At 33.1% G+C, this 110,434-nt stretch overlaps 1 protein-coding gene across 6 annotated transcripts; it reads left to right on the forward strand.

Moving 5' to 3' along the window:
• Positions 1-4,516: 4,516 nt before the first annotated feature.
• On the forward strand, positions 4,517-97,703 carry LOC142234867 (G-protein coupled receptor Mth2-like). 6 transcript variants are annotated; one of them, XM_075306074.1, is made up of 9 exons: positions 4,517-4,779; positions 5,483-5,674; positions 76,281-76,827; positions 86,032-86,383; positions 86,482-86,733; positions 86,809-86,980; positions 87,064-87,258; positions 96,425-96,585; positions 97,068-97,204. In XM_075306074.1, the coding sequence occupies exons 3-8, from the start codon at positions 76,297-76,299 to the stop codon at positions 96,552-96,554; spliced, it is 1,632 nt and encodes a 543-aa protein (XP_075162189.1). In that variant the 5' UTR covers positions 4,517-4,779; positions 5,483-5,674; positions 76,281-76,296; the 3' UTR covers positions 96,555-96,585; positions 97,068-97,204. The 6 variants fall into 6 exon arrangements, with proteins under 6 accessions (XP_075162189.1, XP_075162185.1, XP_075162186.1 ...); XM_075306070.1 differs by lacking the exon at positions 96,425-96,585 and having other exon boundaries at positions 97,068-97,703; XM_075306071.1 differs by lacking the exon at positions 96,425-96,585 and having other exon boundaries at positions 4,517-4,706; positions 97,068-97,703.
• The last annotated feature ends 12,731 nt before the right edge of the window (positions 97,704-110,434 follow it).

Genomic DNA, 110,434 nt, shown 5'->3' on the forward strand with positions numbered 1-110,434 from the left:
TTTGACAAAATTTTCTATAGCACTACAATTTTGAAAAAATTTTCTATAGAAATAAAGTTTTGACAAGGTTTCCTATAGACATAAAATTTTGAGAAAATTTTCTATAGACATAAAATTTTGAGAAAATTTTCTATAGACATAAAATTTTAAGAAAATGTTCTGTAGACATAAAATTTTGAGAAAATTTTCTGTAGACATAAAATTTTGAAAAAATTTCCTATATAAATTAGAGGTGTGCACGTGAGTAATATTTTACTCACGCACACTCACGACGGAAAAATCTTACTCACGCACACTCACGCACGATATTGTTTGGTAGGACTCACGCACACTCACGAAAAGAAAATTTGTATTCACGCACACTCACGCACGAAAATGTCGTGACTCACGAAAAATACCGTGACTCACGAAAAATATCGTGACTCACGAAAAATGTCGTGACTCACGAACAATTTTTTGAGTAATTTACATTAGCGACGCGTCTGAAAACATGAGCATTATTAAAATCGAGAGCGTTATTACACTCTTAACATCCCAGGTGTCACTAAAATTGTAAATTAATTTAACTCTTAAGCGTTTTATTTTGGTGAGCAGGATTATTTTCGTGAGCGTAAATCTTTACTCACGCACACTCACGAAGATAGTATTTTCGTAACTCACGCTCACGCACGACATTTTGGTTTGTTAATCACGCTCACGCACACTCACGCCGTTGCCATGAGCGTGACTCACGACTCACGCGTGAGTCACGACAATTTCGTGTCACGTGAACACCTCTAATATAAATAAGATTTTGAGAACATTTTCTATAGAAAATAAAATTTTCAGAAAATTTTCTATAGACATAAAGTTTTGAGAAAATTTTCTGTAGACATAAATTTTTGAGAAAATTTTCTATATAAATAAGATTTTAACAAAATTTTATATAGAAAATAAAATGTTGACAAAATTTTCTGTAGACGTAAAATTTTGAGAAAATTTTCTATAGAAAATAAGATTTTGATAAAATTTTCTATAGGCATAAAATTTTGAGAAAATTTTCTATAGGCATAAAATTTTGAGAAAATTTTCTATAGACATAAAATTTTGAGAAATTTTTCTATAGACATAAAATTTTCAGAAAATTTTCTGTAGATATAAAATTTTCTATATAAATAAGATTTTGACAAAATTTTCTATAGAAAATAAAATTTGGCAAAATTTTCTATAGACATAAAATTTTGAGAAAATTTTCTATATAAATAAGATTTTGACATAAATTTTTGAGGAAATTTTCTATATAAACAAAATTTTGACAAAATTTTCTATAGACATAAAACTTTGAGAAAATTTTCTATATAAATAAGATTTTGACAAAATTTTCTATAGAAATACAATTTTGACAAAATTTTCTATAGAACTACAATTTTGAAAAAATTTTCTATAGAAATAAAGTTTTGACAAAATTTTCTATAGAAATAAAATATTGACAAAATTTTCTATAGACATGAAATTTTGAGAAAATTTTCTATAGACATAAAATTTTAAGAAAATTTTCTGTAGACATAAAATTTTCAGAAAATTTTCTATAGAAAGAAATAAAATATTGACAAAATTTTCTATAGAAATACAATTTTGAGAAAATTTTCTATAGACATAAAATTTTGAGAAAATTTTCTATAGACATAAAATTTTAAGAAAATTTTCTGTAGACATAAAATTTTCAGAAAATTTTCTATAGACATAAAATTTTGAGAAAATTTTCGATAGACTTAAAATTTTGTCAAAATTTTCTATAGACATAAAATTTTGAGAAAATTTTCTGTAGACATAAAATTTTGAGAAAATTTCCTATAGAAATAAAATTTTGACAAAATTTTCTATAGACATTAAATTTGGGAAAATTTTCTATAGAAAATAAAATTTTTACAAAATTTTCTATAGCCATAAAATTTTGAGAACATTTTCTATATAAATAAGATTTTGACAAAATTTTCTATAGAAAATAAAATTTTTGAGAAAATTTTCTATGTAAATAAGATTTTGACAAAATTTTCTATAGAAAATAAAATTTTTATAAAATTTTCTATAGACATAAAATTTTCAGAAAATTTTCTATATAAATAAGATTTTGACCACATTTTCTATAGAAAATAAAATTTTGACAAAATTTTCTATAGAAAATAAAATTTTGATAAAATTTTCTATAGACATAACATTTTGATAAAATTTTCTGTAGACATAAAATTTTGAGAAAATTTTCTATAGACACAAAACTTTGAAAAATTGTTCTATATAAATAAGATTTTGACAAAATTTTCTATAGAAAATAAAATTTTGATAAAATTTTCTATAGACATAAAATTTTGAGAAAATTTTCTATAGACATAAAATTTTGAGACAATTTTCTGTAGACATAAAATTTTGAGACAATTTTCTGTAGACATAAAATTTTCAGAAAATTTTCTGTAGAAAATAAAATTTTGAGAAAATTTTCTATGACATAAAATTTTCTGTAGAAAATAAAATTTTGACAAAACTTTCTATAGACATAAAATTTTGAGAAAATTTTCTATAGACATAAAACTTTCAGAAAATTTTCTATATAAATAAGATTTTGAAAAAAATTTCTATAGACATAAAATTTTGACAAAATTTTCTATAGACATAAAATTTTGAGAAAATTTTCTATATAAATAAGATTTTGACAAAATTTTCTATAGAAAATAAAATTTTGCTAAAATTTTCTATAGACATAAAATTTTGATAAAATTTTCTATAGACGTAAAATTTTGAGAAAATTTTCTATAGACATACAATTTTGAGAAAATTTTCTATATAAATAAGATTTTGACAAAATTTTCTATAGAAAATAAAATTTTGACAAAATTTTCAATAGAAAATAAATTTTGACATAATTTTCCATAAGAAAAAAATTTGTAAAAATTTTCTATAGAAATAAAATTTTGGCAAAATAAAAGAAAATTTTGACCATTCGGTCTTTTACACGATCCACATAATTAACCCCATTTTCGAACAAAAAAACTTACTTTTTTAATTAATTAATTCTTGAACTTAAAATTTATTTTTGTGTTCGAAGCTCGATATCTTAGACTATTAAAAACAGAAATTAGTATAAAAAGCGGAGCATATATTTGTTTTGCCGCTTTCGAGCAAAGACAATAGAGGAACAAAGACAATAGATGTCAAATCTGGGGATTGGTTTATATGGGGGCTATATGTAAACGTGGTTCGATATGGACAGATGGACGTACGGACATGCTCAGATCGACCCAGCATATATATACTTTATGGGGTCTTAGAGCAATATTTCGATGTGTTACAAACGGAATGACAAAGTTAATATACCCCCATCCTATGGTGGAGGGTATAATAAAAAGTAAATTTCAACAAATAATGTTAATTTCTAAAGTTTGAAGAATTTTATTTTTGTGGATGATATATTTGTAGAAAATAAACTAAAATCGGAAACTCAAACCTAATAAAATGAACATAAAATGCAATAAATGACAAAAACTCGTATATCCAAAATCCCTTTGTTGTTATAAATAAATAGTTTTGTAACAAAACTATACTCCCAAAGCAAACATTATTTAAAATATTTCTAATCAAAAATATCAGAATTTTATTTGTTGATTCAATAATACACTCAACAATCAACCCAAAAAATAGTGGGAGAACAAAACTGAGAGATATACACTTTTCTTCTTTTTGTTTTGTTAATGTTGGTTTTGTTCTTTAAGCATTGTTGTTGTTTTTTATTGCAGCTTAAAACCATACATTGACTAAACTACAAGTGTAGCTTAACCAACAGAGGAAAAGAATGTTATTTGGGCAAAGCCCTATAGACTGCAAGATGGTTGGATGGACGCACGTTTCGGAATTACCACATTCCTCATCAGCATCCTCTACTTGCAGCAAAAGCAGGCTCAAAATAAACCCAGCCAACTGACACTTGTAGTTTAGTCAATGTATGGTTTTAAGCTGTAATTTTTTATTCTTTTTGAATAAAAAGAATTGTAAAAATTTTAATTTGCTCAACATTATATATATTTTTTCTTGTTTTAGTTCAAACCCCACCACCAATACCTACACAAAATATTTAACTTGGCCATTCATTCTTTTACACCATCCATGTAATTTAAGCCCATTTTCTACCAAAAAAAAAAAAAAAAAAATTCAAATATTTTTTAAAAATAGTTCTAGTCAATTATAGCAACATTTGATTTTTGTATTCGAAGCTCGATATCATAGACTATTAAAAACAGAAACTAATAGAGCACATATTTTTTTGCCGCTTTCGAAGCACTGTGCGTTGGTTCGTTTATGCCGTCATTCTAAAATCCATGAAACACCCATATTGGGTCAATACCAAACAAACACTTTGGATAACTCTATACGAGCCAACATCGAACCTCATCAACCATTCGGTTTGATGTTGAGATTGTATGGAGCTGGCTCCACAACAAACTGTTGCTCGCCATTGACCAAACACCTTTTGTTTGATTTAGTCAATACGGAACTTTGGACAAATTCGAGTGCGGTCAACGGATAGCCTAAGCTTTAGTAATGAAATTGTTAATTTATGTGTGCCTTAATTTGTTTACAAAAATTTGAATATTTCCGAACGGAATTTGTTAAAAGTACAAAGTAAAAAAAAAAGAAATATTAATTGGTTATAAACAAACGAGGGAAAAACAAAACCAGTGAGTGAAAAGAAAAATTATGAGAAAATGATTTTAACGCAAAGATTTAAGAAATATAAATAAAATTTCAAATGTGCGTAAATAATTAATTCTTAAAAAATTAATAAAATATATTAGAAAAAATACCCAAGAAAATTCTAAGAATTCAAAAAGGTGTTTATCATAAATAAAAATCAAAGCCAATTTTCTTTAAGAAAAATTTAATAACCTGTCTGCAATAGAAGGCTAAAAATTGTATACTTCCAATTTCATAAATTAAAACTTTTTTAAATTATTTATTTAATATATACAAAAATAATCTTTCCTCATGGTGCTTAATTATCTTCATGGTGTTGTCAATTTATCTTCAATTCCTTTGCCATAACTATTGTTGTTGTTGTTGCTGCTGCTGGTGTTATTGTTAAAGAACCTCAACTCACCGGGAGTGGTGACAATTGTGCATGTTGTTCTTGTTCTTGTTGTTGCTGTTATTGTGATTTGATTTTGTTGTTTCCATTATCGGTACTCCAAATAAAGATTAAATGAAGAAGAACCGAGAGAGAGAGAGTCCAGTGAGTGTATGAATGAGTGAGTGACACATTGATTAATTTCTTTCTCTTCGGCTATGTTGTTGTTGTTTTCGATTGATTGTTTACCTTATTGTTGTTGGTAATTTCCCACCCAAATTAAAAGCCCACTGCAGACCAAACAACTCTTGGTCAATGGAGTTTTTGTAATATTTTGTCTTTGTGTTGCAATTTTATTTTTTTGATAAATTTTGGTGTTAATTTTTCAAGTGATCACTAATGTGAGGCGTCAATATCACAACAACAGCCTGAAGGCAACAAACTTCTACTAAAGAGTTCTTTTGCTACAAGAAAAAAAAACGGAACTACATAATAATAATTAAATCGTAAAAAACAAAACAACACACAAAACCCAATAAAGAACTAATCAAAATCGTCTATTGTCTATTTTGACAAATAAAGGTAAGTTATTGATAGATTCGTTTAAGAGTCAACAACATTACTTCTTATTATATTTTTGTGAAACGGAAAAGAATTAAAAAAAAATTGAATAAAAATTAACCAGAAGATAAGTGCGAAAAAATCCCAGCGGCGGAAAATGCTATTTGTGAGACCTGGAGTGCTGACATTGCAGTCGAGGGCCTATTTCTTGCATATTAACTGCATATTTTTTTTCAAGGGATGTCAAATGTATTTAAAAAAAATCGTATTTACTATAGGCCTAATAACAAAGTCCTAGAGATGACACAATAGCGAATATAAAGCAAGTATATACGGCCGTAAATTCGGCCAGGCCGAATCTTATGTACCCTCCACCATGGATTGCGTAGAAACTTCTACTAAAGACGGTCATCCACAATTAAATTACTTGGATTCACGCAGAGAATATATAATTGTCCTCATCTAAAATGTTATTATATTGATAAAAAGAATTTTGTTTGAATGAAAATACAATGGTCACGATTTAAAATGTTATGGTATTCATTCAAAATGTTTTTCTTCTAGTTAAAAGAACATGATCACAACCTAAAATGTTTTGATCTTTATGAAAAAACTTTTTTCATCGTCGAAAAAAGGACACCACTTGAGAAAAGAAAACACAAAATTAACTTTATTTATTTGTTTTTATTTATTTATAAACTAATTCATTGTTTGTTTGTATTTATAATGTCGTGCAAGCAAACATCACATATTTTTACACACACTATTTTATTTCAATTTCAACAATAAGTAATAATTCCATATTTACATCGTGTGCCCATCAAATGTACAAACGCAGACATCATGTAACTGCAAATAAAAATAAATGATCCATATCAGGGATGGAAAATGCAGTACTAAAGTACTTTTTTCAATACTTTTTCACCCCGGTCAGTACCGTAGTACCCCCGCGAATGATTTAGTACCTTTTGTGTAGACATTTTTGAGTCGATATCGATATATTTATGGTACAATAGCTTTGACAAAATATTTTAATATTTTGAGAAAGTCTTTATCAACCTTATTTGCTAATAGTCTTTTACAAATATGGCAAAACAGACATGTTCATGTGGGAAGAAAATCTCGATTTTGTAAAAGATATAGTCAAAACCAGGATTTTATTGAACTTCAAGAATGTTTTAGTCGAAGAAAGAATGCGATTCTATCCCTGTCAGCATTTCAAAGTTCCATTTCATCCTCATCGCTACCACAGACTCGTAAATGTCACCACAACCATCGCGAGCTGTGATGGGGGAAGCATATCAAAAAGTACAAAATCTACATGAAAGTATTTTGTCATCACTACTGTTAGAAGAGCCATTTTATTTTTTGTGAAACGCCAAGCGCAACCAGCTTGTTATATTTTATTTAAATAAAAACGAAAATAAAGTTCTGAAAACATAGATATTACGCTTAAAATTGTGAAAGGTATATGATGAACAATTTTCGACTTTCCAAATAGAATAAAGTGATCGTTTTTCAAATATTTTTCCAGGCGCGCTGTCTCCATCGAAAATAAACAAACTGGCTGATAGACTCTGCAATATGTAACTTGCTACTTAAAACTCAACATCATTCTTTTATTAATGCACAAAAATATGTTAAATGTGATGAGATAAACCGAAAAATGTTATATTTATAAGAAATTATAAAAGTTTAATCAAATCAATAAACATCTACACAATCGTGTTTTACTTGACCACAATGATTCTTCTACAATTACCTTAAAATGCACTTTTTCTGATAGTTTGCAGGGGTTCTTATTGGCGTCCTTCGAAATTGATCTAAATAGGCACCTAATAATTGCACTGTTGAGAAACTTGTTCGTAGTAACTTGGCGTGGTACAACTTCTCAATAGTGACGGCGCTTTTCCGACGAGTTTTTGATGTCGTATATGATTGTTTTCGACGTAGTGGGGATTCCCAGAAGCGCCCCCAAATTCAAAAAATGTTGGCAGGGATATTATCAATTTTTTATTTCGGTAGAAAATGTTGTCTAAATTTTATTTCTATATAGAATTTTTGCAAAATTTTATTTTTATAGATAATTTTGTCAAAATTTTATTTCAATTGAAAATTTTGTAAAAATGTTATTTCTATAGTAAATTTTTGCAAAACTTTATTTCTATAGAAAAAATTTTGCAAAATTTTTTTTCTATAGAATTTTTTTGCAAAATTTTATTTCCCTTCGTTTTGTTTTGTTATTGTTGGTTTTGTTCTTTAAGCATTGTTGTTGTTTTTTTGTTGCAGCTTAAAACCATACATTGACTAAACTACAAGTGTAGCTTAACCAACAGAGGAAAAGAATGTTTGTCAAATTTATTTGGGCAAAGCCCTATAGACTGCAAGATGGTTGGATGGACGCACGTTTCGGAATTACCACATTCCTCATCAGCATCCCCTACTTGCAGCAAAACTATCAACCAATTATAAGAATAAATTCAGGCAGTTCATTAAACCCAACAATAAACCACACTTGAACCTTCCGAAAAAAAGGTTTTTGTATGATAGCCGGCTATAGAAAATTTTCGCAAAATTTTATTTATATAGAAAATTTTTTCAAAATTTTATTTTCTTTAAAATTCAGTCTCTTGACAATAATCTTCCAGTGAAATTTTTGTTGAAATTTAGTAAAAAGTACCTTTCCGCTCAAAAAATACCTTTTTTGTACTTTCTTAAAAATTGTATTTTCCATCCCTGATCCATATAGCAAAATTCAGAACAAAAAACAGGTATATTTTTCAATTACACTTTCATTTTTTGTGTTCACATAAAACCACGTGCCACTTATGAATAAATAAATTAACACAAAACACAGTAAATCCGTATTCTCCGTCCATTCCAAGAAACAATCAACACATGACTGACGCGCAAAATGAAAATCGTGTGTACCTGCTCAATGTTTTTATAAAATTCTTTTCGCTACAAAAAAGTTAAAAACTTAAATGGTCACGAAAAAAATGTAAATGGTCTTTATGGCCATGTAATGGTTCTAGACATATCTATACTTAACCTATAAAAATACTTTTTTCCCTGTAAAAAAGTAAAAAAAAATTGAATGGTCAGGTACATGATTTTCCCGACCATTTAATGGTCTCAAATTCTATCATTTAAATGATAGAACATGTTTGCGGTATTTGAGAACCATTCAAATGCTTATTGCCACCATACATTTTTCTCCGCTCGAAAACTATTTTTACAAAGACAAAATACATGGTTTTCGCGGCAATTACATGCTCTAGATAAGCATTAAATGGATGCGGCAACCATGTCCAAACATGGTTTTTCTGTGCGTGTTGCGACCGATGGCAAGCCATCTTAAACTTCTTAACATCATCTTCTATATTGTAAGTTAGTCCATGCGGGATATATAGTAGATAATAGAAAGGTCGATTAAATACGTATATATTTATGAACCGAACCATAAGATAAGGGGTTTGTCATTCCGTTTATAACACATCGAAATATTGCTCTAAAACACCATAAGGTATATATATTCTGGGTCGTGGTGAAATTCTGAATCGATCTAAGCATATCCGTCCGACCGTTCGTCCATCCGTCTGTTGAAACCACGCTAACTTCCGAACGAAACAAGCTATCGTCTTGAAACTTGGCACAAGTAGTTGTTATTAATGTAGGCCGGATGGTATTGCAAATGGGCCATATCGGTACACTTTTACGTATAGCCACCATGTAAACCGATCCCCCGATTTGGCTTGCGGAGCCTCTACGAGAAGTATATTTCATCCGATGCAATTGAAATTTGGTACATGGTGTTAATATATGGTCTCTAACAACCATGCAAAAATTGGTCCATATCGGTTTATAATTATATATAGCCCCCATATAAACCGATCACCAGATTTGGCTTGCAGAGCCTCTAAGAGAAGGAAATTTCATCCGATCCGGTTGAAATTTGGTGCATGGTGTTAGTATATGGTCTCTAACAACCATGCAAAAATCGGTCCACATCGGCCCATAATTATATATAGCCCCCATATAAACCGATCCCCAAATTTGACCTCCGGAGCCTCTTGGAAGACCAAAATTCATCTGATTCAGTTGAAATTTGGTACGTGGTGTTAATATATGACCTCAAACACCCATGCAAAAATTGGTCGAAATCGGTTCATAATTATATATAGCCCCCAAATAAACCGATCCCCAGATTTGACCTCCGGAGCCCCTTGGAAGAGCAAAATTCATCCGATTCGGTTGAAATTTGGTACGTGATGTCAGTATATGGTCTCTAACAACCATGCAGGAATTGGTCCATATCGGCTCATATTTATATATAGCCCCCATATAAACCGATCCCGAGAATTGGTTTTGGAGCCTGATGGAGGAGCAAATTTCATCCGAGTCAGTTGAAATTTGGTACATTGTGCTAGTAGGTGCATTTACCGTGCAAAAGTCCATATCGATTCGTAATTATTTGTAGACTTACCTATACATGGTTAAGTTTAGGTTAGGTGGCCACCCGATGTATCAGGCTCACTTAGACTATTCCGTCCATTGTGATACCACATTGGTGAACTTTTCTCTTATCACTGAGTGCTGCCCGATTCCATGTTAAGCTCAATGACAAGGGACCTCCTTTTTATAGCCGAGTCCGAACGGCGTTCTGCATTGCAGTGAACGCACTTAGAGAAGCTTTGAAACCCTCAGAAATGTCAAAATATTGAAGGCAATCATTTGTCATAAATTCGGATTTATTTGCCTTTAAATATAATACTTTTCCACAAAGGGGAACTTTGTTTGTCCAAAATTTTTGGAATATACATACATTTATAAAATTACATTATTTCGGTTTCAAAAACTTGTATTTTTCAGTAAGCGGCCAACTAAAGGTATATTTCTGTTAAATAAAGTTTCTTTACATCGGCTCGTGGACGCCCAAAACTATGCTCTATAAATAGAACTGCTTGATTGTTTGCGTTGCTTGTGCGTTGATAGCTATAGCGATAATTATCTGTTGATGAAAATAGCATCTACGTAGGTTAGGTTAGGCAGCCACACTCAGAAATGTCACCTGAGAGTCCATAACCCACCTCGGAAGAAAGTTTTTGGTGTTCGGTCGAAACTGGGGTTGAACCCACTGGGATGCCAACTATTGCGCAACGGTGGCAATGGTTAGCATCTCCGCTAACCATCATTGGGATACCAATATTAGAGATTTTATTTCTATAGAAAATGTTGTCAAAATTTTATTTCTATAGAAAATTTTGTTAAAATTTTATTTCTATAAAAATTTTGTTAAAATTTTATTGATATAGAAAATTTTGTTAAAATTTTATTGATATAGAAAATTTAGTAAAAATTTTATTTCTATAGAGAATTTAGTCAAAATTTTATTTTTATAGAGAATTTTGTCAAAATTTTATTTCTATAGAGAATTTTGTCAAAATTTTATTTCTATAGAGAATTTTGTCAAAGTTTTATTTCTATGGAAAACTTTGTAAAATTTTTATTTCTGAAAAGATTTTTAAAAATTTTATTTCTCTAGAATATTTTTCTAAAGTTTTATTTCTATGGAAAATTTTGTAAAATTTTTATTTCTGAAAAGATTTTGTAAAAATTTTATTTCTCTAGAATATTTTTCTAAAGTTTTATTTCTATGGAAACTTTTGTAAAATTTTTATTTCTATAAAAAATTTTTTACAAATTTTATTTCTATGAAAAATTTTGTACAAATTTTATTTCTATAGTAAATTCTTGAAAAATTTTATTTCTATAGAAAATTTTATCCCAATTTTATTTCTATGGAAAATTTTGTAAAATGTTTATTTCTGTAGAAATTTTTGTCAAAATTTTATTTCTATAGAAAATTTTGTCAAAATTTTATTTCTATAGAGAATTTTGCCAAAATTTTATGTCTATAGAAAAATTTTTAGAGAATTTAAAAATTTTTTTTTTCTATAGAAAATTTTGCCAATATTTCATTCCTATTGAGAATTTTATCAAAATTTTGCCAAAATTTCATTACTATAGAAAATTTTGCCAAAATGTCATTACTATAGGATATTTTGTCAAAATTTCTATAGAAAATTTAGTCAAAATTTTATTTCTATAGAGAATTTAGTCAAAATTTTATTTCTATCGAAAATTTCATCAAAGTTTTATTTCTATGGAAAATTTTGTAAAATTTTTATTTCTGAAAAGATTTTGTAAAAATTTTATTTCTCTAGAAAATTTTGCCAAAGTTTTATTTCTATGGAAAATTTTTATTTCTATAAAATTTTTTTTACAAATTTTATTTCTATGAAAAATGTTGTACAAATTGTATTGCTTTAGTAAATTCTTGCAAAATTATATTTCTATAGAAAATTTTATCAAAGTTTTATTTCTATGGAAAATTTTGTAAAATTTTTATTTCTGTAGAAATTTTTGTCAAAATTTTTTTTCTATAGAAAATTTGGTCAAAATTTTATTTCTATATAGAATTTTGTCAAAATTTTATGTCTATAGAAAAATTTTTAAAAATTTTATTTCTATAGAAAATTTTTGAAAAATTTTGTATCTATAGAAAATTTTGCCAAAATTTTATTTCTATAGAAAATTTTTCCAAAATTTTATTTCTATAGAAAATTTTGTCAAAATTTTATTTCTATATAAAATTTTGCCAAAATTTTATTTCTATAGAAAATTTTGTCAAAATGTTATTTCTATAGAAAATTTTGTCAAAATTTTATTTCTATAGAAAATCTTGTCAAAATTTTATTTCTATAGAAAATTTTGTCAAAATTTTATTTCTGTAGAGAATGTTGTCAAAGTTTTATTTGTATTGAAAATTTTGTAAAATTTTTATTTCTGTAGAAAATTTTGTAAAAATTTTATTTCTATATAAAATTTTGTCAAAATTTTATTTCTATATAAAATTTTGCCAAAATTTTATTGCTATAGAAAATTTTGTCAAAATGTTATTTCTATAGAAAATTTTGTCAAAATTTTATTTCTATAGAAAATTTTGTCAAAATTTTATTTCTGTAGAGAATGTTGTCACAGTTTTATTTCTATGGAAAATTTTGTCAAAATTTTATTGCTATAGAAAATTTTGTCAAAATTTCATTCCTTTAGAGAATTTTGTCAACATTTTATTTCTATAGGAAATTTTGTCAACCTTTCATTTCTATAGAAAATTTTGCCAAAAGATTATTTCTCCTCTTGGCAAAATCTACCAAAACATAAAGAATTCTACCAATCTACCAAACAGTAAAAAATCTACAATTTGTGGTAGAATTCTAACAACTGTGGCAACCGAAGTAGCAAGTCCGAGCTATCGAGTTTAAACCTTTACGTTCGTTGCAAGGGTATATGCGCTTCTTAATTTAGTTATAAATTCGGCAAGGGCTTCACTATCTTCCTCCGGAACGAAAGTTTCTTTTAGTTGCTGGTAACGAACATTTCTTACGAACAAACGAAAACTTTGTCTGTCTGAAATGTCGTTTCTGAGAAAGCAAATCTCTTCCTTGATTGTATACACACAAGACAAAAATTCATTCCTCCGAAACGAAATATTAGACCAACTTTTGCTGGGTTATAAAACCTTAAGGTTTTCACGCATGTACCGCCTTTGGCAGTACAATCAACACCATCTGTCCATTGGTATTTTGCTGTCAATTGGAATTGTTAAAGCCCCCCAGGCTGACCAGTAGCGCACTTTTGTAGACACCACTTCGAGGCTTGTGTTTTTTTTTCTGTTTTTGTCTAGTTCAAAAATATTTTGTACCTAACTTTTAATGGAGCTTTATTGTTTACATAAAAATCTCTGCTAGCCTAGCAATGCCAATGTATTTAACAATGGCAAAAATAATAATAATAATAATTATCAAATTCATATTGATTTCGATGGAGGTGGAGAGAAATACAAATTTTGGGGGGTCGCAGTGAGATGGGCATTAAGCATTTTGCTTTAAAATAAACAATTCATTTGTATTGATGGTCCGCCAACAAACTAGAGGAGGGTGTATTGCAGCCCCTCACCAAAGTTTTTGCTCTTTCCATTTGAGTTAAATTAATTTGTTTATTGCCAACCAAACAAATAGCTAAGCACCCAGCCATCCAGCTAAGTATTCTGGTTTTTTTATGTTTTATGGCTGTTTTTGGCCACAACATTTGCTTTTGCTCATCATCTCTATTTGGATTAGTCACAAAGGTGTCTAATGTTTTCCTATATAGAGAGGAATAATCAGCTGTTCGTAAGGAAGACGCATGGATATTAAACAAAGCATAATTCATTTTTATGAAATCGATTATATATATTTTTATACTGGGAGGTTGAAAAAGACTTTTGCTTATTTCTAATCCATAGAATGGGGGGAATACTAAATTGGTCATTCCGTTTGTTACGCGTTGAAATATTGGTCTAAAGTGGGATTCAACTCAGTACCCTTTGTGTATAAGGCACGTCCTCAAGTCGCTTGACGGCGGACTTGAGGACATTAGAGAAATTTGTATTGGTGTTCGGTCGAAGGTGGTATTGAACCCTTAACCCTTTGTATACAAGGTGCACAGGTTAGCTATTGCACCACTATGGCTGACTTGAAGACCTTGATTCTACTTCGGTGCTTATCAAAAATTGCAGTGGCTTGGGCAGACGACTTAAAAAGGCTGTTGAATGTGACATCGAGTATCTTAGGGTAGGTTGTCTGTCGTCGGAATGGTTTCGCCATCGACTCTAACATTCAACTGCCTGCGTACTTCTGCTGTCCGCTTAGTGAATATCGTAGTTGAGAATGTGATAACGGATATCTTCAAAATCTCGCACTAAAACAGATGTTTAAGCGATTGCAGATGCAATCAACATGCGGCACGGATGTCATGATTGTCCAATACTCCGCATATGATCCAATCGTAATATCAGTCCACATTGGGAAGCTCCCTGTTTTATTCTGCGAATTTCTGACTTGTCTCTAAATTTCAAGTACGACTGGCACCCCCACAGATAATTCTAGCATGGCTGACCTATCGAATGCCTTCGCTAGTTGAATACTCTATTCCTGTATGATGTAATGGTATGCATGGTTGGCTGCTGTAAAATTCTCCACAAGGGCTTAAAGTGTCTTGGCTACTGCCCAGAGAAGGGATATCGATAGACAAATTGAGGAGTCTTGTCCAAAACTCAACTCCCAGTATTCCCGGATGCTTCTGCACTAGCATAGAAATTCCGTCGGGTCCCAACGCCTTAAATGGATTTGCGATGTTAATGAAATTAGGAGCCACCGTGGTGCAATGGTTAGTATGCCCTCCTTGCATACGCAGGGTCGTGGTTCAAACCCAAATTCGACCAAAAAGTTTTTCTGTGGTGGATTTTCCTCTCTCAGTAATGCCGGTGACATTTCTGAGGGTTTCAAAGCTTCCACATTGATACCACATTGGTGAACTTCTCTTTTATCACTGAGTGCTGCCCGATTCCATGTTAAGCTCAATGACAAGGGACCTCCTTTTTATAGCCGAGTCCGAACGGCGTTCCACATTGCAGTGACACCGCTTAGAGAAGCTTTGAAACCCTCAGAAATGTCACCAGCATTACCGATGTGGGATAATCCACCGCTGAAAAACTTTTTGGTGTTCGGTCGGAGCAGGAATCGAACCCACGACTTTGTGTATGCAATCGAACCCACGACCTTGTGCAATGGTTAGCATGCACCACGGTGGACCATATATCAATTTTAGTTATAATACCCCAACATAAGAAATGAAATAAATCGGGATATCTGTCCTAAAAATAGAGCCGAATTTTTGCGAATGGTAAAGGGTGATACGGTCAAAATTTGATCAAGCGTGTAAATCGGTGAAATCGTTTATTTAAAAAATCAAATTAAATTTCTTTTTCAAGTTCAATTAGTATAAAATTCAGGAAAAATATTCAGTTAGGCTTTCGCTTTTCCAAATCCGAATTACCGGGCCTCACGCTTGACACCTGCCATCAGATTTTGTACAGCCACCTTGTCCACCTTCTTCGCCGCAGAAAGCCAGTTTGCCTTAAACTGCTGCTCGTCCTTAACAGTTTTGTTGGTCTTCTTTAGGTTCCGCTTGACAATAGCCCAGTATTTCTCAATTGGGCGGAGCTGTGGCGTGTTGGGAGGGTTCTTGTCCTTGGGAACCACCTGCACGTTGTTGGCGGCGTACCACTCCAAGGCCTTTTTACCGTAATGGCAAGATGCCAAATCCGGCCAAAACAGTGCGGAACAACCGTGTTTTTCAGTAAAGGCAGCAGACGTTTATTCAAACACTCTTTCACGTAAATTTCTTGGTTGACAGTCCCGGAAGCTATGAAAATGCTACTTTTCAAGCCACAGGTACAAATGGCTTGCCAAACCAGATATTTTTTGCGAACTTTGACAGTTTTATGTGCTTGAAAATATCTGCTACCTTTCCCCTTCCTTTTGCCGTATAAAACTCCTGTCCCGGAAGCTGCTTGTAGTCGGCTTTGACGTAGGTTTCGTCGTCCATTACCACGCAGTCAAACTTCGTCAGCATCGTCGTGTACAGCCTCCGGGATCGCGTTTTGGCCGTCGTATTTTGTTTATCGTCGCGATTTGGAGTCACTACCTTCTTGTAAGTCGATAGTCTGGCCCGTTTTTTGGCTGGATGCACGGTTGTAGACTTTACACCCAGCTTATTTGCGGCATCTCGGAGAGAAAGGTTAGGGTTTCGCTTGAAACTACCGGCAACTCTCTTTGTCGTCTCAGCGGCTTCCGGTTTTCGATTTCCCCCCGATCCAGACTTCCTGGCTGTCGACAAACTTTCCCCAAACACTTTAATTACATTTGTAACGGTTGATTTGGCAACTTTTAGCGATTTTGCCAGCTTTGCGTGCGAGTAGCTCGGATTTTCGCGATGCGCGAGCAAAATTTTGATACGCTGCTCTTCTTGATTGGACGGCATTTTGACAACTGAAGAGTGAATTCCAAAATCAAAATAGGAGCAACATTCTACACACACACACCTTCAAAATGAGGGGTGTTCAGGTTTTTTAAATGCAAAATTGAAAGAAATACGTCAAGTTTATATTGACCAAATTTTGACCGTATCACCCTTTAAGGCAGGATATCAGCTTGGCCAAAAAACAAATTAAACAGAGCTTAATTTACATCGCTTGAGTAGCGCTGGAGTTAATCTATTGCATTCAAAAATATGAAAATTTGTTGCTGGGATGTTTCCCTCATCATATCCCCAGGGTATTCTTCGGCACACAGTCGTGTAATTTCATAGTAGCATCCCCAATATATTCCGGGTTCCCATTATAAAACTGAATGTGGGATTTTCCAATTGATTTTATTCTTCTTGACTTGTCCTTGAAAATTTCCATTGACCCACAATCCTTGATATGGACTATGGTATGAATACAAATAAAAATTAATCTTCTCTCATATCTTCACGTTCAAGAGTTGCCTTTAAACTAAAGAAGCTCCTCTAAAGCAGCACTACGTATGAATTTAAAATTCCACTCGCAGTGAATGAGCAGAAATGAATAAAAACCTGCATTATAGATACTGGCTAGCATTGGAATTTCCCATAAACCAAGGAACCGGTTATGAATTTATTTACTTTTTTTTCGCATTTCTTTATGTCTATCTTCATTCTTTCAGTTTTCTTTTGGACCAGTTAACATTGAGGTAAATATTCGATTAAAATCTGTCGCAAAAAAAAACAGAAGATAAACGTATGAAGAGATTGTCATCCCAAAAATGATGATAATAATGATTCTTCTTCTTCAATACTTTTTCTATAGCATACAGAAAAAGTATTGAAGAACGAAGTTGACCTGGGTTTAATGTCTGAAATTGACATATTCTCCCAATTTTGTCGCCCTAATAAAAATTAAATACTTTTTTCATTTTAATATAATATTAGGATTTTATAAAATAAATTAAGTTATTTCATGTCAATTCATTTCAGTTCAATGAATGAAGTAAACGATATGCCACACTTATTATACCACCCATCTCATGAAGGACGCCATAAAAACTGGCTATAAAAAATCACTTTTTGCGTAACCATAAAATCCAGAATTAATTTTCTGCAATTGCCATACAATTTACAAAACGATATCTTTTAGTCACTTGGATTCACCTCCGCACAGTTGGCAATTAATGTGGGTAGCATCGTGATGCTCATATACACCACTCTAAAATCATGTTAGCCGGCAACGCAAAAATACAATGCGACAGACGTATACAATGTTGCCAATATTGAAGATTTGTTCCCCCAACTGGGGATTGTTTTCCACGAATGATCCATGAATCCCCCAACTGGGGATTGTTTTCCATGATTTGAGGGAGAACTTTTAGAAATATTGGGTTTTTTTTTGATAATTTTCGAAAATCTGCTCATAACGATTACAGTCCGTTTCTTTAAGTCCCACGAACACTTTCTTTGGACTTAGATTCTAAAACCATAACCAAAAATTAATAGACTTCCCAGTTCCTGGGAATGTACGAAACATATAAGAAATATACAAAAGACAAACCAAAATATAAGGATTAGTCTTTGAATCTTCTACATCCAGTTGGAGGAAGCGAGCTACCTGTACTGGAAGTACTGACACCTACTTCTGTTGGTTTTGCAGAACACGTGACATCTTGAATTATCACGTTCAGAAGGGAGAGGTAACTGTTCAAATACCTGGAGATGCCAGATTGTGGCTGAGATAACACCGATCTGGTCTCTCTAGAAAGCTGTCTCATCGCTGACAGCGTGGAAGACCATCCAGCCACCCAGAATTAGGTGCCAGATTTGTTGGTTTTGCAGAACTCGTGAAGAGATCACTCGTGATGTGATGCGAATGTCCACAATTTGCACAGACATATTGAATTGCCGGGTTCAGAAGAGAGAGGTAACTGTTTAGTGGCTGAGATAGCTGTTTCAACGCTGACAACGTGGAAGACCACCCAGCTGAACCCTGCATTATAAATAATAGACATTTAAGCTTCTATATCCAGTTCGAGGAAACGGGCTGCCACTACTGAATGATTCCAACGTGATGTAGGCATCAGATCCGAAGAGATCCCTCGTGATGTGAGGGGGATGTCCACAATATGGGCAGACAACTGTTCAAATACCTGGAGATGCCAGTTATTAACTGAGATAACAACTACCTAGTATCTCTAGGCAGCCGTCTCTCGTCATCGCGGACAGAGTGGAAGACCATCCAGCCAACGCTGCACTGGCAGAAAGATATGGCTTTCTGAACAGCTGCCATGTGCGCAGCCCTAAATGTCGTCCTTATTCCCTCATCATTGTCATCGCCAATCAAGTGGTCAATTGAATGTAGGACTTTCGAACCGGATGGGTTTAACTCGTTCAGTTAGTGTCCTTCTGGATGGTGGTATGGTATAGGTGGTTTACCCATCTTTACTTTATTAGCTGCTGGTAGGTGAAAAGATCACAGAGTTGCTTCACCGAGAGCATTTTAGACTCATTGATTGCAGATGCTGTTCTAATATTTTGGAATGACATCCAGTGGCAATCCGCAGCGAAGTAGTTTGCACCGTTTGAAGATTTCTCCTTTGGGTATCACTAATACCGGGAGTTAGGTTAAAGTGGCAGCCCGGTTAAGATTCAGGCTCACTTAGACTATTCAGTCCATTGTGATAAAAAAATACCGGGAGTTCAAGGGGAGGCCACATAATCGATAATCGGGAGTGACCAATAGACTCATTGGTTTTTTGAATCCTCTCTTAATCTTTCCCCAAGTGCTACCAGACAATGCCTTCAGGATCTAGTTTCTACTCCCAATGTTTTTAGCAACCATTTCCGCATACCAAAAAAGTATGGTAACAAATTTTCGAACGTCACATCAGAAACCTGGGGATTCCTGCATGTGAGAATGCTTTGGCAGCGTATGCGGTATCAAGTTCCATGTTCACTTCTTTGGTCTTCGATTTAGGAGCAGAAAATTTCAGATTCCTGCTGACAAAAAATCCCTAAGTGCTGGAAGGTAGTCATTAATCTTCACCTCAAGCCCCTTGATGCTTCATCTTTCCCCCAAGTGCTGCCCTTCAATGCTTTCAGAATCTTGTTTCTACACCCAATGTTTTTAGCAACAATTTTCGCATGCCAAAAATGGATGGGAACAAATTTTCGAACGTCACACCAGACACCACGAATGTGGGGATGCTTTGGCAGCGTATGAGGATATGAAGTTCCTTTGGTGCGCTATGTGAAAACGGTTGCCGTCGATTTAGGAGCTGAAATTTTAATATTCCTGCTGACAAAAAATCCCTAAGTGCTGGAAGGTAGTCATTAATCTTCACCTCAAGCCCCTCGATGGCTTAACCTTGAAGTTCTTGCATGTGGGAATGCTCTGGCCATGAATGTGGATATCAAGCTCCAACTTCATTTGCTTGGTCAACGATATGAACATGGTTACTATCGACTTAGGAGCAGACAATTTCAGACAAAGAAATCCCTAAGTGCTGGGAGGTAGTCATTTATGTTCATCTCTAGCCCCTTAATCCCTGATGAAACTATGGAACAGTCGTAGGTTATCAGGTGGACATCCGGTTGTGGAAGAGGAACTCCTCTGAATTGTATCCAAAAAGGATTCGCTACAGGGGTATGGTCCTTTGGCATCATCCTTCGGAGTTTGTCTTTCCGGGTCGTAGACCACAGCCGTTTGGATCCAAAATCGGATCCCTGCAAAGGCTTGCGCTAATTTTCTCACTTGTGGGTGGCCACACACCGGTCGATCTCCTTCGCGAGACTCGGGATCAGTTAGATCTACTTTGCGGTTGACGCCATTCTTATCTGCCAACATTAATGCTGCCATGGGGAAATTCTGACGTAAATTGGCATTCGACCCATTGGTATACATCTTTTGCGTTCTCTTCAAGACATCTCTAAAGAATTTCTCTCCAGCCAGAACTGACGTTGGCAATGGGCCAGTGGCAAACTCGTACTCTGTTAGCGAGATAGCTTTACCACTGTTCATAAATGTTCTCTTCTCTGGAATAACGGCCTGGATTGTTGTTGTTGTAGCCCTTTTGGGTCTAAGGCCCAGGGCGGACACAGGGTTTACAACCCTGTCCAAGGACTGCAAACCCCCATTTGGAGTATGGAGATGGTTGTTGTTGTATCCCCTGGCAATTTATGTATGAAAATATACAAACAAAGGAAAAGACAAAACAAACAAATTATTACACACAAAAAAATTTTTTTCTGATTCAATCACGAAATTAATTGATCCAATTAATTTTTAATTGAAGTGTCTTCAATCACAGAGATGATAGTATCAATTAAAAAATTAATTGAAGGTCAATTAAAAAGTTAATTGATCCAATTAAAAAATTAATTGATACTATTATTTTCGTGTTTGATTTTTGTTTCAATTAAAAAATTTGTTGAATCAATTAAATTTTTAATTGAATATTTTTCAAAACTCAATTAAAATTTTAATTGGAAAAATTTTCGTGAAATTTTTTGTGTGTAGGGATAAGACATTTAAGCATCAACATCCAGCTCGAGGAAGCGAGCTGACTCTAATGGATGAGTCCAGAGTGAAGTAGGTGTCAGGTCTGTTGGCTTAGCAGGACACGCGAAGAGATGCCTCGTTATGTGAGGCGATTGTCTACAATTCGGGCAAACATCATGGATTGCTGGGTTCAGAAGGGAGAGGTAGCTATTCAAGTACCTGGAGATCCCTGATCTTAGCTGAGATAGCACCTCTCATAGCAGTCTCTAATTGTCGCTGATTGGTGGTGGTCTTCCCCCAGTACAACGCTGCACTGGTAGGAGTCAATCGCCTTCCGAACCGCTGCCGTGTGTGCCGCCCTCAGTGCCGTCCTTATTCCCTGATCACTGTCATCGCCGACCATATGTTCTATTGACCGTATATCCTTCCTAAAATCAAACCGAATGGGCTTGCCTCATTCGGTTGGTACCCTCCTGGATGTGGCATGGTTTGGGTGGTTTACACTCCTGCACTTTATCAGGTGCTGTTGGGTGAGGAGGGTGCAGTGTTGCCTCACCGATAGCATTTTGGTCTCATGTTGTAGATGCTGCTCTGGTGTCTTAGAGTGACATCCGTCTGAAGATTTCTCCATTGGGTATCTAATACTAATACTAATACTGGGAGTCCAAACAGGGGCCGCATAATCGATAAGGGGACGGCCAATAGACTCGTAGGTCTTTTTGTATCGTCTCTTTATCTTTCCCCCAGGTGCTACCAACCAATGTCTTCAGGATCTTGTTTCTACTTCCAACGTTTTTAGCTACCATTTCCGCATATTTACCAAAGAGGAACAAACTATCAAACGTTACACCAAGAACCTTGGTGTTCTTACATGTGGGGATACTCTGGTCACGTATGTGGATATCGTGTTCCAGGTTCACCTTCATGGTCCACGATGTGAAAATGGTCGCTGTCGATTTAGGGGCAGAAAGTTTCAGATTCCTGTTGACAAATAAGTCCCTAAGTGCAGGTAGGTAATCATTAGTCTTCACCTCAAGCTCTGTCTCTGCCTGATGGCACTATGGAACAGTCGTCCGCATAGGTAATCAGGTGGATATCCGGTGGTGGTAGGGTGAGCTCCAGCCACGTATAAATTAAAAAACAAGGGGGACAGCACACGGCCTTGAGGTACTTCCTGCTTATTTCTCTTGGGCGTTGATCTTTTTCCTCTGAATTCCATATAGGACTGCCTGCCAGCCATATAGTTCGCCAACCATCTCTTAAGATTATTAGGGAGGATGGTTCCCACAATATCTCCTTAGAGCGTGGTGTGGTTCACTGTGTCAAACGCTTTAGACAAGTCTAATGCTACGAGAATCGAACGTTTATGCGGCCTCTTACTATTCAATCCCTATGCAATGTTGGTTGTCAATTCACACAACGCAGTGGTCGTACTCCTGCCCGAGCGGAAACCATGCTGATGTTCTGCGAAGTAGGGCAGTAGAATAGCTTCCAGAATCTTCGTGACGGGGAAAGAAGAGTAATTGGTCGATACGAGTCTCCAAGGTGTGCATGTTTTCCCGGTTTCAGAACAGGAACAACCTTCCATATTTTCCAGATGTCTGGTATTTCAACAGTGCTGAGACAGACATTGAAGGTGTGGGTCAGATATCTAACGCCATTCTCTCCAATGTGTTTCAGCATCCTCGAAGCCAGGCCATCTGGGCCAATTGCTGTGGAGCCCATGGCAGCCCTTATCGCCCGGAGAACATTCTACAGACTGATGACAATAGGGGAGTTGTAGGAAGACTCGCCTTTTCCTTCTGCTTGCACGATCTACTGTTTGGGGGTGCTCGACAAATTGTCTGCAGAAAGCGTCCGCTACACGTGTGTCATCTTGTTGTAGCAGCTGATGTGATAATCCTTAAGCTCATTTTACGAACCAAAGAACTTAAAAGGCGAACTGCCAGGTCATTCGCCATCGATCGGAACAAGTGGTAATCAGAAGAAGCTAAGTGGCGGATTGGGTGGGACTTCCAATTTGAAGTTTTTTTGCAGGATTCAAAACCTGTGACCGATAATGATCGTGTTAGAAAATCACCTTTCTCAAATATTGCCTTTTCAAATATTTTGGCCAATTATCAGGCAATGCTCGGCTCCAACGCTTCAATTGAGATCGATACGAAGCTCTTGTGACTGTTTTACTCGGTTGAGCAGGTCATACATAGTACACCACATCTAGCTGCTCCCACTAAATATACGACATAAGTTTCTTTCCATGGATATTCGGCTTTGTCGTCCATGTTGAAGCTTGAACGGGATAGCCATATGATGCTTTTCGCTTGATATTGTCGTAGTGGCTCCACTTTTCACCACCAGTAAAGATGCGATGCTAAAAACCTCAACTCTTAAGGTAGCCTTATATTCAATTGATGGGAAATGGCTTTACCTTCGAACTTCAACTTCTTCTTGCATTTGACACAAATCCTCATCTAGTAATTCCACCAATTTAGCTTCGTCTTCAAACTTCTTTGGCTTTTCTGGGGACAAAAGTGTCCTAATTTGGGGTTAAGAGCTATAAAGAACATTGGCAACACTGGCCAAACTCTTGCCATGTCTTGTCTTTAAAGTCATACGCCAGAGTAATTCCAAGCATTCATCCATACTTCAATGAGAAGCATTGTTCATTGATCTAACCAGAGTAGCCTCATAGCTGTTGTTATCTCTTTTGCGAAGTGCACCCAAAAATTCGGAAATGATTGATGGTGGTGGGTGTTGGCACTTGTGTGAGTATGTGACTGTCATTGCCCCGTGCTTCTGGTTGCTATTATTTCCAAGGCAGACTTTGCCATACGTCATATGTCCAAATAAAATGTCTTAAGAAAAGAAACAAACAAAAAAATGGGTGAATAAAACGCATAGCTTGTTTTTTTTTTGTGTGGTATTATTAGTTGGGTGTTATTAACCGCGAATGGATTTAACAAAGAACCAATTATTTTACAATGGTAACCTTGTCAGTAATGACAGAAACGAGGATAGTATGAGCAGTAGAGTAGATTCCCTACGGGAAATTAGTGCAAATTGCCACGGACGAACCTATCACAGAACTGGTACCTGTGCTCCAGTTAGTTGTAATTTTTATAGAGTCGTACTTTATTTATTTCCGTTCTCGCTTGATATTTAAATCTTAGATTCATTAAGATTTTAATATCAAGAATTTTCACATAAAATTTTCAGAATAACCTATTGTTCGACATATTTATTTTTTTTTTTTTTTTCATTTCGGGTTCGATTAGGATGCCCAAATTGAAACAGATTTCTAAGAGTTTGTCCGAGACTGGTTCCTGAGGACCTTTCTATGGGGTGCTCCTGCTAAATTGTCCCAGGACGTGTCCTTTGGGATGAGTCCAAGACGCGTCCTAAAATGTAAATTTAACCCATCAATGACAAACCCATGTTAAAGTGACCGGTCCCTTCGGTATGTTTTGACCAGCACTGGGACTGGTCCATACACATCAGAGACTAATTCTGTACCTGTTCTGTGATTGATCCATTTCCGTAGGGTTGTGATATGTACACACACTGAAAAAAATATTGTCGTGATGTCAAAGATTTTATGTCCTTGAAATACGAATATAAATTTTGCTTAGCATAGAAGACGCATTTCTCTAAAATAAAGTTACTTTCCTTGTCCAAAAGTCGATGAACTTTTCAGTATTGTCCTTATAATTAAGTGATTTGACTTAAAAATGGGTATCTTAACATGAAAGAAAAAATAACATAATTTCTACTGGAAGTCGAGTCCTAATTTGGAAAATGAAGTTGCCGTTAACTCGTTTTTAAAGGGCTTTGATAGCATATGAAGAAAAAAAGCTGAGAAAGCGAAAAATTAAAATTTGCTTCCTAGAAGCAAGTACACAAAACCTAAATTTAAAAGAGAATTGTGTCTTAAAAGTATCCTTACTTGTATTCTCCGCTTCTTTGGCTCGGAATCAATACCAAATTTTTCAAAGTAAAGACAAAATCTTTGGAACCGAGTATGCTTTTTTTTCAGTGCACAGAGCGAATAAAACATGGAAATGTCTGCTTCCGTTTAGGTTCAATAAAAAATAAGGCCCCTTGTCATTGAGATAAATCTAGAATCGGGTAGCACCATAAGCGTAGGAAGGCCTCTGGGGAGGGGGCTTAGACCCCCCCCCCCAGAAAAATATTAGCCCCCCAGAATTTGAAAACCTATTTACGATTTTACATTTTTCTAAATATTAAACAAATATATACAACCGCACAAAGTTCCGCTAAAGACTTTCATGCACAATCGAATTACTTTGGATGTGGTAGCAGTTGCCGATCGCAATGTTTAAAATCTGATATTTATAAAATAAATCTGTGGTTGAACTTTTGATTTAGTTGAATAACTAAAGCTCCTTTATTATTTTGTTTAGTCTGGTTTAGTCAATTTAATTTAAAAAAATAGTAATTGATACTATTCTTTCGTAAATTAATATCTTAATAATGCTGCAAAAAAGCATAGCCAAAAAGAAGTGAAAATCTTCTTTTTGGGTCCGGAAGTGGTGCAAAATTGGCGGAGAAGCGATGAATGTAATATGAAATTGTCATAGAACGAATGTCCACCGTTTCAAAAGCCGTTGCAATGAATTTGCATCACTTCTTAAGTTGTGATCCAAATTCAGTGTTTTGAATGTGAATTAAAAAATTTTGTTTTATTTTCCCAAATAATTAATTTTTATATTTTTTATGATTTTAATGCATTCTAACGCTTGTTTGAAACGTTTCCCTCGAATATTTTCAAAAATTCTATAAAAATTTCTATAATGAATTTAGCATTTTTGTGGCAAAATTTGAATAATTTGTACCATTTTATTTATTCTTACCTTTTTTTAAAGAAAACAAAAAAATACGCATTAAAATATGAAAAAATTAAGTACAAAAACTTCCTGTGCAGTTAAAATAATTAACTTCTTTGTGAGGACATTTTTGGAAGTGCTTTTAAAGTTGTGACATTAGAACAACTCCCAATTTTTTTGCTGGGAAAAGTGTGGAACTACTTTCAGTTGCTTTATTATAAATTAATTGTCGAGTTATTTTGATGCCTATATTGTTATTCATTTTTATGAAATAAAACATTAATTGAACCTATAAGTTCAGTCTATAAATTTTCGGCTAGGGGGGCTATAGCCCCCTAGGAAAATTGTCTAGCTAGGCTAATGGGTAGCACTCATTGACAAGAGATGTTGTCACCACAGTGATATCACAATGGACTAAATGGCGCATCAAGTGAACCAAAAAAAAAAAAAATTCAAAATTTTCTATAGAATTTCGACAAAATTTTCTATAGAAATAAAATTTCGAAAAATTTTCTATAGAAATAAAAGTTTGGTTACATTTCATATAGAAATAAAGTTTTGGCAAAATTTCCTATAGAAATAAACTTTTGGCAAAATTTCGTATAGAAATAAAATGTTGGCAAAATTTCGTATAGAAACAAAATTTTCTATAAAAATAAAATTTTGGTAAAATTTCGCATCGAAATAAAATTTTGATAAAATTTTCTATAAAAATAAAATTTTGCCAAAATTTTCTATAGAAATAAAATTTTGCCAAAATTTCCTATAGAAATAAAATTTTGATAAAATTTTCTATATAAATAAATTTTTGACAAAATTTTCTATAGAAATAAATTTTTGACAAAATTTTCTATAGAAATAAAATTTGGACAAAATTTTCTATAGAAATAAATTTTTGCCAAAATTTTCTATAAAAATAAAATTTTGCCAACATTTTCTATAGAAATAAAATTTTGCCAAAATTTCCTATAGAAATAAAATTTTGATAAAATTTTCTATAGAAATAAATTTTTGACAAAATTTTCTATAGAAATAAATTTTTGACAAAATTGTCTATAGAAATAAAATTTTGACAAAATTTTCTATAGAAATAAAATTTTGACAAAATTTTCTATAGAAATAAAATTTTGACAAAATTTTCTATAGAAATAAAATTTTGACAAAATTTTCTATAGAAATAAAATTTTGACAAAATTTTCTATAGAAATAAAATTTTGACAAAATTTTCTATAGAAATAAAATTTTGACAAAATTTTCTATAGAAATAAAATTTTGCCAAAATTTTCTATAGAAATAAAATTTTGATAAAAATTTCTATAGAAATAAATTTTTGACAAAATTTTCTATAGAAATAAATTTTTGACAAAATTTTCTATAGAAATAAATTTTTGACAAAATTTTCTATAGAAATAAATTTTTGACAAAAGTTTCTATAGAAATAAAATTTTGACAAAATTTTCTATAGTAATAAAATTTTGCCAAAATTTCTATAGAAATAAAATTTTGATAAAAATTGCTAAGAAATAAATTTTTGATAAAAATTTCTATAGAAATAAATTTCTGACAAAATTTTTTATCGAAATAAATTTTTGACAAAATTTTCTATAGAAATAAATTTTTGACAAAATTTTCTATAGAAATAAATTTTTGAAAAAATTTTCTATAGAAATAAAATTTTGACAAAATTTTCTATAGTAATAAAATTTTGCCAAAATTTCTATAGAAATAAAATTTTGATAAAAATTTGTATAGAAATAAATTTTTGACAAAATTTTCTACAGAAAAAAAATCTCTGTTGTTGTTTTTGATATCAGCTGAAATCAAAAAAAAAAACAACAATGATTAAAGAAAAAAACCAACAATAACAAAACGGAGGGGAAAAATAAAATAGAAAAAAAATTTTAACAAAATTTTCTATAGAAATAAAAATTTAACAAAATTTTCTATAGAAATAAAATGTTTCCAAAATTTTTCTAAAAAATTAAATTTTGGCAAATTTTTTCGTTTTTGGTTTTTATACCCTCCACCATAGGATGGGGGTATATTAACTTTGTCATTCCGTTTGTAACACATCGAAATATTGCTCTAAGACCCCATAAAGTATATATATTCTGGGTCGTGGTGAAATTCCGAGTCCATCGGAGAATGTCCGTCCGTCTGTTGAAATCACGCTAACTGCCGAACGAAACAAGCTATCGACTTGAAACTTGGCACAAGTAGTTGTTATTGATGTACGTCGGATGGTATTGCAAATGGGCCATATCGGTTATAGCCCCCATATAAACGGACCCCCAAATTTGGCTTGCGGGAACGGGGAAGAGAAGCAAATTTCATCCGATCCGGCTGAAATTTGGTACATGGTGTCACCATATGATCTCTAATAACCATGCAAAAATTGGTCCACACCGGTCCATGATAAGCGAGCCACCGTGGTGCAATGGTTAGAATGCCCGCCTTGCACACACAAGGTCGTGGGTTCGATTCCTGCTTCGACCGAACACCAAAAAGTTTTTCAGCGGTGGATTATCCCACCTCAGTAATGCTGGTGACATTTCTGAGGGTTTCAAAGCTTCTCTAAGTGGTTTCACTGCAATGTGGAACGCCGTTCGGACTCCGCTATAAAAATGAGGTCCCTTGCCATTGAGCTTAACATGGAATCGGGCAGCACTCAGTGATAAGGGAGAAGTTCACCAATGTATCACAATGGACTGAATAGTCTAAGTGAGCCTGATACATCGGGCTGCCACCTAACCTAACCTAACCGGTCCATAATTATATATAGCCCCTATATAAACCGATCCCCCGATTTGGCTTTCGAAGCCTCTAAAAGAAGCAAATTTCACCCGATCCGGCTGAAATGTGGTACGTGGTGTTAGTATATGGTCTGTAATTACCATGCAAAAAATGGTCCACATCGGTCCATAAATATATATAGCCCCTATATAAACCGATCCCCCAATTGGGCTTGCGGAGCCTCTAAGAGAAGCAAATTTCATCCGATCCGGCTGAAATTTGGTACATGGTGTTAGTATATGGTCTATAATTACCATGCAGAAAATGGTCCACATCGGTAAATAAATATATATAGTCCCCATATAAACCGATCATCAGATTTGAACTCCGGAGCCTCTTGGAAGACCAAAATTCATTTGATTCAGTTGAAATTTGGTACGTGGTGTTAATATATGGCCTCAAACACCCATGCAAAAATTGATCGAAATCGGTCCATAAATATATATAGCCCCCATATAAACCGATCCCCAGATTTGAACTCCGGAGCCTCTTGGAAGACCAAAATTCATTTGATTCAGTTGAAATTTGGTACGTGATGTCAGTACATGGTATCCAAACAACCATGCAGGAATTGGTTCATATCAGTCCATAATTATATAGCCCCCATATAAACCGATCCCCAGATCTCTGGTGCCTTTTGGAAAAGCAAAATTCATCCGATCTGGTTGAAATTTGGTACGTGGTGGTAGTATATGATATGTAACAGCCATGTCAAAAGTGGTCCACATCAGTCCATAATCATCCGATCCCGAGATTTGGTTTTGGATCCTCTTGGAGGAGCAAATTTCAGCCGAGTCAGTTGAAATTTGGTACATTGTGCTAGTATATGGCCGTTAACAACCATGTCTAACTAGGTCCATATCGGTCTAGAGTTATATGTAGCCCTTAGATAAATTGATCCCCAATCACACAAAAATTGGTCCATATCAAGTTCATAATTCTATATAGATCCATATAAGCGACCCCCATATTTCAATTTTGGCTCTCTACCACGTATGGACCAACTCACAATTTAGAAAACGATGTTAAGAAGTTTTAAGATTCCACAACCCAAGTATGTTAATTCGATTGTGGATGACAGTCTTTCGTAGAAATTTCTATGCAATCCATGGTGGAGGGTACATAAGATTCGGCCCGGCCGAATTAACGGCCGTATATACTTGTTATTGTTGGTTTATACTTCCATCATATTTGTTTTTTTGATCTCAGCTTTAAAACCATTGCGTTAAGTAAACTACAAGAGTAGCTTAACCAACAAAGGAAAAGATGATTTATTAAAATTGTGTCGCTGGCTGAATTTTAATGGACAAAATGTTTCCATTTGTGTAAATGATAATTCTTGAAAGTTTCTTGCAAATAATCCCTAATTCAGATGCCTTTTTAATAAAATGGCATATTCACCATGGGTTGTTGGAAGCAAACACTTATCTTTCATAAATGAAATTTTAATTTAATGATATTTTTATTTGTTATGACGATTCGAAATCAAAACGAAAATAACAACAGGAACTGACGTGTGACACAATTAAACCTGTTTCGAATTTGCCTGCCATCGTTAAGCTAATGAATACGGCTCACGGAACATTTAACCAACTCTGGGTAAATCACAAAAAACAAACTTTGCTAAAGCATTTATTTTTTAAAGATTTCAAAGTTTTGCATACCAAAAGGCCGGCAAACCATGTGGATGGCGAATGCCAAAAACAAAAGACCAAATATGATTTGGGAATGGGATGCTGGCATCTTTTGCCGCAAAGATGAATCACCCATAGATACTAGTACTGCTACTGCTGTTACCAATAAATTAATTGATCTGAGAGATAAAAAAAAACTATCCATGTTTTTTTTTCTAATATGCAAATAACTCAGGAAACTTTATAATTAGAAAATTTCTACGAAATGGCTACACTGAAAAACTAACTTATATATGGGTACTTTATCTAAATCTGAGCTAATTTGAATCAAATTAAAATAGAATGGTAAATAAATTATCTATATCAGATATCAAGTCAATTGGACTATCATTTCATTGAGTCTCGGGGGTAAAATATGGATATTCTAGTCATATACGAGCCATACGGGGGCTATATTTAAATCTGAGGGTACATCAGACTAAAAATATAAATGAGAAATCTGTGAAAATCTAAACCGATTTTAACCAAATTTGACACGCATACACCGAAAGAATTCTCTTCGTTAATTTTACGAAAAATTCTTCATTAACTATTCTCCGTGAATTCTTCATTAAAACAACGAAATTTTCATTACTTTTGGGAAATTTTACGGAGAACATTTTACGAATATACGAAACGTCTACGAACTATTCTACATTAACTTTTCTTCGTAAAAAGTTCGTATTTTTAACGAAACTTTCTTCAAATTTCATGACTTTTGTGAAGAAGTTCTTACGAATTTATGAATATTTTACGAAATATTCTGCGTTAAAATTTCTTCATAAAAACATTTTCTTCGAAATAACGAAGAAGTTTCATTGAAGTTGTAATATTTCCGTTCGCGACATAAAATTGCCTTTGATTAGCACATTATTAATGCATTTCTATCAGGACTGTGGAGTCGAGTCAATTTTGATCCAGCCTTTAGAAATAAAATTTTGACAAAATTTTCTATAGAAATAAAATAAAAATAAAAAATTTTCTATAGTAATAAAATTTTAACAAAATTTTCTTTAGAAATAAGCTTTTGACTTAATTTCCTATAGAAATACAATTTTGACAAAATTTTCAATAGAAATAAAATTTTGATAAAATTTTCTATAGAAATAAAGTTTTGATAAAATTTTCTATAGAAATAAAATTTTGACAAAATTCTCTACAGAAATAAAATGTTGACAAAATTCTCTATAGAAATAAAATTTTGACAAAATTCTCTAAAGAAATAAAATTTTGACAAAATTCTCTAAAGAAATAAAATTTTGACAAAATTTCTATAGAAATAAAATTTTGACAAAATTTTCAATAGAAATAAAATTTTGACAAAATTTTCTATAGAAATAAAATTTTGACAAAATTTTCTATAGAAAAAAAAAATTTTGACAAAATTTTCTATAGAAATAAAATTTTGACAAAATTTTTTATAGAAATAAAATTTTGACAAAATTTTCTATAGAAATAAAATGTTGACAAAATTGTATATAGAAATAAGCCTTTGACTTAATTTCCTATAGAAATACAATTTTGACAAAATTCCTACAGAAATAAAGGGTTGGCAAAAATTCCTTTAGAAATAAAATTTTCTATATATATAAAATAAAAAAATAATTTCGACAAAATTTTCTACAGAAATGCATTTTTTAAAGAAATTTCTATAGAAATAAAAATGTTGACAAATTTTTTGTAGAAATAAAAATGTTGACAAAATTTATATATATATATAAAATTTTGATAAAATTTTCTATAGAAACAAAATTTTGACAAAATTTTCTATAGAAATAAAATTTTGACAAAATTTTCTATAGAAATAAAATTTTGACAAAATTTTCTATAGAAATGAAATTTTGACAAAATTTTTTATAGAAATAAAATTTTGACAAAATTTTCTATAGAAATAAAATTTTGACAAAATTTTCTTTAGAAATAAGCTTTTGACTTAATTTCCTATAGAAATAAAATTTTGACAAAATTTTCTGTAGAAATAAAATTTTGACAAAATTTTCTATAGAAATAAAATTTTGACAAAATTTTTTGTAGAAATAAAATTTTGACAAAATTTTCTGTAGAAATAAAATGTTGACAAAATTTTCTATAGAAATACAATTTTGGCAAAATTTTGTATAGAAATAAAATTTTGACAACATTTTTATAGAAACAAAAATTTTGACAAAATTTTCTATAGAAACAAAATTTTGTTGTTTTTTTATTTCAGCTTAAAACCATACATTGACTAAACTACAAGTGTAGCTTAACCAAAAGAGGAAAATAATGTTTGTGAAATTTATTTGGGCAAAGCCCTATAGACTGCTAGATGGTTGGATGGACGCACGTTTCGGAATTACCACATTCCTCATCAGCATCCTCTACTTGCAGCAAAACTATCAAACAATTATGCGAATAAATTCAGGCAGTTCATTAAACCCAACAATGAACCACACTTGAACCTTCCGAAAAAAGGTTTTACATGTTAGCTGGCTTATGCCGAAATCATACAAAACCTTTTTTCGGAAGGTTCAAGTGTGGTTTATTGTTGGGTTTAATGAACTGCCTGAATTTATTCTGATAATTGGTTAATAGTTTTGCTGCAAGTAGAGGATGGTAATTCCGAAACGTGCGTCCATCCAATCATCTTGCAGTCTATAGGACTTTGCCCAAATAAATTTCACAAACATTCTTTTCCACTGTTGGTTAAGCTACACTTGTAGTTTAGTCAATGTATGGTTTTAAGCTGAAATAAAAAATAAAAAAAAACAACAATGCTTAAAGAACAAAACCAACAATAACAAAACGAAATAAAATTTTGACAAAATTTTCTCAGAAATAAAATGTTGACAAAATTTTCTAAGAAATAAAATTTTGACAAAATTTTCTAGAAATACAATTTTGACAAAATTTTCTATAGAAATAAAATGTTGACAAAATTTTTTATAGAAATAAAATTTTGACAAAATTCTTTAAGAAATAAAATTTTGACAAAATTTTCTATTGAAATAAAATTTTGACAAAATTTTTTATAGAAATAAGCTTTTAACTTAATTTCCTATAAAAATACAATTTTGTTTTCGATAGAAATAACATTTCGAAAAAATTTTCTATAGATATAAAATTTTGACAAAATTTTTTATATAAATGAAAAAGAAATAACATTTTAACAAAATTTTCTATAGAAATAAAATTTTGACAAAATTTTCTATAGAAATAAACTTTTGACAAAATTTTCTATAGAAATAAAATTTTGACAAAATTTTCTATAGAAATAAAATTTTGACAAAATTTTCTATAGAAATAAAATTTTGACGGAATCCTCTATAGAAATAAAATTTTGACAAAATTTTCTATAGAAATAAAATTTTGACAAAATTTTCTATTGATATAAAATTTTTACATTTTTTATAGAAATAAAATTTTGACAAAATTTTCTAAAGAAATGAAAGATAAATAAGATTTTGACAAAATTTTCTATGGAAAAAATTTTGACAAAATTTTCTATAGAAATAAAATGTTGACAAAATTTTTTATAGAAATAAAATGTTGACTAAATTTTTTATAGAAATAAAATGTTGACAAAATTTTCTATAGAATAAAATTTTGACAGAATTTTCTATAGAAATAAAATTTGGACAAAATTTTCGATAGAAATAACATTTCGAAAAATTTTTCGATAGAAATAAAATTTTGACAAAATTTTCTATAAAAATAAAATTTTGACAAAATTTTCTATAGAAATAAAATTTTGACAAAATTTTCTATAGAAATAAAATTTTGACAAAATTTTCTAAAATTTTTTCAAAAGTTCTATAGAAATAAAATTTTAACAAAATTTTCTATAGAAATAAAATTTTGACAAAATTTTAAAAAGAAATAAAATTTTGACAAAATTTTCTACAGAAATAATGTTTTGACAAAATTTTCTATAGAAATAAAATTTTGACAAAATTTTCTATAGAAATAAAATTTTGACAAAATTTTCTATAGAAATAAAATTTTTTGCATAATTTTTTATAGAAATAAAATTTTTTCAAAACTTCTATAGAAATAAAATTTTAACAAAATTTTCTATAGAAATAAAATTTTCTATAGAAATAAAATTTTGACAAAATTTTCTATAGAAATAAATTTTTGACAAAATTTTCTATAGAAATAAAATTTTGACAAAATTGTCTATAGAAATAAAATTTTGGAAAAATTTCTGTCCATATTCGACATATGTATATGGTCTTAAAAAAAGTTAAAAAATAAAATCGATTATTTGAAATATTTCAAAAAAATTCCCAGCAAAAAAAATTGGAATTTCTTCCAAAGGCACAACTTTAAAAGCACCTGCAGAAGATGTACTCCCAATGATGTTCTTTATTTTAAATGCATAGAAAGTTCTTTTAATTCAATTTTTTATAATATGCTTTTTTCATATTTTTACAAAATTGTCTATAGAAATAAAATTTTGACAAAATTTTCTATAAAAATAAAATTTTGTTAAAATTTTCTATAGAAATAAAAATTTTTCAAAATTTTCCATAGAAACAAAAATTTGTCAAAATTTTCTATAGAAATACAATTTTTACAAAATTTTCTATAGACATAAAGTTTTGACAAAATTTTCTATAGAAATAAAATTTTGACAAAATTTTCTATAGAAATAAAATTTACAAAACCATCCGACCAACATTAATAACAACTACTTATGCCAAGTTTCCAGTCGATAGCTTGTTTCGTTCGGAAATTAGCGTGATTTCAACAGACGGACGGACGTGATTTGACAAAATTTTCTATAGAAATAAAAATTTGTCTAAATTTTCTATAGAAATAAAAATTTGTCAAAATTTTCTATAGAAATAAAATTTTGATAAAATTTTCTATAGAAATAAAGTTTTGACAAAATTTTCTATAGAAATAAAATTTTTTGCATAATTTTCTATAGAAATAAAATTTTGTCAAAATTTTCTATAGAAATAAAATTGTGACAAAATTTTCTATAGAAATACAATTTTTACAAAATTTTTTATAGAAATAAAATTTTGACAAAATTTTCTATAGAAATAAAGTTTTGACAAATTTTCTATGGAAATGAAATTTTTACAAAATTTTCTACAGAAATAAAATTTTGACAAAATTTTCTATAGAAATAAAATTTCGACAAAATTTTCTAAAAAAAAAAAATAAAATTTTGGCAAAATTTTCTATAGAAATAAAGTTTTGACAAAATTTTCTACAGAAATAAAATTTTGACAAAATTTTCTATAGAAATAAAGTTTTGACAAAATTTTCTATAGAAATAAAATTTTGACAAAATTTTCTATACAAATAAAATTTTGGAAAAAATTCTGTCCATATTCAACATATGTATATGGTAAAATAAAGTTAAAAAATAAAATCGATTGTTTGAAATATTTCAAATAAATTGTTATGGTGGTGAACATCGAAATGGATCGATTCAGCCCATCTGCTAGTCAAACATTCTAGGAAAAATAAAATGATCTCCTTAATTGGAAGTTGCTTTTCATTTACAGTCATACTGTACATTAATCGAATGAATAAGGCAATAGAAACTAATTTACTTAAAAACTTTTTTAGTTACAAAAAAGGTGAAGTGTTTTAAAAAAATTAGTTTAGCCGGAGTCGGGGTCGAGCAAAATTTTTACGACTCTGACTCCTGCAAAATCTTCGGACTCCGACTCTACAATCTTGCTACTGATTTGTTAAATTTTTTTAAAACTAATCTAAATTTTCTAGAATTAACCAACGTTTTTCTTCCTGGTGGGTTTACTGTATTTACAGTGTACAGGGGTATGTCATTGAAGAGAAGTATTTCTGCTGGTATGCTTACAGCAGCGGAAAAATAATTACTTCGTCGCAAGCATACAATGTTGTAATTTTTGCTGATATGCGATTTGGCATTACTTTTCGCTACCATTAATGATGCCAACAAAATTTGAATTTTTACTTGCGATTATACATTCATGACCCACTGTAATCTCAAGTCAAAAGGAAAACAAACTAAAATTGTTTAATAAATAAATATTTAATGTAAACAATTTTATTGCAAGTATTTATACTAGAGAGAAAGAGAGTGTGTGTGTACGAGTATGCGCTATGGAGTGTGTATAGAGAATTACCTCGTGTTTATTTAAAAAATTATTCGTATCTTGTTTTTGTTGATTTTTTTTACCTGATCTTTTGTGGGGTTGATCGATCACAAATCGATTGGAAACAAAATGCCCCTAGAACCTAAAAGAAACAAGTAAATTTATATGTATTAATTTTATCTCTAAAAAAATAAGTTAATATTATTAAATTAAATTAAAATAATTTTAAAAATATTTTAAAACTCCTTAGAGAGGGAATTATATTTAATCCATTCGCCAATTGATGTCTCCTTACTTAGGTTAGGTATAAAGGCAGCCACATATTTCAAGCTCACTTAGCCTATTCACTGCATTGTGATACCACAGTGGTGAACTTATCTTCTCCTTAATTATTTGTATCTGCGAGCTATGTAACAGAAAACTTTTTTTTAAGGAGTTGCTCACCTAAATCGTGTATTTCTGTATACAAACAAAAGTAGTCCAAATGTTATCTGAATAATAAGAAAAAAACAAAACGACCATAATTTGCATTTATTATTGCATATATACGTACCCCTGTTGTATTTATTTAATATGTATTTTATGCAAATTATTCTTTCCATATAATGAAAAACAAAACGTAAACTGATAAAAAGTTTAATTTCATAAAATAAAGCTTCCAATGACCATTGATTGTAGTTTGCATAAGTGTAAGTTTTTGTTTTTTGAGGTAAAATGAATATAACATTAACATTGTCCCCGTATGGAATTAAAGCTGATACTCTTGGCTAATGAAATTGATAAAATTTTTGTATATTTTAATGGAAATTTGTTTCCAAAATTAACAGTTAGTTGTAAAAACTGGTCAGCGACCGGCAAATCCATCGCATGCGGCACACATTCTGGCTCTGCGGTATTTTGGCCCATTCCTGGCAAAACGACGTTTTGAGATGTTCGACATTTTGGTATTTTTTAGTGCCAACTTTACTCTCGAAAACGCCCCAGGTACAAATGTCCATCGGAATGAGACTCGGACATTTTGGCGGCCATCAATGTTGCCAGAAATTGTCTGGCTATTACACTCAAATTGGTACGCTTTGGTCCCAAAATCACCTATTTAAATTAAAACTTTTCAAAAAATCCTCTAATTTTCAGTTTTTATGAAAAATAAAAAAAAAATGCAATAGGCTATGCTGTAGAAAAAAATTAATAATTTAAAAATAATAAAATGTTTGTCATTTAAGCTGACGAGCTTGAATAAGATCAAGATTTTGAAACACAAAACCAGAAGACCGGGGATCGTCTTCCAAATGCTAAAAAGGTCATACATATGTCGAATATGGACAGAAATTTTTCCAAACTTTTATTTCTATAGAAAATTTTATCAAAATTTTATTTCTATAGAAAATTTTGACAAAATTTTATTTCTATAGAAAATTTTTTCAACATTTTATTTCTATAGAAAATTTTGTCAAAATTTTATTTCTATAGAACTTTTGAAAAAATTTTATTGCTATAAAAAATTATGCAAAAAACTTTATATCTATAGAAAATTTTGTCAAAATTTTATTTGTATAGAAAATTTTGTTAAAATTTTATTTCTATAGAACTTTTGAAAAAATTTTATTTCTATAAAAAATTATGCAAAAAATTTTGTTTCTACAGAAAATTTTGTCAAAATTTTATTTCTATAGAAAATTTTGTCAAAATTTTATTTCTATAGAAAATTTTGACAAAATTTTATTTCTACAGAAAATTTTGCAAAAATTCGTATTTCTGTAGAAAATTTTATTTCTATAGAAAATTTTGTCAAAATTTTATTTCTATAGAAAATTTTGTCAAAATTTTATTTTTATAGAAAATTTAGACAAATTTTTATTTCTATAGAAAATTTTGTCAAAATTTTATTTCTATGGAAAATTTTGTTAAAATTTTATTTCTATAGAAAATTTTGTCAAAATTTTATTTCTATAGAAAATTTTATCAAACTTTTATTTCTATAGAAAATTTTATCAAAATTTTATTTCTATAGAAAATTTTGACAAATTTTTATTTCTATAGAAAATTTTGTCAAATCACGTCCGTCCGTCTGTTGAAATCACGCTAACTTCCGAACGAAACAAGCTATCGACTGGAAACTTGGCATAAGTAGTTGTTATTGATGTTGGTCGGATGGTTTTGTAAATGGGCTATATAATATGGTCCATATTTGACCATATTAACTTATAGCCTCCATATAAACCGACCCCCAGATATGGCTTACGGAACTTCTTAGAGAAGAAAATGGTGTTAGTATATGGTCTCTAACATGCAAAAATTGGTATATATCGGTCCATAATTCTATATAGGCCCCATATAAACCCATCCCTAGATTTGACCTCCGGAGCCTCTTGGAGGAGCAAAATTCATCCAATTCGGTTGAAATTTTTACATTGCGCTAGTATATGGCCGCTAATAGCCATGCAAAAATTGGTCCATATCGGTCTATAGTTATATATAGCCAATGGCCAATCACACAAAAATTGGTCCATATCGCCAAAAATAATCTACCAAAATTTTATTTCTATAGAAAATTTGGTCAAAATTTTATTACTATAGAAAGTTTTGTCAAAATTTTATTACTATAGAAAGTTTTGTCAAAATTTTAGTACTATAGAAAATTTTGTCTAAATTTTATTTCTGTAGAAAATTTTGTCAAAATTTTATTTCTATAGAAAATGTTGTCAAAATATTATTTCTATAGAAAATTTTATCAAAATTTTATTTCTATAGAAAATTATGTCAGCGTTTTATTTCTATAGAAAATTTTGTCGAACTGAATTATATATGTTTTTAATCGGCCTTTTTTTTTTGTTTAAGATATCCCACTTACAATTTAGAAGACGGTGTTAAGAAATTTTTATGATACCTTGCCATTTTAAAGATACTTTACCGCAACCCAAGTATTTCGATTGTGGATGACAGTCGTTAGTAGAAGTTTCTACGCAATCCATGGTGGAGGTTACATAAGCTTCGGCCTGACCGAACTCACGGCCGTATATACTTGTTTATACATACTAATTTTGTATTTACTATAAATTCAGTATTAGTTATAAATAAATAAATAATCCAGTTTTCAATGTATTCTCCCATTATATGATAAATTTGGACACATGTACTCCCATTGGCTTCCTCTATTTAATTGAAACTTTGTTTGCTTTTGTGATTTATTAAAAATCTTGGAAATCAACACCCTCAATAATTCCATATGGTGATATATAAAACATTTCTCTGGGCGCCAGTAAAATGAGATTTTTTTAATGACCACATGGTTTTGATTATCATCATAGGACAAAGAAAATTGATGTTGTGATTCTGCGAAATTAAAAAAAAAAACAGGAATGTGTCATCTATGAGTGCTTGATGGATAATGTTCACACCCCCAAAATATCGCAGACTGATATTATTCTCATATTAAATTTTAACAAATGTGAAGATATTGCAAATGTGCCAAATTAAAGCACGTACAGAAAGAATATGATCACCCCAAAAATGTTTCAATAGCAAAATGTCATTTTTGGACAGTGAACATAGAATATTTTTGTCGGGGAAATGTTCTTTTCTCGGCAACCCAAAATCATATGCATAATTTTAGAGAAAAACATTTTTGCGTGAAACATCATCATCAGACATTTTTCTACTCTGGGTGAGAAAAATTAATATTCTGCCGGCGCCTAATTTTTTATTCCGATTCTAAATCATTGAACAAAACTTTTTGAAGCTATAGCATCGCTGTCAAAAATCCTTCACCTATGCAAATATTTTATAAATGGCATAGGTTTTTTTCTGCCAGTGCTTTTCAAGTTTTCTAATTAATTGTTGCTATAAAAACTCAAAATTTCCCATTAATATAATGGGAAATATTTTGTTTGCAATCTTCATGTTAAACAAGTTAATCAACAATTAATAAAGTTATTTTACAACAGAGTATATATATACTCGTAGTATTAGTAGTTAAATTTTATCCAATTAATTACACATCATATTAACATTCCATGAAGTATTACTGTAATTGATTAATACCAGGTACATCACAACAAATGGAATAATTTTGATGTATAATAATTGATTAAATTTTCTCAAAAATACTCCAGAAAAAATACAAAAGTATCATGTAGGTTAATCTGTAGCGGCGAAAGTCGATTACTCTCTTTTTCGTCAACTCATTTATTTCCTTTTGTATTATGAAGTTGAATTTAACACCTATTACATTTAAGTTGCAACAAGAATTCCCATTGCATTAATTTTTAGCATACTCTATTGAAATATTTTACCATGGGTATATAACAGGTTGGCTGATAAGTCCCCGGTCTAAAAAAAGAAAAACACATTTTTTTTTTGTCAAAATTCGTTTTTATTATTCAGCATAGTTCCCTGCAAGAGCGATACAACGATTATAACGACCTTCCAATTTTTTGATACCATTTTGGTAGTACTCCTTCGGTTTTGCCTCAAAATAGGCCTCAGTTTCGGCGATCACCTCTTCATTGCAGCCAAATTTTTTCCCTGCGAGCATACTTTTGACCTGGAGAATACGGTGGGTGGGGAAGCAATTCGAAGCCCAATTCATGAATTTTTGCCATCGTTCATTTGATGGTTGGTACTATATAAAAACAAGTATATACGGCCGTAAGTTCGGCCAGGCCGAATCTTATGTACCCTCCACCATGGATTGCGTAGGAACTTCTACTAAAGGCTGTCATCCACAATCGAATTACTTGGGTTGCGATAACACTTGCCGATGGCAAGGTATCGTAAAACTTTTTAACACTGTCTTCTAAATTGTAAGTTAGTCCATAAGGGGTATATATTAAACAAAAAAAAGGCCGATTAAGTACATATATAATTCAGTTTGACAAAATTTTCTATAGAAATAAAATTTTGACAAAATTTTCTATAGAAATAAAAACTTGACAAAATTTTCTATAGAAATAAAATGTTGACAAAATTTTCTATGGAAGTAAAATGTTGACAAAATGTTCTATAGAAATAAAATGTTGACAAAATTGTCTATAGAAATAAAATGTTGACAAAATTTTCTACAGAAATAAATTTTTTACAAAATTTTCTATATAAATAAAATTTTGACAAAATTTTCTATAGAAATAAAATGTTGACAAAATGTTCTATAGAAATAAAATGTTGACAAAATTGTCTATAGAAATAAAATGTTGACAAAATTTTCTACAGAAATAAATTTTTTACAAAATTTTCTATAGAAATAAAATTTTGACAAAATTTTCTATGGTAATAAAATGTTGACAAACATTGCTATAGAAATAAACTTTTTACAAAACTTTCTATAGAAATGAAATTTTGACAAAACTTTCTATAGTAATAAAATTTGACAATTTTTACATGGCTGTTAGAGGCCATATACTAACGAAATGTACCAAATTTCAACCGCATCGGATGACTTTTGCTCCTCCAAGAGGCTCCGGAGGTCAAATCTGGGGATCGGTTTATATGGGAGCTATATATAATTATGGACCGATATGGACCAATTTTTGCATGGTTGTTAGAGACCATATACTAACACCGCGTACTAAATTTCAATTGGATCGGATGAATTTTGCTCATCCAAGAGGCTCCAGAGTTCAAATCTGGGGATCGGTTTATATGGGAGCTATATATATTTATGGACCGATATGGACCAATTTTTGCATGGTTGTTAGAGACCGTATACTAACATCAGGTACCAAATTTCAACCGGATCGGATGAATTTTTCCCCTCCAAGAGGCTCCGGAGGTCAAATCTGGGAATCGGTTTATATGGGGGCTATATATAATTATGGACAGATATGGACCAATTTTTGCATGGTTGTTAGAGACCGTATACTTAGACCACGTACCAAATTTCAACCGGATCGGATGAATTTTGCTGCTCCGGAAGGCTCCGCAAGCCAAATTTGGGGATCGGTTTATATGGGGGCTATACGTAAACGTGGGCCGATATGGCCCATTTTCAATACCATCCGACCTACATCAATAACAACTACTTGTGCCAAGTTTCAAGTCGATAGCTAGTTTCGTTCGGAAGTTAGCGTGATTTCCACAGACGGACGGACAGACGGACAGACGGACGGACATGCTTAGATCGACTCAGAATTTCACCACGACCCAGAATATATATACTTTATGGGGTCTTAGAGCAATATTTCGATGTGTTACAAACGCAATGACAAAGTTAATATACCCCCATCCTATGGTGGAGGGTATAATAATATGCTATATAAAAATAATATGCACTAGCGACGCCATGTCAGACCGGGGACTTATCAGCCAACGTGTTACTTATCAAGGTCACACCCATTCTAGATCTTCGCGATCCCAATGAATCTGCCCTACGTTTGACTTGTGTTCTTACTCAGGCCGCAGTAACTCCAGATCCTCACGATCCCATTGTCTCTGTCCAACGTTTGACTTGTGTAATTATCAAGGTCACAGTCACTCTAGAACTTCACGATCCCATTGACCCTGCTCCACCTTTGACTAGTGTACTTACACAGGTCGCAGTCACTCTAGATCTTCACGATCCCATCGTCTCTGCCCTACGTTTGACTTGTGTACTTATCAAGGTCACACCCACTCTAGATCTTCGCGATCCCATTGTCCCTGCCCAACGTTTGACTTGTGTAATTATCAAGGTCACAGTCACTATAGATCTTCACGATCCCATTGACCCTGCTCCACCTTTGACTAGTGTATTTACACAGGTCACAGTCACTCTAGATCTTCACGATCCAATCGTCTCTGCCTTACGTTTGACTTGTGTACTTATCAAGTTCACACTCACTCTAGATCTTCGCGATCCCATTGACTCTGTCCTACGTTTGACTCGTGTACTTATGAAGGTCACACCCACTTTAGATCTTCGCGATCCCATTGACTCTGCCCTACGTTTGACTCGTGTACTTTCTCAGGCCGCAGTAATTCCAGATCCTCACGATCCCATTGTCTCTGCCCTACGTTTGACTCGTGTACTTTCTCAGGTCACACCCACTCTAGATCCTCACGATCCCATTGTCTCTGCCCTACGTTTGACTTGTGTACTTATCAAGGTCACATCCACTTTAGATCTTCGCGATCTCATTGACTCTGCCCTACGTTTGACTCGTGTACTTTCTCAGGTCACACCCACTCTAGATCCTCACGATCGCATTGTCTCTGCCCTACGTTTGGCTTGTGTACTTATCAAGGTCACAGTCACTCTAGATCTTCACGATACCATTGACCCTGCTCCACCTTTGACTACAGAGGTCGCAGTCACTCTAGATCTTCACGATCCCATTGGCTCTGCCCTACGTTTGACTTGTGTACTTATCAAGGTCAGACCCACTCTAGATATTCGCGATCCCATTGACTCTGTCCTACGTTTGCCTCGTGTACTTTCTCAGATCGCAGTAACTCCAGATCCTCACTATCCCATTGACTCTGCCCTACGTTTGACTCGTGTAATTATCAAGGTCATCATCACTCTAGATCTTCACGATCCCATTGATTCTGCCCTACGTTTGACTTGTGTACTTATCAAGGTCACACCCACTCTAGATCTTCGTGATTCCATTGACTCTGCCTTACGTTTGACTTGTGTAATTATCAAGGTCACAATCACTCTAGATCTTCACGATCCCATTATCTCTGCCCTACGTTTGACTAGTGTACTTTCTCAGGCAGCAGTAACTCCAGATCCTCACGATCCCATTGTCTCTGTCCTACGTTTGACTTGTGTAATTATCAAGGTCACAGTCACTCTAGATCCTCACGATCCCATTGTCTCTGCCCTACGTTTGACTTGTGTATTTATCAAGGTCACAGTCACTCTAGATCTTCACGATCCCATTGATTCTGCCCTACGTATGACTTGTGTAATTATCAAGTTCACGCCCAATCTAGATCTTCGCGATCTCATTGACTCTGCCCTACGTTTGACTCGCAGTAACTCCAGATCCTCACGATCCCATTGTCTCTGCCCTACGTTTGACTTGTGCAATTATCAAGGTCCCAGTCACTCTAGATCTTCACGATCCCATTGACTCTGCCCTAGGTTTGACTCATGTATTTACCCAGGTCGCAGTCACTCCAGATTCTCACGATCCCGTTGTGTCTGTTCTATGTTTGACTTGTGTACTTATCAAGGTCACACCCACTCTAGATCTTCACGATCTCATTGACCCTGCTCGACCGTTGACTAGTGTACTTACCCAGGTCGCGGTCACTCTAGATTTTCACGATCCCATTGACTCTGCCCTTCGTTTGACTTGTATACTTACCCAAGTCGCAATCACTCTAGATCTTCACGATCCCATTGAATTTGTACTTACCAAAGTCACAGCTCTAATTGCCATCGCATCTATCCCCTCCGCTGTTCCTAGTACATTGCTTGCCCCGGGCCACTGTCCGCTCTCCATTCCCAGTCGCCAAGCGTTGTTCTAACTCTACACGCCCTACACAATGTTCCACAGGACCACCTTCGACTCACCACTGCCTCGTTTACATACGTCTCACCAGATTTACAAAGTGTACTTAGCCAGGTCACCATTCGACAACCCAGATTCGCCAGCTCTCTTAGCTAGGTCGCTGTTCCAGGATCATGCCCAGACTTACAGAGCGTACCTAGCTAAGTCGCCATTCAGCTCGCCCATGCCAGCCATATCATTGATCAGTCCAAACACGAGACTAGCCCAGTCCGGTGTGCTGATCCACACCACCATCCCAAGTCTATCCGGCCCCATGGAATCTGTACCACGTCCCGGAACTAGGTCTCACCAGCCGTCCCTTTAGTTATCATATACCACTTAGATTGTAAACGATTTACCATCAATAAACTGTAATACCAACGAATAACACCGTCTTTTCCTTTTTCTGTCAATACAAAACAAATTTCTGTGACGAACCCTTTACCCGCCACCACTACCCTCTAGGTACCGGAGGAAACTCGTCGTTACAAAAACTAAATATTATTATAATATTACGTGGATAAATCAGCAACGATTGACGCTTTGGAAACCAATATTCAAAGTGTCCGTACTGAAATACGCCCTCAAATGATTGAAAAAGTGTTTGAAAATTAGAAAAATACAGAAGGACCTTTGTACAAAGTAGTCGTGGTGGCCATATGCCAAAAATTATAATTAAATGTTAAATGGCACGAAATTATTTACAAAATAAAACTCTGTTTTGGCCATTTCATAAATTGGCATGTGTTTTATTTCAATTTCAAATCAGTAAAGCTCTTGGAAAAACTCCCTTTTGTATTTAATGAAATTATTCTGCCATATAAACGAACCAATTCAAATTGCAACATGCTATTACTCATTTAACTATTCATTAATTTATTGCCTCTAAAATATATCACTGATTAATTCAAAATCATCCACAATGTATGGGCCAAATACAATTGTGAATGTTTCTTACTAAAAATCTAAACAATTCACCAATCATACGATATAAATTTCAAATGAAATTACTTGGCCTGTCTGTATATCTGTTGTTTGAAATTATAGAAAGAAAAAAAAACAAAACCGAAACAGAAACAGAAACAGAAACATCGATTCCAACATGTTTTCGTTTGCCTACTCTTTGGCCAAAGCCAACGTCATATTAATCAGAAAATGTGAAGGTATGACGTCTAAATTACCGGTAATTTATGAGTACTGATAACTACAAGCAGAGGATTCTTAATAGAATGATTGGAGCTATGGCTTGTGTGCAATCTCCATCTGATTTATATCAGTTTTTGTGCATGGTTGATATAAACAAAGAGGATTTTCCCTCTATTCACTAAAGAAGTTTACATTGAGAATAATTCTTAACAAGTGTAATCTTTATTGGGTTACACCATTATGGTAATGGCATAGAGTCAGCTGATTCAGAGAGTGCTGAAGAGGGAGAATAATGGCCACATAGAAAAATTTTTATATAGAGAAAAATAATTTTGATTTTTCAAAGGCCTGTCATTTAATGTCTTCGTAATATTTTCGTGTCGATGCAGCTGATCGCATGTAATAATCCAGCAGAAGCGACGGGACTCACAGGCGAGTGTGATGAGGACTGTTTTGCTCATCCTACTGATCCAGGAATTTGGGCACCCAATCTAGAGGTTAGTAAGATGGTCGACAAGCACAAGTGGAACATAGAGTTAAAGCATCGCAAGCAATGGACCCTAGAGCCCCGCAACATGGGAAGATGGGCTCTCAGACACTTTTGACGACATGGCGATAACTAATACGAAAAGATGAACGAGATTTTTCCGATAGTTTGTTAAGCATACCGAGAGTGATAGCGCGGAAAGGAGAGCCACATCGCATTCGTTGTCTCCGAGCCGGCGACACACCAGACCTTAAGGTAGAATTACATACCATGCGTTCAATGCGTGCAGTGCGTGTCCGATGATTGAAGAGTTGAAATTTCTCAAAATCAAAAGCTCGAATAGGCTGCCGCAAACAGAAAAAATCAACCCTTCCATCAACGCACGGATTGACGCATGGTGTATAATTCAACCTTTACTCCAGCTGAAGTTACCAATGTTACCAACAACGCAAATGCAAGGCGCTGGAACTCGGTGGAATCTCTATGCTTATGCTGATGTGTCTGAGAATACTGGGAGTTGAGTAATTGACAAGACTCCACAATTTGTCATTGGAATCACTAACTAACCCGATGTCTGACCGATCTCCCTGCGCCCACCAGTAGAAGGATTAGGTTCAACAGTAGGGGACCTAGGCAGAGCCCCGCTACATGGGATGATGGCATTTCAGTCACTTTTGGCGACGATTGATCCGAAGAGATGCGGGAGTTTTTTCAACCGATAGTTTGTTGAGCACCGAGAGTGACATAGCGGAAAGGAAAGCCACGTTGCATTCGTTGTCTCTAAGCCAGTGGCAAAATAGAACTTACTCGGCCGCATTTACCAATGTCATGAATAGGGCACAATCATCCTAGGCGCTGGGCTTCGATCAAATTTCTATGCTAACGCTGAAGCATCTGAAAATATTGCGAGTTGGATCCTTGGCCAGACTCCTCAATTTGTCCTTGAAATCTCTCATTAACTCGATATTGGAAAATTGGCTAGGGTAATTTGACTACAGTCCAATATCCTTGGGTAGTAGCCAAGTAACCAAGACACTTGAGACAGTACTCCTCCTCAGACTTCTGGGGAGGATCCAGGAATCAGGGAACTGAACCTAGAGATTAGTAAGACCATCGTGCCACCGTGGTGTAATGGTTAGCATGCCCGCCTTACATACACAGGGTCGTGGGTTCGATTCCTGCTTCGACCGAACACCAAAAAGTTGTTCAGTAATGCTGGTGACATTTCTGAGGGTTTCAAAGCTTCTCTAAGTGGTTTCACTGCAATGTGGAACGCCGTTCGGACAAGGAGGTCCCTTGTCATTGAGCTTAACATGGAATCGGGCAGCACTCAGTGATTGTGATACCACATTGGTGAACTTCTCTCTTATCACTGAGTGCTGCCCGATTCCATGTTAAGCTCAATGACAAGGGACCTCCTTTTTATAGCCGAGTCCGAACGGCGTTCCACATTGCAGTGAAACCACTTAGAGAAGCTTTGAAACCCTCAGAAATGTCACCAGCATTACTGAGGTGGGATAATCCACCGCTGCAAAACTTTTTGGTGTTGATCGAAGCAGGAATCGAACCCACGACCTTGTGTATGCAAGACTGGCATGCTAACCATTGCACCACGGTGGCTCCCACTGAATAGTCTAAGTGAGCCTGATACATCGGGCTGCCACCTAACCTATCCTAACCTAAGACAATCGACGAGCCTAACCTAGACTCTGGTACAGATAGGTTGTGGTTGACAGTAAGAGTCCTCTCTCGAAACCCTCTACATGGAATGATGGGATCTCAGTCACCTTTTCCGACGTGCCGGTAATTGATCCCAAGACGAGATTTTTCAGCCGGTAGTTTGTTGAGCATCCGGAGAGTGATATAGCTATATATATGTAGTCTTCGAGCATGTAGGATACCAGAACTTATCCTCGCCGAACTTACCAATGTCATCAACAGCGCAAAACCATCCCACGCACTGGGCCTCTGGGAATTTCTTATCTAATGCTGAAATCTCTGAGAATACTGAGAGTAGAGTACTTGACCGGGGAGTCTGGTTGCAATCTCTAATTAATACGATGTCTGAAAATTGGATAGGGTGATTCCACTACAGACCGATCTTCCTTCGCTCGCCAGTGACGGCCTACTCTTCCTTCCAGCCTTCAGGAGAATTTTCCAGCTGCCAACCATAAACATGAATTCGCTAAAGTACGTACGTTAGGTTAGGTGGCAGCCCGATATATCAGGCTCACTTAGACTATTCAGTTCATTGTGATACCACATTGGTGAACTTCTCTCTTAAGTACGTAACACGACAACTTTATGCCGTTCATTATACACAAATGGAGGAATCAACCATCCCAAGCCTTGTCTCGATGGTCCTTGTGCCTTTTGACCTATCAGTCATACCAGACTGTTCGAGGACATAGAAAATACGTCCCTGCTGGCAGGTATCAAACAGATAGATATTTAAGATCTATTCGGGCGCCAGACAGTGGAATTTTGGGGAAAAAGTCCAGACCTCGTAGAGTGAAACAGGGAGTTTCCCTGGGAGTAGGTGATATCTCCGAGAGGCGATGGCGAAACAATTCCAATTATAAACTACCCCAAGATTCGCGGGGTTACATGCGAGTCGTCTGCTCATGTCCCTACAATTTGTGATAAGTTCCACGGTAAAAACATGGTCCTCAAGTCACTTGCCGGCAAAACTACGTTTGCGGGCAAAGAAATCATGTTGACTACATATAAGGCAATTGGCGGTTTATTGATAAACTATGCAGCGTTAGTGTGGCGCCGCAGAGTAAGTGGAATAACATACAAAACGCTGCTCTTAGAAATGCGACAGGATTTCTCCGCAGCACATCCCTGGATCATCTTTATGTGAGGACCAAGATCAACCCTGTGCGTAGATACAATTACATGTTGTCCAAGCAGTATCTCCTGGGTTGTTATCACAGTAACCATGCAAATCACCATCTTAGGGTTAGGCAACCCAGGAAGTTAAAGGTTGATCTTCACCTTCTAGAGCACAAGATCCAGCCTTACAAAAGAGAGCCTCTAGATCAGGCAGGTCTGAACAGGATTTAACAGGTTGGCTGATAAGTCCCCGGTCTGACACATAGATGGCGTCGCTAGTATTAAATGCATATTATTTTTATATAGTACCAACCTTCAAATGATTCGTGTCAAAATTTGATGTCTGTAAGTCAATTAGTTTGCGAGATAGGGCGTCTTTTGTGAAGCAACTTTTGATATTGTGAAAAAAATGGAAAAAGGGAATTTCGTGTTTTGATAAAATACTGTTTTCTGAAGGGAAAAAATACGGTGGAAGCAAAAACTTGGCTTGATAATGAGTTTCCGGACTCTGCCCCAGGGAAATCAACAATAATTGATTGGTATGCCAAATTCAAGCGTGGTGAAATGAGCACGGAGGACGGTGAACGCATTGGACGCCCGAAAGAGGTGGTTACCGACGAAAACACCAAAATAAATCCACAAAATGATTTTGAACCACCGTAAAATGAAGTTGATCGAGATAGCAGAGGCCTTAAAGATATCAAAGCAACGTGTTGGTCATATCATTCATCAATATTTGGATATGCGGAAGCTCCGTGCAAAATCGGTGCTGCGCGAGCTCACATTTGACCAAAAACAACAACGTGTTGATGATTCTGAGCGGTGTTTGCAGCTGTTAACTCGTAATACACCCAAGTTTTTCCGTCGATATGTGACAATGGATGAAACATGGCTCCATCACTACACTCCTGAGTCCAATCGACAGTCGGCTGAGTGGACAGCGACCGGTAAACCGCCTATGAAGAGTGGAAAGACTCAAAATTTGGTCAATATAAACTTGACGTATTTCTTTCAATTTTGCATTTAAAAAACCTGAACACCCCTCATTTTGAAGGTGTGTGTGTGTGTGTAGAATGTTGCTCCTATTTTGATTTTGGAATTCACTCTTCAGTTGTCAAAATGCCGTCCAAGCAAGAAGAGCAGCGTATCAAAATTTTGCTCGCGCATCGCGAAAATCCGAGCTACTCGCACGCAAAGCTGACAAAATCGCTAAAAGTTGCCAAATCAACCGTTACAAATGTAATTAAAGTATTTGGGGAACGTTTGTCGACAGCCAGGAAGTCTGGATCGGGGGGAAATCGAAAACCGGAAGCCGCTGAGACGACAAAGAGAGTTGCCGGTAGTTTTGAGCGAAACCCTAACCTCTCTCTCCGAGATGCCGCAAATAAGCTGGGTGTATCGTCTACAACCGTGCATCCAAAAAACAAGCCGGACTATCGACTTACAAGAAGGTAGTGACTCCAAATCGCGATGATAAACAAAATACGACGGCCAAAGCGCGATCCCGGAGGCTGTACACGACGATGCTGACGAAATTTGACTGCGTGGTAATGGACGACGAAACCTACGTCAAAGCCGACTACAAGCAGCTTCCGGGACAGGAGTTTTATACGGCAAAAGGGGGGGGGGGGGGGAAATGTAGCAGATATTTTCAAGCACATAAAACTGTCAAAGTTCGCAAAGAAATATCTCTACCTGTGGCTTGAAAAGTAGCATTTTCATAGCTTCCGGGACTGTCAACCAAGAAATTTACGTGAAAGAGTGTTTGAATAAACGTCTGCTGCCTTTCCTGAAGAAACACGGTTGTTCCGTACTGTTTTGGCCGGATTTGGCATCTTGCCATTACGGTAAAAAGGCCATGGAGTGGTACGCCACCAACAATGTGAAGGTGGTTCCCAAGGACAAGAACCCTCCCAACACGCCAGAGCTCCGCCCAATTGAGAAATACTGGGCTATTGTCAAGCGGAACCTAAAGAAGACCAAAAAAAAACTGCTAAGGACGAGCAGCAGTTCAAGGCAAACTGGCTTTCTGCGGCGAAGAAGGTGGACAAGGTGGCTGTACAAAATCTGATGGCAGGTGTCAAGCGTGAGGCCCGGCAATTCGGATTTGGAAAAGCGAAAGCCTAACTGAATATTTTTCCTGAATTTTATACTAATTGAACTTGAAAAAGAAATTTAATTTGATTTTTTAAATAAACGATTTCACCGATTTACACGCGTTTTCCCTTGATCAAATTTTGACCGTATCACCCTCTATTCTCCAGATCTGGCCCCCAGCGACTTTTTCTTGTTCTCAAAAGGATTCTCGCAGGGAAAACATTTGGCTGCAATGAAGAGGTGATCGCCGAAACTGAGGCCTATTTTGAGGCAAAACCGAAGGAGTACTACCAAAATGGTATCAACAATTGGAAGGTCGTTATAATCGTTGTATCGCTCTTGCAGGGAACTATGTTGAATAATAAAAACGAATTTTGACAAAAAATGTGTTTTTCTTTGTTAGAACGGGGACTTATCAGCCAACCTGTTATGAGTAAGCAGGTAAATCCTGTTCTCGGAGTTCGACCCCCCTACAGTAGCACTCCACGACGTACCACGCTAGTTTTGGCCAACTAATATCAGGCAAATGCAGGCGCCTCAATTCTAAACTATCAGTGATTAATAGCAGCGTGACTGGCATGTGTCTCATCTGCAACCATGCGCCACATGACACGCGTCACCACCTAATTGCATATTCTATAAAAAAAAACCTTTCAGGTTTATATGTTGTAATTATTATGTCCAACTTCAAATGATTCCATCATCACCGATAATAATTTCATTAATCATGCCTTAGTCATAAATTACGCAAAGTATTTGCACTTTCGCCATTAATTAATCGCAAATAAGGCACTTAAACAAACCTCGTGGGTAGACAACTAAAAGTCCTTTCCAAATTTATTAGATACATATGTAAATAGTCATAAACCAAATTGGCGGTACTATCTGGAATTGTGACCACACTCACTGAATGGAGTTGATAAGCAAGCAATGGTCTCCATCCAAACAAAACGATGAGCCAACCAACACAACTGTGAGACCACAGGCATTAAACCATTGAAATTGAATATCAGCATTTGTGATATAATGAACAGACGCCTCTTTGAATGTGGGAAAACCACAGAGGCAAGCGTTGGACACAGGCCTGGCACAGTGATACACGGAGTATTTTTAGTAGAGTAGCTAGCAAATAGTTCAACCAATAAAAAAGCGACCACTGGTTAGAATAAATGTAACCTCATCGTAAAGTGCCCGAATTATTTTTTAAATTTAATTGCAATAATTAAATTATTCGATTATTATTTAAAATATATTTATTTATTTAGAATAGTTAAAGTTAATAAAATTATATTAATGTAATTTAATAAAGAGATTCATTAAGTTCAAAATAATTAAATAATTATCTATATATACACACAAAGAAAATTTCATTAAAACTCACCCAACGAAAAATTTTCATTGATATAACGAAACATTTTCATTAATACAATGGAAATATTCGTTAATAGTACGAAACGTTAAGTTAATTAACAGAAAATTCGTTATAATAACGAAAAATTTCGTTGTATTAACGAATTTGTTTCGTTGGCTGACTTTTAACGACACATTTCCTTAATATAACGAAACTTTTTCTATTAGTGTATAAAATTCAATTTATGTTTGTTTATTTGTTTGTTTGTATGTACCGAGTTGGCTCCGAAACGGCTGAACCGATTTACTTGAAACTTTCAGAGATCGTAGGGGGCGTTCATGTGGTGAAAATAGGGTACCTCATTTTTTGACACCTGGTCGCGGAGGGGGACCTCCCCTTTGTCGGACTTTTTGAAAATTGGACCAAAGTTGACCGATTTGGTTGAAATTTTCGTTGAAGATTGGGGTTGGCATCTAGACAAAGATCCGCTACTTTTTATTTCGATATTTGGTGGCGGAGGGGGGCCTCTCCTTTGTTCGACTTTTTTTAAAGTACAGTGAAAAAACTAAAATTTTCTAAATTATCTGAGATTTACAGAGAACATGTGGTGAGGTTATGGAATTAATATGGGGTACCCGATGATTTCATATGTGGATGGGGAGGGGGACCTCCCCCTTGCCCTACTTTTTGAAACTTGGAACAAAATTATGCGATTTGCTTGAAATTTTCATTGAACGTTGGGGTTGGCATGTAGACAAAAATCCGCTACATTATTTTTCGATATTTGGTCGGGGAGGGGGACCACCCCTTTGCCCATTTTTTTTTTTTTTTTTTTTTTTGAAAGTTCAAACAAAACTAAACTCCCCCGACTGAAATTTTACAGAAAAAATGGGTTACGAAATTTATATCAGGTTCCTGATTTTTTAATAAAATTAAAAGGGCATAGGGAGACATCCGCTTCTCTTAAGTACATACAGAGAAACAATTAAACTTTACCGAGTTACTTGAAATTTACAGAGGACTGGGGAGAGATCGTAACCTCCGTCAACCGTAATAGTTGATACCTGATTTTGTGATATTTGGACGGAAGAGAGGCCGCCCCTTTAGGCTTATAATTTGCTTGACATTTTCTGGGACGTTTACAAAAGATACGCTTTTCGACATTTGGTCGGGGAGGAGGTCCTCCTCTGAAACTACAAAAAAAATTTAAGTTTTCTTGAAATTTACAAAAGCAGTGGGGAAGGTTATGAACGAAGAGGCAACCTTCCTTGCCCCACACTTGAAGGAACGTTTCAAGAATTTTCAGGGAAGGTTAGGGGTGTCGATATTGTATCGGGGAAAGTGACGTCCCTTTAAAACAATAGAGCAAAATTTAAACATCTCCGATCTACTTGAAATTTACAGGGACGTGGCAGGAGGTGATTAAATTTATACACAATTTTTAAATTAGTATATGATTTTTCGATATCTGATTGGGGAAGGGGAAATTGAAATAAATTTTATCGATTTACTTCGATAGAATTTATAGGGACCATTGAGTAATTGCGAAATTAGTATAGGGTACGTGATAGTCCGATATCAGGTCGGAGTGGAGAGAAGGTGGGTAGAGGGTTCCCTTTTGTCCGTTTTTTTTTTTTTCTTAAATTGAAAGTAGAGGGTTGTCCGTAAATGGGAACTCGGTACATAATTTTATGATTTTTGTACAGGCCTCTGCCAGACTTCTTTTTAGTCTTCATTTTAGTAAAGAGAGGGTTCCCTTTTGTCCGTTTTTTTTTTCTTAAGTTGAAAGTAGAGGGTTGTCCGTAAATAGGAACTCGGTACATAATTTTATGATTTTTGTACAGGCTTCTGCCAGACTTCTTTTTAGTAAAGAACTTAAATTTACATGAAATTGGCAGCCAACGTAGAGGGTGCATCATTTTCCAACATTTTAGCAAATGTTAATGTGGTAAATTTTTTTACTACTTTTGCTTTTTCCGATTTATTGGATGGGAAACAGTAATTCTTTGTATGTTATTATAATATAGTGCTTAATTTTCAGATATGTTGAGGAGAAGGATACCTTTCCTTGACAAACCCCACTTAAAATTCACAAGAAATATAGAAGATTGTCCAACTACTTGAATACAGAACATTATTAAGAACATTTGTAGGAAAGGGTACACCCTCTCCCGCCGTATTTGTACCTATAAACGAAAAATCAAGTAGTCCGATTTGTCTAAAAGAATTGAAATCTTTTCGAATTTGTTTTCAGCACGAAGGATATAGTTGACTAAGTTAATGCAAAATGTTCCTCCAAATACGCTTCGGAAGGCGCAGCGAAGCGGGCCGGGTTACGCTAGTAAAATTATAAAAATAAATTTATTTTAAAATAAATTTTCAATTTAAAACTTTAAATCTATTTAATTTCGAATAAATTTAATCAAATCGGATTAACTAATCAAACTCGGAAAATGAAGTCAGTTAAAAAGTAATGGAATGTTTTTAATTTTTAAATAAAAACTGATTTCAAAAAAGTATATACGGCCGTAAGTTCGGCCAGGCGGAAGCTATGTACCCTCCACCATGGATTGAGTAGAAACTTCTTCTACACACTGTCATCCACAATCGAATTACTTGGGTTGCGGTAGCACTTGCCGATGACAAGGTATCTTAAAACCTCCTAACACCGTCTTCTAAATTGTATGTATGTCCATACGTGGTATATATTAAATCAAAAAAGGCCGATTAAATACGTATATAATTAAGTATGGCAAAATTTTCTATAGAAATAAAATTTTGACTACATTTTCTATAGAATTAAAATTTGGACAAAATTTTCTATAGAAATACGATTTTAACAAAATTTTCTATAGAAATAAAATTTTGACAAAATTTTCAAAAGATTTAAAATTTTGACAACATTCTCTATAGAATTAAAATTTTGACAACATTTTCTATAGAAATGAAATTTTGCCAAAATTTCTATAGAAATAAAATTTGACAAAATTTTCTATAGAATTAAAATTTTGCTAGATTATTTTTGGCTCGAGTGGCAACCATGATTATGAACCGATATGGACCAATTTTTGTGTGATTGGGGATCGGCTATATATAACTATAGACCGATATGGACCAATTTTGGCATGGTTATTGTGGCTATATCCTAACACCATGTACCAAATTTCAGCCGGATCGGATGAAATTTGCATCTCTTAGAGGCTCCGCAAGCCAAATCTGGGGATCGGTTTATATGGGGGCTATATATAATTATGGACTGATATGGACAAATTTTTGAATGGTTGTTAGAGACTATATACTAATACCATGTACCAAATTTCAGCCGGATCGAATGAATTTTACTCCTCCAAGAGGCTCCGGAGATCAAATCTGGGGAACGGTTTATATGGGGGCTATATATAATTATGGACCGATATGGACCAATTCTTGCGTGGTTGTTATAGACCACATTCTAACACCATGTTCCAAATTTCAACCGGATCGGATGAATTTTGCTCCTCTAAGAGGCTCCGGAGGTCACATCTGGGGATCGGCTTATATGGAGGCTATATATAATTATGGACCGATGTGGACCAATTGTGCATGGTTGTTAGAGACCATATACTAACACCATGTACCAAATTTCAGCCGGATCGGATGAAATTTGGGTTTCTTAGAGGCTCCGCAAGCCAAATCGGGGGATCGGTTTATATGGGGGCTATACGTAAAAGTGGACCGATATGGACCAATTTCTGCACGGTTGTTAGAGACCATATACTAACACCATGTACCAAATTTCAGCCGGATCGGATGAAATTTGCTTCTCTTAGAGGCTCCGCAAGCCAAATTTGGGGGTCCGTTTATATGGGGGCTATACGTAAAAGTGGACCGATATGGACCAATTTTAGCATGGTTGTTAGAGACCATACACTAACACCATGTACCAAATTTCAGCCGGATCGGATGAAATTTGCTTCTCTTAGAGCAATTGCAAGCCAAATTTGGGGGTCCGTTTATATGGGGGCTATACGTAAAAGTGGACCGATATGGCCCATTTGCAATACCATCCGACCTACATCAATAACAACTACTTGTGCCAAGTTTCAAGTCGATAGCTTGTTTCGTTCGGAAGTTAGCGTGATTTCAACAGACGGACGGACGGACGGACGGACATGCTCAGATCGACTCAGAATTTCACCACGACCCAGAATATATATACTTTATGGGGTCTTAGAGCAAGGACGGACATGCTCACATCGACTCAGAATTTCACCACGACCCAGAATATATATACTTTATGGGGTCTTAGAGCAATATTTCGATGTGTTACAAACGGAATGACAAAGTTAAAATACCCCCATCCTATGGTGGAGGGTATAAAAACACATAATCACATAAGAAAGTTGCTGAAAATAGTCTAATAATTTAATTTAATTTTGCAATCAACATCAATTAAATTTTTAATTGAATCAAATATAATCAATTGATTTGATTCAAATTAAATCAATTAATTTTGTTTTTTAATAAAATATATTTTTGTTACGCCCAAATATCTATGTATATATGTATGATGCTATCATTTTCGTGACTGAAGGCATTTCAATTAAAAAATTAATTTGATCAATTAATTTCGTCAGAAAAAAAATATTATGTGTATGAGTGTAACTCGAGCTAAAGATATATATGTGAGCTATACTTATTTCTGCATTCTTTAATATTCCATCGTATTGTCAAAGTTACGATAAAAGAATTCTCTTGCCAAAACTTTTCGGTTATTTTTTTAATTTTAAGTAATAATCGCATATATGAATTATCTTCCATTTTGAAATGTACTATGTGGTAAAAGTGATAATATATTTTGATGATACACATATCTCGGTTAGATTAAAATGATCATAACATTGGTGGATACAAAAAGCGTTTTTAAGCCAATCTATGATAATTATGGTTTTTTTCTTAAAAAAAAATCTTTTCGATAAAATTTTCTATAGAAATTTTGACAACATTTAAAGGGTGATACGGTCAAAATTTGGTCAAGGGAAAACGCGTGTAAATCGGTGAAATCGTTTATTTAAAAAATCAAATTAAATTTCTTTTTCAAGTTCAATTAGTATAAAATTCAGGAAAAATAATCAGTTAGGCTTTCGCTTTTCCAAATCCGAATTGCCGGGCCTCACGCTTGACACCTGCCATCAGATTTTGTACAGCCACCTTGTCCACCTTCTTCGCCGCAGAAAGCCAGTTTGCCTTGAACTGCTGCTCGTCCTTAGCAGTTTTTTTGGTCTTCTTTAGGTTCCGCTTGACAATAGCCCAGTATTTCTCAATTGGGCGGAGCTCTGGCGTGTTGGGAGGGTTCTTGTCCTTGGGAACCACCTGCACGTTGTTGGCGGCGTACCACTCCATGGCCTTTTTACCGTAATGGCAAGATGCCAAATCCGGCCAAAACAGTACGGAACAACCGTGTTCCTTCAGGAAAGGCAGCAGACGTTTATTTAAAATTTCTTTGTTGACAGTCCCGGAAGCTATGAAAATGCTGCTTTTCAAGCCACAGGTACAGATGGCTTGCCAAACCAGATATTTCTTTGCGAACTTTGACAGTTTTATGTGCTTGAAAATATCTGCTACCTTTCACCTTCCTTTTGCCGTATAAAACTCCTGTCCCGGAAGCTGCTTGTAGTCGGCTTTGTCGTAGGTTTCGTCGTCCATTACCACGCAGTCAAACTTCGTCAGCATCGTCGTGTACAGCCTCCGGGATCGCGCTTTGGCCGTCGTATTTTGTTTATCATCGCGATTTGGAGTCACTACCTTCTTGTAAGTCGATAGTCCGGCTCGTTTTTTGGCTCGATGCACGGTTGTAGACGATACACCCAGCTTATTTGCGGCATCTCGGAGAGAGAGGTTAGGGTTTCGCTTGAAACTACCGGCAACTCTGTTTGTCGTCTCAGCGGCTTCCGGTTTTCGATTTCCCCCCGATCCAGACTTCCTGGCTGTCGACAAACGTTCCCCAAATACTTTAATTACATTTGTAACGGTTGATTTGGCAACTTTTAGCGATTTTGTCAGCTTTGCGTGCGAGTAGCTCGGATTTTCGCGATGCGCGAGCAAAATTTTGATACGCTGCTCTTCTTGCTTGGACGGCATTTTGACAACTGAAGAGTGAATTCCAAAATCAAAATAGGAGCAACATTCTACACACACACACGTTCAAAATGAGGGGTGTTCAGGTTTTTTAAATGCAAAATTGAAAGAAATACGTCAAGTTTATATTGACCAAGTTTTGACCGTATCACCCTTTAGACAAAATTTTCTATAGAAATAAAATTTTGAAAAAATTTTCAAAATTTCTATAGACATAAAATGTTGACAAAATTTTCAAAATTTCTAGTGAATTAAAATTTTGACAAAATTTTCGATAAAAATAAAATTTTGACAAAATTTTCGATAAAAATAAAATTTTGACAAAATTTTCTATAGAAATAAAATTTTGACAAAATTTTCTATAGAAATGAAATGTTGAGAAAAATTCTATGGAAATAAAATTTTCTATAGAAATAAAATCTTGACAAAACTTTCTATTGAAATAAAATATTGACAATATTTTCTATAGAAATAAAATTTTGACAAAAAATTTGTAGAAATAAAATGTTGACAAAATTCTCTGTAAAAATAAAATTTTGAGAAAATTTTCTATAGAAATAAAATTTTGACAATATTTTATATAGAAATAAAATTTTGACAAAATTTCCTATAAAATGTTGACAACAATTTCTATAGAAATTAAAACTATGACTAAATTTTCTATAGAAATTAAAAGTTTGACTAAATTTTTTATACCCTCCACCATAGGATGGGGGTGTATTAACCTTGTCATTCCGTTTGTAACACATCGAAATATTGCTCTAAGACCCCATAAAGTCCATAGATTCTGGGTCGTGTTGAAATTCTGAGTCGATCTAAGCATGTCCGTCCGTCCGCCCGTCTGTTGAAATTACGCTAACTTTCGAACGAAACAAGCTATCGACTTGAAACTTGGCACAAGTAGTTGTTATTGATATAGGTCAGACGGTATTGCAAATGGGCCATATCGGTCCACTTTTACGTATAGCCCCCATATAAACGGACCCCCAAATTTGGCTTGAAGACCCTCTAAGAGAAGCAAATTTCATCCGATCCGGCTGAATTTTGGTACATGGTGTTTGTATATGGTCTCCTACAAGCATGCGAAAATTGGTCCACATCGGTCTATAATTATATATAGCCCCCTTATAAACCGATCCCCCGATTTGGCTTTCGGAGCCTCTAAGAGAAGTAAATTTCATCCGATCCGGCTGAAATTTGGTACATGGTGTTAGTATATTGTCTTTAACAACCATGCAAAAATTGATCAACATCGGTCCAAAATCATATATAGCCCCCATATAAACCGATCCCCAGATTTGGTTTGCGGAGCCTCTAAGAGAAGCAAATTTCATCCGATCAAGCTGAAATTTGGTACATCGTGTTAGTATATGATCTCTAACATCTATGTAAAAATTTGTTCCCATCAGTCAATAATTTTATATAGTCTTCATATAAACTGGACCCCAAATTTGAGCTCCGGAGCCTCTTGGAAGACCAAAATTCATCTGACTCAGTTGAAATTTGGTACGTGGTGTTAATATATGACCTCAAAAACCCATGCAAAAATTGGTCGAAATCGGTCCATAATTATATGTAGCCCCTATATAAACCGAACCCGAGATTTGGTTTTGGAGCCTCTTGGAGGAGCAAATTTCATCCGAGTCAGTTGAAATTTGGTACATTGTGCTAGTATATGCCTTACTAGGTCCATATCGGTCTATAGTTATATATAGCCCTCAGATAAATCGATTACAATCACATATAACTTGGTCCATATGAAGTTCATAATTGTAGCCCCCATATAAGCGACCCCCATATTTCAATACAGGCTCTCCACGCACCGCGCAAAAGTCCATATCGATTCGTAATTATTTGTATACGTAACGTTTTTGTCTAATATATACCACGTATGGACTAACTCACAATTTAGAAAACGATGTTAAGAAGTGTTAAGATACCCTGCCATCGGTTAGTATTACCACAACGCAAGTAATTCGATTGTGGGTAACAGTCTTTCGCAGAAGTTTCTACGCAATCCATGGTGGAGGGTACATAAGATTCAGCCTGGCCGAACGTACGGCCGTACATACCTGTTATAGAAATAAAATTTTTAGAAAATTGTCTATAGAAATAAAACTTTGAAAAAATTGTCTATAAAATGTTGGCAAACATTTCTATAGAAATTAAACAAAATTTTCTATAAAAAAAAATTTTGACAAAAATTTTTATAAAATAAAATGTTGACAAAATTTTCTATAAAATAAAATTTTGATAAAAATTTCTAAAGAAATAAAATTTTGAGAAAATTTTCTCAAAAATAAAATTTTGACAAAATTCTCTATAGAAATGAAATCTTGACAAAATTTTCTATAGAAATAAAAATTTGATAACAATTTTTATAGAAAGAAAATTTTGATAACAATTTTTGTAGAAATAAAATTCTAACAAAATTTTCTATAAAATAAAATTTTGGCAAAATTTTCTATAGAAATAAAGTTTTGGCAAAGTTTTCTATAGAAACAAAATTTTTGCTAAATTTTCTGTAGAAATAAAATTTTTGCTAAATTTTCTATAGAAATACAATTTTGATAACAATTTTTATAGAAATAAAATTTTGGCAAAATTTTCTAAAAAAATAAAATTTTGAGAAAATTTTCTATAGAAATAAAATTTTGACAAAATTCTCTATAGAAATGAAAACTTGACAAAATTTTCTATAGAAATAAAATTTTGACAAGATAAGATTTTTTTGTTTCTGTGCAACACTTCCTTCTTGGTGAAGGGCATTTGTAAACTTAAAAAGTGAACGTCCGGACGGACAAATGTGGCTAGATCGATCAGACATAAAAAATAATATAATAAACATTTTAGGCCAATATTTCGATGCTTTGCAAACAAATTAAACAACGTTTGTATCCCCTCATTCCATGGTGGAGATCATAGCACATGGTATTGATAAATTAGGTATGAGGAAAAAAATCGACTAATTTACGTTTGAATTGTTTACTTCCCTATAATGAAAATAGAATCGTGTACTTTGATTTACTTAAAATTCCTATAGCATCTTTTGGCGTAATCCCCGTAGTGTAGTGGGCATTTGTATTAAAAAACAAAACATTTCTTTAATTTATTAATATTCCCATCAGCTACTCCACACAGAAAATTATTTCAGAATGCCGCAAAGAAAATAAAAATTAAAACACGTAAGCCATATCAAATATTCACCACGTTGCGATCTAAAATAATATGAATTCTCTTTGAGTTTTGCTATTTCGTCAGCATTCTGTTTTTTCTCGATTTGTTTTGAATTAAAATAAAATTTTATCGCATTCAAAAATTTATTCTATAAACAAACAATTAACATGATAATTTTTGTAGTTTTTCTCTTTACAGCCCCCCTTTTAGAAGTGGGATTGAAATTGCAATTCCCATTTCTAGTGAAACGTAATGCGGGGAAAAAACCAAAATTTTTTATTTTGTATACAATTGAAGAAAACCAATTCATGACAATGAATTTAAAATAAATTTATTTTTTTTTTTTTGCCCTTTATATATTTGTGCAAATGTTATTCCCAATAGTTGTGTGAGCTTTTCCAATTACCGCCCCGTTTTTGTTTATTTAAAAAAATAGTGTCTAGAGATATACATGTTATTAAACAATATGTTGCATATCAGTTTTTGTTTTGAGGATGTAATAAAATCCCATCACGGTTTTCAATGATTACTCTGAATCAGACGTGAATATTAACCCTTAAATGGGCACTGTATCTTTTAAGATACAACCAGAAAAATAAAAATTCTTACGTCTTAAAATTGTGACCGAATTCTATGAAATTAAGTTGGTTGACTTTAATAAATGATAGTGCTATTTATAACAAGTATATACGGCCGTAAGTTCGGCCAGGCCGAAGCTTATGTACCCTCCATCATGGATTGCGTAGAAACTTCATCTAAACACTGCCATCCACAATCGAATTACTTAAGTTGCGGTAACGCTTGCCGATGGCAAGGTAGTCCATACGTGGTATATATTAAATAAAAAAAATCGATCCAATACGTATATAATTCAGTTTGACAAAGTAGACATAAAATTTTGACAAAATTTTCTACAGAAATAAAATTTTAACAAAATTTTCTATAGAAATAAAATTTTCACAAAATTTTCTATAGAAATAAAAATTTTGACAAAATTTTCTATAGAAAGAACATTTTGACAAAATTTTATATAGAAATAAAATCTTGGTAGATTATTTTTGGCTCGAGTGGCAACCATGAATTTGAAGCGAATAAAATTTGAACAAAATTTTCTATAGAAATAAAATTTTGACAAAATTTTCTATAGAAATAAAATTTTGACAATGATGAAAATTTTATTATGAACCGAATAAAATTTTAACAAAATTTTCTCTAGAAATAAAATTTTGACAAAATTTTCTATAGAAATAAATTTTGGTAGATTATATATAATTATGGACCGATGTGGACCAATTTTTGCATGGTTGTTAGATACCATATACCAACATCATGTACAAAATTTCAGCCGGATCGGATGAAATATGCTTCTCTTAGAGGCTCCACAAGCCAAATCTGGGGATCGGTTTATATAGGGGCTATATATAATTAAGGACCGATATGGACCACTTTTTGCATGGTTGTTAGAGACCATATACCAACATAATGTACCAAATTTCAGCCGGATCGGATGAAATTTTCTTCTCTTTGAGGCTCCGCAAGCCAAATCTGGGGATCGGATTATATGGGGGCTATATATAATTATGGACCGATGTGGACCAATTTGTGCATGATTGTTAGAGACCATATACCAACACCATGTACCAAATTTCAGCCGGATCGGATGAAATATGCTTCTCTTAGAGGCTCCACAAGCCAAATCTGGGGATCGGTTTATATAGGGGCTATATATAATTAAGGACCGATATGGACCAATTTTTGCATGGTTGTTAGAGACCATATACCAACACCATGTACCAAATTTCAGCCGAATCGGATGAAATTTGCTTCTCTTTTAGGCTCCACAAGCCAAATCTGGGGATCGGTTTATATGGGGGCTATATATAATTATGGACCGATGTGGACCAATTTTTGCACAGTTGTTAGAGACCATATACCAACACCACGTACCAAATTTCAGCCGGATCGGATGAAATATGCTTCTGTTAGAGGCTCCATAAGCCAAATCTGAGGGTCCCTTTATATGGGGGCTATACGTAAAAGTAGACCGATATGGCCCATTTTCAATACCATCCGACCTACATCGATAACAACTATTTGTGCCAAGTTTCAAGTCGATAGCTTGTTTCGTTCGGAAGTTAGCGTGATTTCAACAGACGGACGGACGGACGGACATGCTTAGATCGACTCAGAATTTCACCACGACCCAGAATATATATACTTTATGGGGTCTTAGAGCAATATTTCGATGTGTTACAAACGGTATGACAAAGTTAATATACCCCCATCCTATGATGGAGGGTATAAAAATAAGTTGTTCCGAAAAATATGATGTACTTCGGAGTACTCTGCAGTAGAAATTAAAAATCAAATTTAAAAAAAAAAATTTTAAATTACAAATTGGAAGTTAAATAATTTGTTTGGGAAAAAATATGGTATGCAGATGTTCTTTATTTACTATTTTTAATATTATATATTTTTTTGGAGGAATACTGGTTTTTAGGCCTGAGAACCTATGTTTAAATTCTGATCATCGGACATGAACCTCTAATAGTGGATGTCTGTCTGTCTGTTTACCGTAGTGCAGTTCTCAAGATGCAGGTCGAAATTTATATTCTAAAAAGTGGAAAATGTTTATAGATCAAAATAGCTCCCATATACAGGGTAGCAGTTAGGAAGTGTTACCAATTCAAATGAGCCGTGGATGTCCGTCTTTCGGTCCGTTTATATTTGTGTTGTTCTCAAGACACGGGGAGAAATTTTTATTCTAAAAACTGAAAGATTTATGGTTTTATTTGTTTCCATATACACAACATAGCAGACACGTAGTGTTACCAATTCAAATGATGACAATTTCCACATCCTTAATCGATCTAGCCGTTCGATCTTCAAGATACAGGATGAAATTACCATACTAAGCATTTGATTTTTATAGTTTTTCAGAACAATTTGAGATCTAGATCTCTTAGACCGGGTAGTAGACCCGAAGTGTTACCATATCAAAGGAGCATACTCTTCTGTTTCTTCGCCGATCTAGCCGTGCATGTCCGTCCGTCTCTTCGAAGTGGTCTTCATAAACTACCGGGCGAAAATTATATTCGAACCAGTGGAGATTTTTAGTTTCAAAGATTAATTTTAGATATAACTCCCATATACAATATAGTAGACACGAAGTGTTACCAACTGAAATGAGCCTATTTTATTAGCCGATATAATCATGGATGGCCGTCTGTCTGTTTACCTAGGTATTGTTCTCAAGAGACAAAGTGGAATTTGTATTTGTAATAGTGGAGGTTTTTGGCATTACAAATCACTATAACCTCTACAGGATAGCAAACACGATGTGTTTCCTCCTCTTATGCCGATGTAGCTATAGATATCTGTCCGTCGATTGTTGTTGGGTGTTGTTCTCAAAACACAGGCCGAAATTATATTTTAAGCAGTGGGTGTTTTTAGTTTCACATAGCAATTGTAAACATAGTTCCCATGTACAAGACAGCAGACACGAAGTATTACAAACTCAAATAAGCCTACTTTTCGCCTTATTAGCCGATCTGTGCGTGGTTAATGTGGTTAACTGACCAGACTTGGACAACTTTTTGTCAGAATTCTACAATATTGGGCACAGTGTGGCGCAGGGTATAAATATGGCAAATATTTATTTTTACAATTTTCTATAGAAATAAAATTTTGACAAAATTTTCTATAGAAATAAAATTTTTACAAAATTTTCTATAGAAATAAAATTTTGACTTGAATGTCTATAGAAATAAAATATTGACAAAATTTTCCATAGAAATAAAATTTTGACAAAATTTTCTATAGAAATAAGATTTTGACAAAATTTTCTATAGAAATAAAATTTTGACAAAATTTTCTATAGAAATAAAATATTGAAAAAAATTTCTATAGAAATAAAATTTTGACAAACTTTTCTATAGAAATAAAATTTCGACAAAATTTTCTATAGAAATAAAATTTTGACATGAATGTCTATAGAAATAAAATATTGACAAAAGTTTCTATAGAAATAAAATTTTGACAAAATTTTATATAGAAATAAAATTTTGACAAGATTTTCTATGGAAATAAAATTGTGACAAAATCTTCTATAGAAATAAAATTTTGACAAAATTTTCTATAGAAATAAAATTTTGACAAAATTTTCTATAGAAATAAAAGTTTGACATGAATGTCTGTAGAAATAAAATATTGACAAAATTTTCTATAGAAATAAAATTTTGACAAAATTTTCTTTAGCAATAAAATTTTGACAAAATTTTCTATAGAAATAAAATTTTGTCAAAATTTTCTATAGAAATAACAATGTGAAAAAATTTTCTATTAAAATAAAATTTTCACAAGATTTTCTATAGAAATAAAATTAAAAAAAAAAAAAATCGATAGACATAAAATGTTGACAAAATTTTCTATAGAAATAAAATTTTGAAAAAAAATTTGACATAATTACCTTTAGAAATAAAATTTTGACAAAATTTTCTATAGAAATAAAATTTTGAGCCAAATATCTCTAGAAAAAAATTTTGAGAAATTTTCTATAGAAATAAAATTTTGACCATAATATCTACAGAAATAAAATTTTGACAAATTTTTCTATAAAATAATATATTTCACAAAATTTTCTATAGAGATAAAATTTTCTACAGAAATAAAATTTTGACAAAATTTTCTATAGTAATAAAATTTTGACTAAAATTTCTATAGAAATAAAATGTTGACAAAATTTTCTATAGGAATACAATTTTGACAAATTTTGCTATAGAAAAAACATTTTGACATAATAGCAATAAAATTTTGACAAAATTTTCTAAAGAAATTATGTTTTGACAAAATTTCCTAAACACAATTTAGGAAATTTTCTATAGAAATATAAAATTTTGACAAAATTTTCTATAGTAATAAAATTTCGACAAAATTTTCTATAGAAATAAAATTTTGATATGAATGTCTATAGAAATAAACAAGTAAGGAAAGTCTAAAGTCGGGCGGGGCCGACTATATTATACCCTGCACCACTTTGTAGATCTAAATTTTGGATACCATATCACATCCGTCAAATGTGTTGGGTGCTATATATAAAGGCTTGTCCAAAATACATACATTTAAATATCACTCGATCTGGACAGAATTTGATAGACTTTTACAAAATCTATAGACTCAAAATTTAAGTTGGCTAATGCACTAGGGTGGAACACAATTTTAGTAACAAACCAGTAAGGAAAGTCTAAAGTCGGGTGGGGCCGACTATATTATACCCTGCACCACTTTGTAGATCTAAACATTCGATACCATATCACATCCGTCAAATGTGTTGGGGGCTATATATAAAGGTTTGTCCAAAATACATACATACATTTAAATATCACTCGATCTGGACAGAATTTGATAGACTTCTACAAAATCTATAGACTCAAAATTTAAGTCGGCTAATGCACTAGGGTGGAACACAATGTTAGTAAAAAACAAGTAAGGAAAGTCTAAAGTCGGGCGGGGCCGACTATATTATACCCTGCACCACTTTGTAGATCTAAATTTTCGATACCATATCACATCCGTTAAATGTGTTGGGGGCTATATATAAAGGTTTGTCCAAAATACATACATACATTTAAATATCACTCGATCTGGACAGAATTTGATAGACTTCTACAAAATCTATAGACTCAAAATTTAAGTCGGCTAATGCACTAGGGTGGAACACAATGTTAGTAAAAAAAAATATGCGAAACATTTAAATCTGAAGCAACTTTAAGGAAACTTCGCAAAACTTTATTTATAATTTATCGCTCGACATATATGTATTAGAAGTTTAGGAAAATTAGAGTCATTTTTAAAACTTTTCGACTAAGCAGTGGCGATTTTACAAGGAAAATGTTGGTATTTTGACCATTTTTGTCGAAATCAGAAAACATATATATGGGAGCTATATCTAAATCTGAACCGATTTCAACCAAATTTGGCACGCATAGCTACAATGCTAATTCCACTCCGTGTGCAAAATTTCAATTAAATCGGAGTAAAAGATTGGCCACTGTGGTCATATGAGTGTAAATCGGGCGAAAGATATATATGGGAGCTATGTCTAAATCTGAACCGATTTCAACCAAATTTGGCACGCATAGCTACAATGCTAATTCTACTCCCTGTGCAAAATTTCAACTAAATCGGAGTTAAAATTTGCCCTCTGTGGTCATATGAGTGTAAATCGGGCGAAAGCTATATATGGGAGATATATCTAAATCTGAACCGATTTCAACCAAATTTGGCACGCATAGCTACAATGCTAATTCTACTCCCTGTGCAAAATTTCAACTAAATCGGAGCAAAAAATTGGCCTCTGTGGGCAAATGAGTGTAAATCGGGCGAAAGCTACATATGGGAGCTATATCTAAATCTGAACCGATTTGGCTGATATTCTACAAGTTTTTCGAGACTCATAAAATATTCGGATGTACGGAATTTGAGGAAGATCGGTTGATATACACGCCAATTATGACCAGATCGGTGAAAAATATATATGGCAGCTATATCTAAGTCTGAACCGATTTTTTCCAAAATCAAAAGGGATCGTCTTTGAGCCGAAACAGGACCCTATACCAAATTTTAGGACAATCGGACTAAAACTGCGAGCTGTACTTTGCACACAAAAATACATCAACAGACAGACAGACGGACAGACGGACATCGCTAAATCGACAGACGGACATCGCTAAATCGACTCAGAATTTAATTCTAAGACGATCGGTATACTAAACGATGGGTCTCAGACTTTTCCTTCTTGGCGTTACATACAAATGCACAAACTTATTATACCCTGTACCACAGTAGTGGTGAAGGGTATAAATATTGACAAAATTTTTTATAGAAATAAAATTCAGACAAAATTTTGAAAAAAAAAAATTATCAATAAAATGTTAACAAAATTTTCTTTAGCAATGAAATTTTGACAAAATTTTCTATAGAAATAAAATTTTGACCAAAATATCTAAGGAAATAAAATTTTGACAAAATTTTCTATAGAATTAAAATTTTGACAAAATTTTCTATAGAAATAAAATTTTGACAAAATTTTCTATAGAAATAAAATTTTGACAAAATTTTCTATAGAAATAAAATTTTGACAAAATTTTCTATAGAAATAAAATAAAGACAAATTTTTCTATAGGAATAAAATTTTGACAAAATTTTCTATAGATATAAAATTTTGGCAAAAATATCTACAGAAATAAAATTTTGACAAAATTTTCTCTAGAAATAAAATTTTGACAAAATTTTCTATAGAAATTATGTTTCCTAAAGACATAAAATGTTGACAAAATTTTCTATAGAAATATAAAATTTTGACAAAATTTTCTATAGAAATTAAATTTTGACAAAATTTTCTTTAGAAATACAATTTTGACAAAATTTTCTATAGAAATAAAATATTGACAAAATTTTCTATAGAAATAAAATTTTGACAAAATTTTCTATAGAAATAAAATTTTGACAAAATTTTCTTTAGCAATAAAATTTTAACAAAATTTTCTTTAGCAATAAAATTTTGACAAAATTTTCTATAGAAATAAAATTTTGAAAAAAAATTTGACATAATTACCTTTAGAAATAAAATTTTGACAAAATTTTCTATAGAAATAAAATTTTGAGCCAAATATCTCTAGAAAAAAATTTTGAGAAATTTTCTATAGAAATAAAATTTTGACCATAATATCTACAGAAATAAAATTTTGACAAATTTTTCTATAAAATAATATATTTCACAAAATTTTCTATAGAGATAAAATTTTCTACAGAAATAAAATTTTGACAAAATTTTCTATAGTAATAAAATTTTGACTAAAATTTCTATAGAAATAAAATGTTGACAAAATTTTCTATAGGAATACAATTTTGACAAATTTTGCTATAGAAAAAACATTTTGACATAATAGCAATAAAATTTTGACAAAATTTTCTAAAGAAATTATGTTTTGACAAAATTTCCTAAACACAATTTAGGAAATTTTCTATAGAAATATAAAATTTTGACAAAATTTTCTATAGTAATAAAATTTCGACAAAATTTTCTATAGAAATAAAATTTTGATATGAATGTCTATAGAAATAAACAAGTAAGGAAAGTCTAAAGTCGGGCGGGGCCGACTATATTATACCCTGCACCACTTTGTAGATCTAAATTTTGGATACCATATCACATCCGTCAAATGTGTTGGGTGCTATATATAAAGGCTTGTCCAAAATACATACATTTAAATATCACTCGATCTGGACAGAATTTGATAGACTTTTACAAAATCTATACACTCAAAATTTAAGTTGGCTAATGCACTAGGGTGGAACACAATTTTAGTAACAAACCAGTAAGGAAAGTCTAAAGTCGGGTGGGGCCGACTATATTATACCCTGCACCACTTTGTAGATCTAAACATTCGATACCATATCACATCCGTCAAATGTGTTGGGGGCTATATATATTTCTTTAGAAATACAATTTTGACAAAATTTTCTATAGAAATAAAATATTGACAAAATTTTCTATAGAAATAAAATTTTGACAAAATTTTCTATAGAAATAAAATTTTGACAAAATTTTCTTTAGCAATAAAATTTTAACAAAATTTTCTTTAGCAATAAAATTTTGACAAAATTTTCTTTAGCAATAAAATTTTGACAAGAATGTTTATAGAAATAAAATTTTGAAAAAATTTTCTATAAATATAAAATTTTGGCAAAATTTTCTATAGAAATAAAATTCTCTATAGAAGTAAAATATTGACCAAAATATCTACAGAAATAAAATTTTGACAAATTATTCTATAAAATAATATTTTTTACAAAATTTTCTATGGATATAAAATTTTGACAAATTTTTCTACAGAAATAAAATTGTGACAACATTTTCTATGGAAATAAAATGTTGACGATGCAGCCCATCTGCTAGTCTAAATTCTAGGAAACATTAAATGATCTCCATAATTGGAAGTTGCGTTTCTTGTTAGAGTGAACTTTGTATTCCTGATTGTTGATTTTTTGGCTATATAGATCGTTGTTAGATATAACTTTTATATACAGGATAGCCGATACGAAAAGTTGCCAAGTAAAATGAATATGTTTTAAGCTTTTGCGCCGAGCTAGCCATAGATGTCCGTTCGTCTCGTTATGTTCATGTTGTTCTCAAAATATATGGCAAAAATTTTTATTCTATTTTTTATATTTTTAGTTTCACAGATCAATTTTAGGTATAGCTTCCAAGTACAGAGTTGAAAACACGAGGTTTTATAAATTTCAACGACCGCAATTATCACCTCCTTAACCGATTTAGAAGCGGATGTCCGTCTGTCCTTTTACCTAAGTGCTGTTCTCAACAATTCATATTAATCAGTGAATTTATTTTGTTGTACAGATCAATTTTAGAATGCAGAATAGCAGACACGATGTGTTACCAAGTCTAATGGCTATAGTTTTCCCCACATACGCGTTCTACCTGATGATGTCCGTCGGTTTATTTGGGTATTGTTCTCAAGATATTATTAGTTCGGTATATCAATTTTACATATATAGCTCTCATATAAAAGGTAGCAGACACTAAGTGTTACCAACATTTCACCTTACTAACCAATCTATTTATTCGTTGTTGTCCGTTCGTTTATCTAGGTGTTATTCTTAAGAAAAAGGGCGGGCTCTATATTATTAACATTGCAGTTTTTTAAAGTTTAAAACCCATTTGGTTGATATTGCCCCCATGTACAAGGTATCACACATGAAGTGTTACCAATTACCAGATCAATTTTCGTCATAGCTTTATATAAAGGATAACAGACACGAAGTATTACCAAGTAAACTGGGTATGCTTTTAACTTCATGCGTCGATCTAGCTATGGAAGTCCGTCCGTTTGTTTATATAGTAGATGATTTTTTATAAGTGTAATATTTCCACCTATGCTAGCAATGTGGGCAAATTGATATAGACCATGAATATTGGTAATCAATAATAACTGGTATCATGTTAAGCTAACATTATAAGGGTGTCGATGGACAAATTACATTGGCCAAACATTTTTGTCAATATTTCCTACTTGCCTAGACACCCACCCCCCCCCCCCCCCATTCCGTTCGCCGACCACAGTGTTTGTGGTGGATAATCGAGTTGCAGTCATATTGTTCCCTGGACAAATAAGAAACCACTAACCAGGTTCTCCACGATATTACATTGATATCGAGTGTTTTTTGATTATGTTCGATGTGACATCTAAATGATGTCACATCAACAAAGTGGAGGCCGTCACATCGACCCACACGCAATGAATTTGCTATATACCATGGAATGAGCAATTTTTTTTTTTCCTTCACCCAACATTTGATTAAGATAAATAGCTCAGCAAATATTTTAAGTATTTTCTTTTTTTTTGGCTTATATGCATTCCTCATTTTTTTCTATAAAATGCCATTGGTATTAGTTTGTCCATTGATGTCAATAGGGAGTGCTACTAACATGAAATGCTGTAAGGAGTGGAATGAAATACTGAAATTCAGCAGCAGCTCCTGCTTAGTATTTTTTAGTATTTGTAGCTCCCAATTCCCCAATTTTATTGATCATGGCTATCTATCAGGTGAATCAGAAAGTTTAAAGCTAATATTACATTCTCATAGACGTCCTAAGTCTTATTTGGTTCATTCTGTGCAGGGGTATTCAACCAATGTTAATCATATTTAAGAACACGTATATACGGCCAGGCCGAATCTTACGTACCCTCCACCATGGATTGCGTAGAAACTTCTACGATAGACTGTCATCCACAATCGAATTATTTACTTGGGTTGTGGTATTTTAAAACTTCTTAACATCGTTTTCTAAATTGTGAGTTAGTCCATACATGGTATCCCAGTAACAAAAGCGTCGCCACAAAAGTAATGAAAATGTCCTTTTTGGATCCGGAACTGGTGCAAAATTGACGCAGAAGCAACGAATTTAACATGGGCTTGTCATAGAACGGAAGTTCTCCATTTCAACAGTCGTTGCAATGAATTTGCAAAAAAATTCTGTGATATTTTGTCAAATAAATAATTTTTATAATTTTTATACCCTCCACCATAGGATGGGGGTATATTAACTTTGTCATTCCGTTTGTAACACATCGAAATATTGCTCTAAGACCCCATAAAGTATATATATTCTGGGTCGTGGTGAAATTCTGAGTCGATCTGAGCATGTTCGTCCGTCCGTCCGTCTGTTGAAATCACGCTAACTTCCGAATGAAACAAGCTATCGACTTGAAACTTGACACATGTAGTTGCTAGTAATGTAGGTCGGATGGTATTGCAAATGGGCCATATCGGTCCACTTTTACGTATAGCCCCCATATAAACGGACCCCCAAATTTGGCTTGCGATTGCTCTAGGAGAAGCAAATTTCATCCGATCCGGCTGAAATTTGGTAAATGGTATTAGTATAGGGTCTCTAACAACCATGCAAAAATTGGTCCATATCCGTCCACTTTTACGTATAGCCCCGATACAAACGGGCCCACAAATTTGGCTTGCGATTGCTCTAAGAGAAGCAAATTTCATCCGATCCGGCTGAAATTTGGTACGTGGTGTTAGTATATGGTCTCTAATAACCATGCAAAAATTGGTCCACATCGGTCCATAATTATATATAGCCCCCATATAAACCGATCCCCCGATTTGGCTTGCGAGGCCTCTAAGAGAAGCAAATTTCATCCGATCCGGCTGAAATTTTGTACATGGTGTTAATATATGGTCTCTAACAACCATGCAAAAATTTGTCCATATCGGTCCATAATTATATATAGACCCCATATAAACCAATCCCCCGATTTGGTTTGCGAGGCCTCTAAGAGAAGCAAATTTCATCCGATCCGGTTGAAATTTGGTACGTGGTGTAAGTATATGGTCTCTAATAACCATGCAAGAATTGGTCCATATCGCTCCATAATTATATATAGCCCCCATATAAATCGATCCCCAGATTTGATCTCCGGAGCCTCTTGGAGGAGCAAAATTCATCCGATCCGGTTGAAATTTGCAACGTGATGCTAATATAAGGCCGCTAATAACCATACCAAAATTGGTCCATATCTGTCTGTAGTTATATATAGCCGATCCCCAATCACACAAAAATTGGTCCATATCGGTTCATAATCATGGTTGCCACTCGAGCCAAAAATAATCTACCAAAATTTTATTTTTATAGAAAACATTGTCAAAATGTTATTTCTATAGAAAATTTTGTCAAAATTTTATATCTATAGAAAATTTTTACAAAATTTTTTTTCTATAGAAAATTTTGTAAAAATTTTTTTTCTATAGAAATTTTTTTCCAAATTTTATTTCTATAGAAAAATTTTTCAAAATTTTACTTCTATAGAAAATGTTGTCAAAATTTTATTTGCTCAGGGTGGGGTCTTGAGTCGATATAGCGATGTCCGTCTGTCTGTGAACACATTTTTGTAATCAAAGTCTAGGTCGCAGTTTTAGTCCAATCGACTTCAAATTTGGCACAAGTATGTGTTTTGGCTCAGAATAGATTTCTATTGATTTTGGAAGAAATCGGTTCAGATTTAGATATAGCTCCCATATATATCTTTCGCCCGATATGGACTAATACGGACCCCGAAGCCAGAGTTTTACCCCAATTTGGTTGAAATTTTGCACTAGGAGTACAATTAGTAGTGTAGTTAAGTGTGCCAAATTTTATTGAAATCGGTGTAGATTTAGATATAGCTTCAATATATAGCTTTCGGTCGATTTACACTCATATGACCACAGACGCCAATTTTTTGCTCCGATTTAGTTGAAATTTTGCACAAGGAGTAGAATTAGCATTGTAGCTATGCGTGCCAAATTTGGTTGAAATCGTTTCAGATTTAGATATAGCTCCAATATATAGCTTTCGGCCGATTTACACTCATATGACCACAGAGGCCAATATTTTGCTCCGATTTAGTTGAAATTTTGCACAGAGAGTAGAATTAGCATTGTAGCTATGCGTGCCAAATTTGGTTGAAATCGTTTCAGATTTAGATATAGCTCCAATATATAGCTTTCGGCCGATTTACACTCATATGACCACAGAGGGCAATTTTTAACTCCGATTTAGGTGAAATTTTGCACAGGGAGTAGAATTAGCATTGTAGCTATACGTGCCAAATTTGGTTGAAATCGGTTCAGATTTAGATATAGCTCCCATATATATGTTTTTCCGATTTCGACAAAAATGGTCAAAATACCAACATTTTCCTTGTAAAATCGCCACTGTTTAGTCGAAAAGTTGTAAAAATGACTCTAATTTTCCTAAACTTCTAATACATATATATCGAGCGATAAATCATAAATGAACTTTTGCGAAGTTTCCTTAAAATTGCTTCAGTTTTTTTTACTAACATTGTGTTCCACCCTAGTACATTAGCCAACTTAAATTTTGAGTCTATAGAGTTTGTAGAAGTCTATAAAATTCTGTCCAGATCGATTCATATTTAAAGGTATGTATTTGGGACAAACCTTTATACATAGCCTCCAACACATTTAACGGATGTGATATGGTGTCGAAAATTTAGATCTAAAAGGTGCTGCAGGGTATAATATAGTCGGCCCCGCCCGACTTTAGACTTTCCTTACTTGTTTTCTGTGCAGAAGTGAGAGTATCAATAAAAAATTTAATTGAAAGTCAATTTAAAAATTAATTCATCCAACTAAAAAACAAATTGATAGAATTTATGGTTTTGAATAATTTTTGTTTCAATTAAAAAACAAAATGTTGGATCAATCAAATGTTTAATTGAATATTTTTTAAAACTCTACTTTAAGTGGAAAAATTTTCGTGATTTGTTTTTTTTTTGTTTCTGTGTATGGAGGTGTAAAATATTCTCATTCGAAATAATAATAATAATAATACAGTGTGTCATTCTGGTATGGGATATTTAGCATCTATTTCAATTCAATTATTATTTTAAGTTAAATTGACTTGAATTTAATATTAAATCATTCATTCATTTATCACAAAATTTGTTACTCACCTTTATTCTTTATTTTCTTTTTCTTTTTTTTTTTAGATTGCCACGAGTCACAATGAAACGTTTTTGCCTCATCATCCTGATCTACATATTTATATTTGTCCCCGAACTATGGGCCAAATCAGCATCGGCCGAGTTGGAGAAATATCATTTACGTGGTGATTTCAATACACCCTGTTTTTATTTTCAAACTGTCAATGTCACCGGTGATCCACATTTCGCCAATGGTTCATATTTACACGATGGTGTCATGATACCGCATAATTTAATTGGCGTCTATAATTACATCTACAATGACAGTCTAACACCGAAAAAGGTGGAACCTCACCTTCGTGGTTGCATTTGTAAATTAAAGCCATGTGTGAATTTTTGTTGTCCTTTTGGTTTTGTTCATGATGGCAAAGGATGCGTTAATAGGACAAATGATTTTGAATGGCCACGTCATGTTAATATGACCACGAGAAATGGTTCACTGAAAACAGTGGATATACTAAAGCAATTTGCTGTTGTGACCTTTCGGCCGTGTGTTTCTATGTTCGCCCTAGAGCCACAGGTGTATGTTGAGGATGCTTGGACTATATTTGAGGTGAGTAGCGGAGAAGAACTGAAAAAAAAACAGAATGAAAGTGGTAAAGTATATAACTGCTTACCAAATTCTATAACCGCTGCAATACCGTATGCTTGAGGGTAATGAGTTTCCATTACCGGGCACTTTCGGTTACCATCCATACAGATTTTCATCAGTTCTACCTCATAGCAAATGGGTTTGTTGTATATTTCTTTCGAACTTCATTGTTTTCTCTTGTATTGTCTCCGCTTACAGTTTAGTTCTTGGTAATGCTCCATAGAAGTACTTACCTTAGAGTACTGGAGTACCTTACGAAAGTAAACAAGGTTTCCATTCAATATTGATTACTACTTGTGTGACAGTCTCTCCAATAAAGAGATTGGAATAGACATTCGGGATGTGATGAAAGTAATGAAGATGAAAATCGAAATTCGTTGGAAGGCAGATGATGGGCGATGCTCGACTGTGGGTCGGTTTACGGACGATTAGGATAATTTCTTTGAACTTCCGTTCGTTGATGAGATCGGTAGTCGATGAAAGTTCAGTTCGTTGAGGATCGGTAGTATATGGAAGCTTCAAGGTCTTATGAGAGTATGATCGATAGTCGATGAAAGTTCGGTTCATTGAGGATCGGTAGTATATGGAAACTTCAAGGTCTTATGAGAGCATGTCATCGATTTGTTGATGCTCGGGAACTGGTATATTCGCTGAAATGAAGGTGATCAATGCTTCGACCGATAGATTATTAACACTCGGCCCATCGGTTCCTTTATAATTGGTAGTTACTGAAAATTAGGTTCTTTGAGGATTGGCGATTGAAGAGAGCGTCAGTTTGTCGATAATAGGTAGATGATGATAATCCCGTTCGTTGATGATCGGTAGTCGATGAGAAAGTCAGTTTGTCGATTAGAAGAACTTTGGTTCTTTGTGGATCAATGGTCGATGAGAACTTGTAGAAGGCATTCGGGATCTCTAGATGATCGGGAACTTTTATTTTCGTTGAGATGATGGTAATCGGTAGTTGATTGACGGGGGCGTGATCGGATGTTGGTCGGCTTAAAATGATTGGAAGGTGATTTCTCATTGATGAGAAATTCGATTTATAGGTAATCGATATGTCATGAAAACTTTGGTTCGTTGAGGAAAAATTATCTTCCTTGATGAGAATTTCGGTTCCCCGATGATCGGTAGTTGATGAAAATTCGGTTCGTTGAGGATCGGTAGTAGATGGAAACGTCAAGATCTGATGGGTGCAGACATTCGGGATGTCATCGAATTCTTGACTAATTGGTATCTTCGCTAATATGAAGGTGATCCATATATGTAAGTAATTAGTAGGATATGAGATCTTCGGTTTGTCGGTTCCTTGCTAAATGGCAGTTGACGCTAATTATATTCTTTGAGGATTGGTGATTGAAGAGATCGTCAGTTTGTCGATAATCGGTAGATGATGAAAATCCGGTTCGTTGATGATCGGTAGTCGATGAGAACTTTGGTTCGTTGTGGATCGGTGGTCGATGAGATCTTGAAGATCTAATGGTAGAAGGCATTCGAGATCTCGTCGATTTCTAGATGATCGAGAATTGTTATCTTCGCTGAGATGATGGTGATCGGAAGTTGATGGTCGAAATACATTAACGGAGGCATGACCGGATGTTGGTCGGTTTACAGATGAATAAAGAGTGATGAAGATGAGTCATTGATGAGAAATTCGATTTATAGGTAATCGATATTTCATGAAAACTTCGGTTCGTTGAGGAGAAAGTCTCCTCGTTGATGAGAACTTCGGTTCTCTGATAATCAGTAGTTAATGGAAATTCGGTTCTTGGAGGATATTGATGAAAACGTCAAGATCTGATGGGTGCAGACATTCAGGATGTCATCGAATTCTTGACGAATTGGTATCTTGGCTAATATGAAGGTGATCCCCATATGTAGGTTAGGTTAGGTTAAAGTGGCAGCCCGATTAAGATTCAGGCTCACTTAGACTATTCAGTCCATTGTGATACCACATTAACTAAAAGTACCTATTACATATGGGCACTTCTAGTTTTAACCGCTGAACCTTCTTGATTATTTTTCTTTGTTGAACCAACCAGATTGTTCCAAAAATATTAGCAGACTGCTTAAGTTAACGTTTTCCAGATCCGCCAGTAATCTGAAGCTATATGCTCCTAAAAGTTGCTTGCGCTTTACACAAAATGCAGGACACTCACACAAGAGGTGTTTAATTGATTCTTTTTCCTCCGCATCATGACAGCTCATACAATAGTCATTATACTTCGCGCCAATAGTTTTTGCAAAATCTCCTATCAGGCAGCGACCCGTTATAGCAGATATCAGGAGTGATATCTGACGTCTCGAGAACATTAGCATATCTAGTGTGCGGTTTAAGTTGAAATGGGGCCATATTTGCTTGGTGTCGTTACAACCCTTGCAATTCTCCCATCGAACATTTGCCATCATAACAGCCTTCTCACGCAGCATGAGCTTGCAGGTAGCTAGGGGCATACCAACAAATTCTAGTTCCCCTGGAATATGTAAGGTAGTCCCTAGCCTTGCCAACTCATCCGCTTCGCAGTTCCCCGGTATGTTCCTATGGCCAGGCACCCATATTAGGTGAATATTGTACTGCTCAGCCATCTCATTGAGAGATTTGCGGCAATCGATGGCCGTTTTCGAGTTGAGGAACACAGAGTCCAAGGATTTTATTGCAGGTTGACTGTCTGAGTATATATTAATGCCCACATTTTTTGGAACATTACTTCTCAGCCAATTCGCCACCTCTCTTATTGCTAATATTTCAGCCTGAAAAACACTACAGTGATCAGGTAATCTTTTCGCTATTCGAAGTTCCAGATCTTTAGAATATACTCCGAAACCCACTTGGCCATCCAATTTGGAGCCATCAGTGTAGAAATCTATATATCTTTTATTCCCCGGGGTCCGTGTACACCACGCCTCACTGTTGGGAATTAGAGTCTCAAACTTTTTGTCGAAAAGTGGGCTCGCCAAAGTGTAATCCACTACGTTAGGCACATCTGGCATTATTTTGAGGACCGAACTGTGACCGTAACTTTTTTCCGACCACAGCGATAGCTCGCGCAACCGCACAGCCGTTGTTGCAGCTGACTGTTTGGCCAAAATGTCTAAAGGCAATAGATTCAGTATGACATTAAGGGAGTTTGTTCCTGTCTTGCTGAATGCACCTGAGATACACAAGCACGCCATACGCTGAACTTTGTCTAAACTTGTCGGCTGGTGAAGTGCCGGCCACCAGACTACAACACCATATAGCATTATAGGTCTAACCACTGCCGTGTATAGCCAATGTACAATTTTTGGTTTTAGTCCCCACTTTTTCCCTATTGCCTTTTTGCACGAGTATAAAGCTACCGTTGCTTTCCTCGCCCTTTCTTCAATATTAAGCTTAAAGTTCAGCTTCCTGTCCAAAATAACGCCAAGGTATTTTGCACACTCCCTAAAGGGAATTTCAATACCCCCTAAGGAAATGGGCCTAACCGTGGGAGTTTTGCGATCTTTGCAGTACATGACTATTTCTGTCTTTGCAGGATTTACCCCAAGACCATTATCTTTCGCCCATTTCTCAGTCATCCGGAGGGCTCTCTGTATAATATCTCTAATTGTTGATGGGAATTTTCCCCTGACTGCTATCGCCACATCATCTGCGTATGCCACCACTTGTATCCTTTCTTTTTCTAGGGAAACCAGAAGGTCGTTTATAGCAACATTCCAAAGAAGAGGTGACAGAACTCCTCCTTGAGGAGTGCCTCTGTTCACATACTTTTGTATGTTTGCTTGTCCTAGTGTGGCTGAAATACGTCTCTTCATTAGCAGTTCGTCTAACAGCCTGAGTATACATGGATCAACATTCAGAGTTGTCAGTCCATTTAATATCGAGCTCGGATGGACATTATTGAACGCCCCTTCGATGTCTAGAAACGCCACGATTGTGTATTCTTTGACAGATAGTGAGCTTTCAATAAAGCTGACTAGTTCATGTAGTGCGGTCTCAGTAGACCTGCCCTTCGAGTATGCATGCTGTCGTTTCGAAAACAAACTTGAGTCGATGCTAGTTCTAAGATAAATATCTATCATCCTCTCCAGAGTCTTAAGTAGGAATGAGGATAAGCTGATTGGTCGGAAATCCTTCGCCCTCGAGTGAGAGGCTTTTCCCGCTTTAGGTATGAAAACGACTTTTGTTTCCCTCCACTTTCCTGGGATATATGATAAGTTGATACATCCTTTATATATCACCGACAACCAGGGGATAATTTTGTCAGTTACAGCTTGTAACTCCGCCGGAGTAATTCCATCAGGTCCAGGGGATTTGAATGGTCCAAAGCTATTTAGCGCCCATCTTATTCTAGTTTCCGATACAATTTCCTCGACAGGAAACGACCGCTGAGCAACTGTGGCACCGCCATATGTAAGTTATAAGTAGGATATGAGATCTTCGGTTCCTTGTTAAATGGTAGTTGATGCTAATTATGTTCTTTGAGGATTGGTGATTGAAGAGATCGTCAGTTTGTCGATAATCGGTAGATGATGAAAATCCGGTTCGTAGATGATCGGTAGTCGATGAGAACTTTGGTTCGTTGTGGATCGGTGGTCGATGAGATCTTGAAGATCTAATGGTAGAAGGCATTCGAGATCTCGTCGATTTCTAGATGATCGGGAATTGGTATCTTCGCTGAGATGATTGTAATCGGAACTTTATTGTCGAAATTCATTAACAGGGGCACGATCGGATGTTGGTCGGTTCACAGATGATTGAAGGGTGATGAAGATAATTCATTGATGAGGACATCGATTAGTAGATAATCGGTAGGTTATGAAAACTTCGGTTCGTTGAGGAGAAATTCTCTTCATTGATGAGATCTTCGGTTACCGATGATCAATAGTTAATCAAAATTGGGTTCTATGAGGATCGGTATTTGATGGAAACGTTAAGATCTGATGGGAACAGACATTCTGGATGTCGTTGATTTCTTGATGATCGGGAATTGATATCTTCGCTGATATGAAGGTGATCCATATCCGGCTCCAGCTCATCGGTTCCTTGATGAATGAAAGTTGATGTGAATTAAGTTCTTTGAGGATTTGTGGTTGAAGAGAACGTCAGTTTGTCGATAATCGGTAGAATATGATAAGTCTGGTTCATTGATGATCGGTAGTCGATGAGAAGTCCGGTTCCTTGATGATCGGTAGTCGATGAGAACTTTGGTACGCTGTGGATGGACAGTCTATGAGAACTTGAAGATGTGATGGTAGAAGGAATTCGGGATCGCGTCGATTTCTAGATGATCGGGAATTGTTATCTTCGCTGAGATGATGGTAATCGGACGTTGATGGTCGAAATTCATTATAGGAGGCATAACCGGATGTTGTTCGGTTTACAAATGATTGGAGGGTGATAAAGATGAGTCATTGATGAGAAATTCGATTTATTGGTAATCGATATTTCATGAAAACTTCGGTTCGTTGAGGAGAAAGTCTCCTCGTTGATGAGAACTTCGGTTCTCTGATAATCAGTAGTTAATGAAAATTCGGTTCTTGGAGGATATTGATGAAAACGTCAAGATCTGATGGGTGCAGACATTCGGGATGTCATCGATTTCTAGATGAATTGGTATCTTCGCTAATATGAAGGTGATCCATATGTAAGTAATTAGTAGGATATGAGAACTTCGGCTCGTCGGTTCCTTGCTAAATGGTAGTTAGGTTAGGTTAGGTGGCAGCCCGATGCATCAGGCTCACTTAGACTATTCAGTCCATTGTGATACCACATTGGTGACCTGGTAGTTGATGCTAATTATGTTCTTTGAGGATTGGTGATTGAAGAGAGCGTCAGTTTGTCGATAATCGGTAGATGATGAAAATCCGGTTCGTTGATGATCGGTAGTCGATCAGAACTTTGGTTCGTTGTGGATCGGTGGTCGATTAGATCTTGAAGATCCAATGGTAGAAGCCATTCGGGATCTCGTCGATTTCTAGATGATCGGGAAATGTTAACGTCGCTGAGATGATGGTAGTCGGAAGTTGATGGTCGAAATTCATTAACCGAGGCATGACCGGATATTGGTCGCTTCACAAATGATTCGTTCATGAGGAATTCGATTTGTAGGTAATCGGTAGGTTATGAGAAGTTCAGTTCGTCGGTGATTGGTAGTTGATGAAAACATCGGTTCCCTGATTATCGGTAATTGATGAAAAATTTAAGGCCTTATGGGAGCAGGCATTCTTATGTCGATGACTTGGCTATGAGAACTTCGGCTGTTGGTGATTGGTAGTTGATAAGAAATTCGGTTGGTTAATGAGAACGTCGGCTCCTTGAATAAAATTCGCTTCGATAATGTTTAGTAGATATCCGGTTCCTTGAAGATCGGTAATCGATGAGAACTTCAAGGCGTGATTAAGAGCAGGTATTCGGTATGTCGTCGATGTCGACGAGATAACTGCCATCGGAAGCGAATGGTCGACATTCGTTTGTGGGTAGATGATGGGGGCATGATCGGACAAATGATTAGAGGTTGTTGTTGTTGTAGCCCCTGGTAATTTATGTATGAAAATAGACAAAGGAAAAGACAAAACAAACAAATTATGGGAGATAAGATATTTATGCATCAACATCCAGCTCGAGGAAGCGAGCTGCCTCTACTGGATGAGTCCAGAGTGAAGTAGGTGCCGGGTCTGTTGTCTTAGCAGGACACGCGAAGAGATGCTTCGTGATGTGAGGCGATTGTCTACAATTCGGGCAAACATCATGGATTGCTGGGTTCAGAAGGGAGAGGTAGCTATTCAAGTAACTGGAGATCCCCGATCTTAGCTGAGATAGCATCGACCTGGTATCTCTAGGAAGCCTTCTCTCATCGTCGCTGATTGGTGGTGGTCTTCCCCCCAGTACAACGCAGCATTGGTAGGAGTCAATCGCCTTCCGAACCGCTGCCGTGTGTGCCGCCCTCAGTGCCGTACTTATTCCCTCATCACTGTCATCGCCTATCATATGTTATATTGATCGTATATCCTTCCTAAAATCAAACGGAATGGGCTTGCCCCTTTCGGTTGCTACCCTCCTGGATGTGGCATGGTTTGGGTGGTTTACACTCCTGCACTTTATCAGGTGTTGTTGGGTGAGGAGGGTGCAGTGTTGCCTCACCGATAACATTTTGGTCTCATGTTGTAGATGCTGCTCTGGTGTCTTAGAGTGACATCCAGTGGCAATCCGCAACGCAGTATTTTGCACCGTCTGAAGATTTCTCCATTGGGCATCGCTAATACAGGGAGTCCAAACAGGGGTCGTATAATTAGATGTTGATCATGATGCTTCCTTGATGCGGAATTCGGTTCGTGGGTAGTCGGTAGGTTATGAGACTTCGATTCGTTAGTTCGTTGGTTTGTTGAGGAGAAATTCGACTCCATGACGATCTGTAGTTGATAAAAATTCAGTTCGTTGAAGATTTGTGGTGAATTAGAACAACAGTATGTCGATGGTCAGTAGTTGATGAGAAATCAGGTTCGTTGATGAACGTTATTCCAGAAAAATATATAATGGGAACAATTATTCCCAATATCTTAGATTATAGATAAGTGGTATCTTCGCTAAGATGACAATGATTGAACGCTGACGATCGAAATTCATTGGTAAGGGATCCCTAACATCTACCTTTCCACCAATTGGTTGGTTCACAGATGATTGAAGATTGATGGAGATGATTTCCTAATGATGAATTCATTTCGTAGGTAATCGGTAGATAATGAGAACGTCGATGATGAGAAATTCAGTACGTTTATGATCCGTAGTCGATGATAATTTAAAAATCTGATTAAAGCAGACTTGCAAGATGTCGTCGATTTGTAGATGATCGGAAACAAGTAACTCTGGTGAGAGTTAGTTAACGGTCAAAATACACAAGTAGGCCGATGATGAGGGAGATAATCGGATATTGGTTGATTTACATGTGATTAGAGGTTGATGAAGATAATTCGTTGATCAGAAATTCCATTTGTAGGAATTCGTCCGTTAATGAGTACCTCGGTTGCTATCGATAGTTGATAAAAATTCGGTTCGGGATATGATAAGATCTTGGTTGGTTAACAAATGTTTGGAGATTCATGGCCTCACATTGAATGGTTTGCGGATGATTGGAATTTGATGACGGTAATTCTTAGTTGATGAGAAGTTCGATTCGTTGATGGGAACGTCGTTTCATTGATAACCGGTAGTTCAGAAAAATTTCACTCGACGATTATCAGTAGGTGATGATTAACGGTAGATGATAAGAAGATCAAGATTTGATGGAAGCAGATATTCGGCAGGGCGTAGATTTCTATACGTTCGGGAACATTGCAAAAATGATAGTGTAGGTAGTTGATAGTCAAAATTGATTGATAGGTATATAATGGGCGGAAGGAGGATATTGATTGGTTCACAGATGATGGGAACTCAAAGAAGATAATTCCTTGATGATCAATTCGCTTCGCAGGTATCCAATAGGTTATGAGAACTTCTGTTCGGCGATTAGTTGATGAGAAATGTAGTTCGTTAATGAGAAAGTCAGTTCCTTGATGATCGTTGAAAATTCGGTTCGGATTTTTTATTGCTCTTAATTCTTCTGCGCTTACAATTCAGCTCTTGGCAATGCGGCAGAGAAGTAAATACCTTCCTCATGGTTAGGTTAGGTTAGATTAGGTGGCAGCCCGATGTATCAGGCTCACTTAGACTATTCAGTCCATTGTGATACCACATTAGTGAACTTCTCTCTTATCACTGAGTGCTGCCCGACTCCATGTTAAGCTCAATAACAAGGGACCTCCTTTTTATAGCCGAGTCCTAACGGCGTTTCACATTGCAGTGAAACCACTTAGAGAAGCTTTGAAACTCTCAGAAATGTCACCATCATTACTGAGGTGGGATAATCCACCGCTGAAAAACTTTTTGGTGTTCGGTCGAAACAGGAATCGAACCCACGACCTTGTGTTTGCATAGCGGGCATTCTAACCATTGTACCACGGTGGCTCCCTTCCTCATAGGACATCACCTTGCGAAACTATTTTGAACTACGTGACCTCCAAGATTATTATGACAATGAGAATTTTCGCTGGTATTCTCAATGGATGTAAACACAATCAGAACGATTGTCGTTTGACGAATACTTGTTAACGTCACAATTTATTCCTCATTTCCTTTTCACATTCCAGAATGGTACACTCTATGTGGAAGATACCAATCTCTATCTAACACGACAGGACTTTTGCATGCTAACCACAGTGGATGTGAATGACACAAATAAGCATTATTTAAACCCGGCCAATTGTGAAATTAGCTCCGCTCGAGGCACTGTAAAAATTATCAACGCCTACGCCATGTTGTTCTCAATTCCGTTTATGGTTCTAACAATCGTTGTATATTTGGCCATACCAGAGCTGCGTAATCAACATGGCAAATCTCTTGTGTGCTATTTACTGGGACTCATTGTGGGCTATTCACTGATGAGCCTGGCTGCATTGCATGTGAATTTGGATGTGACAAGTGTGGAATGTAAGGTTATAGGTAAGTAACCTAGCGAAAGGGTTATTGGCAAACTAACCCCCAGATCCAAAGGTCAAGGATAATGAGTCAATTCGTTTCGTTTCTATTTTATTCAACAGGTTATACTTGCTATTATTTCTTCATGGCTGCCTTTTTCTGGTTAAATGTTATCAGCTTTGATTTATGGCACAATTTCCGTGGCACACGTGGCATCAATAGGTCCTTGGAGAAGAAACGTTTCATCATGTATTCGTTGTATTCATGGGGTATCCCGGTCGTATTCCTGATGGTCACATGGTATATGCAGGAGTATACCGATATAGCAGAAGAACTAAAACCAGGAATAGGAGTGGAACATTGTTGGATAAATAGTAAGTGGAATGGCTAATGAATCCACGGCATGGAGTAGATAATTTAATGGTGGCTTTTTGTATTCTGGAATATAGTGAATACCTGGGCTGGGTTTATCTATTTCTTTATTCCCATCATGTTTATCATAGTGGCCAATGTGATAATGTTCGTGATGACCGCCATGAAAATACACAAAGTTCAAAGGGAAATGGCCCGTATCATGGCCAGAGAGGATAGTACCAGAAATTTAAAAAAGGAAAAGGATAAGTAGGACATGAAACTCTCACCTTTGTAAACTGAAATAGAGGAATAAGAAAAATGCGTATGCTCTTTCTCTCCCTCTTTCCTAGGTTTGGTCTCTTCCTGCGTTTATTTTTGGTTATGGGTGTCACCTGGTCTCTGGAGATTATTTCCTATTTTGTGGGGGCCAATAGTAGCTGGGCTAAAATCTTCTATGCCGCTGATATCTGTAATGCTGTCCAAGGATTTCTGATATTCATGCTATTCGTGATGAAACGCAAGGTTAAGCAATTGATCACCAATAGGTAAGTGTCAGGTTAACAAAATCTCCTTCCTTTTCTCTCTCCCTCTAATGGAAATAGAAACACCAATGTGGCGTCCTTTTGAATTTTTATACCCTCCACCATAGGATAAAACATCGAAATATTGCTCTAAGACCCCTTAAAGTATATATATTCTGGGTCGTGGTGAAATTCTGAGTCGATCTAAGCATGTCCGTCCGTCTGTTGAAATCACGCTAACTTCCGAACGTAACAAGCTATCGACTTCAAACTTGGCAAAAGTAGTTGCTATTGATGTAGGTCGGATGGTATTGCAAATGGGCCACATCAGTCCACTTTTACGTATAGCCTCCATATAAACGGACCCCCAGATTTGACCTCCGGAGCCTCTTAGAGGAGCAAAATTGATCGGATCCGGTTGAAATTTGGTACATGGTGTAAGCATATAGTCTCTAACAACCATGAAAAAATTGGTCCATATCGGTCCATAATTATATATAGCCGCCATATAAACCGATCCCCAGGTTTGTCCTCCGGATCCTCTAAGAGAAGCAAAATTCATCCGATCCGGTGGAAATTTGGTACGTAGTGTTAGTATATGGTCTCTAATAACCGTGCCAAAATTGGTCCATATCGGACCATAATTATATATAGCCCCCATATAAACCGATCCCCAGATTTGACCTCCGGAGCCTCTTAGTGGAGCAAAATTCATCCGATCCGGTTGAAATTTGGAACGTGGTGTTAGAATGTGGTCTCTAACAACCATGCCAAAATGGGTCCATATCGGTCCTTAAATATATATAGTCCCCATATAAACCGATCCCCAGATTTGGTTTGCGGATCCTCTAAGAGAAGCAAAATTCATCCGATCCGGTTGAAATTTGGTACATGGTATCAGTATATGGCCTCTAACAACCGTGCAAGAATTGGTCCATATCGGTCGAGAATTATATATAGTCCCCATATAAACCGTTCTCCAGATTTGTCCTACGGAGCCACTAGGAGGAGCAAAATTCATCCGAACCGGTTGAAATTTGGTACGTGGTGTTAGTATATAGTCTCTAATAACCATGCAAGTATTGGTCCATATCGGTCCTGAATTATATATAGTCCCCATATAAACCGATCACCAGATTTGACCTCCGGAGCCTCTTAGAGTAGCAAAATTCATCCGATCCGGTTGAAATTTGGTACGTGTTGTTAGTATATGGTCTCTAACAAACATGCCAAAATTGGTCCATATTGGTCCATAATTATATATAGCCCCCAAATAAACCTGTCCGATTTGACCTCCGGAGCCTCTTAGAGGAGCAAAATTCATCCGATAAAAGTTAGTACGTGCTGTTAGTATATGTTCTCTTACAACCATGCCAAAATTGGTCCATATCGGTCCCTAATTATATATAGCCCCCATATAAACCGATCCCCAGATTTGGTTTGCGCATCCTCTAAGAGAAGCAAAATTCATCCGATCCGGTTGAAATTTGGTACATGGTATCAGTATATGGTCTCTAACAACCATGCCAAAATTGGTCCATATCGGTCCCTAATTATATATAGCCCCCATATAAACCGATCCCCAGATTTGGTTTGCGGATCCTCTAAGAGAAGCAAAATTCATCCGATCCGGTTGAAATTTGGTACATGGTATTAGTTTATGGTCTCTAACAACCGTGGAAAAATTGGTCCATATCGGTCCATAATTACATATAGCCCCCATATAAATCGAACCCCAGATTTGACCTCCGGAGCCTCTTAGAGGAGCAAAATTCATCCGATCCGGTTGAAATTTGGAACGTGGTGTTAGTATATAGTCTCTAATAACCATGCAAGTATTGGTCCATATCGGTCCTGAATTATATATAGTCCCCATATAAACCGTTCTCCAGATTTGTCCTCCGGAGCCACTTGGAGGAGCAAAATTCATCCGAACCGGTCGAAATTTGGAACGTGGTGTTAGAATGTGGTCTCTAACAAACACGCAAGAATTGGTCCATATCAGTCCATAATTATATATAGCCCCCATATAAACCGTTCCTCAGATTTGATCTCCGGAGCCTCTTGGAGGAGCAAAATTCACCCGATCCGGTTGAAATTTGCAAAGTTGTGTTAGTATAAGGCCGCTAATAGCCATGTCAAAATTGGTCCATATCGGTCTATATTTATATATAGCCGATCCCCAATCACACAAAAATTGGTCCATATCGGTTCATAATCATGGTTGCCACTCGAGCCAAAAATAATCTAGCAAAATTTTATTTTTATAGAAAATTTTGTCAAAATGTTATTTCTATAGAAAATTTTGTCTAAATGTTATTTCTATAGAAAATTTTGTCAAAATTTTATTTCTATAGAAAATTTTGTTAAAATTTTATTTCTATAGAAAATCTTTTCCAAATTTTACTTCTATAGAAAATGTTGTCAAAATTTTATTTTGTGAAAATTTTATTTCTATAGAAACTTTAAACTTAATTATATACGTATTTAATCGACCTTTTTTAGTTTAATATATACCACGTATGGATTATGTGGTATATATTACGGTGTCAGGAAGTTTTTAGATACCTTGCCATCGGCAAGTGTTACCGCAACCCAAGTAATTCGATTGCGGATGATAGTCTTCAGTAGAAGTTTCTACGCAATCCATGGTGGAGGGTACATAAGCTTCGGCCTGGCCGAACTTACGGCCGTATATACTTGTTTTTTCTTAGATTTTTATTTAAAAATTTTATTTTCTTTAATTTTTCTGTTTCCTGTATTATTATTTAGTACATGCCGGGAACGTCATTCTCGTAACACCAATAGTACAACACTTGCCCAGTCTATGGTTCGTCGACGTTTCCTCGAAGTTTCCATACAAATCAAACAAATGATTATGATAAGACGGGCACTCTCCTCCAATGCCTCCAACTATCATTCTCATGAAGTTTGACCAAATCCTTTGGAGATTAGTTCGTTACGAAGTTTTTTTTTCTAAATTTTCATTTCGAAGATGTTCGTTGTGATATGGAGGTTGTGACAATTTATCTTGTAAGACTGGCAGTGTTCGATTTGATGTTGTATTGTAAATTTGTTGTACAATTTCTCACTCTCACTAAAATTAAACTTAACCTCAAAGGGATTGTAACGAAAAGACAACATACAGGGTGGATGATATGTAAAGTGGTATAATGTTTTTTTTTCTCAGAAATACCGGAAATACAACTTTTAGAATCAGTTTAAATTTATTCAAATTGGCTCTCTAGAGAGTATTAAGAAAACAAGAGAACGAAACTGTCAAGCGAAACTGCGACAGTAGGTGGCAGTCATGACGAAAATGTCTCTAATATCATGCAGTTTTTGTCGCCGCTTCTCTCAAATACCATAGAAATGCGAAACTTTGATGGTCAAAACTAAGACAAATGCGAAGTTTGGTTTCGATCGAACCACTCCTTCACGTACCTCTCATACAAATTGATGCCGTCAATTGGGAACGGTTATAGATTACTCTTTGAAATTTTGTATGGTTAGAGTCGAGATATTGACCAAGTAGTGATCCAAATTTTTGAGACCATGGGTGGGTCGGAACCCTACTGACAGGTCTCTACATGTAAAATTTTCACATATTTTACTTTTTGGCCATCTTGGTGGTATTTTGAGGACTTTTAAACAAAAAATATATCACAGAATTCCATTCCTGTCTTAGATTTTGCTCAATATCTGTTGCTAGTTTTTCATAAAAAAGTTAATTTTAAAAAGAAACATCATATTTGCAATAGTTTGTAAAACAGGTGAAAATAAAATATTTTTTTATTTTTTACCAAAAGTAAAAATATTTCTAATCAAAATAGCAGAGTTTTATTTTTTCATTAAAAATATACCTTGAGCACAAAATTGAGGGATATATTTTTTTGTGTCCTTTGTAAATTATCCTGTTTTTGTCCCATCCCATTTTAATTGGAATTTGCTCAATTTTTGTTTCTTTTTCTTTTAGTTCATAAACCACCACTAATACCTACACAAAATATTTAACTTTGCTTAAGTCGGACCATTTTAGACAAAAAAAAAACAAACTTAACATTCAAACATTTTTTAAAATTAGTTCTTGTCAATTATAGCAAAATTGTATTTTGGTATTTGAAGCTCGTATCCTAAACCAGAAATTAGATTGAAAATTTGCCGTCGTCTCGAGATAATCGACTCTTTGGTATTTTTGTTACCAATCTTACTCTTAAAACTGCCCCAAGCTCAAAAGTCCAACGGATTGAAATCCGAAGATTTTGGAAGTCATTATGCGTTATAAATGAAGCCAGGAACCTCCTCTGGCCTTGACGCATGGTGTGTCCTGTTGAAATGTCCATGATCTGCGACCGAAATTTTTGTATGCCCAGGGCTTGAAAACTTTCTTTAGGAAAATTTCCCTACAATATTCGGCATATTATATTGGATCCACGGATAGGCTGCTAAGGCAGCATACACCATTACCATCGGCGGTGATTGAGTTCTGGCGACCAATCGAAGGTGTACATTTGCAGCTGACCTCCTTAGCATGTCATTTTGTTGGGTCACAAACTGCTCAATTTGGAATGGCTTCTCAGCGGAGAAACCCAAATTCGGTAACGGGCCATAAGCTTATTCCATTTGAACTTTGTTTGGGCATCGGTATGCAATTCCGCACTTTTTGAAACTTCCAGCCCATTCTTTAAATTTTTCTACAGAAATAAAATTTTAACAAAATTTTCTATAGAAATAAAATGTTGACACAATTTTCTACAGAAATAAAAATTTTGACAAAATTTTCTACAGAAATAAAATTTTGACAAAATTTTCTATAGAAATAAAATCTTGACAAAATTTTCTGTAGAAATAAAATTTTGCCAAAATTTGCTATAGAACTAAAATTTTAACAAAAATTTCTATAGAAATCACATTTTATTAAACCTTTTTTATAGAAACAAAATTATGAGAAAATTTTCTATAGAAATCAAATTTTGTTAAAATTTTTTATTAAAACAAAACTATGAGAATATTTTATATAGAAATAAAATTTTACCAATTTTTTTATAGATATAAAATTCTGACAAAATTTTCTATACAAATAAACTATAAATAACTATTAATAAGAAATTTTTGACAAAATTTTCTACATAAATAAACTTTGGCAAAATTTTTTATAGCAATAGAATTTTTCAAAAATTTTCTAAAAAAAAAATTTGACTAAGTTTCTATTGAAATAAAATTGTCAGAAAAATTTCTATAAGGTGCTGACAAAATTTTCTATAAAATCAAATTTTGTTAAAATTTTCTATAGAAATAAAATTATGACAAAATTTTCTATAGAAATAAAATTGTGAGAAAATTTTCTATAGAAACAAAATTTTGACAACATTTTCTATAGAAATAAAATTTTGACAACATTTTCTATAGAAATAAAATTTTGACAAAATTTTTCTATAGAAATCAAATTTTGTTAAAATTTTTTAAAGAAATAAAAATTTGATAAATAACAATAGCAATAGAATTTTGCCAAAATTTTCTAAAAAAAAATTTTGACTAAGCTTTTTATAGAAATAAAATTATCAGAAAATTTTCTAAGGTGTTGACAAAATTTTCTATAAAATAAAATTTTTCTAAAATGTTCTATAGAAATAAAATTTTGACAAAATTTTTCTATAGAAATAAAATTTTGACAAAACTTTTCTATAGAAATAAAATTTTGACAAAATTTTTTTATAGAAATCAATTTTTTTTTTAAATTTTTTGTAGAAATAAAAATTTGATAAAATTTCTATACAAAATAAAATTTTGACAAAATTTTCTATAGAAATCAAATTTTTTGTAGAGTTTGTAAGGCTTGAGGTCATGTACTAATAAAACAAAATAAAATCTTAGTTTTTTTATAGTGTTTTATTTTTATTTTCTTTCCAATATTTCGAACACCATCGTTGTCCGTCTTCAGGGAAATTCACTTTAACAAAAGAAGGAAAAATTTACACAAATTAACCAAACAAAAAGACAATTGTATATTAAAATATTACAAAAACTAATATGAAATTTACATTTTGAAACTGGTGGTTCTGTTGTGACTTGCTCGCCACTACGTTTGAATTTACACTAAAATCATCAAATTACACTAAAAAATCAAATTTTGTTAAAATTTTTTATAGAAACAAAATTATGAGAAAATTTTTTATAGAAACAAAATTATGAGAAAAATTTTTATAGAAATAAAATTTTGATAAAATTTCTATACAAAATAAAATTTTGACAAAATTTTCAATAGAAATCAAATTTTGTTAATTTTTTTTTTTATAAAAACAAGATTATTAGAAAACTTTATATAGAAATAACATTTTACCAATTTTTTTTATAGAAATAAAATTTTGACAAAATTTTATATAGAAATAAACTATTAATAACATTTGCTATAAACATTTTTGACGAAATGTCCTGTATAAATACACTTTGGCAAAATTTTCTATAGCAATAGAATTTTGCCAAAATTTTCTATAGAAAAAAATTTTGACTAAGCTTTCTATAAAAAAATCAGAAAATTTTCTATGAGGTGTTGACAAAATTTTCTATAGAAATAAAATTTTGACAACATTTTCTATAGAAATAAAATTTTGACAAAACTTTTCTATAGAAAAAAATTTTGACAAAACTTTTCTATAGAAAAAAAATTTTGACAAAATTTTGCTATAGGAATCAAATTTTGTTAAAATTTTTTTAAAGAACTAAGAATTTGATAAAATTTCTATACAAAATCAAATTTTGTTAAAATTTTTTATAGAAACAAAATTATGAGAAAATTTTCTACAGAAATAAAATTTTGATAAAATTGCTATACAATTTTTTTTAGTTAGTTTGTTTTTTATAAAAACAAAATTATGACAAAATTTTATATAGAAATAAAATTTTACCAATTTTTTTTTTCTATAGAAATAAAATTTTGACAAAATTTTTTATAAAAATAAACTATTAATAACATTTGCTATGGAAATTTTTGACAAAATGTTCTGTATAAATAAACTTTGGCAAAATTTTCTATAGCAATAGAATTTTGCCAAAATTTTCTTCAGAAAAATGTTGACTAAGCTTTCTATAAAACTAAAATTGTCAGAAAATTTTCTATAAAGTGTTGACAAAATTTTCTATAAAATAAAATTTTGCTAAAATTTTCTATCGAAATAAAATTATGACAAAATTTTCTTTAGATATAAAATTTCGACAAAATTTTCTATAGAAATAAAATTTTGACAAAAATTTTCTATAGAAATAAAATTTGGTTAAAATTTTTTGTAGAAATAAAATTTTGACAAAATTTTTTGTTAAAATTTTTTTAAAGAAATAAGAATTTGATAAAATTTCTACACAAAATACAATTTTGACAAAATTTTCTATAGAAATCAAATTTTGTTAAAATTTTTTTATAGAAACAAAATTATGAGAAAATTTTCTGCAGAAATAAAATTTTGATAAAATTTCTATACAAAATAAAATTTTGACAAAATTTTGAATAGAAATCAAATTTTGTTAAAATTTTTTTATATAAACAAGATTATGAGACAATTTTATGTAGAAATAACATTTTACCAATTTTTTTCTATAGAAATAAAATCTTGACAAAATTTTCTATATAAATAAACTATTAATAACATTTGCTATAGACATTTTTGACAAAATGTCCTGTATAAATAAACTTTAGCAAAATTTTCTATAGCAATAGAATTTTGCCAAAATTTTCTATAGCAATAGAATTTTGCCAAAATTTTCTATAGAAAAAAATTTTGACTAAGCTTTCTATAAAACTAAAATGGTCAGAAAATTTTCTATAAAGTGTTGACAAAATGTTCTATAAAATAAAATTTTTCTAAAATTTTCTATGGAAATAAAATTATGACGAAATTTTCTATAGAAATAAAATTTTGAGAAAATCTTCTATATAGCTAAAATTTTGACAAATCTTTTCTATAGAAATAAAATTTTGACTAAACTTTTCTATAGAAATAAAATTTTGACAAAATTTTTCTATAGAAATCAAATTTTGTTAAAAATTTTTTATAGAAATAAAAATTTGATAAAATTTGATAAATAACATTTGCTATAGAAATTTTTGGCAAGTTGTCTATATAAATAAACTTTGGCAAATTTTCTAAAAAATTTTTTTTGACTAAGCTTTCTATAGAAATAAAATTATCAGAAAATTTTCTATAAGGTGTTGACAAAATTTTTTATAAAATAAAAAGTTTCTAAAATTTTCTATAGAAATAAACTTATGTCAAAATTTTCTATAGAAATAAAATTTTGCCAAAATTTTCTATAGAAATAAAATTTTGATAAAACTTTTCTATAGAAATAAAATTTTGACAAAATTTTTCTTTAGCAATCAAATTTTGTTTAAATTTTTTATAGAAATAAAAATTTGTTAAAATTTCTATACAAATTAAAATGTTGACAAAATTTTCTATAGAAATCAAATTTTGTTAAAATTTTTTATAGAAACAAAATTATGAGAAAATTTTCTACAGAAATAAAATTTTGATAAAATTTCTATACAAAATAAAATTTTGACAAAATTTTCAATAGAAATCAAATTTTGTTAAATTTTTTTTATAAAAACAAAATTATGAGAAAATTTTATATAGAAATAAAATTTTACCATTTTTTTTTCTATAGAAATAAAATTTTGACAAAATTTTCTATAATAAAAAACAACATTTGCTATAGAAATAAACTATTGACAAAAGTTTCTATAGAAATAACATTTCACCAAGTTTTCTATAGAAATAAATAATAATTTTTGCCTTCAGTTATGGAAAATCATAGGATTTTTTTTAATCAATTTGATCCAATTAAAACATTAATTAATACAATTAATTTTTTGTGATTAATTTTTATTTTAATTAAAAAGTAACTGAATAAATTAATATGTTAATCGAATAATTTTTAAAATTCAATTTAATTTTAATTGAATAAATGTTGGTGATATTTTTTTTCTGGGCAAAGAACAATTTCCTTTGTATGAAATTTCATTCCAGGGAAAAATATTTTTTCTTTGAGGTCATATTCTATTTTATAATAAGCCAAAATGTATTTCACTCTATTAACCTCTTTCTTATTTATTGGGCCACAAAATGTATCATTAATATTAATATTCAGAAGTTTATATTATATAAACATATTTGTGTATATTCTCTCTCGAAAGATATTGTAAGAGTCCTGGAACACCGAAGTCTAATTCTACGAATTCCACAAATTCCTTGAATTCGGTAACAACTCAAAAATCGAAAATCTTTACTATGCCAATGACAACACCAAATCCATTAAAATTTTGAAAATAGACAAACATCTTAAATTAAAGTAAAGGTAAAAATAAAACAAAAACCAAAAACCAAAAACAACAAAAACATTTTGTTAGTAAATAACTAAAAGAAAAAATAATCACGGTATTGGTAAACAGGGATAAACTAAAAATAAAGTGGATATGGTTAAAACAAACACACACAACTGTGTAGATAACCCTTTATAGTCAATAAACTACACAAACATATATAAGAAATTAAAACTTTGTGGATAACCCTTTAATTTATAGTAAATAAAATAATATACAAAAAATAAAAGCTTTGTTGATAACCCTCTAATTTAAAATAAATAACCTAGTAATTTAAGAAAAAAAAAACTAATATTGACTCGTAAACGATTTATTTATTTATTATTATTATTTTTTTTTTATTAATATATTTTTTCTTATATGCTTGGGTCTCTGTTATATGTATTTTTGTGTGTAATATTCTATTTTTTCGTCTTAAATCGTAATAATCCCATTTGTTTTTATTATTTTGCTTTAGATATTCATCTGTCCGTGAAGGCTCCACCCACCAGCGTCAGAGTCAATACTCCACCCGTACCACCTCGAGTAGCATGGGTAACTTATCCTCCACTATCAGTCCCACTGTGCATTCTGAGAAACCTTTGATCAAACCAGCTGAACGTATCACGAGTTTTGGTTAAGTGACAAAATGCTTTCGAGTGCCTGTTGTCAAAACTTTTCAGTGTTGGTCCAAAAACCGTACATCAATCGAATAGTAACTAAGTCCTTAAAATTTTTACTCTAGCCTTAAGTTTTAAGCTATATATCATCGAAGAATAATTCCTATATTATCTAAATCAAAAAGACATTATGTGAAAAAAAAGCCCTAAAATGTGTTGCTAATGTTTAGTGTTGTTGCTAAAAAATTGTAGAAACCTATAGTTTTTGTATATAGAAATGCGGGAAGCGGCAAGTAGATAAGGAATATAATCAAGGCAAATATATTTTTTTTAATAGAATAGACAAGAAATTGCTTGTCACCAGGAATATATATTTTTTGTTAGCAAATGGACAAAATTTTCTATAGAAAAACCATTTTTGCAAAAATTTCCATAGACAATTTGGTCAAAATTTTATTTTTATAGAAAATTTTGTCAACAGAAGATTTTGGCAAAATTGGCAATAATTTATATCTATAGAAAATTTTGTCAAAATATTATTTCTACAGAAAATTTTGTCAAAATTTTATTTCCAAAGGAAATATTGGCAATAATTTATATCTATAGAAAATTTTGTCAAAATATTATTTCTACAGAAAATTTTGGCAAAATTTTATTTCCATAGATAATTTTGGAAAAATTTTATATCTATAGAAGATTTTGGCAAAATTTTATGTAGAAATAACATTTTACCAATCTTTTTCTATAGAAATAAAATCTTGACAAAATGTTCTATATAAATAAACTATTAATAACATTTGCTATAGACATTTTTGACAAAATGTCCTGTATAAATAAACTTTAGCAAAATTTTCTATAGCAATAGAATTTTGCCAAAATTTTCTATAGAAAAAAATTTTGACTAAGCTTTCTATAAAACTAAAATGGTCAGAGAATTTTCTATAAGGTGTTGACAGAATTTTCTATAAAATAACATTTTTCTAAAATTTTCTATAAAAATAAAATTATGACGAAATTTTCTGTAGAAATAAAATTTTGGGAAAATTTTCTATAGAACTAAAATTTTGACAAATCTTTTTTATAGAAATAAAATTTTGACAAAACTTTTCTATAGAAATAAAATTTTGACAAAATTTTTTTATAGAAATCAAATTTTGTTAAAATTTTTTTATAGAAATAAAAATGTTCTAAAAAAAAATTTTGACTAAGCTTTCTATAGAAATAAAATTATCAGAAAATTTTCTATAAGGCGTTGACAAAATTTTCTATAAAATAAAATTTTTCTAAAATTTTCTATAGAAATAAACTTATGTCAAAATTTTCTATAGAAATAAAATTTTGACAACATTTTCTATAGAAATAAATTTTTGACAAAATATTTTTCTTTAGCAATCAAATTTTGTTAAAATTTTTTATAGAAAAAAAAAAAAATAGTTTTTGTATATAGAAATGCGGGAAGCGGCAAGTAGATAAGGAATATAATCAAGGCAAATATTTTTTTTTAATAGAATAGACAAGAAATTGCTTGTCACCAGGAATATATATTTTTTGTTAGCAAATGGACAAAATTTTCTATAGAAAAACCATTTTTTGCAAAAATATCCATAGACAATTTGGTCAAAATTTTATTTTTATAGAAAATTTTGTCAAAATGATATTTTGTGAAAATGTAATTTATACAGAAAATTTTGTCAAAATTTTATTTCCAAAGGAAATATTGGCAATAATTTATATCTATAGAAAATTTTGTCAAAATATTATTTCTACAGAAAATTTTGGCAAAATCTTATTTCCATAGATAATTTTGGCAAAATTTTATATCTATAGAAGATTTTGGCAAAATTTTATTTCTATAGAAAATTTTGGCAAAATTTTATTTCTATAGAAAATTTTGTTAACTTATTATTTCTACAGAAATTTTTTGCAAAATTTTCTTTCTATATTTAATTTTGGCAAAATTTTATTTCTATAGAAAATTTTGTCAACATTTTATGTCTATCGGAATTTTTTTTCAAAATTTTATTTCTATAGGAAATTGTGGCAAAATTTTATTTCTATAGAAAATTTTGTCAAAATATTATTTCTACAGAAAATTTTGGCAAAATTTTATTTCTATAGATAATTTTGGCAAAATTTTATATCTATAGAAAATTTAGGCAAAATTTTATTTCTATAGAAAATTTTGGCAAAATTTTATTTTTATAGAAAATTTTGGCAAAATTTTATTTCGATAGAAAATTTTGGCAAACTTTTATATCTATAGAAAATTTTGGCAAAATTTTATTTCTATAGAAAATTTTGCCAAAATTTTATGTCTATCGAAAATTTTTTAAAATTTAATTTCTAGAGAAATTTTGTCAAATTTTTATATCTATCGATTTTTTTTCACAATTTTATTTCTTTGAAAATTTTGGCACAATTTTATTTCTATAGAAAATTTTGGCACAATTTTATTTCTATAGAAAATATTGTAAAAATTTTAGTTTTGTAGAAAATTTTATTTCTAGAGAAAATTTTGTCAAAATTTTTTTTCTATAGAAAATTTTGTCAAAATTTTATTTCTATAGAAAATTTTGGCAAAATTTTATTTCTATAGAAAATTTTGGCAAAATTTTATTTCTATAGAAAATTTTATCAAAATTTTATTTATATAGAAAATTTTATCAAAATTTTATTTATATATAAAATTTTTTCGTTATTTTATTTTTTATGGCAAAATTTTATTAATATAGAAAATTTTGGCTAAATTTTATTTCTATATAAAATTTTGTCAAATATTATTTCTACAAAAAATTTTTGCAAAATTTCTATAGAAAAATTTTGCCAAATTTTATTTCTTTAAAAAGTTTTGTCAAAATTTTATTTCCATAGAAAATTTTGTCAAAATTTTATTTTTATAGAAAATTTTGTCAAAATTTTATTTCTATTGAAAATTTTGTCAACATATTATTCCTACAGAAATTTTTGTCAAAGTGTCATTTCTATAGAAAATTTTGTCAACATATTATTTCTACAGAAAATTTTGTCAAAATTTTATTTCTATAGAAAATTTTGCGAACATTTTATATCTATAGAAAATTTTGTCAAAACTTTATTTCTATAGAAAATTTTGGAAAAAAATTATTTCTTTATAAAATTTTGTCAAAATATTATTTCAAAATTTTATGTCTATCGAAATTTTTTTCAAAATTTTATTTCTTTAGAAAATTTTGTCAAAATTTTATATCTATCGATTTTTTTTTTTTTCAAAATTTTATTTCTATAGAAAATTTTATTTCAATAGAAAATTTTGTCAAATCTTTATTTCTATAGAAAATTTTGTAAAATTTTTATTTCTATAGAAAATTTTGACGAAATTTTATTTCTATAGAAAATTTTGTCAAAATTTTATTTCTATTGAAAATTTTGTCAATATTTTTATTTCTATAGACATTCATGTCAAAATTTTATTTCTATAGATAATTTTGGCAAAATTTTATATCTATAGAAAATTTGGGAAAATTTTATTTCTATAGAAAATTTTGGCAAAATTTTATGTCTATCGAAATATTTTTAAAAATTTTATTTCTATAGAAAACTTTGTGAAAATTTTATTTCAATAGAAAATTTTGTCAAATTCTTATTTCTATCGAAAATTTTGTCAAATTTTTATTTCTATAGAAAATTTTGATAAAATTTTATTTCCATAGAAAATTTTGTCAAAATTTTATTGCTAAAGAATTTTTTTTTCTAAATTTTGTCAAAATTATATATATATATAGAAAATTTTGTCAAAATTTTATTTCTATTGAAAATTTTGTCAATATTTGTATTTCTATAGACATTCATGTCAAAATTTTATTTCTATAGATAATTTTGGCAAAATTTTATATCTATAGAAAATTTGGGCAAAATTTTATTTCTATAGAAAATTTTGTTAACATATTATTTCTATAGAAAATTTTGCTAACATATTATTTCTACAGAAAATTTTTGCAAAATTTGCTTTTTATAGATGATTTGGCAAAATTGTATAACTATAGGAAATGTTGGCAAAATTTTATTTCTATAGAAAATTTTGGCAAAATTTTATGTTTATCGAAAATTTTGTCAAAATTTTATATTTATCGATTTTTTTTCAAAATTGTATTTCTATAGAAAACTTTGTCAAAATTTTATACCTATCGATTTTTTTTCAAAGTTTTATTTCTATAGAAAATTTTGTCAAAATTTTATATTTATCGATTTTTTTTTCAAAATTTTATTTCTATAGGAAATTTTGTCAAAATTTTATTTCTATAGGAAATTTTGTCAAAATTTTATTTCTATAGAAATTTTTGTCAAAATTTTATTTCTATAGAAAATTTTGTCAAAATTTTATTTCAATAGAAAATTTTGTAAAAATGTTATTGCTAAAGAAAATTTTACTAAAATTTTATTGCTAAAGAATTTTTTTTTTTTAATTTTATATCCATAGAAAATTTTGTCATAATTTTATTTCCATAGAAAATTTTGTCAATATTTTATTTCTATAGACAATTTTTTCGTTATTTTATTTTTTTTATGGCAAAATTTTGTTTCTATAAAAAATTTTGGCTAAATTTTATTCCTATATAAAATTTTATCAAATATTATTTCTATAGAAAAATTTTGCACAATTTTTATTTCTATAGAAAATTTTGGCAAAATTTTATTTCTTGAAAAAGTATTGTCAAAATTTTGTTTTCATAGAAAATTTTGTCAAAATTTTATTTCTATAAAAAATTTTGGCAACATTTTATTTCTACCGAAAATTTTGCCAAAATTTTATTTCTATAGAAAATTTTGTTAAAATTTAACTTCTATAGAAAATTTGGTCAAAATTTTATTTTTATAGAAAATTTTGTCAAAATTTTATTTCTATTAAAAATTTTGTCAAAATTGTATTTCTATAGAAAATTTGGTCAAGATTTTATTTATATAGAAAATTTTGTGAAAATTTGTATTTCTTTAGAAAATTTTTTCAACATTTTATATCTAAAAAAATATCTTTTGTAACACATACTAGTTTTGCAACCTTTTAATTATATTTGCATTGCAAGTATATACATGTTTTCATAGGAACAAATCATAATGACCATAATGTTGTTGTTGTTGTAACAGTTTATTGTGATCTCATCCATTTCATGTTATACGCTTGGTACATCAGCTTGTTGGCAGATCAAGGAACTCTGCGACTAAGATGGGGTGTGTCCAGAGTGATCTGGTGGTAAGTCGGGTTGGTTTGGCTGGGCAGGAGAAAAGATGACGCGTGTCGTGTGGCCCTTAGTTGCAAATTGGACAAACGTCAGCTACGCTGCTATCAATCACCGATAAGTAGGAATTGAGGCGGCTGCACTTGCCTGATCTTAATTGGGCCAAAACTACCCTAGTCTGCCGTGGGAGGTCTCTTTCCTCCGGTGCTATGGGCGGTGGTCGGACTCCAAGAACAGGATTAACCTTGTAGCTTCTCACCGCTTCAGCTACAGTATCCTCATGAATCCTGTTCAAACCTGCCTGGTACGCTGCTTGATCTAGAGGCTCTCTTTTATAGCACTGGATCTCGCGCTCTAGATTATGTATATCAACCCTTACGTTCCTGGGTGGTGGTTGTATATCCATAAGATGGTGGTTTGGATGATTACTGCGATAACAACCCAGGAGATACTGCTTTGACAACATGTAGTTGTGTCTTCGCACAGGGATGATCTTTGTCTCCACATAAAGGTGATCCAGGGGTGTGCTGCGGAGACACCCAGTCGCAGTTCTAAGAGCAGCGTTCTGGCAGGTTTGTATGTTATTCCACTGCGTATCACTGGTCTGCGGTGTCCACACTGGCGCTGCATAGTTTACCACTGACCGGCCAATTGCCTTATAAGTAGTTAGCAAGGTTTCTTTGTCCGCACCCCAAGTACTGCCGGCTAGTGACTTGAGGACCTTGTTTCTACCACGGAGCTTATTACAAATTGCAGTGGCATGGGCAGATGACCTAAAAAGGCTGTCGAATGTGACCCCAAGAATCTTGGGGTAATTTGAGGTCGGAATTATTACTCCATCGACTCTGATATTCAACTGCCTGCGCACTTCTGCCGTCCATGTAGTAAATAGTGTGGCTGAGGATTTGGTGGGGGATATCCTCAAGTTTCTCGCAGTGAAATAACTGGTAAGATTAGCTATGTAGACGTTCAACCGATCGCAAATGTCATCAACATTGGGCCCAGATGCCAAGATTGTACAGTCATCCGCATATGATACAATCTCGACGCCGTCAGGAGGGGGTGGAATCGAGGACATGTAGAGGTTAAACAGTGCCGGAGATATCACCCCACCTTGGGGAACTCCCTGTTTAACTCTACGCGGTCTTGACTTTCTGTCCCTGAATTCCACGTACGACTGGCGTCCACACATATAATTCAGCACCCAACGCTTCGCTCCTGCCGGTAGGGACGTATTCTCGATGTCCTCAAATAATGTGGCATGGTTGACCGTATCGAATGCTTTCGATAGGTCAAGCGCCACGAGGACCGTCCTGTGACACGGCCTGGGCTGGTTAAGTCCCTTATTAATATGTGTCGAAATGGCATGTAAGGCTGTTGTCGTACTATGTACCTTACGGAATCCATGTTGATGGTGGGCAGCTGGAAAATTCTCCACAAGGCTGGGGAGGAGTAATGCCTCAAGTGTCTTGGCTACTGGCGACAGAAGGGATATCGGTCTGTACGATTCACCTTTGCTCGAATCTTTGCCCGGTTTCAGTAGTGGAATCACCCTTCCCATTTTCCAGACATCGGGTATAATGTGTGATTCCAAAGACAAATTGACGAGTCTGGTCAGGTACTCAACTCCCAGTATTCCCAGATGCTTCAGCATTAGCATTGAAATTCCGTCAGGGCCCAGCGCCTTAGATGGTTTCGCGCTGTTGATGACATTGGTAACTTCGACTGCAGTAAATTGTGGTGTGTCATCGGCTCGGAGACCACGTACACGACGGGTGGCTCTCCTTTTCGCTCTATCACTCTCGGGATGCTCGACAAACTGTCGGTTGAAGTATTTGGCGCACCTCTTCGGATCAGTCACAGTCACGTCGCCAAATGTGACTGAAATCCCATCATCCCTTGTGGAGGGGTTCGAGAGGGCTCTAACTGTTGACCACAATTTACCAGTTCCTGTTCCTAAGTTACATTGCTTCAGGTGCTCTAACCAAGTGTTCCGCTTGTGCTCGTCGACTATCTTACTAATCTCTAGATTTAGTTCTCTGATTCTAGGATCAGCAGGGTTAGCACGACGGCGTTCATCACGCTCGTCTGCGAGTCCCGCCGCTTCGGCTGGGAAGTTGGGCCTCACCTGGGCAATTCGACCAGCGGGTATGAAGCGAGCGGCTGCTGCGTTGATGATGTCCCGGAACTCCCTCTGGGCAACATGAACATGTGAGGGGGACGGGAGCTCACTGAAGCGGCGATCGGTGTATTCTCTGAAGCCTTCCCAGTTGGCTTTCTTTTGATTAATAAACGTCCGGCGTTCAGAGGTTATGAAATCGGAGGGTCGGTTGATGGTGAGAATTATGGGGAGGTGGTCCGAACCCAATGAAATGACGGGTTGCCAGGAGACGTCATTTATCAGACCAGGCGATGCTAACGATAAGTCTGGCGAACTGCTGCAGTCACCCATAATTCTCGTGGGGGCCTCTTCGTTCACCGTGCAAAATGTGGAGTCGTCTATCTGCTCTGCCAAAGCTATGCCCCTCTGGTCATTACCCAGGAGAGAATGCCAGAGTTCATGGTGGGCATTAAAATCTCCTAGAACCAATCGGTTATGCCCGCTCAACAACCACTCAATGTTTGGGCTATAACCAGGAGCACAGCTACCAACCGGCGGTATGTACACATTGTATAGCTCTATCTCGGCAGCCCCACACTTAACTGCTACCCCCATACATTCCATGTACGGGTCATTAGTGTCTAGCACAAGCGTGATAGGTCTATACTGCACGGAACGGTGTAATATGAAAGCCAGGCCACCACCTCCATTTCTTGTGCGATCCTTCCGTAGGACATTGTACCCATCACAATGTCGTAGGCTGCAGGTGGGATTCAGCTTTGTTTCCTGGATCGCCGCGACCCTTATCCTTTTCCGATTCATAAAGTCTACGATCTCACTAATCTTACCACGGAGCCCGTTGCAATTAAATTGCAAAAATGATGCACTCTCCGGAACTGGTACAACAATATTCGGTGTAAGATGCTGCGGCGGAGAATATTGTTGTGCGGGAGAAGTCGGTGGGGTCACATAATCAGATGACCCACTGCTGCTGTCATTGGCACAGCATCCTGCCACGAAGTCAGTTTGACTATACTCCCGCAGCGATGTTAGGCCGGAGCAATTCCGGAAGTGCACCCATTCCATGCACCGGTTACACCTCACCGAAACCGAGCGATGGTGAATTCGATTTCGGCAGACGGCACAGTACCATGGTCCGGGGTTTTCCTCTATCCCGGCTCGGACCAAAAGCAGGCGGAGAAGGCTCCCCGGGATGCACCTTCTCCAACACGAAAAAATGGACGAGACAACACGTACACTGAGGTGGCAGCCGCTGGCCGATGGCTGGTATCCATCGGGTCAATCCGGTGCGTAGAACCCGCCGCCGTGGGATTGTATTATTACGTGATGGTGACAAAGTTGTAATTTGCTGGAAAACTATTTTTTTCAAATTTTTGTAAAACCCAATTTGTTTTTTTAACTACTAAAATATATTTGTATAGCAACTAGATATATTTTTGCATAAGAGATAATTGCAATAATTATATTATTGCCTAGGAAGAAATAAATATTAAAAATGATTAATTTTCTTGAAAGCATAATAGTCAATACTTTTCATACGCTAATGTTTTTTTTTTTTTTCTTTTAAATATTAAAATTTATTTGTGTTGCAAATAGAAATATTTTTCATAATTGAGACAAGAACGTTAAAAAAATTTAACATGGACTCTTAGGAGCTATAATTAAATGATGTTGACTTGTATGAAAAGTTACACGGAAAATTTGATTTCTTTGGTCGCAATGAAATTTTCTTTTATTCTTAAAATTATTTCATTCTGGCCAATCAAAGTTTCTTGGGGACAAATATGGCAATGGGTAGCAGGAATAATTATTTTTCTTCGTTGGTCTGAAATTTCGTTTCGGAGAAATGAATTATTTTTTTGTGGGAAAATCATAAATCATGGTCCTAAGCGCTATATAACATACTGATCGACTTTGGAGTCTGGAGCTATTTCTTGTTGCCCATCTGTCCGTCCGTCTTTATTTATTTATTAATCAAAAATTAAACAAAATTGAATGTTTGTCGCAGCCATGTTATTTTCAGGGAAATTATGTATTTGATTTCGGCAAACATTTTATGTTTGCCGAGAACACATTATTTTTGTGGCTAAAATGTTCCATGTTCACCATCCATAAATAATTTTTTTTCTCTTTAAACATGTTTGCGGTGATCACATTCCTTGACTGCGATTACCTAAATGAATCTAATTTACAAGAAAACAAAGACGGAGTTTCTTAGGTGAAAATGGGATATCTCACATTTGACCATAATAATGTAGCATTTTCTGGAATTTTCTAAACAATATAGCCGAATGAATTTCCCAGAAATTTTTGGGGTTGCATAAAGTGGGATCAAATTAGAGTTTTTAAAATTCTAATATCGAATTCAATTTATCTATATTTCAGGTACAAATATATTTTACTTTAAAAACAATATAGCCATAAAAAAATTAAATGACAAGTTACCATCATAATTCTCAAAAATATATTTTCATTGATTTATATTCCTTATCTATGAGTTGAAGCTTGGTTTCAACAAAAATATCTTAAATCATCAGTTTATAAATTTTGTTAATTTTATTATAGTAAATATTTAAGATTTCTTTCCCCCATTAATAAGCATTCCCTCAGGCTTAAATTCACAATATTCTATAAGCTTTTCGTGATAAACCTTGGGCAAAATGTTTTAATTATTTTGCTTTGTTTCGTATTTCTTTTCACTTTTTATTATAATTGCCATCCCATTCACATAAAATTATTATTTTTATATAAATTGTTACTCAATTAATTGATATCTACTCAAATAATATAAACTTTTTTTAAATTTAATTTAAGTGTACTTTAAGTCTTCATGTATGTATGTAAATTAAAAAAAAATATTTTAAGAGAACAAAAAACTATATTTACCAAATACTACAGAAAAAAATGAAAATCATAAAATTTTAAAATTGATGTTGCAATTTTATTCAAACTAAATAAAAAAAACCAAAAAAAAAAACACTAATGTAATTAAATGGTCAACTAAAAGCTAGTCAATATAGAAGCCAAATGGCTGATTTTCATTAGAATTCTCTTTTCACATCCGAATTGAACTAGAAGAAGAGAATTTTGTCAATATTTTATTTCAATGGAAAATTTTGTCAACATTTTTTCTCTAAAGAAAATTTCAACAACATTTTATTTCTATAGAAAATTTTGGCAAAATTTAGTTCTTTAGAAAATTTTGTCAAAATTTTATTTCCTTAAAAAAATTTTGTGAAAACTTCATTTTCATAGAAAATGTTAAAATTTTATTTATAAAGAAAATTTTGCCAACATTTTATTTCTATAGAAAATTTTGTCAACATTTTATTTCTATAAAAAATTTTGTCAAAATTTTATTTCTATAAAAAATTTTGTCAACATTTTATTTCTATAGAATATTTTGTGAAAATTGTATTTCTATAGAAAATTTTGTTAAAATTTTATTTCTATAGAATATTTTGTCAAAATTTTATTTCTATAAAAAATTTTGTCAACATTTTATTTCTATAGAATATTTTGTGAAAATTTTATGTCTATAGAAAATTTTGTCAAAATTTTATTTCTTTAAAAAATATTGTCAAAATTTTATATTTAAGGAAAATTTCAACAAAATTTTTTTCCATAGAAAATTTTGTCAAAATTTTTTTCCATAGAAAATGTTGTCAACATTTTATTTCTATAGAAAATTTTGTCAAAACTTTATTTCTACAGAAAGTTTTGTCAAAATTTTATTTCTATAAAAATTATTGTCAAAATTTTATATCTAAAGAAAATTTCAACAAAATTTTTTACCTACAGAAAAATTTCTCAAAATTTTATTTCTATAGAAAATTTTCTTCAAATTTTATTTTTATAAAAAATTCAGTCAAAATTTTATTTCTATAGAAAATTTTGTCAAAATTTGTATTTCTATAGAAAATTTTGTCAAAATTTTATTTCTATAGAAAATTTTGTCAAAATTTTATTTCTACGGAAAATATTGTCAAAATGTTATTTCTATAAAAAATATTGTCAAAATTTTAGTTCTATAGAAAATTTTGCTAAAATTTTATTTTTATGGAAAATTTTATGTCTATAGAAAATTTTTTCAAAATTTTACTTTTATAGAAAATGTTGTCAAAATTTTATTTCTATAGAAAATTTTGTCAAAATTTTATTTCTATAGAAAATTTTGTCAAAACTTTATTTCTATAGAAAATTTTATCAAAATTTTAATTCTATAGAAAATTTTGTCAAAATTTTATTTCTACGGAAAATTTTGTCAAAATTTAATTTCTATACAAAATATTGTCAAAATTTTATTTCTATGGAAAATTTTGTCAAAATTTTATATCTAAAGAAGATTTCAACAATATTTTATAAATATAGAAAATTTTGTCAAAATTTTATTTCTATAGAAAATTTTATCAAAATTTTATTTCTATTGAAAATTTTGTCAAAATTTTATTTTTATGGAAAATTTTGTCAAAATTTTATGTCTATTGAAAGTTTTGTCAAAATTTTATTTCTATAGAAAATTTTCTCACAATTTTATTTCTATGGAAAATTTTGTCAAAATTTTATATCTAACGAAAATTAAAAAAAAATATTTCTATAGAAAATTTTCTTCATATTTTATTTCTATAGAAAATTTTGTCAAAATTTTATTTCTATAGAAAATTTTGTCAAAATTTTTTATACCCACCACCATAGAATGGTGACGGGGGTATAATAAGTTTGTCATTTCGTTTGTAGCACATCGAAATATCGATTTCCGACTATATAAAGTATATATAGTGTTGATCAGGGAGAAATTCTAAGACGATATAACGATGTCCGTCTGTCCGGCTGTCTGGCTGTTGTAATCACGCTACAGTCTTCAATAATGAAGCAATCGTGCTGAAATTTTGCACAAACTCGTCTTTTGCCTGCAGGCAGGGTCCAGGGTTTGATATAGTCCCCATATAAACCGACCTCCCGATTTGGGGTCTTGGGCTTATAGAAATCGTAGTTTTTATCCAATTTGCCTGAAATTTGAAATCTAGAGGTATTTTATGACCATAAAGAGGTGTGCCAAAAATGGTGAGTATCGGTCCATGTTTTGGTATAGCCCCCATATAGACCGATCACCCGATTTTACCTCTTGGGCGTATAGAAACCGCAGTTTTTATCCAATTTACCTGAAATTGGAAATATAGAGGTATTTTAGGACCATAAAGAGGTGTGCCCAAAATGGTGAGTATCGGTCCATGTTTTGGTATAGCCCCCATATAGACCGATCTCCCGATTTTACATCTTAGGCTTCTAGAATCCGAAGTTTTTATCCTATTTGCCTGAAATTGAAAATCTAGAGGTATTTTGGGATCATAATGAGGTGTGCCGAAAACGGTGAGTATCGGTCCATATTTTAGTATAGCCCCCATAAGAACGATCTTCCGATGTAACTCCTGGGGTTTCTGGAAACCGTAGTTTTTATCCGATTTGCCTGAAATTTTAAATATTCTGGTATTTTAGGCTCACAAAAACGTATATCGGATTAAGTTTTTATCGGTCCATTTGGTAATGCCTCCATATAGACCGACTTCACTTCTTGAGGGTATAGAAGGCGCACTGATCATGAAAATTGCTTGAAACTCAATGTAAAATTTCCAGATTTTACTTCTACAGATTTAAGATTTCAAATCAAGACGTTATTTTATAATTTTCTTGCACACTTACAAGATTTAAGTTAATGATTCCTTTAAAACTCGAACAAAAATGGTTCTTATATATCCAGAATCTGATATAGTCCTCATAAGAGAAATCTTTATTTATCTTCGAGAAGTGTCCTCAAGTCCTCAAGCCCTCCTGAAATTTCAAAGGAAACCCTAATATTTGGTTCATGGTGGTGGGTATTTAAGATTCGGCC

Source organism: Haematobia irritans, chromosome 4, assembly GCF_050003625.1.
Source record: "Haematobia irritans isolate KBUSLIRL chromosome 4, ASM5000362v1, whole genome shotgun sequence".
NCBI classification, from domain to species: Eukaryota; Metazoa; Arthropoda; class Insecta; order Diptera; family Muscidae; genus Haematobia; species Haematobia irritans.

Excerpts from the sequence above, each read along its gene's own strand:
- LOC142234867 (XM_075306070.1), top strand. The coding sequence starts at position 76,297 with ATGAAACGTTTTTGCCTCATCATCCTGATCTACATATTTATATTTGTC. Across the intron at positions 86,384-86,481 it reads TGTGGAATGTAAGGTTATAG|GTTATACTTGCTATTATTTC; the intron begins GTAAGTAACCTA and ends TTTATTCAACAG. Across the intron at positions 86,981-87,063 it reads TTAAAAAAGGAAAAGGATAA|GTTTGGTCTCTTCCTGCGTT; the intron begins GTAGGACATGAA and ends CCTCTTTCCTAG.